The following is a 144,179-nucleotide window of genomic DNA, read 5'->3' as shown; positions in this document are numbered from 1 at the left end:
CAGATTTTTGAAAATCAAGTCAGGAAAAGGCAACCTCTCAATCAGTATCTATTGTTAAATCCATTCCTTGACTCACTGACCAGTGACAGGGCTGGATGACTAAATTAAAAGAAAAAAGTTGGACATTTCAGGAAAGACGAGCCAGTAAAAATATTAACCTAACATACCAGATTTAATGATCCTCAAAATTTTCTCCTGGCTTTTGACCTGATGGGTGTTCTGATCTTGGGAAAGAATGATTAACAATTTTGGTAGCTTTCTCATTTTATTACTTTTTACAAAATATTCCCATTTGTTTCCTAGTAAAAATTACTTATAACGAATTCTTTGCCTCTTTTAGAGGGAACATTTGCCCTTGTTGCTCTGGTGGTGTTGACTTTCAGACATATTTGAAAAAATGTGGCTGAAAAAAATCAAGTAGAATTCACATAAAAAACAGAGAACGACAATGTTCAACTGAAGTCTATGTAAATAGGGCAAACCACAACATTCTATAAATGCAAAAAAGATGGACATGGCATGTCACAGACATTCAGGGCACTCTGGACTCATCATACGGGAATGGAAACTCTGAAAAGAGCTAAGAGAAAACAGGTTTTAGGAATCATAATTTTAAAAGAAACCATAGGAAAGTAAGTAACTCACTTCTTTATTCTTCTTTCTTTTCTAAATTATATTTGGTTTGTACAGAAGAAAGGAACCAACCAAGCTTTTACTAGCAGCCACACTTACCATTCCACAGTCCCCCTCCTCCAAATAAAAACACCATGTGATTTGCCAAGAAATTCTAAAGCAATAGCAGGATAATATTGTGAAATGTTCATTGACATTTTGGGTCCAAGTTTCCTTGTGTTCACTGCTCTCTCTACTCCTAACAGTTGGACAGAGGTGATAGCTTTCCATTTCCCTTGCCCTTAAGGGTAGGCAGGAATAAACAGCAACATTCTCTGTCTTGGTTATTGAAGACTTCTTGAAAAGACAATTTATTGAAAGTAAAAACACTTGTGATTTATAACAGTTGTGACTTTTGAAAGAGAAAGGCATTGTAAAATGATTTAAAATGTAAGATCCAGAGCTTGTAGATTTAACACATAGCTTTTTTTTATAATATAAATTTATTTTAATTGGAGGTTAATTACTTTACAATATTGTATTGGTTTTGCCATACATCAACATGAATCCGCCACAGCTGTACACGTGTTCCCCATCCTGAACCCCCTTCTCTCCTCCCTCCCCGTACCATCCCTCTGGGTTGTCCCAGTGCACCAGCCCCAAGCATCCAGTATTATGCATCGAACCTGGACTGGTGATTCATACCATATATGATATTATACACGTTTCAATGCCATTCTCCCAAATCATCCACCCTCTCCCTCTCCCACAGAGTCCAAAAGACTGTTTAAAACAAAACAAACATAGTGTGGAGGATACAGGCAGATGACATAAGAGCTGACTTCCTATCAAAGAGCCAAAAGACATATAGAAGCATTTCCAATACTCAAGCGTTGAGCTAGGAAAGGACTGGAAAATAGGACTAGAAATAAACTCTCTATTGTCTTCCTATGCCCACAGTTACTCCTTGACAATATAGTGGCTGAAACCTCAATTAAGGATGGAAATAAGGAAGCAGAAAAGGCTTTCCTGTCTCAGTTTCCAATTAGAACTCCCAACATGAAGTGACCATAATAGATTATAAAGGATGATGTATGTTCTGTCACAATACAATTTTTTGAGAAGTTATCAGAGATGGGAAAAGTATTTAGATATACAGATGTTATAAACAGTGAAACATCCCAGAAAAGTCAAGTCAGAAGCACTTCTAGAATAATGATGTGAGGAACTCTGTGGATCCTCTTCCCAATAAAAAACAAATGATCAAAGAATAGAAAACAAGTTAAATATCTCTGGAAGTCACCCTAAGGTCATATAACAAATGGAGAAACACTCATTCAAGAAAATCGACTAACTTTTGGAAGAACAGAGTCAGTGCCATTTGAACTATGACTTGCCCCCTTCCCTTCCCAGGTAAAGTGACAGGAGGTCTACTCTAGGCATGTGAAGTGAAGAAGATGGAGTAAGTCTTTCACGACAGTCCAAGCCTAGGGTTACGGTATCTACGCAAGAGGAGCCGACCACCTATTTCCCATCTTTTCCTCTCCCAGCTTCATGTGGAAAAAGCTCTATTTCAGGCAAAAATGACAGAGAGGAAGGTAGAGGCCCTCTTCCTCTACCTGGGCCTTGTCATAGGACAAAACTTCTATTTCAGGCATGACAGGCTGAGAATACTGGACCTTTAGCATCCTTGTCTTAGTTCACAAGTGTAGCTAAGGTTCCTTGTTAGGAGAAGAAACCCAAGACGACCATAGAGTATCTTTGCCTAGAACTCTGCTCGTAGAACATGGGTGTCTCTGCAAGAGAAATAGGGTGCTGTCCTCACCTTAAACTCTGAAGCAGTAGCAATTACATTCTGCCCAAGAAGAAGAGGAAGGCTGAAAGAACAAAGCACTCCATACTTCTCCCTAAGAGGACTCATCTTATATGGAACAGAGTGTGGAGAAGTTCAAGCCTAAGAACACGGGAAACAACAGTCGTGATTTTCGTGATAAGTAAATTAGTTGGGGGCTTATAGCTCTGTCACAGCAATAAGAGAAAAGGCAGAACATCTAGAAGGTTAGTAGAAATAACTGAGGAAAGAAGCAGCAAAGAAGAACCCTCCTGGGGGTGAAAGCGAAAGTGAAGTCGCCCAGTCATGTCCGACTCTTTGCGACCCCATGGACTGTAGCTTACCAGGCTCCTCTGTCCACGGGATTTTCCAGGCAATAGTACTGGAGTGGATTGCCATTTCCTTCTCCAGGGGATCTTCCCAACCCAGGGATCAAACCCGGGTCTCCTGCATTGTAGACAGATGCTTTACCATCTGAGCGCCCAGGAAAGTCCTGGGGGTGGAGGAAGCCTTAACATGTGGCCTCAAAGACAACTTCGACAAACTGGAATCAGATTGTTTCTGTTCAAGCAGAATCAGATCAGACTTCAGAGTAATTTATTTACCAGGGTGCTATCAAAATAATAGAGCAATCAGCTAGAAATTAGCATAGGCTAACTGTGGCATCCAATAGCAATGCAGATGATATTTCATCTGCAACTAAAGCAGTAGCATAAAAGGGAGTTCACAGAAAGAGATAGTCAAAGAGGACGGAGATACAACCATTTTAACCTCGTGGGGTAGGAGGAGTCATACTCAAGCCTGCACTCTCTGAGCACAACATTAAGGGTTGCACATTTGGGAAAAACTAATTTCACTCAACCAAAGCAGCAACTAACTAGAAAATAAATGCAAACAAACAAGTAGACTAGTAAACAATGATAGTCCTAGAAATAGGGTGTTAGTATCAGAACTGCTACAATATATTATCAAATATCCAGTGTGGAACCAAACAAATACCAACTATGAGAAAGGCAAATAAACAAAAAAGCATATTTTCAGGATTTAAAAGAACAGGCAGAAGAAACTGCATTTTAGAGAGTCCAAATGTTGTACTATGAGGACAGAAACTTTAAAGTAGCTATTACAAATACGTTCAAAGAACTAAAGAAAGTCATACTTACAGAATTAAAGGAAGATGTGATGATAATGTCTCACCTATTAGAAAAGATCAATGAAAAATAGGAATTATAAATTGAACCAAAAGGAAATTCTGGAGTTCAAAAAGTCCAATAATCAAACAAAAATTTTGCTTCAGGGGTCAACAGGAAATGGGAGTTGGTAGAAGATTAAACCAGTAAACATGAAGACAGATTGATAGAGATCATAGAATCTGAGAGCAGAAAAATATAAGAATGAGAAACAATGAAAAGAGCCTTGGAGAAACGTAGGACACTATTGATCATACTAACGTACAGTTGCTTCTCATTATTCAGGGATTCTGCATCTGTAAATTTGACTACTTGCAAAATGTGTTTGTAACCCCCCAAATGGATACTCAGGGCAAGTTCACAGTCATTTACAAACTTATATAAAGTAATGAATCATCTGAGTCACCCAACACATGTTCTATCTGAGGTCAAATCAGGCAACACATTGCCCTGTCCTGTCAGCTCTCACATATAACAAGTTTCTTTTCTAAAGCACATTTAGTGTCAAGTTTTTCATGTTTTTGTGCTTTCTGTTGGTGATTTTGCTCTATTTTAAATGGCCTCAGTATAGTGAAGTGCTGTCTACAAGCACAAGAAGGCTGTGATGTGCTTTTTAGGAAAAAATGTGTGTCATTCAAGCATGACTTGCAGTGCTGCTCACCATGAGTCCAATGTTAACAAATCAACAATACTTTACATTCAGGAAAAAAAAGAAGGGATTTGTTTTGCATGTGACACTGCTCCATAAAGTGCTAAGGTAATATCCATAGTACACGATAAAGCTACAGAAAGGTAGAGTTTTATGGATAAACTTTTCAGATACGCTTTCAAATTTGTGAGTTGATGAACAATTTTTTAAAAATGTAGTGTACAGATTGCTTTGTGGCTGAATTCCAAAGAATTTTATGATCAAACAGTTAATGAAAACATGACCAATTCCTTACAAAGTCTTTTCTTTTTAATTTTTATTTTTACTTTATTTTACTTTACAATACTGTATTGGTTTTGCCATACATTGACATGAATCAGCCACAGGAGTACATGAGTTCCCAATCCTGAACCCCCCTCCCACCTCCCACCCCATATCATCCCTCTGGATCATCCTCGTGCACCAGCCCCAAGCATCCTGTATCCTGTATCGAACACAGACTAGCGGTTCATTTCTTACCTGATAGTATACATGTTTCAATGCCATTCTCCCATATCATCCCACCCTCTCCCTCTTCCACAGAGTCTAAAAGTCCGTTCTAAACATCTGTGTCTCTTTTGCTGTCTTGCATACAGGGTCATCATTACCATCTTTCTAAATTCCATATATATGTGTTAGTACACTGTATTGGTGTTTTTCTTTCTGGCTTACTTCACTCTGTATAATCGGCTCCAGTTTCATCCACCTCATTAGAACTGATTCAAATGTATTCTTTTTAATGGCTGAGTAATACTCCATTGTGTATATGTACTACTGCTTTCTTATCCATTCATCTGCTGATGGACATCTAGGTTGTTTCCATGTCCTGGCTATTATAAACAGTGCTGTGATGAACACTGGCGTACACGTGTCTCTTTCAATTCTGGTTTCCTCGGTGTGTATGCCCAGCAGTGGGATTGCTGGGTCATAAGGCAGTTCTATTTGCAATTTTTTAAGGAATCTCCACACTGTTCTCCATAGTGACTGTACTAGTTTGTATTCCCACCAACAGTGTAAGAGGGTTCCCTTTTCTCCACACCCTCTCCAGCATTTATTGCTTATAGACTTTTGGATCGCTGCCATTTTTAAAAAATAGAAGAGGACAGAATACTTCTCAACTCATTCTATTATTTCAGTTTACCCTGATGCCAAAACTGGACAAATACAAGAAATACCCATATATAATTTGAGATAATGTGGGTGTGGGATTTGATCTATTCTTAAGAATGAGGACTATTTCTGGCTTAGAAGTGAACCATAGTTCTGATGATAATAATTCATATGTGTCTGTGTTGTAGCGCTCAATTGCATAATCTTCAGTTAAATGTTTCATGGCTGCAATTCCATTAAACAACATTTATATAATAAATTATCTTCCCCCATATAGAAGAAAATCTTAAACAGTTGCAGTGATTATTATCAGAAACTTTATATGCAACCACAACATCAAACAGTGTTGCTGTGCTCAGTCGCTAAATCATGTCCGACTCTTTGGGACCTGAAGGACCGCAGTATAGTACGCCAGGCCTCCCTGTTCTTCACTGTCTCCCAGAGTTTGCTCAGACTTATGTCCATTGAATTGGTAATGCCATTCAACTCTCTCATCCTCTGTGGCCTCCTACTTCTCCTGTACTCAGATCTTTCCCAGCATCAGGGTCTTTTCCAATGAGTTGGCTAGCTCAAACAGTGATACATATGTAAATTTATCATGTGATCAGATGATAATAGTCTTCTTCAGCCAAAGCTGATACATCACAAAAACGAACGACTGAAACCTGATACCAAAATAATTTTCTCTTCCTGTGTTAAACAATACAGAGGCTGAGCATACTTCCTCTGACTATGTTAAACAATACTGAGAATAAGCAAAGTAAAATTAGGTTTTTGCTCCAGGGAATACTTGCTCCTGGAAGATAAGACTGAGCAAATAAGAGCAGCTTACTTATGGAGACTAAGCTTACTTGTCATACCTTACTTCAAAACCCTCACATGCCAATCCAAAGCAGTTATGTCATAAACTCTGCCTGGTCCAAGCTAGTTCCCCTTCTTGCAAGATTCACCTGAAAATTACTCTTTAAAATTCTAAAATCATGCAAATATTTCCCACCTCCCCAGTTTTCCCCTTCAGAGATGTTACCAAGAGTATGACAGTTATAGTGTATTTTCCCTTACTGCAATATGTCACATAAATTTAGCTTTACTGAATTCAGGATTTTCTGTTGTGCTTTTGGGGCAGTAGTCACACCTCTTAAGATTTTTATATCCTATTGGACAGTGAATTTTTCAAGACAGACTCTTATACGCTACTCTCCATGTATGTCAGAAAGTACCCCCCCAAATAATGACTGCATTCACCAGGCAGTTAGAGAAACCTATGAAACTGAAACACTGCCTTTTATTTTACCAATAGCTGTAGGGGAAGAACAAATGCATTATAGTCTCATGCTTTAGAAACTAAAAATATTCTGTTTCATTGCTTTCTAATTGATGTGGAAAGTATCTAAAATGGAAAAAATGAAACTCAGAGAATTATATCAGCCTAGAAAAGCAGTAAAATTTGCCATGTTTTATAAAGACCACATTTTAAAGAGAAACACAGAGGAACACGTAGAAGGGCTTTGAACTAAATCATTCATAATATGATAAGTAATCTATTCCTAAGAGAGGTTTAAAGGTATTTGACAGTATGGGAATGTACTTATTTATTCAATAAATATGTTTTTATAAGCACTATAGGCTGAGTCAAGTTTTTGGAATTGGTGCATCATGGTTAATAAAGCAAATGTTCCCTAAATACATGGGACTTGTATTCTAGTTGTAAGGTGGCAAATCTTTCAGAAGTTAATACATACATAAATATAGAATTACCATTTGTGGTAAGTACTATGAAGTGTGGTGAAAGTGACTAAAAACAGACTCAGTGGGTACAAGGAGATTAAGTAGACGTCACAGAAGACCAGGGAATGTACTGATATTTTTCTCTACCTTGACCTCAAGGATTAGGCTAAAGCTCCCAGCAGGTTAGAAATGTACAATTTTCCCAAGATAGAGGAGGGAAAACAAAAGTGAAATTTCAATTATCTTACGTAATGGAAATAATAGACGACAGGAATGAGACATGTTTCATCAGTCTTAAATAAAACAACACACTAGATTTGAGGAAGAAGGATTGAGACCATGTATAACTCAGCATTCCATGGTTCTGCAAAGAGTTGGACAAAACTTAGCACATGACACACAGGAGATACAACTCAGCACTAGAAAATTTCTATTTCCACACTGCATTTCCAAAAGCTTTAGACGAAGCTCTTCTGAAAGAAGTTGCAATTGGGACTTGTTATGAAACCCTAAAAGAAACCAAAGTTACTGGTAGGATACAGCATTCTAACTTACTGAGTGAACTATGCATTTTCAGTAAATACACATCACATTGCTTACCTAGAATGTACAGGACATAACCTGCTCTGTATTAATGCATTTAGGTATCTAAACTCCAAAAGAACATACAAATAGGATAAAAATCACTTAACCATGAAACATACACATTTACCTAATCATAATTTAGTACTAAATAAAGAGTTTAAATCATTTCTAAATTGGCTTATATGCATACTAAATGGCAGGTACTGCATAAGATTTTCAGTAAATTTCACAATTCAGTAATTTTATTTATGGAAGAGAAAACTAAAGCTCAGAGAAACGAAATAAATTACCAAAGGTCCATCACAAAGTAATTGTGTAAATGGGTTTTTAAAACAGGTTTCCACACTTTCTTTTCTTGTCCACTTGTTCTCCCAAAGTGACCCTAAACTTATTATTTGTCAAGAATTTTTAGGGATGTTCCAATAAACAGTTAGAAGTAGGAGAAACTAAGATCCAACCTATTATACCTTTAGGCAGATATAAAGCCTACGAAAAAACATATGAGTTTTCACTATCACATCAGTGAAAATAAAAAAGTTTATGAACACATTGTTTTGATTTGTAAATCTAGGGCAAAGAGGTTATTTTATACATTGTGGATAGATGTGTGAATACATGAAATATCTAAGGAGGTAAAACTGGAAGAATCTATCAAAATTACAAATACACAAACACTTCATTCCAATAATTTAAATTTATTATTATTAATTTTTTTTTTTTTTTTGGCTGTGCCACTTAGTATGTAGGATCTTAACTCCCTGACCAGGGATCAAACTTGTACCCCCTGCATTGGAAGCATGGAGTCTTAACCACTGAACTGCCAGGGTATTCCTCCAATAATTCTAAATTTGAATTTGACATGTCTGTCCAATATATAATACCTTTTAAAATTAACTGCATTACACCCCATTGTGCATAGCACTAAGCCACCAAGGACAAGGAAAGGGAATTTTTGAAATACTTACCAGAAACGGTCGTCGGCTAGCAACTTCAACACATTCTACCTGATTCAATCTTCATTGCAGACCTGTAGTGTAGATATTGTTTTCTTCATGTTCTATTGAGTAAACCAAGACCTAGTGAAAGTACCTTTCTTAAGGCCATGTATTTAAGGTTGAGCTGTGATTATAGCCAGCTCTCTTGACTTTCTATCTAGTACCATTTTTAATTAAACTGCATGGCCTTTAAACCACCTCCCTTTTAATCAGAAAGGGATATTCAGAGGTATTTCCATTTCAGCAGCTTCAATGAATATAGAAGAATTAATGTTTTATTTTTCCATATGGCAATTTTTTTTTTTATTTCTCAGGTACTGTATAAGTTCATTGTCAAATGGCTTTAACATCCTGTAAATATTCCTTCATATTTTGTTACACTGGCCCTTTTTGTTTGTTTTTGTTATCTACCATATACAATCTAGATCAAAGTCATAACATGATACTTTCTTAATTTATGGAAACTTGTAGATTATTTTTTCTTGTAAATCAGTTATATGCTATGTCTTTTCTAGGTGTGAAACATACACAATCTCTATTTTGGCAGCACATGAGACGCTTACTCCTTGGAAGGAAAGTTATGATCAACCTTGGCTCTAATTATAAATGTGGTATGTACTATATAAAGTTATGTTTAAAATAATAAATTTGGTATTTATCCAAAAAAATAAAAATAAAAAGCAGAGACATTACTTTGTCAACAAAAGTCCATCTAGTCAAGGCTATAGTTTTTCCAGTGGTCATGTATGGATGTGAGAGTTGGACTATAAGGAAAGCTGAGCACAGAAGAATTGATGCTTTTGAACTGTGGTGTTGGAGAAAACTCATGAGAGTCCCTTGGACTGCAAGGAGATCCAACCAGTCCGTCCTAAAGGAAATCAGTCCTGGGAGTTCATTGGAAGGACTGATGTTGAAACTGAAACTCTAATACTTTGGCCACCTGATGTGAAGAGATGACTCATTTGAAAGGACCCTGATGCTGGGAAAGATTGAGGGCAGGAGAAGAGGATGACAGAAGATGAGATGGCTGGATGGCATCATCGACTCAATGGACATGGGTTTGGGTAGACTCCAGGAGTTGGAGATGGACAGGGAGGCCTGGCATGCTGCAGTTCATGGGGTCTCAAAGAGTCGGACACGACTGAGTGACTGGACTGAACTGAACTAAACTGGCTCTTAATTCCAATTGGGATGGACTACTTCATCAAGTATATGTACCTGGTTTGAAGCACTTTAAAATGCCCCATTTCTGCTTTAAATTTTCTCATTAGTGCAATAGTTAGCTTTCAAATCCTCAACAGAATTCATGAAGTTTCTTCCTTTGTTTATTTTATCCTTCAGTCTTTCATTCAACAAAAATGCCTTAATACCTACAATGTAGCAGGGACTAGCAGTCATCTGGTTATAACGTTGAACAAAAGAGGCACAGTTCCTGACATGAGAGTAAAGATCACTTGGGAGAAAATTCAAAAACATGAAAGAGTTTAAGCAATGGCCCTAAGGTAGGGAAAAAAATGGATATTTTTAATGAACAAAATGATCAATAATGAAACTGGACTACAGTAAAATTAGGCAGGTTGCTCAGGGTGAGTGTTTAATGGTCTGCTTGAACTTCACAGAGAATTTGATTTTATACTAACTATTGTGGGAGTGACAGAGTGATTAATTTTATAAGAATATAACTCTCATTACTAAATGGAGAATAGTTTGAGAGTCATAGGGTGGATAGCAAGAGATTCAGTTGGGAGATAAGCAGAGTTAGGCAGAAGACAATGACAGCCTAGTCTAAGTAGAAGACAGATTAAAGATGTAACTTGAAAAATAAGATTAGCATACATTGAGGAGGACATGAAATGGAAATTGAGGACAACAGAGATTCAAGGTAGATTCAGATATAATGACCACAGCAGTATCAGATAGGATAAAGTCAGGTGACATTAATAAATAACCTCTGAAACCACATGGCCAGAGCTTCAATATTTATTTTCTGCTCATGCTACATGTCTATTCAGGGGTTGGTGGCGGTACTCTGCTCATTGTAGTCACTCAGAGATTTGGGCTGATGGAACAGCCAACCTCCACGACCTGAACACTGCAGGTCATGGTGCTAAAGGAAAAAGAGCTCTTCACTTTCGCACACACATCAGCTACTATATATCCTAGCCCATAAGTGATCTATATCATACTCAAAGAATTCCATACACAACTATTTGGCCAAAACTAATCACACGTTTCCACCCAAACACAAGAGTGCTCGGGAATACAATCCTACACATGCTTGGAAGGCAGAATGCTGGAAAATAGTTGATGAAAATATTAATGATTCATATCATGTTCCCTCTTTGTAAGATCCTATTTTCATTTTTGAGAAAAACTTGGGGAATTTGTTGAAAATTGTAGTCACACTGTTCAGGTGGTCTGAACACCTTGGACGCTGAATTCCTAGGCTGCAAATAACTGCATGTCCAGAAGGGCACTTCTCTTGTGATGATGTCTCCCAGGCACGCTCGAGTCCTGCTTTAGACATCACTTACATTCAGACTGTCATCTGTGCTATTATCTGTGATATTACAGACACAGTAAAGTACATGGCTAGGTCTTGGCATTCTGGGCAAATGATCTTTTGTAAAAGAAGTATAAAAGTTGACTTGTCCAATGTATATTTGTAAGAGTCAATTTACATTACATTTCAAATCCTTTCATGACTACTCAATATATTGATGTAACAGATACAAAGGTATATTTTCTGTAGCATAATAGACTGCAACTTGGTCAAGACATTCTGTTCACCACTGCATTCACTTAGATATAGAACAGTGCCTGGCACATTGCTGGATGACTAGCAGTCAGTATTTAAATACATATACGACATATAATAAATTCACATGTAGAACATGATATTCAAATTCCATAACATAAAATATATTTATGTTTCCTGTAAAATAAAATGGTATGTAATATATATAAAATGCATATTATTAATATTTGTCTTATACAAATAATATTGAGTATGTATTATATGCCAGGAACAGTGTTGGTGATTTGGCTTCATTTTATTAATTCTTTGTGACAACAAGTTGGTTTTAGTATTTTTATTCCCATTTTAGATGTGAAACTACTAAAGTTTAACCTATGCCTTGCATTTTTAGAGGATCTATGTTTTAGAGAATTTCCTGGACTTTACTCCAAAATTGTACTTTCTATACTGTATAAAGAGTGATAGGATATGCTATGAGAAGTCAGAGGATGAATGCCCCAACAATAATTGGATCACCAATTTTACTTCAAGAATGTTTATAAAAAATAAAAAAGATGGCATTTTATATAATAAAATATTTTATATTATAAAATATAAATTTTATCTTTAATGTCTCTCCTAGTGACAGCACTAGGAGTCTGACTCCTTCCATCACTGAGCTCAAACATCCCATTGTATATTGTAAACTTATAGTCACATGATAGTTCTTATTCTGCATCATCATTGAATCTGTATTCAAAAAATAAAGGAGACTGGAAGTCAAAAAGCTAAGGGACATACCAGCCAAGTCTGTCTCATTTTAGGGGATTTCTTAGAAGCACTGACAGAAACTTTCAAATTCATTGGTCAGAACTGTTTCACACAGGAAACTTCAGCTGCAAAAAACATTAGAAAAAGATTTTTGGCTGGGCAACTAATACACCCAATAAAATTGGTATTGTGATAGTAAGGGAGTAACTAAGAACTAGATATTGGGCGGGGAGCAGTTAGCCACCCAAACAATCTGAATGTAAGTGATGGCCAGAGTGGGGCTCCATCATGTCTTAGTAACATGTCCACTGGTCATCAGAGGGGCCACCCTAAGAACTGGGCCTCTTGGAAATGAAATGAGTTTTAGTTTAAAAGTTTAATAAGTACTGATTTACAATATATGCTATCTGTATGGCCCTTCCCTTGCAGAATCTACTGACAGTTGCTTGACCTTGCAAGCAGCTCACTGATTTAACCCTCCATAATGAGTTGAGGCTACATATGTCTGAAAATCACTATAGATATCCAAGTTCAAGAGTTCTCCATTATTCTGCTGACCCTATGAGTGTACTGCCTTTTGTTGGAGCATTTACAGTGAAAGTTGTTTCCTTAGTTTCTGAGAATTTGGACTAAAGAATTTAACCGTTGAGTGAATTTACCTGGGCCATGAAAACATCTACTGCCGTTTAGTTAAAAGAACTCTACTGTTGACCAATGGCTCAGAAGAAGGCCAAACTGGCTCGCTTATAGTGCTCTGAGGTAAAAGCAGCACTGCCTTGGGGATGACTATAGTATTTATTCCCCTCAGAAAATTAAAATCTCTGAACCAAGATTGATAGGACTGTTATGTCTTCAGGTGCTTTTTTATACTCTTATGATTTAATCATGCTATGGTGATAACCAGGCCCTACTGATGACAAGGAAAAGAGCATTCATTTTCAGAAATCTTTCAGGCTGAGTTCAAAAACCAAGGAATGCTTCTCAGTATACAAGGCCTAAGATTTGGATGCTCAGCAAAAAACTCAGGGATGTGCTCAGGCCTGGCTAGTTTAGGGGAAACAAAACTCACTTTTCCTAGTGGAGGCTGGATTCAGATCAACACCCCACTATAACCTAGGGTTTCCAGTTCAACGAAATCCCACCAGAAAACAGAATTTGAAGGGTACAGGGAAAGTCGATAAAAACTCTGTAATTAACAATAGAATACTTCAGCTTTCACAGAAACAGGTAACTAAAATGGACAAACCACAAACAACTCAAAGGGACAAGACAAAAACGGCTCTGCAGTGCCCCCTAGCAAACACTGCAAAATTCCTCTCACTAACATGGCTTCCTTGTTACGGCAAACCTCGCGCAAGCTATTTTGAAGCCACAACCCAGACAATTCTTGTTCCTCATCACAAAGGAAACAATCTTCCAAACTATTGAAAAATATGCTGATATCCATTTAATATTAGGCAAGCAAATCAGAACAATATTCTTTGATTGCGATCTGTAACCATACACTCATTGGGCTGACTTCTTTCCTACTTCCATCTTCTTCCGTTTTTAAAACATTGCACTGAGCTTGTGATCTTGAACCTAAAGCACACTAAAAGTAAAACAAAGCTGCTAAGATTTCAAAGCTGTTTTTTTCTCTTCTGGAAATTCACACATGTTAATTTAGCTTATCATTCAATCCTCCTAAGCCGACTTTTTATATAGGACTAGCTGCATTTTACAGTCAATTTCTCTTATACCTTTTAATTCAATGGCCTCTACCTGGTTTCTAGTCCCTGTTCCATTGTTTTATGGAATGGATCTGTTTACATTTTCCTTCTCATTAAGAATAAGATGCGGCTACAGGGAGTGAAGTGGAAATATGTGAAAAATCACAAGGCACAGCAATTTCATTTTTCAATCTGGATGGGTCCTGGGCTTTTCATTAAGGTCAGCTGAACTTCTAAATACTGTGAGTGATTACTAATCCCACTTGGTTTTCCCAGTGAAGCTAAAGATGATGAAGGAGGGAGACATTTGGGGGATAATTAAAAGATGGATAGAAACATCAAACAATAGTGTTCTATTTCAAGAAAGTCAACAGAAATGTTAAAAAATAGCTAATTCTTCTGGGTGTCATGGAAAATTGTAGAGTGGAAATAACAGGTAGATGACATTTGATTAAATATTTAATTAAGCTAAATACACACAAGCCTCTTAATTCTGAATCTGTTCTGTGCGATGGTATTCCACCAAAGTGAAGTAGGGGAACACTTTTAAACAATTCTTTCTTCTGATTACATTTAACTCTTGACTTGGTCAGCCAAGCATGTCATCCAACATTACTCTCAAACAAAGTCATACTTCATCGCGTTCTTCCACCTATTAGACCCAGTTTTACCAGTGGGATGATGCTCAGGAATCAAATTTCCCCTGCTTATTTACAGTACTGACTTATTAACATTTTGCCTTCTCAATTAATTTAAATGACTTTGGAAAGGTTTACCCTTTGACACTCAGGGATCAATGTAATCGCATGATAGGCAACTCTTACCACTGCTGATATTCAACATGAAAACAAAAAAATTATGATGTTTATCTGGATAATGTTGAACAGGTGATCAGTAAGAACCAGGGAAGTATCCTGGATTAGATACTGAAATCCGTGCTTTTTGGATAAAGGAAGCTCCGAAGTGGAGATCTAGCATCTGGTCCCATCAAATTCTACTCCAGAAAATATATTCACACAAATGAATTAATATTCTCATTTCCCTTTCCTATTCCCATTCCATATGAGATTAAAAAAAGAATCCAAAATCACTAGAAAATGGTGAAAATAGATGCATGAGTACAAGGAATTTTTAAATGTTTTAATGCAAAATTTTAAACTTTTACATATATATTCTCATGTACATTATCCTCAGGTACAAAAATTTGATCCTGTGATCAGTTCAGTTCAGTTGCTCAGTAGTGTCTGACTCTGCAGACTGGGCTTCTCTGTCCATCATCAGCTGCTGGAGCCTACTCAAACTAATGTCGATCACATCGCTGACGACATCCAACCGTCTCATCCTCTGTCGTCCCGTTCTCCTCCCACCCTCAATCATTTGCAGCATCAAAGTCTTTTCCGATGAGTCGGTTCTTCGCATCAGGTGGCCAAATGATTGGAGTTTTAACTTCAGCATCAGTCCCTCCAATGAATATTACGGACTGATTATCTTTAGGATGGACTGGTTGGATCTCCTTGAGTGCAGGGGACTCTCAAATGTCTTCTCCAACACCACAGTTCAAAAGCATCAATTCTTCAGCGCTCAGCTTTCTTTCAAGTCCAACTCTCACATCCATGCATGACTACTGGAAAAACCATAGCTTGAATTGGATGGACCTTTGTTGGTAATGTCTCTGCTTTTTAATATGCTGTCTAGGTGGATCAAGGAACAACAGACTGCTTCCAAATACAGAAAGGAGTACGGCAAGGCTGTATATTGTCACCCCGATTATTTAACTTATATGCAGAGTACATCGTGAGAAACGCTGGGCCAGAAATGAAGAAATGAAGCACAAGCTGGAATCAAGACTGCCAGGAGAAATATTAATAAGCTCAGATATGCAGATGACACAACACTTATTGCAGAAAACTAAAGAGCTAAACTAAAGAAGAACTAAAGAGCCTCTTGATGAAAGTGAAAGAGGAGAGTGAAAATGCTGGCTTAAAACTCAACATTCAGAAAACTAAAATCATGACATCTGGTCCCATCACGTCATGGCAAATAGATGGAGAAACAATGGAAACAGTGACAAACTTTATTTTGTTGGGCTCCAAAATCACTGCAGATGGTGACTGTAGCCATGAAATTAAAAGATGCTTGCCCCTTGGAAGAAAAGCTACGACCATCCGAGACAGCATATTAAAAAGCAGAGACATTACTTTGTCAACAAAGGTCCATCTGGTTGAAGCTATGGTTTTTCCGGTAGCCATGTATGGATGTGAGAGTTGGACTTGAAAGAAAGCTGAGCACAGAAGAATTGATGCTTTTGAACTGTGGTGTTGTACAAGACACTTGAGAGTCCTCTTGACAGCAAGGAGATCCAACCAGTCCATCCTAAAGATAATCAGTCCTGAATATTCATTGGAAGGATTGTTGCTGAAGCTGAAACTCCAATACTTTGGCCAAATGATGTGAAGAACTGACTCACTGGAAAAGACCCTGATGCTATGAAAGATTGAAGGTTGGAGGAGAAGGGGACAACAGAGGATGGGATGGTTGGAGGGCATCAGCAACTCAATGGACATGAGTCTGAGTAAATTCCGGGAGTTGGTGATGAACAGGGAGGACTAGCGAGCTGCAGTCCATGGGGACGCAATGAGTCGGACACGATTGAGTGACTGAACTGAACTGATGTTGGTCATAGCTTTTCTTTCAAGGAGCAAGTGTCTTTAAATTCCATGGCTGCAGTCACAATCTGCAGTGATTTTGGAGCCCCCCAAAATAAAGTCTTTCATTGTTTTCAGTTTCCCCACCTATTTGCCATGACGTGATGGGACCAGATGGCATGATCTTCGTTTTCTGAATGTTGAGCATTAAGCCAACTTTTTCACTCTCCTCTTTCACTTTCATCAAGAGGCTCTTCAGTTCTTCTTCGCTTTCTGCCATAAGGGTGGTGTCACCTGAGTATCTGAGGTTTTTGGTATTTCTCCCCTAATTCTTGATTCCAGCTTGTGCTTCATCCAGCCCAGCATTTAGTATGATGTCCTCTGCATTTAAATTAAATAAGTAGGGTGACAATATACACTTTTGATGTACTCCTTTCCCAATTTGGAACCAGTCTGTTGTTCCATGGCTACTTCTAACCGTTGCTTCTTGACCTGCATACTGATTTCTCAGGAGGCAGGTCAGGTGGTCTGGTATTCCCATCTCTTTCAGAATTTTCCACAGTTATGTTGTGATCCACACAGTCAAAGGCTTTGGCATAGTCAATAAAGCAAAAGTAGATGCTTTTCTGGAACTCTCTTGCATTTTCCATGATCCAGTGGATGTTGGCAATTTGATCTCTGGTTCTTCTGCCGTTTCTAAATCTAGCTTGAACATCTGGAAGTTTACGATTCATGTACTGCTGAAGCCTGGCTTGGAGAATCTTGACCATTACTTTGCTAGCATGTGAAATGAGTGCAATTGTGCAGTAGTTTGACCATTTTTGCCTTTCTTTGGGATTGGAATGAAAACTGACATTTTTCAGTCCTGTAGCCTCTGCTGAGATTTCCAGATGTGCTGGCATATTGAGTGCAGCACTTTCACAGCATCATCTGTCAGGATTTGAAACAGCTCATCTGGAATTCCACCAACCACTAGCTTTGTTCAGAATGATGCTTCCTAAGGCCCACTTGACTTCACATTCCAGGATGTCTGGCTCTAGATGAGTGAGCACACCATCGTGATTATCTGGGTCATGAAGATCTTTTTTTGTATTTTTCTTCTGTGTATTCTTCCCACCTCCTCTGAATATCTTCTGCTCCTGTTAGGTCCATACCATTTCTGTCCTTTATTGTTCCCATCTTTGCATGAAATGTTCTCTTGATATCTCTAGTTTTCTTAAAAATATCTCTAGTCTTTCCCATTCTACTTTTTCCCTCTATTTCTTTGCATTGATCTCTGAGGAAGGCTTTATTATCTTTCCTTGCTATTCTTTGGAATTCTGCATTCAAATCGGTCTATCTTTTCTTTTCTCCTTTGCCTGTTGCTTCTCTTCTTTTCGCAGATATTTGTAAGGTCTCCTCAGACAACCATTTTGCCTTTTTGCATTTCTTTTTCTTGGGATGGTCTTGATCACTGCCTCTTGTACAATGTCATGAACCTCCATCCATAGTTCTTCAGGCACTGTCTATCAGATCTAATCCCTTGAATCTATTTGTAACTTCCACAGTATAATCGTAAGGGATTTGAATTAGGTCATACCTGAATGGTGTAGTGGTTTTCCCTACTTTTTTCAATTTAAGTCTGCTTTTGGCAATAACGAGTTCAAGATCTGAGCCACAGTCAGCTCCCAATCTTATTTTTGGTGACTGTATAGAGTTTCTCCATTGTTGGCTGCAAAGAATATAATCAAAATAATTTCAGGATTAACCATCTGGTGATGTCCTTGTGTAGAGTCGTCTCCTGTGTTGCTAGAAGAGTTTTCTATGATCAGGGCTTTCTCGTCACACAACTCTGTTAGTTCGAGAAAGTCTTGTAGGTCTTCATAGAACTGTTCAACTTTAACTTGTTCAGCATTACTGATTGGGGCATAGTCTTGGATTGCTGTGATATTGAATGGTTTGCCTTGGAAATGAACAGAGATCGTTCTGTCATTTTTGAGACTGCATCCAAGTACTGCATTCAGGACTCTTTTGGTTGACTATGAAGGTACTCCATTTCTTCTAAGGGATTCTTGCCCACAGTAGTAGATATAACGGTCATCTGAGTTAAATTCCCTCATTCCAGTCAATTTTAGTTCATTGATTCCTAAAATGTCAGTGTTCACTCTTGCCATCTCCTGTTTGATCACCTCCAATTTGCCTTGATTCATGGATCTAACATTCTAGGTTCCTATGCAATATTGCTCTTTATAGCATCAGACTTTACTTCCATCACTTGTCACATCCACAACTGGGTCTTATTTTTGCTTTGGCTCCATCTCTTCATTCTTTCTAGAGTTATTTCTCCACTGAACTCCAGAAGCATATTGGGCACCTACTGACCTAGGGAATTCATCTTTCAGTGTCCTACCTTTTTAATTTTTCATACTGTTCATGGGGTTCTCACGGCAAAAATACTTAAGTGGTTTGCCATTCCCTTCTCCAGTGGACCACCAATTGTCAGAACTCTCCACCATGACCCATCCATCTTGGGTGGCCCTACATGGCATGGCTCATAGTTTCATACAGCTAGACAAGGCTGTGGTCCATGTGATCAGTTTGGTTAGCTTTCTGTGATTGTGGTTTTCTGTGATTCTCTTGGCCCTATGATGGGTAGGGATAAGAGGCTTATGGAAGCTTCCTGATGGGAGAGACTGACTGAGGGTCAAACAGGGACTTGTGTTGATGGGAGGTCCATCTTCAGTAAATCTTTAATTAAATTTTCTGTTGACGGGTAGGGCTGTGTTCCCTCCCTGTTGCTTGACCTGGGGCCAAACTCGCATGGAGGTAATGAAGATAATGATAACCTAGTGTAAGTAGGAGACAGGTCAAAATGTCCCATGCACACACTGCTAGACTCAGTGCCTCCAGCCCGGAAGCAGGCCACTGCCAACCGTCCCCTCTGCCAGAGACTCCTGGACACTCATGGGCATGTCTGCCCCTGTGACAGTCACAGTGTTTTCTTTCCCATATCAGTCATGACTGATATGCTTAATTAGTTATATGTTTATTCCTACTAGACTATGAGTTCTTCAGGACAGGATCTGAGTTGTAGTCAAATTGTATGGCAAGTTGTGCATACTGCACAATGTCATTGGGACATGGCTATTGATTGAATTAGATTAAACTGAATTAAGTTAATACTGGTAACTGTCACAGCAAGGAGATCCAACCAGTACACCCTACAGGAAATCAGTCCTGAATATTCACTGGAAGGACTGATGCTGAAGCTGAACCTCCAATACTTTGGCCACCTGATGCCAAAAACTGACTCATTTGAAAAGCCCCAGATGCTGGGAAAGACTGAAGGTGGGAGGAGAAGGGGACAGAGCATGAGATGGTTGGAGGGCATCACTGACTCAATGGACATGAGTTTGAGTGAACTCCAGGAATTGCTGATGGACAGGGAGACCTGGCGTGCTGCAGTCCATGGGGTCACAAAGAGTCAGACACAACTAGCAACTGAACCGAACTGAACCAGTCAGCAAGGACTGGAGGCTTGTATAAGGCAAAACATACTGGCTGGTCCTATGTCTAGATATTCTGTTAAAAAAAAAAAAAGAGAGAGAAGAAGAAAAAGGTAGGTTATGTAGTTTTGATTTCAAACTGATACTAGATTTTTCTAAGCTTATTAATGAACAGTTAATTGATTCCACAATTCCCTTCAACCTCAGAGGGAACTGGCTATCTATCATGCAGCCATCTTCAACATTCCAGTACTCTTTCCTACAGCATAAAATATCCTAGCCCTAGAGAGACCATTTATGGATGTACTTTATGGGAAAAGCACATCTATCTTGCAAATCAATGTTACAGGTGCTGTAGTTAGAGAGTCATTGACCTCCAAGTATCCCCAGAGTGCTTGACTCTTGGCAACCCTTTTCTTAGTGTCACAGACTGTGGTGCACTAAAAGAAAATAAAAATCACAATTGCAAGGCTAAGGCACCATCAGACAAACAAGAATGCTTTGCTAGTAATCAACATAACTAAATAAAGACTCTTAACAGAAGAATTAAGAAGAAATCTTGTGAGGCACATGAAGTGGTCTGTGTCACGATTAAGAGGTGTTCAACGCTGGATCCCTGTATCAGGAAAGAGGGTTTAAATTAGGCTTTTTGTGTACTGATGTTGGGGGCCTCATCCCTGTGGTTGGTGCTGTGAGTAATGTGCTAGAAATAGTCTGGAGGGACCTGAGCACACCAGGTGCAATGTAGGTGAGAATAAAGATAAAGAAACTAGAAATGATGCAGAAATGCTGTCAATGTAATGGCTAAAACCTCAAAAGACAGGAGCCACTAGACCTATCTAAAGACACAAAGAGAGACTTTCCTCTGGCATGCATTGCCCCAAAGAAAATAATGCTATGGAGTAGACACAATTCATCCATAATCCCTAGGGATCAGAAGCATCAGTATACTAATCCTTAGGTCATAGGAAAGTTATGCAATTCTTGTCACTCTGCTTTTCCTTATTCCTCCAACACACACACACACAGACACACAGAGTTTGTCTCAGGGTTAGTTTCATGTTACAAGTTAAGATACATCCATATTTGAATTGTAATCCCCTTGGTTAAGATTATTCACCAATTCAACTAATATCTACAGCAAATTCTTAAAAATCTGAACAATCTACCATCCACTGAGTAGATGTCATACATTCAGATCTTGTAAATTCTTTACCCAATTTCTTAGGATAGAACAAAGTTCTTCCTTTTGTAAACAAGTCATTTACAAGAAATAAAGGTATGACTCAGGATCATTTTCTTAAGCACATATAGCGCAGTTTGTCTCAAAATCATGGTAGTATTGACAGCATCAAATGATCTACATTTCTATCAGTAAATGAAAACATTATACCTGGGAGTGGCTATGTTTCTTTCTTTTCAGAATCATGTTTAAATTTTTAGATTCTAATAATGAATGCACATAATTTTAAATCACCTATTTCCTAAAAGTTCATTACACATATAGTTGCCCCCTTCACTTTTTCTGTACTCAACTTCTTCTCCATAAGGTCTAAATCCTTTGGGCTGTTTCTTACATTTATCACAATAGTATAAAATAATTGATTGGCATTACTACTTTTTGGTTATCAATTTCAGGTATCATCAGTTTAATTTTGTTACAGGAGTTAAGCTCACCCTGTCCCCAGTCAAATATACATATTAGCATGTAGATATATAGACAGACACAGTTATACACACACCTTCTCAGTCTCCCAATGTCATTTAATATTTTTCATGGCAAATCAGGGTTGCATTATTTAATATGCCTTTGTAGTATATATTATGATCGAATTTTTTCTCCTACATTTTGCCATGGAGTTAATAATTGCCTCTTTCTTCCTATTTTCTCAGCTTCATTTAGAGTCATTATTACATTTTGTAAATATTTCAACTGACCTTTCAAATGCCTATTGGTAAATTTTTAGGTTAACTAAACCAGATTTTTGTTTTTAATTGAGCATGATTGTTTTTTAAGAAGACCTCGTCTCTGCAGCAATCCAGCCCACTGCTCCAGTCCGCACCGGCTGCTGACCGGTGCTCCTGCATAACAGTCAGAGTCAAACTCCATAGCACTATTGCTATGGATACACCCTTTGTCAGATTTCAAGTCCTTCCTGTATTTTGTTTACTTCCTTGTTTTGCAGAAACATATCCTATAGTAGCTTCCTAGGAGGAGAATCAAGAATAATTAATTTTAAGAACCTGTATACTTTAACAAGAATTTATTTTCACGTCACAGTCTATGGATAGTTTGCCTGAGTATGAATCCTGGATTGAAAATACTTTCCCTCAGAATTTAAAGACATCATTTCTTTATTTTATAACAGCCAACATTGCCATTAAGAAATCTACAGCTGCTGAATTCTATTTTATTTCATTATTTTTTGATAATTATTGTTTCCTCCCATCAGAAGCTTCTAGTATTCTTTTTCTCTGTCCTTAGATTTTCTGATAGATGTAAGTATTTTTCAAACACCTGATGCATTTGTCTGGCAAATGTATTTCTAACACAAATGTTTCCAATATGAAGATGTATGCTCTTAAGCTCTGGAAATACTATTTCTTTGATAAATTTTTTCCCTTTTGTATTTTCTGTAGACCTTTTTCTATCTCCTTGTGGTATAACTCCTGGAATAATCTTTTATTTTCTCATGTATATTATTCTTTTTATCTTTTTATTTAATTTTCAACGTTTTTGTGCTTTATCTTTTAATCCTTCTATTGAAAATTTTACTTATTTTAAAAATTCCCCAATCTCTTCCTGTTTTCTGAATATTCTTTCATTGTAGTTTGGTCTTGTATTATAGCTGTAGCTTGTCTCATGTTTTGGAAGAAACTAAATATACATGTTTTAGAAATTTAGTTCTATTGCCTGCATTGTATCTGCTTATCATAGGTTTTAAAAATTCAGTTTGTTTCTTTCCTCCTTGATATTGCCTTTCCTCTTAGAGGACCTGTACCACAGATCTCTCTTAGATATAAATTTAGTACTTTTCTCACTTTCATGTTTGAATGATATAAATGTCTTAGCTGATGGAAGGAAGGAAAAAATACAGAGCATTAGGAAGGAGCAGTTTAGAGAAAAGTTTGTGTTGTTGACTTGTGTGTTTGCAAGAGTTTTTAAACTTTCCTCTTTTATTTAGCTATTATTTCTTCACATTCATAAACATGGAATTCACTTATGGTTTAAAAGGCAAATATATATTGTTATCGAAATTCAGTTGAAATGAGAAAAAATTTAAAAATCTAAAACTAATTTTAAGACTCAGTTCGGTTCAGTTCCTCAGTCGTGTCCGACTCTTTGTGACCCCATGAATCGCAGCACGCCAGGCCTCCCTGTCCATCACCATCTCCCGGAGTCCACTCAGACTCATGTCCATCGAGTCAGTGATGCCATCCAGCCATCTCATCCTCTGTCGTCCCCTTCTCCTCCTGTCCCCAATCCCTCCCAGCATCAGTCTTTTCCAATGAGTCAACTCTTTGCATGAGGTGGCCAAAATACTGGAGTTTCAGCTTTAGCATCATTCCCTCCAAAGAAATCCCAGGGCTGATCGCCTTCAGAATGGACTGGTTGGATCTCCTGGCAGTCCAAGGGACTCTCAAGAGTCTTCTCCAACACCACAGTTCAAAAGCATCAATTCTTCGGCGCTCAGCTTTCTTCAGAGTCCATAGACTAACCAATGCTAAAACAAATCAAAACATAAAGAAATTCACAATAGCTGTGTGATCTTCCACTTCCTTTGGGGGGATTTTAATTTAAAACATTTTATACCCCTGCCATTTTAGTTCAATTCCAAGTCAATATATTTTTCAGTTAAAACACATAATTAGAATGAGAATGAGAAGGTATAACAAAGGAACATCATCAACCTTAAAATGAGAATTGAATTGATGGAGTGTGGTCGTATCTTTCCACATGTGTTGGGCTCAAGGTTAATAGGAAAAAGGCTGCCCAGCGTGCTGACTCCACCTCATATTTGAGAAGCCACCTAGCAATAAATGGGAGGATTCCATCGTACCACAATTTTATTTACTTCAAACTCACGCCCTTGTAGCAAATTCTGTTTTCAAAAGAGACGTTGCCATGACACCAGGCAGTGTAGAGCTGAGAACTCTACCATTTCTGACAGCCTGCCACAGTGATCCTACTCAGAGTAGGGCCTCAGCAATGCTCTTGGTAAAGAGCAGTTAAAGAACTGTGCTCAGTAATTACTTTTCAAAACATAGAGATAGCAATTTAAACTGCTCTAAAGTGCATAAACACACTGAAATTAAGGTGAGGACAGAAAAAAGTCCATTCCTCTAGTAATTCCTCTGTCTCTCATTTTCACTTGTACTCAATCTCTTTCTTCTCTTCTTCTGTTATTTTATACCTCCATCTCTTCTTCCTCTTTTCTGCCTTTTTGTTTAGTGTTTCTTCTTGTTTTCTGTTTATATATCTCCTGTCATCTTTTTCCTTTTTATCTTAATTGATCTCCCTTTCACTTTTACTCTGTAACTGCCGTAACATGAGTACATTGAGTGAAATGTATTTGTGGGTTGCATCTTTGCAAGCATTATACTCATTGAATACAGGCTAATACTTTACTAAAAATTTTGTAATTTAAACTTCTTCCCTCATCTCTTTAAAATAAAGTCTTAACTCATTTAATTATTGATACTTTAAAACATCCACACAATACTTAGTTGATTTAATTTAATATATTAGCAGTTAAACAGAATAACTACTTTTCACTTCTTATTTATAGTAATAAAGAACGTTAAGAAATAGAGAGTTCCCAAGATGGCAGAGTAGGAAGACTCTGAGCTCACCTCCTTTTATGGGCACGCCAAAATTAAAACTATTTACAGAAGATTATTTATGAAAAAGACCAGGACCTACCAGAACAGATCTTTACAACTAAAAGCATAAAGGAGGAGCCACAGTGAGGTAGGCAGGAAGAGAGGAGCAGTGGTATGGCCAAGACCAAACCCCCAGGTGGGTGACCCATCAACAGATCACAGTTGCAGAGCTTCTCCCCACAAGGAGCCAGTTGTCTTGAGGCCCTCAGTGCCGAACAAATTCTTAGAAATGTACATACTCCCAAGTCTGAGTCAGGAAGAAATACAAAATATGAACAGGCTAACTGCCAGTAATGAAACTGAATAGATAATTGTAAAACTCCCCCCAAAACAAAACTCCCAAACAGAGAAAAGTTGCCATCTATCCTTTTCAAGTAGACTCAAATACTGTTAGCCCACAGGCCATACTTTGAGCAACAAGTGTGTAGGAACTATAGCAATAGGTATGTATAAGCCAGGGTCGGTTCCCAAGGAATTTAGATAGCAATCAGCAGGAAATTATCGCGTAGGTCTACAAATCATTTTGGATTTTTCCTACAGAGGTCTTGATCTTCATCTGGAAAATGTAGATACCCAGAGTCTCTGTCCTGATTTAAGTACGATGAACCAGAGAAAACAGGCTTTATGTAGTATATCCTCAACCACCATAAATGTTGTTGATAAGATCAGCAAGAGTCAGAATTGGTTTTTTTGTTTGTTTTCTTTTTATTCATCTATATATGCACAGTCTCTGAAACAGAACCTTCCTTTCATAAGAGTTCAATAAGTGTTTGTTGAATTAGGTTGAAAGTAAATGAAATCTTTCTGGTCTTATTTTCTAGTTCACCTTAAATTATTAAGAATTCTAGTGACATATGGTCTGATTCTCAAAGAGTGTATTTGCTGGAATCATGCTTTCAGATTCTTGCTGTTCATACAGATAAGAAATGTCTCAATATTTTTACTAACTTGAATTCAGCAGCTTATTCTTACTGGTTTTCTGACTTCAGAAATGCCTAACTTTACTACTTTTCAAAATCATAACATGGATAAATCTAAAGAGCTTTTCTATTTAGTATCTCTTGATCATAAAATTCTTGTTGGAAAGATTATTTATTAACAATCCAACAGCAGTCGGTAAACACATTAAAACTTAATAAAAGGTATAATTAAACAATATTTTACTGATGCTAGTATCTCCTTAGAATTTTTAATATGATAGAAAACTCAGTGCCCTGAGTTTATCATGGAAGCCTAGATAAAAGCCTGTCTCATTCTTCAGCAGTGTAGACCCTCTGTAAAATAAGAAACAAATATTATATATATGTATATATATTGGTCAGGCCCCCAGTGCCTGACACAGAACTCTTGAACTTGGAGATAGAGACACAAAGCTCTTGAGACTTTTGTTAATTTACTGAGTGATGGGACCATCTGACACAGAGCTCTTAAGTTCTTTGTGATTTCCTAGGTGATAGGAATATCTTTCTGTTCTAATGAGATTGCTCTTGGGTGGAGGATGGTCACCAGAAAGATCAAGCTGTGAGCAGAAGCCTGGGACTTGTGGTCCCATCTCCTATTCTCCAGGAGGGGGAACAGGTTGAAAGTGCAGTTTGTGATCATGCTAACATGATGAAGCCTCCAGAAAAACCCTATAAGTACTGGGTTCAGAGTATTTCCCCATTAGTAAACACATCTACGTGCCTGGAGGAGAGTGCATTTTAATTATAAAAGGTAGACTCTTACACTCAAGATCTTTCCAGACCTCATCCTATGTATCTCTTCATCCAGCTTTTCATTTGTATCCTTTATAAAATATAAAATAAGTAAACTGTTTTCCTGAGCTCTATGAGCTGCTCTATCAAATTACTGAAACCAGGGATGGTACTGTGGGAACCTCCAATTTGCAGCCAAGTCGGTGAGAAATTTTAGGTAACCTGAAGACCTACTACTAGTGATTAGTATCTGAAGTTAGGGGTTGAGGGAGGGGCAGTCTTATAGGACTGAACCCTTAACCAGTAGGCTCTATGCTACCTCTGGTTAGTGTCAGAATTGAATAAAGGATATCAAGTTGGGAGAATCAGCGTGGGAAAAATCCCAGACATCTGGTGTCAGAAATGTTATGAACGGTAATTAAGAAAAAACACAGCAAGTTGGCCTCTGTTGCTGTTGATGCTATTTAGTCCCTAAGTCATACTGAATTGTTTCGTGACCCCACCAGGTTCCTCTGTCCATGGGATATTTCTGGCAAGAATTCTGGATTGGGTTGTCATTTGCTTCTCCAGGAGACCTTCCCAACCCAGGGACTGAACCCTCAGCTCCTGCCATGTCTCCTGCATTACAGATGGATTCTTCACCACTGAGCCACCAAGGAAGCATTCAGTTCAGTTCAGCCGCTCAGTCGTGTCCTACTCTTTGCGACCCCATGAATCCCAGCATGCCAGGCCTCCCTGTCCATCACCATCTCCCGGAGTTCACTCAGACTCACGTCCATTGAGTCAGTGATGCCATCCAGCCATCTCATCCTCTGTCGTCCCCTTCTCCTCCTGCCCTCAATCCCTCCCAGCATCAGAGTCTTTTCCAATGAGTCAACTCTTCGCAAGAGGTGACCAAAGTACTGGACTTTCAGCTTTAGCATCATTCCCTCCAAAGAACACCCAGGGCTGATCTCCCTCAGAATGGACTGGTTGGATCTCCTTGCAGCCCAAGGGACTTTCAAGCAAGCACTAAACACCCACATATCAAGTGGAGATTACAACTCACTTGAGACTTGAGCTGAAATCACAAAAGTCATTCTAAAAGTCAACAGATTCATAAATGTCAAGAGTATACCAAACTCAGGGGTTGGCACAAGAGTCAGAGATTTTATTTTAAGCTTGAAAAGCACTTTAACATTGGTTATCCTGTTTGAATTACCCCGTGCATTGGAGAAGGAAATGGCAACCCACTCCAGTGTTCTTGCCTAGAGAATCCCAGGGACGGGGGAACCTGGTGGGCTGCCGTCTATGCGGTCGCACAGAGGTGGACACGACTGAAGTGACTTATCAGCGGCAGCAAGAGCATTTTCTAGTGGCAGTGTAAGGGAAGGAACAATATGAACAACGCTCTTTATTTGTGAATATACACATACAAGCATACCTCATTTGATTGTGCTTAGTTTATCAAGCTTCACATACATTGTGGTTTTTACATATTGAAGGTTTGTGGCAACCCTGCGTTGTCAAATGATGGTTAGCATTTTTTAGCAATAAAGTATTTTCTATTGAGGTAGGTACTTTTTTAGACATAATCCTATTGCACACTAGACTACAGTATAGTGTAAGCATAACTTTTCTGTGCATTCAAGACACCAAAAGAATTCATGTGACTCACTTTATCATATTTGCTTTACTGCAATGGTCTAAAACTGAACCTCCAGAATCTCTGAGGTGTGCCTACATATAAATACAATGAAGCCCTACGAGCCTAAGTCTAAGGGCAGGGGACTTCTCTTGGAGAATTATGTTATTTTGGTGGTTTTGAAACATGTGAGCAATGTCTTGTAATCATTTTTCCCACCATCATTATTTTATTTTTTAATAGTTTTAATGTGTGCCCAGATTTCTAAAGTCACTAAACAAACAATACATTCTAAAAAGAAATGGCCCTGAGACAAAAATTGCTGGCCAGTTTCTTTCCTATCATTGATATCTATTGACACTTAACATAATATGCCAATGGTTGTGCTATCAATGTCATTTCAAATGTGTATCCTTACATTCTCAAACACAGACATGAGTAGACATTTTATTCATACAAATGGAATCTTTTTAACTACTTTTAAACTTGAAATCATAGTACTTATCATAGTGAGAAATCTACAACTTAATTAATTACAACACAATTTGTCAAAAACCTTTTTTGAGAAAACTCAAGTTTTGAAATGTGAGTGTGAGAATCATATAAATCAAGCTCCCCTCTCCTGTAGAATTTTGGCCTGGAGTTTTTAATAATTATTTCAGGAACTATGTTAAGTGAAAAATTATAAACACATTTCACAGAACTTCTTATATATATGGCATTATAGTATATCCAACCAAGAAAACAATTCTGCAACAATAAGCAATAGTCTTATGACTTGAGATATGCTTACTGATCATTTCTGATCAAGTATGTAATATTTCGTATTTTGATAACAAGAATGGTATGAGACCATCTCTATTTCTTACAATGGAAAATAAAACAAGTTATTATGCATGCCTCCTTCTTATTTCTGTATAATGCTTCCCCTGCATGCATTGTGGAGCCAAAACCTGACATGAAAGTTTATGACAGAGTGAGACTGGAAAAATGTATTTTTTATTTGAGACAATTTTGCAATAAAAGCACATTTCAGTCCCTTAAAATAACAGTCAACAAGATTTACTGTATCAAATGTAAGTTTCACACCTCAGTCAGTGGTTAAGATTTCAAACAAACCCCAGCCGCTAAGCTGAAATTGGGTTTTAAAATCTTTAAGTTAGTTTGTTCCCAGATGAACATTTTTTTTTAACATGAAAAATCACACTTATCATGCAGCTTGCAAATTCTCTGGTTTCCATTTATCCATTTTATTATCTTTTTATTATTGACAGAGACAGGAGCCAAGTCAGAGCTACATTAATCCAGAAACCAAAAGTAAGTAGACAATATTGTGAATATTAATGCAAGGTGGCAAGCTCTTATTTTTCACCATCTCATCCTATTTTTCCTTGGAACCAATTTGTACAAAACGTATTTAAAAATCAGAAAGTTAAAGACAACCAATTTCCAACTCATTGACCTACAAATTTGTCTTTGATTGCAGTGCACTTCTGTTGTAGCAGGGAGATTAGGAGTGGGTGCAGATCCCTTGGGGAGGGTACAATCACATGCTGACAATGCACCTGAGCTGCTTAATGTCCAGGGTAGGAACTGGAGGACATCTAGCCAGTTTATGAGTCCCCAGAGAGGGGGCAATGGATATCCATAACCGTAACACCTCACTCTGTGGGGAGCCTGTCTAGTTCTTGGCAAGAATTTTAAGCTTAATTTTTCCTGGGTAGCTTTCCCCTCTCTCTTTTTCCTTCACTCTCTTGTTGTCTAAGTAAATAAAAGTAGACCTAAAAGTACATTCACACACACAGAGAGAGATAGAGAAAAGAAAATTAAATGAAGAAAATCTCAACAGATTCGACCCTAGATTTGTTTTAGCTATTATGAACACTCAGACTTAGCACCCACTTGCTTTGCAAGTTTATCCCTAATAATGACCAATATTTGTGTACTGCCCTTAGGGTTACCAAAGTGAAAGTGAAGTCGCTCAGTCGTGTCTGACTGTAGCCTATCAGGCTCCTCCAACCATGGGATTTTCCAGGCAAGAGTGCTGGAGTGGATTGCCATTTCCTTCTCCAAGGGATCTTCCCGACCCAGGAATCGAACCCGGGTCTCCCGCATTGCAGGCAGACGCTTTACGCTTTAGCGTCTGAGCCTTCGCAAATGTAACATCTACACAATAAAAAGTTTTTGCAGCAGGAATATAACTCCATCATACATATTGCAAATTTTAGTCTTGAAGATGGTTTTTTGAAATAAAGTCCCTGAGATAGAAATTAAATCTACTTTTCCAGAATTCAAAGTCCAATGATCTTTTCTCTATACTAAGTTGATATTTTCAACTTTGAAATGTTTATTAATTTGTGTGTAATTTATATAAAAAATAAATTAACATTAGACTTCCTACATTTAGCATATTTAAAAAGGTAGACCTATACAGTATCCAAGTAATAAAAATACTAAAACACACAGTGTAATCCAGATAGAAGATGGATGCCAAGTGTCCTCTACTTGTTTCCTTTCCTTTAAGAATAAGTCCAGTGAAATGTGAAGGACTGCAAAATAGGGGAAGACGGCAAGCATGAAACACTGTGCCCTTTGGTTTTGTCATTTGTGTGCTCTTTTGGGAAAATGTGGGACTCACTGAGTATGATTATTTCTAATAAGCCCAAAATGAAAACTACCCAGGAGTAGTAGAATGGATTAATAGATTGTGATTTACACACACAAGAAAATAACACACAGCAATGAAAAAGAATCATCTTCACTTCACCCAACAGTGAGACTTTCTTAAATACACTAAGTAGCAAAAAAAAAAAAAAAAAAAAAAAAAGAACCAGCCACAAAAGAATACATACTATATTATCAAATTTATATAAGATGCAATGCAGTCAAGCCAGTCTATAGGTTAAAAGAGGCTAGGAACAGTCCACTGTTGAAAGGAATTAGTATAGGGAATACGGAGGACTCTGTCTTTATCTGCATGATGGGCACATGGTTGCGGTTTATTTGTCACCATCTTTAAAGTGAAACATTTATGATATTTGTACTTTCCTCTACACAGAATATACTTCAATAAAACTTGCAAAGGAAGAACATGGCTGGACCTTAAGACTGCATCTGTACCACCATGGATATCTTGGTGTAACTAACTGTAGGCTTTTTCAGGCAGAAGAACATTGGAAAAGTGTGGGCTTTGGATCCATTTGCCTGAGTTACAAATCTCCACTGCACTGTGACACTCAGCTAGCAATGTGTTCTAAGGGAAGTTTCCTAAACCTTGGTTTCTCCAGTAACTTTTTTATGAATTTGTGCCCCTCAACTACTCAGTAGGGACAAATAGCATAAACAGGAAAAAAACATAAATGCAAACCATATAAACTGAGAGACTGCAAACAAATTGATGGTATCATTTTTCCTTAGCCCTTAAATATCTTTGAGTTAGTGCTATCATTTGCAAAAAAAAAAAAAAAAAAAAATCAAATTCTGTATTAGGAAAGTTTGGTAATAATTCAATATGGCCAGCAACTCTCCATAGTTTAGTGGCTTCACACAACAGATATTATTTCTGACACTTGAATGTCCAGTTGGGGTTTTCTCATTTAATGGCCTTCAGGAATCCTGTCCCTGGCTCAGTCTTTGGGATCCACTCTCTTTTTATTTGAATAAAAGACACCTTAGGAAAGGTACATCTATTCTTAACTGCTTTGTCCCTGAAGATGTATGTGTTTTTCTCATTTACATTCATTTTGGAGGGAAGTAGCCACACGGCCCCATCTCTCTGCACACACTCTCAGGAAAGTATGACTTATCATTAGTCCATCAGCCACATCCGCCACATTGTCCTTATATTCTCCTACACAAAGTACAGATAATTTCTGAGGCTCTATCAGCTAGGCATTTCACAACAAAGTCATAGAAACGCCAGGATCATTTGATCTACAGACGCATGTGACTTCCTGAAATATATATTCCAACTTGTTGACTTTAAACTCAAGCTAAATACCAACGGATCTACTCGCACTTCTGAGACACAGCTTACATTCATTCACAAATGTTAGTTAGCCTAAGTCTCAACACCAAGGTGTCAGGTCATACCAATCTGAATTGAACACACTTTACTTTTTTGATTTTTAAGGTGAGCGATATCTTGGTGTTGTAGAAAGTACCCAGCACTGGTAACTGGGGTCATGATCCACCTTCTAAATTTATAATCAAATGTCAATATAATCAAAACTAGAGGGAATTCTTATATAGGACTTTTAAAAAATCTTCATAAACTTAAACCCACTGTTAAATATTGTTCTCTAAAACTTTGGAAATGAAAGTTTTACTTTTACAACAGAAGGCTTATATAAGATACAGGACTTATTCCAAATCACAAACTTGGGACCAGAACTTGAGGCTCTATATTACCAGTCTAATATATACTTTACTCCTTAGCAAAGCAGGAAAATGTCACAAGTAAAAATGTAACAATGTTTGCGCGTAGGATACGCCAATGATCAAGTTTAAGAAAAAATTTGATAAATCTGAAAAGACAGTTTTACTGCTGAAATTCTCCCTGCTCCTTGATAGTTGACCCAAGTAGTACCAGGAACTGCAGTTATATCAATAATACTCATAAATTGTATCTATTTCTCATTCTTCAATTTTTTTTTTTTTTTGTACTTGCAGGCTTAGGATTGCAAAACATAAGGCAAAAGGTATCACTTTGAAGAGTTTTCATCATTAGAAACTTTTGGTCCCAGGAAGTGGTTATTTCATTTTAATAGTCCTGTTTCTATACATATATAGGTGCCTCATGCCTGAAATGAATTTTCAAGACTGTCTTTATGCTAAGTATCTGGCAATCCAAAAACTATTGCTTCTGAAAATATGTATAGACCAGGAATGAAGGGTTCCATTTTTACAATGAGATGCAGATTTCCCATTAAAAAGTAAAGCTTTCATTTCCAATGTTATAAAGGACAGTATTTGAGCTTTGGTGAATTAATTTAGGAGGCTATAGAAGTCCTATAAAAGAACTTTTTCTAGTCTATGTATTTACTGTTGATTATAAATTTGAACATTACTATTAGTGTCCAGCTTGTGACTGAATATTTGGGTCAAATAAATATTGCTAACTGGTACTTAATCATTTTCAGTAACACTATTTTCAATTAAACTCAATCTCACAAGTTTATATAATTTTACAACTTAATTATATAATTACCTCATACTATTTGTACAATTTCAGGGATCAATTATCAAAATGTGTTGATACTATTTTTTCACTTGTCTCTGTCTCAGTAATAGTTTACTGGTTTCAGTGACCTTTCTTCCATAAAGCAAAAAAGGAGAAAAAAAATAAAAAAAAAAACAGGAAAGACACACGAGAAAGTGTGGAGGTTATTTCAGGGCTGACGTAAGATATGAAGAATTGTTCTAATCTTTCCTCCAGCTTTTAACAGTGTTTCAAACTCTATCAAGTAAGAATAGAAGACTGTTATGCAATGAAGGGCATTGTGGGCCTGGGGTCTTCAATATTTCTCTAAGTTTGTAGATTTCATGGTTACAAGTAAGTACAAGTAGTTAATAAGCTCTATGCACCATCTTCACTAACCCTACATACCTATGAACCAGCAAAATGTACATAACATTTGATTAAAAATTAATGAAGTATGGTTAGCAGCAGTTCCTCTGCCTCTTGGCCAATCCTGACTTGTACATTCTTCTCTCAATATTATAGGTAAGCGAAATAGACAATCACCCTGAAACTTATTCAAATGGCTAAGAAAACGCCTATGTCCCAAACTATACTGTCATCTGAAATTCCACTTTTGAGTTTCATTCATTTAGCTCAAAATGTTGGTCTTGTTAAAATGCAAAACAAATGTAGCAACAGAGAGTCAATAACACTTGAATCCCTTTTAAATTATTTAAACTGATGACAAATGAGTATCAGATTTATTTTTCCCTAGTGCAGTCTGGCCAGAGGAGGGAGTCATTCTGTGGTCATAGAAGTAGGATGAGAAAAACCCAAGTCAGTAAGATGAGTTTAGATGAGTCAGAACAAAGAAACTTATCTTACACTGTTGCCTATAGATGAAATAATACTAAAAGCATAGATATTATCTGGTTAATACCAGTACTTGAACATAATGAAAGTGAGATCCACTGATGTGAACTAGTTAAACAGCTAATCATTGTCAGAGTCAAGGTTAGTTTTTAAGAGACTTGACTTTTAGTTTGGTGCTCCTTCTTTCAACTTTGATTACTTATTTATAAATGCTAATCCTACTTCAAAGTAACCTAAACCTTATAAAATATTTTGGAAATTCCAAAGAACCGTAAAAGGAGTATCAACAAATTTCTGCCTCTGTAATTTTGTATAGTATACATAAATAACTACTTAGGCTCCTTAAGAGTGATTTAATTTTCCAAACATGTAAACTATGATTAATTAAGTGTAAAGGTTTATGATTATGTAGTTGGAATATGGTTCCATCATTTTCATCAATACTAAATCAGCTAATTGAAAGAATCATTGGGATCTACATCTATTAAAAAAAGGAAATTTTGTATTGCTACAAATATAAAGAAAATATCTTTCTTTCTAATTAAAAAATGTATTCAATAAGGAAATGACTGTTAAATAAAAAATTATTATACCATGTTCCATAGTCGAGTGCTGAGGTCAAGAGTCAAAATTAAGAATATCAGGCAATGTATTACAGTTCTCAAGAGAAATGGGACCAATAAGGCATAAACAAATATGTATATATGTGTTTATAACAATATATGTATACGTTTATATACAAACACATTCATTACAGTGAATTAGCTCCCATGATTATAGAGATGCAGAAGTCTCAATATTTACAAGGTGGTAAGCAAGCTGAAGACTCAAGTCTAAGTCCACAATCCTGGGAATCAGGAAAGCCAATGATGTTGTTCCATTCTAAAAACTAGCAGGCTTCGAAGGTGGGATGATTTGGGAGAATGGCATTGAAACATGTATATTATCATATGTGAAACGAATTGCCAGTCCAGGTTTGATGCATGATACAGGGTGCTTGGGGCTGGTGCAGTGGGGTAACCCAGAGGGATGGGATGGGGAGGGAGGTGGGAAAAGGGTTCAGGATGGGGAACACGTGTACACTCATGGCGGATTCAAATCAATGTATGGCAAAATCAATACAATATTATAAAGTAAAATAAACAATTAAAAAATAAATTAAATAAAAATTAAAAAAAAAAACTAGCAAGCTTGAGATCAGGAAGAGCTAATGTTTTAGTTTGAGTCTAAAGGTAGGAGCAAAGTCAGCGTCCCAGTTTAAAGGACACAAGTTGGCAGAATTCCCTCTTCACAGGGGAAGGTCAGCTTTTCTGTTTTATTTAGGCATTCAAATGATTAGATGAGGCCCACCCACACTATGGGTGGGCAATCTGACTCAATATGCAGATTTAAATTTTAATCTCATCCAAAAACACTCGAGGAAATATTTAGTGTCTTAATCCACTTGGGCTGCTATAACAAAATCCTATAAATTGGACAACTTATAAATAACATAACTTTCTCACAGTTCTGAAAATTGTACATCAAAAGATCAGAGTGATAACATGGTTGGCTGCTGACTTTTTCTGGATTATAGACTTCTTACTGTATCCTCACATAGCAGGAAACATAAGGGATCTCTGTGGGGCCTCTTTTATAAGAAAACTCATTCATAACAATTCATTTCATGACTCTTAAGTCACCTCCTTAGACCCCTAACTCTTAATACTATCATTCTTGGAGCATTAGAATTTCCACATATGAATTTTGGGGAGACAGACATTCAGAATACAGAACCAAGAATAATGTTTAACCAAATACCTGGGCACTCCATGGCCCAGTCAAGTTGACACATAAGATTAAGCATCACAGGAAGGTCACACTTCCAAGTATCTTTCTGCATCACATTTTAAAATAGAAATACAAGAATTTCTTGGGAAAAAGGTTGAAACAGTTCTACAGTTAGGATTAAGACATACATAGGCATATATGGCAACTGAATATTCTGGGATAGATGATAGAACCAGACTTTCAAGATGTTACATAGAGCTGCTAAGAAAGACATGTCCTAAAGGAAGACTAAGTCAAGCAACATCATTATCATCAGAGAGAAGTGGCTTACCGGTACAGATTAGTGACTATTTTACAAAATGGTCTGGATTCAGCCACCCTAGGATCTAGTCTCACAAAACAGAAGGACTAAATGTGAAACCAAAGCAGCTGTCCCGTGAAATCTGCTATTCCAGAGCTAGGCAACTTGGCTCTAGACATCTTTCACCAAGCACAACAGAAAGAAAAGAAGTAACTCTGAAGATGATCTCCAAGCCCGTAGAACTGAAAAGGTACTAGGTAACAGCAGAATTGGTGGGTACTAGAGAATGTGCAAGCCAAGACTGCTCTGTCATGAAAAGGGCAGCTGGTAGCTGCATGCATGCTAAGTCGTTTCAGTCATGTATGACTCTTTGCAGCCCCAGGGACAGTAACCTGTCAGGCTCCTCTGTCCATGGAATTCTCTAGGCAAAAATACTGGAGTGGGTTGCCATTTCCTCCTAAGGGGATCTTCCCAACCCAGGGATCAAACCTGTGCCTCTTATGTCTCCTGCTTTGGCAGGCAGGTCCTTTACCACTAGTGCCACCTGGGGAGCCCCCTATGGCACCTGGTGTCTACATTCATCAGGGAGCACTGTAAGCGAGCCCTCTGTGATATCCTAAAACAGTGGGGGCAGCAGGAACATTTCTCAGAGTAGGGTGATTGATTCAAAATTTTATGTAGCCAAAGAGTCTACTGATCAATCAGTGCTCCTGTTGTGTTTTACTGCTCTATACTCCGGAGGAGGCAATGGCACCCCGCTCCAATACTCTTGCCTAGAAAATCCCATGGATGGGGGAGCCTGGGAGGCTGCAGTCCATGGGGTCACGAACAGTCGGACACGACTGAGCGACTTCACTTTCACTTTTCACTTTCGTGCACTGGAGAAGGAAATGGCAACCCACTCCAGTGTTCTTGCCCGGAGAATCCCAGGGACTGGGGAGTCTGGTGGGCTGCCATCTCTGGGGCCGCACAGAGTCGGACACGACTGAAGTGACTTAGCAGCAGCAGCTCTATACTCACAAAAACAAAACTGAGCTTCCCTACAATACTCCAACCCTAATTCCCTTCTCTCCAGAGGCACAGTCAGCCCCACAGTTCTAGGTCTCAATCCTCCATATAACAAGGTGAATAGTAAATAGGATTCTCTTCACACTTCTTTCAAAGCAGACATACCCAGGACCACGGACCATGATGCTGACAGTTCTTACAATGGCCCTTTGTGTCTGGAGATTGAGGACACCCAAAGGCTTCCCTGGTAGCTCAGAGGGTAAAGAATCTGCCTGCAATGCAAGAGACCGGGTTCAATCCCGGCGTTCAGAAGATCCCCTGGAGAAGGGAATGGCTACCCACTCCAGTATTACTGCCTGAAGAATTCCCCTCTGAGAATCTGAGAAAGACAAATGATAGTGTACTATAGATAGCTCATATTCTCTTGCCAGAACCACTTATCTTTTTCAGGAATTGTGTGTTGTTAAATACAATCATCATTAAAATTTAAATGATATAAACTTACTGTGAAATTAATTTTATTAAAAACAATACTAATGGATATTCAAAACTCATCACTTCCTAATTACTATACTGCATTTTATTATAATCTATGCTCTTTCTTGAGGTTATTTATATGTCTTAAATTTGTATGGTGGAAATAATTTAAAAAAACTGTGCCTAACTCTGCCTTCACTGACATCATGTTGGTAATGTGAAACTGACCGCAGTGGGAGCAGTCACAGTACGGAAATTGGCAAACACTACAACTGGGGCCTCAGTTTTACAGAGAGTCAGTTATGAAACTGGCATATCAGTGGGTTGACAAAGTGAGTGTCAAGGTCTAACAAGGATGATCTGATCCTAAGTTACTGTGAGGTAAGTGAGGATGAAGAAGAGGAAAGTGGTTAGAAATTGAACATGGCACCCATGTATGACAGGATTTCTAAATGTGCTGTGTCTGTGGAGTGGATTTTAAATCATGATATTCTGAAATCCCCTCGACCTTCAAAGGGATCATTCCTGGTCTGATCAAAAAGTATTGGCAGGCATGACCTTTGCAAATGAGGACCAAGTCTCTCTTCACTTGTTCTGGTATAGAAGAAGCCTCCGATCTCTTCTACAAAATAATGGAAGGGTTTCCCACTATTAGATGATACTGTACATTTGCCCAACTTGGTGGTTTGTGTCTGGATCCAAAATAAATGTTATTTATATGAAAAAATCTGATATTACTTGTACTCCTAGTATTGTGTAATGATTCATATTTGTTATTGCATGGGGAAGGTGCCTTGTTAGTAAAAATTAAATGTGGTAGTAGGCATTTCTCATAGGGACGTTGATCATAAATTGCATTTATTACTAGGTTTCATATAGGCCAAATATTTGAAATATTTATATTGTCATAGGAAAAACAGGTGTGATTGATGTTTTAAATGTTTGCATCTGATTCCAGAAATTATGCTGCATAGTTATAATTCCCCCTCTAGCTCTCAGAGTTTGTGAGACTAAGAAATCATTATACATGTGACACTGGGAGGAGAATTTATGAAGTTGGTATAAAGGTCCTACAACCTTTCTCAAGACCCCCCAAGTCATGCTACCTTAAAGCTACTCTATGGATGGCGCAGATATTCCAGTTAGTCAAATGCAGCTAATGAGTTAGTAAAATTAGGCCTTAATGTTACTGGGAATTTGTTGATCCTCACTGATTAGTGAGTTAGTCATGAGAAAAACTGCCCTATCATTGTATCCCAGGGTCTAACCAAGGAAAGAGAACCATTTTATACCAGTCTGGAAGAGCTGTGAGACCAAACAAGGGATGTGTGACAATCCAGAGATTATTACCAGCAGAAGACTGCTATTTTCTTAGGCTGGAGGTCAAAGGAAGAAGGTGATATCACCAAGAGTCAAGACAGCATCTATGGTCACCTGGCTGACAGGCTTTTTAGGACCAGGGGTCACAGAGCTGAAGACATTCCTGCCAGAGATACCAGCAAGATCAAGATAGAGACAGAAAAAGACTTTGGTTTCTCCCTTCGTCCTGTTCCTCAACTACATATCAAGGATTCTCATTAAATCTAAACATGTTAACAGTGGGTCCTTGTATATGTAACTTCTAGGGGTCAGAAGAGCAAGAAAGGGAGAAGGAACAGATTTGAGGGGAAACACGTACGGGAAGAATATATCTAGCAAATCCAAAATATGTATCTATATCTAGATGGATAGATAGATAAACACAGATTCCCCCTAACATCCATTAATGCTCTGACAAGGCAAATAAAAATAATTTTTTTCCTTACCTAGGTATATTATCTAAGCGAGCATTGAATCAGTTACTGAATTAGAAGCTGGCACATTCAATTGCTATTTAGCTTCCTAAACGAGCACAAGATTGACCAAAGATCATGAGAGTCTATTACTGATCCAAGAGACTCTTTTTTCCCATTATTCTAAAGCTCTCTATCTGTTCTCAAACTGTGAGAGGTACTATAAAATAGAAAATCAGATTGATTTGACAGTTAACCCACTCTTTTTCACCTTGCCTTCTTTCAAATATGCTGAGAAAAGTAAAATGGCCTAAAGGAAAGAAGAAGAGAAGCATAAGTATCCTCTACAAACTCGGTGATGGATGATTGAGAGCTGACTCTTTCTCAAGTGATTTTATTGGCCCACGTGTTAGCCCTGCATCCCATGAAACAGCCTGATGTAACATGCCAATATTAGTGTCACTTCTTTGCCATATCCTCTTTTCACCACCACAAAAATAAGAGTCCATCAGAAAATACATACTATGTTTCCTAGAGTTACTTCTGTTTTATGCAGATCCTCTTTATAAAGCTATTCTTAGAGTCCTCTTCAGTGTCATAAGCTTAAACTAAGAAAACTACCTTTCCTTCCTTTCTGAACATTACGTCATGAGGAATGAGTCCTGTTACTTACAAAGATAGGCAGAATTCTCTCAAAGCAGAAAAACCATCGATTTTGCTTGCTTTCCACATGCTATCTATGTACCACAGTTAAGAACTTCAAGCACACAAATTTGTTCTAGAGAACTGGCAACTCAAAAATACAAATAATCTTTATAGTATCAAGTAACCCTTAAACTCTTTGAAAAACAACCTTGCTTTAAAAGTTAGAGTGCAAAAATATTCAAAACAATTGGCACACCCCTCCGAAAGATTCTCTAACGTTCAGCAGAACTGAATTCACACTGAATCTGGTTTATGAGTAAAAGACAAGTCAACTTTAAAGCCAATCATAGATGACAATGTTTCTTTTCAATGTGCCTGCCTTGGAGCCATAATTCTGCTGCTGCTGCTGCTGCTGCTACTGCTAAGTTGCTTCAGTCATGTCCGACTCTGTGCGACCCCATAGATGGTCTCCTACCAGGCTCCTCTGTCCCTGGGATTCTCTAGGCAAGAACACTGGAGTGGGTTGCCATTTCCTTCTCCGGTGCATGGAAGTGGAAAGTGAAGTCGCTCAGTTGTGTCCAACTCTTAGCGACCTCATGGACTACAGCCTACAGGCTCCTCCGTCCATGGGATTTTTCCAGGCAAGAGTACTAGAGTGGGGTGCCATTGCCTTCTCCACATAATTCTGCTAAACACTCAAAAATTTCCTCTTGAATATTTTGTGATATATTAGAACCAGAAATAAGGGATGTTAGTGCTAGAAGGCCAGTCAACGGTCTTTAATTTAATTTAGATATTCTTTCTGCACCAGACTCTTTAAGATCATTGAGTTAGCTTAAGAATTTTGAAGCTGTGGAATTCAGGGCAGGACATTACAGTATGCCAATATTACTATTCTCCTGCTCTGACATTCTCCACTGATTGACAGATGAAGGAGAAGGAAGGGCAGTCACCATTAACTGAGAATAAATGAAAATGGAATATTAAAATTCAGGATTATCTGAGTTGACTGAATTGGCTGGCAGAGTGTTCTCCAGTAAAGAGTGGGGAAAGATTAATTCTGCACATGATGCCACTACTGCATTTATATACAAGTTTACTGGGACAATTGTTTGCCTTGAATTGTTTTCTTCATTTATTTCAGTCAGACAGTTGTGTTGACTGATTTTTCTTTTTGATGTATGAAATGACTCTTTGACTGAATTTACCATTTAATTTCCACTAATGCACTGTAAAAACAATAGTCAAATTAGACTGGCAGGTATGAAAAAGTCTACCACAGAACTAGACAGAAATATTGCGTTCTATAGGTACGTATGTCATATGCCCTGGGTTTTGGAAAATTTTTCCAATTTCAACTATTTTGCCACATGTTTCAGAAGTGTGGGGCCACTGATTTAATAGTAAAAATAACATTTGTGAAGTTCATATAAAAATAATTTTCTGTGAACCTGAGAATCACATAATGGGATCAGAGAAGAACTATTATGAACAATTTTACTGTTTCTTACTTATCAAGAGGTGTTTCTATGTGAAACTTTTGAACCTTCTTCTGGAAGATGGTTAGGAACAAAAGGTCTGAATATATTCATAGCAAATCCTTATTTATAATTTCATTTTCCCAATAATTATAGTTACTAAGATAGGCCATTTTCCATGTCCTATCTCATGATTTTAAGCTCCTATTGAACGTCTGGAAATTGGTGACATGAGTAAGAAAGTGAAGCAATTTTTAAATTGTTATTGAGTAATGCTGATTTTATAACGAGAGCTTCCTTACATAGTTGACTAATTTATCATGGTGCAGATGGCTGGTTACTACTCTTAGAAACGAAAAAGGTCTTAAAAAATTTTCCATATTCCATTCACCAACCTGTGTTCTCCTTCAAAGCAAAATTAATTCCTTGAAAATTAACATATTAGCTTAATTATAATTTTTAATTTTAAAATTAACTGGGGGAATGGGAATTTGGGGTAGGAAAAAGGGATGGAAGATGCGACAAAGTAAAATAAATCAAAGAATTCATAGAAAAATAAAACAGAAGTTTCCAATAGTAGGTAAGGACTTCTGCTTCCAACTATATCAGTTTACCTGAGGAACACATACTAGGAAGGTCAGGTAAATCATATGCAACATTTGACTGTGAGCATTATAAAGCCAGGATTCCCTGATGGCTCGAGGAGCCTGGCGGGTCGCAAAGAGTTGGACACGACTGAGACTTCACATTCACGTTATAAAGCTAATGAGGCAGCCATGCCATAGAAAAGTGCTAAAGTGAGAATAGCATTCTGCGCATGCTTTTCTAGCCCAGTCATGTAGAAACTATTGATGAAAATCAAAAGTCTGACAAACCAAATGTGGCTCCTAAGAGGCAGAAAAGCCAGTAGATCTTAGGACAATGTCATAGGACTGAGGAGAGAGCAAAGTGAGAATTTAGAAATAACAAGGCAGCTAGAATTTTAAGGGTCAAAATCCCAGAGACAGGAAAGATTCAGAGACTCGAGCTCAATTCAGCAACAGTGGTCCCTTGACGTATCACATTTTCCATGTAGGGAGACAAGGCAAGATGCTAAGAAGTCAAACAAAAGCTAACTGAAGTCAAAGCAAAGACTCAGAAGTCTTATTATAATGCTGAGGAGATAAAACTGAGGTTCAGAACCCACCAAAGAATAGTGGCCCAGTGGAAAGCTAATGACATGAATTAGGACACTGGAAGTTTCTATATGTATGTGTATGTGTCTCTGTGTCCATATGAACGTGTGTTAGGAAGGTTGATGAAACAGCTACATTAAAGGAAACATCTATAAAGAAGGAAGATGAGTATGATGTTGGTGCAAGGACTGAAGATCAATGAGGTGATCTTTCCTTCTGCTCCTTACTTGGGAGTAGGAAATTCTCTCTTGAAAAAGGTACAGTTGACCATTGAACAATGCAGGAGTTAGAGACACTGACTCCCTATGCAGTCAAAAATTCACACATCACTTTATAGGCAGCCCTTCCCATCTATGGTTCTGCATCTGAGGTTCAACCAACCAGAGATGATGTAGTGCTGCAGTTATTGGGAAAAAATCCATATAGAAGTGGATCTGTGCAATCTAAATCCAGGTTGTTCAAAGCTCAACTGTAATGTCATTCAGATTCTCTACAACGTGTCATATCCCAAGTCTGGTATTCATTGAAGAACCACCAAGACAACCAAGAAAAGGAGAATTAGAATGAAAAACAGAACCAGAATCATGGATGACCTAAATATTAAAGTTCAAATATATTTGGATAAATATTACCAAGTTCAGAAAAATAGATGACAAGGTAGAAAATTTAACTAGACAACTAGAAATGGATTGAAGCGGAATTGACAGAATTCAAAATTATACTAAAATTAAAACTCAGTAGTGGACGTAACATAGGTGAAGAAAGATAAATGAACTGGAAGACAGAGTAACAGTAAAAATATTAAGGCTAAACATGGAAAACAAAAAGGATAAAAAAGTATAGAAAAGAGCATTTGAAACATATGGGCCACAGTAAACATTTTTATCATATGTTTAAATTGGAGTCCAAAGGGAAAAGAAGAGAGAGACTGGGGTGAAAGCAATATTTAGAAATAATAGTTGAGAGTTCTCAAAACTAAAAAGAATATACCAAGCCATAAATTCAACAAGCACTAAACAATGCAACAAGAGTAAATATAAAGAAACCATATCTAACACCACCACAGTACAACTCACAAATGGCAAAGAAAAACAGAGCATCTTAGAAGGAACCAGAGGAAAGACAACAGCAGCTGACCTTTGAACAATGCAGGAGATTACGATTACAGCTCACTTCTCAACAAAAAAGATTAATACTAGAAAATAATGGAAAGTGCTAAAGAAAATAACTGCCCACTGAGAATTCTAGAGGCAGAGAAAATGTGTTTGGAAGATGAAATAGGGAAATCTTCAAACAAACAAAATTTAGAGAATATGTTCTCATCGGAACCAACTGAATTAAATGATGAAGAGAGACCTGCAGGCAGAAGGAAAATTATCATAGATGAAAATAAGGACTTTACAAAGGAATTAAATATAACAGAAAGGATAAATAAGTGAATAAATCTAAATAAAATCTAACTGCACATAAGAGTAATAATGAAATATATAAAAAATTAGAATGCATTAAAAACAAAAGGAGGAGGAAAAAGTAATAAAATAAATTTAAGGTCTCAGCATTGCTTGAGAAGCAGTAAAAGAGCTAATAAGTCATGGTGCATGTGTAATTGCTACTTATATAAACATTGTGAGCTAATAAAGGGAAAATGGAGTTTGATGAATTTAAAAGGAAGAGCCAAAGGAACATAAAAACGTAGGACAAGTAGAAAACAAGGAGTAAATGGTCTATAATAAGATATATTAACTGTAAATATTCAAATTAAAGGGCAAAGATTTTTTGAAACAAAAATCTTAATTCCATGCCCCTTACAAGAGACCATAGTCTGACTGCAACTTAAACGATGCAAAAATTATGTCATAAAAACAATCAGCAAAATTGGAAAAAAAATAATGTGAGATTTGAAAGCAAAAAGTACCACTGGAGATAAGGCAGGATAATAAAACCAACCATTACTTTACAAGGAACATGTCATAAAACTAAACTTCAATGCAATATATGAAGGGAAATTCTAAAAACTAACTAGAAATAAAATCTAAATTACCTAGATCAGTAATTCAGAGCAACAACAAATCAGTAAACTACAGAAGATCTGAATACCATCGGTAAACTCTTTGGCCTATACACCCTGAGGAACCCAGAATTTAAAGAAACATATGTACCCCAACGATCACTGCAGCACTATTTACAAAGCTACATATGGAAGCAACCTAGATGCCCATCAGTAGATGAATGGATACAGAAGTTGTGTATTAAATTACTCAGCTATAAAAGGAATGCATCTGAGTCAGTTCTAATTCAGTGGATGAACCTGAAGCCTATTATACAGAGTGAAGTAAGCCAGAGAGAGAAATACAAATACTGTATATTAACGCATATATATACAACTTAGAAAGATGATATCAACAATCCTACATGCATGGCAGCAAAGAAGACACAGATGTAAAGAACAGATTTTTGGACTCAGGGGGAAAAGATGAAGGTGGGATTATTTGAGAGAATAGCATTGAAACATGTACATTACTATATGTAAAATAAATGACCCATGCAAATTTGATGCATGAACCAGGGCACCCAAAGTCGGTGCTCTAGGACAACCCAAAGGGATACGGTGGGGTGGGAAGTGGGAGAGGAGGTACAGACTCGGGGGGACACATGTACACCTGTGGCCATTTCATGGTGATGTATGGCAAAAACCATCACAATATTGTGAATGTAATTATCCTCCAATTAAATTAATTGAAAAAATCTTTGGCCTAAATTTGCATAAAACACTGCATCAAGAAAGAAATGCACATTTATACACAAATTTTGAGGTGTACAGGGCACATTTTTAAGTTGACTGTATGCTGGTTATAAAACAAGACTCAGAATAATGAAGAAATTTAAAAATATATAACCAGTATTTCATCAAATATTTGGACATTAAAAACATACTTCTGGACTTCCACGGTGATCCAGTGACTAAGACTCCATACTCCAAATTCAGGGAGCCTGATTCTATCCCTAGTCAGGGAACTGGATCCCACAAAGAGTTTACATGCCACACCTAAATTGCATGCTACAACGAAGATTGAAGATCCTGAAAGTCACAACTAAAACCTGGAGCAGCTGAATATACAAATTTAAAAATATATACTTCTGATCAATATGTAGGTCAAAGATAAAGTCATAATAGGAATTAGAATTTTATTAATTGAATGATAATGAAACACGCACCTAGAGCGGGACATCCTGGAATGTGAAGTCAAGTGGCCTTAGGAAGCATCACTATGAACAAAGCTAGTGGAGGTGATGGAATTCCAGTTGAGCTCTTTCAAATCCTGAAAGATGATGCTGAAAGTGCTGCACTCAACATGTCAGCAAATTTGGAAAACTCAGCAGTGGCCACAGGACTGGAAAAGTTCAGTTTTCATTCCAATCCCAAAGAAAGGCAATGCCAAAGAATGCTCAAACTACCACACAATTGCACTCATCTCACATGCTAGTAAAGCAATGCTCAAAATTCTCCAAGCCAGTCTTCAGCAATACGTGAACTGTGAACTTCCTGATGTTCAAGCTGGTTTTAGAAAAGGCAGAGGAACCAGAGATCAAATTGCCAACATCTGCTGGATCATTGAAAAACCAAGAGAGTTCCAGAAAAACATCTATTTCTGCTTTATTGACTATGTCAAAGTTTTTGATTGTGTGGATCACAACAAACTGGAAAATTCTTCAAGAGATTTGAATACCAGACCACCTGACCTGCCTCTTGAGAAATCTGTATGCAGGTCAGGAAGCAACAGTTAGAACTGGACATGGAACAACAGACTGGTTCCAAATAGGAAAAGGAGTACGTCAAGGCTGTATATTGTCACCCTGCTTATTTAACTTCTATGCAGAGTACATCATGAGAAACACTGGGCTGGAAGAAGCACAAGCTGGACTCAAGATTGCCAGAAGAAATATCAATAAGCTCAGATATGCAGATGACATCACCCTTATGGCAGAAAGTGAAGAGGAACTAAAAAGCCTCTTGATGAAAGTGAAAGAGGAGAGTGAAAAAGCTGGCTTAAAGCTCAACATTCCGAAAACGAAGATCATGGCATTTGGTCCCATCACTTAATAGCAAATAGATGGGGAAACTGGAAACAGCGGCTGACTTTATTTTTCTGGGCTCCAAAATCACTGCAGATGGTGACTGCAGCCATGAAATTAAAAGACGTTTACTCCTTGGAAGGAAAGTTATGACCAACCTAGATAGCATATTAAAAAGCAGAGACATTACTTTCTCAACAATGGTCCATCTAGCAAGGCTATGGTTTTTCCAGTAGTCATGTATGGATGTGAGAGTTCTTTATAGTCATAAAGAAAGCTGAGCACAGAAGAATTGATGCTTTTGAACTGTGGTGTTGGAGAAGACTCTTGAGAGTCCCTTGGACTGCAAGGAGATCCAACCAGTCCATCCTAAAGGAGATCAGTCCTGGGTGTTCATTGGTAGGACTGATGGTGAAGCTGAAACTCCAATACTTTGGCCACCTAATGTGAAGACCTGACTCATTTCAAAAGACCCTGAAGCTGGGAATGATTGAGGGCAGGAGGACAAGGGGATGGTGAAGGATGAGATGGTTGGATGGCATCACTGACTCAATGGACACGGGTTTGGGTAGACTCTAGGAGTTGGTGATAGGCAGGGAAGTGTGCTGCAGTTCATAGGGTCACAAAGAGTCAGACACGACTCAGTGACTGAACCAGGCTGAATGAAAATATACTGTAGCAAAAGCTGTGGGCTGCACATAAAGCTGTGGTCACATAGATGCTTCAGCATTAGAATTATATATGTAATCATATATATATATATATATATATGTATATATATATATATGTATGTGTGTATGTGTGTGTAAATGATAAAAGAATAAAGCTTCCAAAAGATACCCTATTACCTTGAGGTAGACAACTACTGAACGATACCTAATGGTGGAGGCAGGGCATACTTAAGAACTTCAGGAGACCAGCAGAAGGCATCATTTGGAAACATGAGTAGCTTCCAAATGAGGCTGTTTGAGAGCACAGTGAAGGCCAATGTCAGAAGCAGTCTTCGGGAAAGAGCATTTAATATATAAAGCGGTGGAGAAACTAAAATATATTTAAGATTTGACACTCTAATTCCTTTTAAGAATGATTTATGTTGCTAGGGAAAAAATAAGAAGTACTTGATGTAGAAGGCGAATAAGTTTATAATTTCCAGGAGAATCTTGGTACCAGGACTACAGAATGAAGAACTTGGGAGTCCCCTGGCTAATCTAGCAGAGAGAAAATGGAAACAGAGATGAGAGAGAGAAACAGAAGGAAATCTTTGTGCAATTTGGTGCTGCGTCACACCAACGCCTAGGTATGCCCTCCAAATCGTAAATAAATGCCACTATGTTCAGAGCTAACTCTGAGACAGTGATTAATATCCAAGAGATTAACTAGGGACAACTCTTGGAATCAACAATGGATGGAAGAAAAAGGACATCAGATTGGGCAAAGGTAGAAGTAAAGCTGTGTTGCAGCCTCAAGAAACCTCAGGTGACCCTTTGGGGGAGAGTTCTTAAAATGAGATGACCCCTTCAGGAGGATGTCCCATTCAGGAGGATGTCCCCCTTCAGGAGGATGTCTTAACCTTTATATTCTTACATCTGTCATTGGATGCAGGGCGTTGTAGGAAAGGGTGATGCGACCCTGGGCTAAGTGGCTCCCTCTAGCTGAGACTGGCTGCCTGCAGCATTTCCAGGGCTGGGGTAAAAGCGTCAGAATTTGAAAATAGATGAAGTTTCCCTGTCTGGGGTGCCAAAGTACCAAATACAGGCAGGGTATATTACAAATATTTCTTTAGCCTAGAGAAGAGGTCTTGAAGCGGTGAGCCACTCACTGGGAACCAGCAGGACATGAAGGAGTCTTGAACAGGTCTGAAGCTACTGGAAGGCCTTTCAGGAGCTCAATCCCATAATAAAGATTGTACCTTCAGTGTAACTTTGCCCTCTCTGCCAGTCTTCCTCAGTTCCCATGCGGGCCCTTTTGGACTTGGAGTTCCCAGAGATTGAGTTGGAGACTTCCATGAAGTTTGCTTTCCATCTACTGGCTTTGGTTTCTTGCTCTCTCTGCTCCAAGCTGGTCTCTTCAAACTGCCTTTTCCATTTCTGCCAATAATAGCCCTCTCAAGACCTAACTAACACTCTTCTGGGGCAAAAGGAAGAGAATTAGTAAGGATAACTTTTATTTCTAGGAGGGACGTTACCATATTCCTTCATAGTGTTCATCTCTTTGATTATTTAACTTTTATTCTAGATTACTCATGGGTATTTCTGCTCCCCTACCTTCAACCCAAGGAGGTTTTAGAACATTGTCCTATCTCAGCATCAAGTCTCTCTCCAACCTCCCTGTCTCTCTTTCCTTACCCACCTTTATCCACAGACTCGCAGGCTTTCTGGACCTCTGAGGAGGATAAGCACTTCACAGAATCTCTGCTACACAACCAAACATATTGAAATAACTTTTGATGAAGATATTGAAGCAACAGAAAGGAATACATGAGGATTGTTTCTCCTGAGGGTTCAATCATTTAGAGGGCCTTTATCAAACTTTGATTGATAAATCTAACCTTTCCTTTCTTGACAACAGTTGATCACACTGTGATGAAAACAAGTTAGAAAATGGAAAAATAATATTTGGATTTCAATGAAATAATCAAAATGCAGGGACTATCTTTGACTTTTGCAAAGTGAGAAAAGAGTTCACATTTCGACTATGTGGTGGCAGGAGTCCCTTTAAAAACAGGACCAGTCTGCACGATGCATTTAAGAATCAACCTTTTCAAATATAGCCGTAACACCCACAAGATTTTTCATTTCTTGGGGTCAGATAAACCATACTTCAGAGTGGTGCCTTGTATATTAAACTGCTAAACATAATCTGGAAGCACAGCAATGGCTAAAAATATGGAGCTGGCAGCTTTTCATTAAAATTGAAATATTTTTCTGTTTTTAATTCACTGTATAAAATTTTAAATGTCCAAATTCAGTCAGGTAGGTCTTCCTAATGATCATGAGCTTCAATCCTGCTAACAACTAAGCCTGCACTATTAAACTCTACTTTATCTGTTCCAGAAACTTGCTGGGTTTCTTTAATGCCTCTGTTACTACTTCCTTTGTGTCATTCATTCTGTGTGTTTCTTTAAAAACATAGCTGTGTGACCTCTGGAAGTTTTATTACTTCCTTGAGACTTGGTTGCCTCCTCTGTGAATATCTGGGTATGTATTTAGTATTGCTCAACAGAATTTTCTACGATAATGAAAATGTTTTCTATCTGTATTATCCAATGCAGTATTCACTAGCCACATGTAGCTAAAAGACATCTTTGAAATATGGCAAATCCAACGGAGAAACTGCATTTTTAATTTTAAAATTTGTTTAAATATAAATAATCTCATGTGTTAGCCTCTACTGACAGTATAAATCGATGTAATATTTTAAGGATATTCTCCACTCTAAAACTCTACCACTCATTAGCTCAACCTAAATATTTTTGCCCTTTGACAAGCAGAAAATAATTTATGCTTCCCTTGAAATTATTTTTCAAGACCTTTGTCAGTTTGGGGACATTATATTCTTAAAATTGACTTTGCTTTATGAAACTTTAATAATGTTGAAGTTTCCTGCCCTTGGAAGCACCTTTGTTATTATGGGAAATACTGAGGATGAACAAGGACCATTTCAAGAGATCATGGAGAAAAAACTCCTTCTGGACTTAATTTCATTATGAGGATGCTCAAAATGTCAAAATGCTAAATTGCTTATAGTAAGAACCATGCCTTTTTTTACACTATTTTCTGCATGGAGCTGGAAAATATATAAAATATTTTAAAATAACTGCATATCTATTTTTGAAGCTGATTTGGCTGTTCATAGCTTGCTAGCACTTTATCCATCTCACTATTTCACTCAGTAAACCAATGCAGTTGTTACATATGTGTCTGTGTTCCCTTCTAGATTATGTGTTTATGAAGTCAGAAACTGTATTTATGTCACAGCCCCTATGTATAGCACAATATTCATTGCTAATTCAGATCATGTTTTAAGATGAGACAAAATTTAACATTTTTATTGTAGTCATAAACATCTAGCAAACCAACCAGAAAATAAAAAGAATTTTGGTAACTGGCCAAGAACAAAAAAAAAAAAGAAATACTTACTGCAAAACCATATCTCTAATAACTACCACTGGAATTAGAACACACACAGCCTAAAATTATTTTAAAATATCTCATCAAAGACTTTGAGGTGGTACCTAAAAAGATTACATCAGAAGTGAACATAATCATGTTGTCTGACCAGCATGGATCACGCATTCAAAGTAAGTGTATATTATATATAAAATAAGCAATCAGAACCCACTGTATAGCACAAGAGAACTTACTCAATACCTTGTAATAAACTGTCATGGAAAAGAATACATACACACACACACATAACTGAATTACTTACCTGTACACCTGACACCCAACATTGTAAATCGACTACACTTCAATTTTTTTTTTAAGTGTAAAAGGTAGTATAGCTTCATAAATTTACCTCTGATATCCAATGAACTAACTGAAACAACAGAAGCTACAACTTTCTTGAGACAGGAAATGGACAGCAAACTGGGCTGTCACATTCAGTAATAGTCATACCTGTCCAAAAATATACAGACTCACTAATACATAGGAATTTTTCATTTTTCTGGCATTATTAGGCAATGAGGTATGCATATTAGAATTTTTTAAAGTGACAAATTTAAGAAGAGTATTTTAACCTTTACTCATTATTTTTTTCTAAAATTAACAAATGTATTCATCAGTGTATTTAATGTTTTCTTGATAACTTGGGGTCATCAGTTTAATCAACGTTTGCATGAATAATACAAATGGAAGCAAGACAAGCACTCATACTGAAATTGAAGATGACATAATATTATATCAACTGGAATAACTGATGAAGGAGTAAGGAAAAAAAAAAACAAAAACGAAAACAAACCGTGATCAAGAAACAGTCAAGTTCTGACTTCTATTTAGTTTCCAAAAGTGAATTGAAAGTGTTCAGTTGTGTCCAACTCTTTATGACACCATGGACTGTAGCCCACCAGGCTCCTCTGTTCATGGAATTCTCCAGGCCAGAATACTGGAGTGGGTACCTGTTCCCTTCTCCAGGGGATCTTTCCAACCCAGGGATAGAACCCAGGTCTTCCGCATTGCAGGTGGATTCTTTACTGCCTGAACCACCAGGGAAGCCATTTCAAAAAGAGAAATCACAAATCCCAGTGGTATCTCCAACATTATTAGCTGTCTTTATCCCGTGTTTCCATTTTCCTTTCCTTTTTCTTCTACCCTAGAGGGGTTCCAGGAAATGTTTACAGCTGCTCTCAAGACAAATTCTAATTCTCAAAACTTCACAATATGTCCAGGAGATTAACAGTGTGGAGGTCAAATACAATTCATCACAGGGAGATGTGTTGTGAAAATAAAATCAGAAACTAGCTTCTAAACATGCAGAGAGAAGAGTATGGTGTCAGGCACTAATTTCCTTCCAAATTCCTCTCCATTTCTAAAAGATGTTTTTATTTACCATGATCCCTTTTTATTGGTTCCCTCTTCCAGACTGCTCCATTTCACCCATCCTCACACTAAAAAGACATTCACACTCTTTTTGATTCCAGTTATTTGCTCATTAAGTAATCATAGGACTGTCAGAATTAAATACAGAGTAAACTTAAAATACTGGAATCATTTGGAGGGTTTAAGCACCTCCACCAATAAATACTGGGTGTGGAATTCAAGAGGCTGCATTTGACTTGGCCTTGTCCAGTTCTTTCTCAAGAAGTATGAAAGATAAACCTAAACTCAGAGTTAATCAGATTGGCCTGCTTTCTCAGGTGGACTAGAATTCACTGCTTATTCCACCCACTCTGAGGTCAGTGGCTCTTTTCGGAGATGAGATGGACTCCTCTGCCCACTGCAGAGGCTCACTTCCCCCGGGCCCACTCTCTGTCTGAAATCCCACACTGAGGCCAGATGCCAGCCTTCCCAGGACATTAGTGGTCTTCTTTCAGTGTTTGAATTGCTCAGACTGAGTCCCCATAGACTCTTTCTCAGCTTGAAACCTGATCGTCAACCTCTTTACCTGACCTGGATGGTCACCTTCCTACTCTAGGCTTCAGCTGCTTTAGCTGGAAAATGATATATCTGTTCTTCATTTTAAAGTCTTCTTTCTAAAGCTCTAGAATGTGGTGACTCCATGAAAATGTTGCTCTCTGCTGGTTTCAACTTTGTAGAGAATTAAAACCACAATTACTCTAAGAGACAGTGAGTTACACTTGATAAGGAAAGTGTGATTTTATAGTTAGATTTACAGGGATGAAAGATGATTTACTATGTTTTAAGATACTCATGATCCATTCTCATGAGACTCAGGAAAGGAGAAGGGAGGGAGTAAAATAGTAAATGATTCTGACAAATTAAGTTAGCCAGGGTGTATCTAATTAGTTACAACTTGAATAAGTCACACATATCCAATTCAAGTTTTCTTTTAGTTTTCTAAGAAGGGATCCCAGTGAACAGAGTTCCATGTTCAGTAAACCCACATTCAGTGGTTTAGTCTTAAAAAATAGTTATGTTGCTGGAAGAAGAAATACTGCCCATCAGTCCTAATTGATGTTTAGCTATCAAATGCATTTGAAATAAATTTATTACTTTGGCTGATCTCTGTTTAACGCATTCCAAAAGGGGAAAAAAGCAGACAGAAATTTATGGACTCTCTATCTTCTACACTAAAGTGTGTGATAAATTACATATTATTTGGCCATGAAATTAACAAGCCAGAGCAACCACACCATTAGCAAGGTATATAGTGGTGAGCAGCAGGCAATGATAATGATGTAAAACAAAATAGAGTGTGTATGTTAGCATAGCTGCCAATAAAGTAATCATTACATGCATGCATATGTATCTAAGACAGGTAAGCTCTTTGAGGACATTTCCTATGAATTCTATATACCTATCAGGATATAGCCCAGTTTCTAGGGCTGAGAAAGCATTATTGTAATAAACTCAGACCTTTCCTCAATAGAGAATTTGGCCTACATGTATTCTGAACATCAACATTTCACACTGCTTTCAATATTCCTACACTAGCTGCCACCTCAACAAATGCAAGATAAAGTATAATGGATTATAAGAAGCTAGAAACAAAAAATGAAAGCAAGAGAGGTATAAAAAAAACATGGGTATAGAGTACTTCAACATTTATGTAGAGAGGACCCCAAACTAACCAGAGGTTACCTTAAACTCTTAGCATACACTCTAGAAACTTGAGTAAACTCTGGGAGTTGGTGATGGGCAGGGAGGCCAGGCACGCTGCTATCCATGGGGTCGCAAAGAGTCGGACACGACTGCGCAGCTGAACTGAACTGAATAGAAACTTGAATGAAAAACAATACAAGGGAAACTCAGAAAGACTGTTTTTTCACTTTACTGCATATGCCTGCCCATCTTAAATAATCTATATGTTTATATTCAACGAGAAAGCACTGTTTTGCAAAAAATATTTGGGTTCTATCAGAAAGCATGTAAAGGTTAGGCAACTCATAGCCTTCAGGTGAATAACTGTTTCTTTCAGGTTGTGAGCGTTTGAATTTTCCAGAAATATTTCCCCAAAGTTGAAAACTAAGAGAGTAGAAGGACAGTATACTTTAGAAGTTTTACACTGTCAAGATTTTTCTAGGAAGAATATCCTTATGGATTATCAACACAGTGATTCCAAGGAGATCAATTTATGCTGAGAAAATTACATAACAACATTCACTTCACCTCCATTCTATTGACAATAAGTTTCATTACTTCAACCTTGTGCTTCTTAGTAAAGTTTAAAAGATTGAGCCAAGAACAGACAGTGACAATGTCAGAGACTCAGGTGTACCTATAGGTGTCTTCACACAAAATCAGCCACCTAGGCTAAAGTCCTGATTTAAAACATTCCAGTATGAATGAATCTCCAAAACCATATGCTGAGCAAGTGAAGGTAGATCAAAAAGGTACCTTCTGTATTATTCAACTTACACAAATTTCTAAAATCAGCAAAATTAATCTCTAAAGATAGAAATTAGATCAGTGGTTACCTGAGGGTAGGAGATGGGGAGATTTTTGCAAAAGGTTAGGAGGAAACTTTCTAGAGTTTTGGAACTGTTGTCTACCTTTATGGGGGTGGTAGTTATACAAATGTATAAATTAATTAAAAGCCACTGAACTGTTGACTAAAAGAGGCAAGGCCTCTTCTCCAACTCAACTCCAGCTCCCATTTCACTCTGAAACCAAAGACTCACACCTTCCTGGTTCCTGGGCTTCCTTGGTGGCTCAGAAGGTAAAGAATCCGCCTGCAATGAGGGAGACCTAGGTTCAATCACTGGGTCTGGAAGACCCCCTGGGGAACAGAGCAGCCACCCACTCCAGTATTCTTTCCTGGAGAATTCCATGGACAGAAGAGTGTCGTGGGCTGCAGCCCATGGGGTCACAGGGAGTCGGATACGACTGAGCTACTAGCGCTTTCACTTTCAGGTCATTACCATATTGTGACAGCCCTGAAGAATAGTCCAACAATTGTTATGTCAGAGCCATTTGACAGTTTGTAGCTCTAAAAAAAAAAAAAAAACCAAGTCCAGCATTTGTCAAAATTTTCCTGGTTTAAGATTGTAGTAATACAGCAGCAGTAATTCCAAAGTCATTTATGACAACCTGTGTGGGAAGCACTTCCCTTCGGGAAAATTCTTGGCAATACAATACTCCTTCCCCGACAGGTAATAAGAAAGCATGGTCATGGAAAGTTATAATACCTTCAGCTTCAAGAAGGCCTGAGGTTCATGCATTTTTTTTTCTTGAATTAGATTCCCCCTTAATTACTTTATCTGCAAGAAACTAATTATCAGAATTATGTAAGCAATTAAAGAGAAGCTAATCCATGTTCTTTCAGCTTGTTGACCTTTCCCACTTCTACCTGAAACATCAGGAATTTACATGCCTTTCTTTTTTTTACTGATTTGTACGTATGTGTCCTCATAATGAAAAGATCATTAAAATAAAATATCCTGAGTGCAATCTTAAGAAGTCGAGTCTTTTTAAAGTCTTGGAAAATGTGAAAGCACTGATATTCATGGACAATTTTACATTCTGAAATTTACCCCCAATTTTGTAAATCTCTATTCTGTCTAGCAGATTTTCAAAATTTCTACCATGGTCATTTGTTAATTTTATAATTACATAATAAATGCATTAAACATGCAATTTTCTGTTATCAATTGCAGTTTTTAAACTATTTCTCTCCTTGTCTTCAGCAGATATGTCATAGACTTGTTTTAAGTAAAGACTCAACATACAGAACTTTATAGTGACAAGAACTCTACTGAGCCCTCTCCATCCTAAGACAGTGTACCATAAAACCACAATATATAACACTCCAAGTATTTCAAAATTATAAAACACTTATCTACTCAAAAAGAGAATACAAACTTGCACAGAAAATAAACATGTAAACGTTCATAAATAAACCACAATATAACTTGCTTCACAGAATATGCTGACTGTAATGTCCTGAGCCTCTCCCATCCTTAGGTAGCTGGAAATTACAACAAAATAATATTTCACCTTTGGAAGTCACACCATCTCTCATACCAACCACCCTATTGCTTCCTTGGAGAAAACAGGAAATTAACCTGAATATCATGCAAAAATATATATATAGCATTACTGATGTAAAATCTCTTTTTAAAGACGATAACTTCAATAGCAGAGGGAATTTTACCATTACAGGCTTCAGATAACCTCTATATTTCTCAGATTTCAGGCTAAATCATAAAATGCTATATTGTATCTAAAGCTATTTTTTCAATAGTCTATTTTATAAAATGCACTAGCAAAGCAATAAACACTGAGGAATATTCTGGCTCCCAAATCCTAAAGTCATTCTGATTATGTATGGGTGATCATGGGACATCACTGGACCCACCAGAAGACTGGCTGAAATGCCAGTGTTCTGACCAACTGATAAATTAGAAATTATTCAGAATCCAACTTTATTTTATTTCTTGTTAAGTAATTCCTATGAGGGATTTAGGATGTCAATGTAAAGTCCTATGATGTATAACCTTTACCCATGAGATGGGGAACAATGTCAATCCCCATCATAAATACTTTCAAAATGTGACACAGAAAATCCACTGTAGGGCATAGGACCAGCCAATCGGATATGAATCACACATGTCCGTTCATTTGGACAATCTTCAAATATTCATTTTTAAGTCTACTACATTCCAATCATGTACTGGGCTCTGAGATACTAAAACCATGCTAAATGCTAAAAACAGACAAACTCAGTTGTGGCCCTCCTGGAACTTATTACTCAGAGATGTGCCTTCACTGTAAATGGTTAGGTCTCAGCCAAAGCTGTTCTCATCAGCAAGTGACCAAGTGATACAGCTTGATTTCTAAACAGCCTGCACACTCTGTCACTTGCTTTCAATATTTTTGCTTTCCTGCAAGAAACATAACCCAGTGGTCCCTTTCTCCTCGTTAGTGAGGTTTAGGGAAAATTCACCCGGTGAACAATTCCTTGCAGCCTGTTTCGTCATCCTCTCCTTTGTGCTCTTGAACTAAAGAGACCTGGATTAAAGTCATTTGCTTTAATCCTATTATTTTAAAATATGGCTGCCCCTGCTCTGAGGATTTCTACTGGACCAAACTGGTGGCAAAGCAGCAATGAAGGACAGACAGGTACATTTCAAAAAGACAGCTCTAAAAATATCCATTCTCCTTCTGTTCTCCTCCCATCCCTCTGCTCTGAACACCTCTGCCCTGATGCACTGCCTTTATTCTCTGCTCCAAAAGGGTTTCTAAGAGCGGGGAGTATTTAGGGTTTCATTTGCTCCTGAGTCTTTGGTAGAAGAGAATGGTTCCTCATTCTTACTAATTCCACACTCCCATTGGTAACACAAAAATCATTGTTTTTAAAAAATATTTCCTCAGCTTCCCATTTCTTCTGGGCCAACACTGAAAGAATCTTTTCAAAGAAACAATATTCTCTCCCCACTGCCCTTCTGGGCTTCAAGTGCCCACCTCTAATCTCATTTTCAACCCTTATTAAGGGATGCAACACAAAAATACAAGAACATTCTTTGTGCCTTCCTTGTACCAGCCAATTATTCTAATTTGTTCTGTCTCTAAAGAACAGAATGAGAAATCAACACAAAAGCTGATTATGTGATCTCTTCCAAGGGAAAGATCTGAAAGTTGTCTATTTACTAATGAAGCTCCATGTGTTTTAAGGGTTGACTGAAGCAACCATCAGGAATTTTCGTCCCTTAAATTAGTTTTTGCCACCAGATGCATGTCTTTCATTTTGGATAATGTATCTTTTCAGTTCAGGATACAACTGGGCAAAAGAAAAGAAAAAAAAAAGATAATCAACACCATGTTTTTGAGTAATAACCCAGTAATATAGCTACCATCCTTCCCTGAGGAATTTCACCTACTTTATGAACACAATTGAGTATCAACTCATAAGAAAACTAACAAAGTCCAAAACCACTTCACAATAGCCTAGAGAGGTAAAGGTCGAAAATGATTATTGCCAGGCCCAGCAGACAATGGCACCTACTAGAAAGGGCACAGGACAGGAAAATCTCAGAAGCCTGGTTTCCATTTTCAGTTATTCCTGTAAGCACTAGTATGATCTGAGTGATCTCAGCCTGCTCCACTTTTTCCATTTATAAAAACTTGCATCATCCTCTCAACAGAATGAAATACAAGATCCAAAAAGCTATAAACCTTTTTAGGAAAGAAATAAAATAAGCAAGCTTTCTAATGAAAAAGAATAATTCAGTCCATGGAGACTTAGTAAAAATCTGCCATAAAGCAATTGTTTTCATGAAATTTATCTTTTGTGGCATATTTATTGTGGTAAGCAATTGAAGGAAACCATACTTAGAGTTACCATTTGTTCCAGAAATCAAAGCCATTAAGTTCAGGTTCAAACTTTGAAATATAAGATGTCCCTACACCTCATATTCACCATACATGTGAGAAACAAGATATGCAGACACATCTTCATGTAAATATCCCATATGTAGTGGTTTTCATACAGGGCCCCAAAGTCATTGCCATTCTTTCCATCCACATGTGGGCATCTCTCCCCTTGAATTTGGGCAGACTTTCTAAAGCTTCAAAGAATGGAGCAGGAGTCAGTAAATCATGGCTGGTGGGCCAAATCTAGGCCTCTATTTTCTTTTATAAATAAAGCTTTATTGGAACACAGCCATGTTCATTAGTATAGGTATTATCTGTAACTGTTTTCATATCACAGCAGTGGAACTGAGCATCTGCTATAGAGCCTGGATGGCTTGCAAGGCCTAAAGTACTGACTGCTGACACCTTATACAAAAAGACATTAAACTCCTGCAATAGACTATAACAAGGGTGATGCTATGTAATATCTAAGACTAGGTCATAACGGTCACGCAGCTTCTGCATGATTCTCTTGGAAAGCTTGAACTCTGGACACTCATTCTTGAGACACTCTACCTTGAATCCTAACTATCATGTTATAAGAAGTCCAAACCAGGCTGGCGGTCCTAAGATGGCCGAGGAATAGGATGGGAAGACCACTTTCTCCCTCACAAATTCCTCAAAAGAACATTTCAACGCTGAGCAAACTCCACAAAACAACTTCTGTAGGCTGGCAGAGGACATCAGGCAACCAGAAAAGCAGACCATTGTCTTCAAAAACAGGTAGGAAAAAATATAAAAGACGAAAAAGGAGACAAAGGAGGTGGGGAGGGAGCTCCGTCCCGGGAAGGGAATTTTAAGAAGAGAGGTTTCCAAACACCAGGAAACACTCTCCCTGCCGAGTCTGTGGCGAGCCTTGGAAACACAGAGGGCAACATAACCGGAAGGGAAAAATAAATAAATAATTTAAACCAAGAGATTACAAGCCCAACAGTAACTCCCCCAGCAGAAAAGCAGCACAGACGCCTGCATCCGCCACTGGGAAGTGGGGGCAGGGCAGGGACACGCGGGAGGCGTGGGCTGCAGTGCTTTGTAAGAATCGGGCAGGAACGCCCCACGCGCAACCAGAACAATCTAACTTGGGCTAGCAAACCAGACTGTGGGATAGCTACCACGCGAAAAGCTCGAACATAAGACACCGCCAGGACCGAGCACAGAACAAAGGACGGAACGGAAAAAGCCAGCTGCAGACCATCCCCCGCCGGGGATAGGCAGCCAGAGCCGTAAGGGCTGGAAAGGGGCAATTACAGACCCAGAGAGACTTTACTTACCAAACTGCAAACAGGCTTCTTTGCTAAGACTTCTGGGGGTGCTGGACGGTCACCATCTGCCTCACAAGGGGCGCCAGCGGTCCACCCAGAAAACTGAGCAGCAGGGGCAGAAAAGGCGGCAAGTTGCAGTGATCGCGTTCGCCAAACTCCTGAGCTACTCAGACCCGGGAAGGGCACAAAATGCAGTCCCAATCGAATCTGAGCCTCTGAGGGCTACCTGAGCACCAAACCTGAGCGGCTTAGACCGGGGAAGTGCATGCAGCCTAGGGCTGGCCTCAGACGGTTCCCGGCTGAGCATCGTAGAGCCGGAGCGGTTTGTGCGCCGCGAGAAGGGACAGGTCCAGCGGGGCTGAGACACTGTGTGCACACGACAGCGCTATTTGTTTGCAGCATCTCCCCTCCCCACAGCGCGAATGAACTAGCGAGCCTAAAAACCCAGCAAAAAGAAGAAGTTAAACAGAGGAAACCGCCTTGGAAATGACCCCACACTGCCCACAACATCAGAGAAGGGCCAGAAATATTTTTACTATTTCTAAAATCATTTTTTTTAACTTTTTTTTAATAGTTAAGTCTTCTATTTCTCCTCTAATTTTTATTTCTATAACCTATTATTAATATTCAAAAAAAATGACTTTTTTTTTTTAAGGCAAACACCATATATAGTCTTTGGTTGGTTATTGGTTTTTGTTTGTTTTTTTTTTTTTTAATAATTCTTGAGGCTTTTTTTTTCTTTTCTTTTTTTTTCCTTTTTTCCTTTTTCCTTCTGCTTCTTTCTTTAATATTGTATTTTTGAAAATCCAACCTCTACTCTAGATTTTTAATCTTTGCTCTTTGGTTTTTGTTGTCAATTTTGTACATTTAAAAACCCAAACTTCACTACCCAATTTTACCTGAGAGCGAGATTACTGGCGTGACCACTCTCTCCTCCTTTGGACTCTCCTTTTTCTCCACCAGGTGGCCTCTGTCTCTTTTCTCCCCCATCTCTTCTCTATCCAACTCTGTGAATCTCTGTGTGTTCCAGACAGTGGAGAACACCTAAGGAACTGGTTACGGGCAGGATTTGTCTCTCTCCTTCTCATTCCTCTCTCATCCTCCTGGCCACCTCTGTCTACTTCCTCCCTCTCCTCTTCCCTGTATAACTCTGTAAATACCTCTGAGCGGTCCAGACTATGGAACGCACATAAGGAAGTGACCACTGGCTAGCTTGCTCTCTCTTCTTTTGATCTCACCGCATCTCATTCCAGTCACCTCTAACTACCCCCTCCCTCTTCTCTTCTCCTTGTAACTCAGTGAACCTCTCTGAGTGTCCCTCAATGTGGAGAAACTTTTCATCTTTAACCTAGATGTTTTATCATCGGTGCTAAAAGAGGAAGAGGTAGGGAATCTACCTGAGAAAGAATTCCCAATATTGATAGTGAAAATGATCCAAATTCTTAAAATCAAAATGGAATCACAGATAAATAGCCTAGAGACAAGGACTGAGAAGATGCAAGAAAGGTTTAACAAGGACCTAGAAGAAATAAAAAAGTCAATATATAATGAATAATGCAATAAATGAGATCAGAAACACTCTGGAGGCAACAAATAGTAGAATAATGGAGGCAGAAAATAGGATTAGTGAAATAGAAGATAGAATGGTAGAAATAAATGAATCAGAGAGGAAACAAGAAAAATGAATTAAAAGAAATGAGGACAATCTCAGAGACCTCCAGGACAATATGAAATGCTCCAACATTCGAATTATAGGAGTCCCAGAAGAACAAGATAAAAAGAAAGACCATGAGAAAATTCTTGAGGAGATAATAGTTGAAAACTTCCCTAAAAGTTTTCAAGTTTTCACCCAAGTTCAAGAAACACAGAGAGTTCCAAATAGGATAAACCCAAGGCGAAACACCCCAAGACACATATTAATCAAATTAACAAAGATCAAACACAAAGAACAAATATTAAAAGCACCAAGGGAAAAACAACAAACAACACACAAGGGGATTCCCATAAGGATAACAGCTGATCTTTCAATAGAAACTCTTCAGGCCAGGAGGGAATGGCAAGACATACTTAAAGTGATGAAAGACAATAACCTACAGCCCAGATTACTGTACCCAGCAAGGATCTCATTCAAATACGAAAGAGAAATCAAAAGCTTTACAGACAAGCAAAAGCTGAGAGAATTCAGCACCACCAAACCAGCTCTCCAACAAATTCTAAAGGATATTCTCTAGACAGGAAACACAAAAAGGGTGTATAAACCCGAACCCAAAACAATAAAGTAAATGGTAACGGGATCATACTCATCAATAATTACCTTAAACGTAAATGGGTTGAATGCCCCAACCAAAAGGCAAAGACTGGCCGAATGGATACAAAAACAAGACCCCTCTATATGCTGCTTACAAGAGACCCACCTCAGAACAAGGGACACATACAGACTGAAAGTGAAGGGCTGAAAAAAGATATACCATGCAAATAGAGACCAAAAGAAAGCAGGAGTGGCAATACTCATATCCGATAAAATAGACTTTAAACCACAGGATGTCAAAAGACACAAAGAAGGCCACTACATAATGATCAAAGGATCAATCCAAGAAGATGTAACAATTATAAATATATATGCACCCAATATAGGAGCACAGCAATATGTAAGACAAATGCTAACAACTACGAAAGGGGAAATCAACAATAACACAATAATAGTGGGAGACTTTAATACCCACTCACACCTATGGACAGATCAACTAAACAGAAAATCAACAAAGAAATGCAAACTTTAAATGATACATTAGACCAGTTAGACCTAATTGATATCTAGAGGACATTTCACCCCAAAACAATGAATTTCACCTTTTTCTCAAGTGCTCATGGAACATTCTCCAGGACAGATCACATCCTGGGCCATAAATCTAAACATGATAAATTCAAAAAAATCGAAATCATTCCAACCATCTTTTCTGACCACAATGCATTAAGATTAGATCTCAATTACAGGAGAAAAACTATTAAAAATTCCAACATATGGAGGTTGAACAACACACTTCTGAATAACCAACAAATCACAGAAGAAATCAAAATATGCATAGAAACTAATGAAAATGAAAACACAACAACCCAAAACCTGTGGAACACTATAAAAGCAGTGCTAAGAGGAAAGTTCATAGCAATACAGGCATACCTCAAGAAACAAGAAAAAAGTCAAATAAATAACCTAACTCTACACCTAAAGCAACTCGAAAAGGAAGAAATGGAGAACCCCAGAGTTAGTAGAAGGAAAGAAATCTTTAAAATTAGGGCAGAAATAAATGCAAAAGAAACAAAAGAGACCATAGCAAAAATCAACAAAGCCAAAAGCTGGTTCTTTGACAGGATAAATAAAATTGACAAACCATTAGCCAGACTCATCAAGAAGCAAAGAGAGAAAAATCAAATCAATAACATTAGAAATGAAAATGGAGAGATCACAAAAGACAACACAGAAATACAAAGGATCATAAGAGACTACTATCAGCAGTTCTATGCCAATAAAATGGACAGCGTGGAAGAAATGGACAAATTCTTAGAAAAGTACAACTTTCCAAAACTGAACCAGGAAGAAATAGAAAATCTTAACAGACCCATCACAAGCACAGAAATTGAAACTGTAATCAGAAATCTTCCAGCAAACAAAAGCCCAGGTCCAGACGGCTTCACAGCTGAATTCTACCAAAAATTTAGAGAAGAGCTAACACCTATCCTCCTCAAACTCTTCCAGAAAATTGCAGAGGAAGGTAAACTTCCAAACTCATTCTATGAGGCCACCATCACCCTAATACCAAAACCTGACAAAGATACTACAAAAAAAGAAAACTACAGGCCAATATCACTGATGAACATAGATGCAAAAATCCTCAACAAAATTCTAGCAATCAGAATCCAACAACACATTAAAAAGATCATACACCATGACCAAGTGGGCTTTATCCCAGGGATGCAAGGATCCTTCAATATCCGCAAATCAATCAATGTAATTCACCACATTAACAAATTGAAAAATAAAAGCCATATGATTATCTCAATAGATGCAGAGAAGGCCTTTGAAAAAATTCAAAATCCATTTATGATAAAAAAAAAAACTCTCCAGAAAGCAGGAATAGAAGGAACATACCTCAACATAATAAAAGCTATATATGACAAACCCACAGCAAACATTATCCTCAATGGTGAAAAATTGAAAGCATTTCCCCTAATGTCAGGAACAAGACAAGGGTGCCCACTTTCACCGCTACTATTCAACATAGTTTTGGAAGTTTTGGCCACAGCAATCAGAGCAGAAAAAGAAATAAAAGGAATCCAAATTGGAAAAGAAGAAGTAAAACTTTCACTGTTTGCAGATGACATGATCCTCTACATGGAAAACCCTAAAGACTCCACCAGAAAATTACTAGAGATCATCAATGAATATAGTAAAGTTGCAGGATATAAAATCAACACACAGAAATCCCTTGCATTCCTATACACTAATAATGAGAAAGTAGAAAGAGAAATTAAGGAAACAATTCCATTCACCATTGCAATGAAAAGAATAAAATACTTAGGAATATATCTACCTAAAGAAACTAAAGACCTATATACAGAAAACTATAAAACACTGATGAAAGAAATCAAAGAGGACACTAATAGATGGAGAAATATACCATGTTCATGGATCGGAAGAATCAATATAGTGAAAATGAGTATACTACCCAAAGCAATTTACAAATTCAACGCAATCCCTATCAAGCTACCAGCGATATTTTTCACAGAACTAGAATAAATAATTTCAAGATTTGTATGGAAATACAAAAAACCTCGAATAGCCAAAGCAATCTTGAGAAAGAAGAATGGAACTGGAGGAATCAACTTGCCTGACTTCAGGCTCTACTACAAAGCCACAGTCATCAAGACAGTATGGTACTGGCACAAAGACAGAAATATAGATCAATGGAACAAAACAGAAAGCCCAGAGATAAATCCACACACATATGGACACCTTATTTTTGACAAAGGAGGCAAGAATATACAATGGAATAAAGACAATCTCTTCAACAAGTGGTGCTGGGAAAACTGGTCAACCACTTGTAAAAGAATGAAAGCTCAATTCCAGAAAAATAAACGACCCAATCAAAAAATGGGCCAAAGAACTAAATAGACATTTCTCCAAAGAAGACATACAGATGGCTAACAAACACATGAAGAGATGCTCAACATCACTCATTATCAGAGAAATGCAAATCAAAACCACAATGAGGTACCACTTCACACCAGTCAGAATGGCTGTGATCCAAAAATCTGCAAGCAATAAATGCTGGAGAGGGTGTGGAGAAAAGGGAACCCTCCTACACTGTTGGTGGGAATGCAAACTAGTACAGCCACTTTGGAGAACAGTGTGGAGATTCCTTAAAAAATTGCAAATAGATCTGCCTTATGACCCAGCAATCCCACTGCTGGGCATATACACCGAGGAAACCAGAATTGAAAGAGACACATGTACCCCAATGTTCATCGCAGCACTGTTTATAATAGCCAGGACATGGAAACAACCTAGATGTCCATCAACAGATGAATGGATAAGAAAGCAGTGGTACATATACACAATGGAGTATTACTCAGCCATTAAAAAGAATACATTTGAATCAGTTCTGATGAGATGGATGAAACTGGAGCCGATTATACAGAGTGAAGTAAGCCAGAAAGAAAAACACCAATACAGTATACTAACACATATATACGGAATTTAGAAAGATGGCAATGACGACCCTGTATGCAAGACAGGAAAAAAGACACAGCTGTGTATAACGGACTTTTGGACTCAGAGGGAGAGGGAGAGGGTGGGATGATTTGGGAGAATGGCATTGTAACATATATACTATCATGTAAGAATCGAATCACCAGTCTATGTCCGATGCAGGATACAGCATGCTTGGGGCTGGTGCACGGTGATGACCCAGAGAGATGTTATGGGGAGGGACGTGGGAGGGGGGTTCATGTTTGGGAACGCATGTACACCCGTGGTGGATTCATGTCAATGTATGGCAAAACCAATACAGTATTGTAGAGTAAAATAAAGTAAAAATAAATTTTTTTTTTTAAAAAAAGAAGAAGTCCAAACCACATGGGCAGCCTTCTGCAGGCACACCAGTCAACAGTCCTTGTCAGCCCCAGTCTTCAAGTCATCCCATCTCAGGTGCCAGACATGAAATTAAGATGATCTAGATGATTCCAGCCCTAGCCACTCAAATCCTCATGAGCTGAGGTTTCAGACATCAGTTATGGAGTAGAGACAAGCCATCTCCTCTGGGCACTGTTTGAATTGCTGATCCATAGAATCTGTGCATATGTTAACATTTCTCTTCACACACTACTAGGTTTAGACTTTCTATCATGTAAGCAATTGATAACTGTAGCACTGTGTCTGTACACAGGAGATCTACATTTCACAGCACACGTACAAGAACTGATAAATCCCTGCATTGTATAAATTTTCTCTTTTAACCTCATAGACACTCCCTGAGAGAAGCAATATTGTCTCTCTTTTATAGATGAGAAAACGGAGGCACGAACAGGTAACATACTTGAGTACTCAACAAGCAAATTTTAGTCAGGGTTTGAATCCAAGCAGTCAAGTTTCAGATCCCTTTCTCTTAGTCATCAAGCAATATGCTGAGAAAGGGGATGCAAGCTGAAAGCCATTACTTCATGTTCAAGAAGACAGAAAATCAGCAGGCATGGTTGAAAGAATGCAGGACTTGGGAGTTGTAAGACCAGAACTCAAGTTATGCAACGAATTCTCCTCTCATCTAGATATAGGTTTGTGTTAGAAAATGAAGAAGAGTACTACATATTTTGATTGTTAATGTCTGTACTTAAGAAAATTACCAAAGATGAGCATTTCACCAAGGAGTTATTTTGCAATGACAGAAATTAATGATTCAAAATTAAATCTTTATTAAGTATCCATTGCATCAGAAGTCTTTCCCATTCTGCATTTTAAAAATTCCTTTTCTGTCTATTCTTGGCTAAAGCCTTGAAGCCTAACATTTGGAAAGACAATAATTTAGGGGAGACTCCTATTTGCTAAGGTTAGAACCAAAAGAGCATGGTGGGTAAAAAGCTGCCCAAGGATATAAGTTCCTGCAGCTGGGAGGAGACAGAATGGATATCTGAAGATGTGTACTGAGCCAACACTAATTCTACAGCATCAAGTTAGAATTCAGGGAGCCAAACTGCTGGCAATTTTTCCTTATTCCACCCCCCCGCCCCCGGCCCCCACCAAAAGCAGCAAAACAAGCACATTGGCAAATGAAGAGCATTAGCCATCACAAATTCCTTTTTAGAGGTGACCTAGCAAATGATTTGATGCAATGTAGACTATGATTTGGCTCCAAAAACCATAAGTCAGGCCTTTTATAAGAGGTCTGTCCTCAAATATCCATGATAGAATCTCCCCAGCTGATTATATTAATAAAATGCAAATAGGGTTAAGAGCCACCAACATAGCCAATTCTAGACACATAATATTGGAGAGAACATTTAAACTGAAATTTAGTTTAACAGTAAAACAAACTGTGACTTTACTGGCTGGAACTAGCTAAGGGCTGTGGATTTAGCAGGATGAGAGAAAAAGATGACTAGGGAGTAAATCAAATGCTTTACACCTGTGCTTAGCTAATTGCTACTCATAATTCAGACAGTCTCATAGTACCTGCAGAGAAGGCAATAGCAACCCATTCCAGTACTCTTGCCTGGAAAATCCCATGGACTGAGGAGCCTGGTAGGCTGCAGTCCATGGGGGTCGCTAAGAGTTGGACATGACTGCAGCGACTTGGCAGCAGCAGCATAGTACCTGAACCTTAAAATCCCTTAGTTCTGTTAAAAAAAAAAAAAAAAAAAAAAACTCTTCAAGTAAATAAATTCTGAGAATTATATAAATCATAAAGAAAAAGAAGAAACCTTACTTTCTGAATTAGTTGCTTTCATATTTACTAGTTCACTTTCATGACATAAACTAGATTATTTTTCTCTCCAGTTTATATTTGAGGAAAATACGGCTTTAAAAATGGTACTGAAACAATTGAACATCCCTCCAAATAAAAATAATGATAATAACCTCAACCTAAACCTCCACACCTTATATAAAAAATAAATCAAAGTGGATCATAACCTTAAAAAGTAGAGGGAAAAAAATAGAAAATCTTTGGCATCTAGAGCTAGGTGAGGAATTCTTAGACTTGACAACAAAAGTATGATCAATAAAAGCAAAAACAAGAAATTGGATCTCATCAAAATGAATTAAGAGTGCTTCATAGAATATCCTTTTTAAGTGGATGAAAACTCAAATTACACACTGAGAAAACACATTTGAAATCCCATATGAGAAAAATGACTTGTATCTATAATATACAAAGTATTCTCAAAACTAAACTTCAAAAAATGTAATTAGAAAATAGGCAGATGCAGGCAGAATACAGGGAAAGACATTTCCATGGAATAGAATATACACATGGCAAACAAGCACACAAAAAGATGTTCAGCATCATTAGCCATTAGAAAAACACAAACTAAGACCATAATAAGATACCACAGAATAACTAAAATTAAAATACAGTGACAACATCAAGTGCTGGTGAGTATGAGGAAAAATTGTATCACATTGCTGGTAGGAATAGAAAATGGTTTAGCCACTCTGAGAAACAGCTTGACAGTTTTATTTTTTTAATCCTAAAACTAGATTTACCCTACAAACCAGTAATTGTATCACTGAGCATTTATCCCAAAGCAAAACTTAAGTTCCTGCAGAAACTTAAACATAAATATTCAACTAACCACATTTCTTTCGATGGGTAAATGTTTAAACAAGTTGTGATCAAATATTGTGATAGAATACTACTTAGCAACAAAAAGGAATAAATAATATATGCCAAAAATTGAAATAAACTTCAAGGGAATGATACTGAGTCAAAAACTTTAAAAAGCCAATCTCTGAAGATTAATTCATGATCGTGTTCATATATCATTCTTAAAATAACAAAACTGTGGAGACAGGGAAAAATTAGAAGCTGCCAAGGGTTAGAAACGGGGGTAGAAGGTGCAGGAGGGAACTTTGTGAGTTGTTTTTTTTTTTTTTTTTTTGGTCCCAGTACAAATAACATAGCAATCTTCGTTTTAATCCCTAAAGATATTTAAAAGCAATTCCTAATATGAGGTGTCCAGATATTTAGCAATGGGAGCAGATCAGAGGTGACAACTTCAAAAGAGACTGTACTAATTCAAACTATGTGTCAGTTTTTACAACACCAGTGACACTACTTAAATGATACAAATTTTTTTAATGGAACATACTTTAACTATTCTGGATATCCAGTATACCAGATGGACCAGCAGCATTTTCTCTACATTTAATCTTATTTAAGAAAATAACTTTCATAATAAGACAGTAAGAGAAGAGAAGCCACAAACCTCAAGTACAGTTCTCACAGGAAGACGAGGTTAAAATAAGTGGTAGCAGTTCAAAAGCTTAAGCCATAGTACCTAAATTTGGCTGTGCCTTAGGATTATCTGAGAAACTTTTAAAAAACCCTCACACTCAGGATGCACCCTAGATCAATAAACTCATTTTAAAGCTCCTCATGACACCAACATCTAGCCAGAACCAGCAGACTAAACAGAAGGGGATGTTTCTACAAAAATCTTTTAAAAGTAAGTCCTTTCACCCAATCAGATTTACCTCCCCCAAAGACCTCCCTACTCAGCAAGTAAAGAATCTCCCTGCAATGCAGGTGTCACAGGAGACAAGGGTTTGATCCCTGGGTCAGGAAGATACCCTGAAGGAAATGGCAACCCACTCCAGTATTCTTGCCTGGAAAATCCCATGGACAGAGGAGCCTGGCAGGCTATAGTCCCAAGGGTAGCAAAAAATCTGGCATAACTGAGTGACTAAGCGCACACGCACACACACACGCACGCACACACACACATGTAAAAAAAGGCTAGATGTTGTCCATACTGAACTTTAATTAATACTTAGGACTTGCCAAAAACTTGAATCATGTTCACCCAAATTACATATCATTCTCTAAGTTTTTCAAACCCAGAGCTACGGGGAAAAGTTTCCCAAAATGAGATTTTAAGTGCTCACAGAGGACTAGTCCCTGGAAAACCAGAAGAGCCATCACTCTGCGTTGAAACGTAAAGCGTTCTTGATAACCTTACCACTGCCAACAGATACTAGTCTCTGCCAACCAATGGAGAAAAGATATTTCCCATTCCTACCAGGGCAAATTCGGCTGTACTTCTCTTAGCTAGACCCCTTCTTTTCCAGGCACCACTGCCCTTCACCTGGTGGTGGACACTTTGGTTCTCTGACAGTGCAGCTATTTTGAAACTCTCAGGTGAATGAAAATCATCTGGAGGACCTATTATAACAAAGATCACTGAGCCCCTCTAGAGTTGCTGAGCCCATAAGTCTGGGACAGGGCCTTAAAACTTGAATATCTAACACAATACCAGGGGACACTCTCAGGCTGTCACCGAATGCCAAGTTCCTGGGCCTGAAGCACAGTGAGGCCAAACAAACCTAAACCCTGGAGTGTGGAGCAGAGAAAGGTTTACAGTAGGGCTGAGCAAGGAGAGGGGTGGTTTATGCTCCCAAAATCCCAAACTCCCTGAAGGGTTTCAGCAAAGCATTTTTTACAGGCCTGTCATAGGCAAGGGGCATCCCCAGGAATGTGATAACCTCACGTCCAATTTTGATTGGCTGATGTAGAGGTAATAGGGCAGTTAACATTATCAATCCTCAGGAGCCACAGGCCTGGGGGCTACAAGCTCCAGATCATCAAGTGGTTAATTTCTTCCATTTAGTGCTGGGTTTTAGCATCTGAAAACTCAGGAAATATGCATGAGATACTAGAGGGCAGCTACAGCTGAGGATACCAGGGACGGAATCTGCTCGAAGAAGGCCTGGTCGATTACTGCTTGGTTAATAGATGACCATACTTTGAGACCCACTCGAGGAAGGGCTGGTAGGTTACTGCTTGGTTACTAGATGACCATACTTTGAGAGCCACTCTTCTAGTGACTTGGAATGTTAAGTAATCGAATTCCTTTCCTTGTAGAGCCAACTATGGGGGGCAGGGAGTAAGTTTCGTCTTTGGTTGTGTTTCTTGTTCATTTAAATCAAAGCCTATTTGAGGGACTTCCCTGGTGCCCGAGTAGTTAAGAATCTGCCAGCCAATGCAGGGTACAAGGGTTCAATGTCTGGTCTGAGAAAATCCCACATGTCTTAGAGAAACTCAACCTGGCCGCCACAACTACTGAGCTAGCGCTTTAAAGCCTGAGACTTACAACTACTGAAATTACTGAGGTGCGCATCCCACCCCACAACTACTGAAGCCTGAGTGGCCTAGAGCCTGTGCTTCACAACAAGATAAACCACTGCAACACCTCAATGAGAAGCCCACCCAACACAATGAAGAGAAGCCTACTGCCCCCACCCATCCCCCGCCCTTGCTGCAACTAGGGAAAGCCACCGTGCAGCAAGCAAGACCCAGCACAGACAAAAATATACCTAAAAAAGAAAAAGCCTATTTGAGACAGTGCTGCACTCAAGCAGGCCGGCAGACCTGTCTCTTGCTTCAACAGAGTTTGCACAGAACCGACCCACGTATTCCCCGTCCTCTAGCCTCCACCACCCTCCAACCTCTTTTCCAGGTGCAACCTTTGGAATCCACCACTCAGCTCTCCTCGGCCTTTGGGACTAGCCAACATCAGTTTTGAGCTTACTTTACTCCTGTTCCACCAGGAGCTCCCTGATTTGTCAGAATTATTCCACCGTGGTGGAGACTGCCGTTCACCGCCTGTTCATCACGCATCTGCGGGCACTTACCTCTTTCTGCGCTTCCACTGCAACCACAACAATGCGGCTCTGCACAAGCTAGGTCCACTTTTTTTTCCCCCATTGGCCCAGGAGAAGCCAAGAACGCCTAGAGTCTTCGGAAAACGCAAAACCAGTGTTGCGACTGCGCCCTCTTCTAGGATATGCAGAAGCTTCTCAAGAGAGTGGGGTAAAACCCAGGACGCTGTGAAGCCACCACTGTCATGGAGAAAAACCTGAACTGGGCCCTTCTGGATCTGTCTGCCCTGGTTCTCGCGAGCAGACTTGCGCCTCCGTGATTTCCTGGGGAGACCCGTCCTGGAGGAGCAGGTGAAACTCATATCAAGGCCTGTCTCCTCAGGCTCGCGGCCCCCCAGGCTGGGCTAGGTGAGTCTCTCTCTCAAAGGCTCACCCTCAAGCTCTACCAGGAGCCTCCAAAGCCCAGAGGCCTCTGAGGAGCCCCTCTGGCGTCAGGGCTTCTCCCTGAAGCCCCTTTTCGGAGCCACAAGGCAGCTGTTTAACCACTCTGGAGCCCTCTTTTCACGCCTTGAACCAAATGGAAACAGAAAAGCTTTTTGCAGTGGGGGGTGGGGCGGGGGGAAGCATGTTTGAAACTCAAACAGTATAATGAGATATAAAGAATAGATATATGAATTAATGTCCTTTTTACATATTTATTGCTCTCACTGTATCTGCATGAAATAAGTTTGTCCCCCTATTGGACTGGTTCTCAAACTTTGCTGCTTTTGTTTGAATTACCTAAAGAGCTTAAAAACAAAACAAAACAAAACGAGTGTCTGCGTCCCAGCCCCAGAGATTTTGATTTAATAGGTCTAGGAGGAGCCTGGGCACAGAGAGCTAAGTAGAGTTCCCCAGGTGATTCTAATGTGCAGCAAATTTGTGAACTGCCTCTTGGCTTCAGTCCAGCTAGTGATCAGCTATTAAATCTAAGACACATGGGCTATTGCGTGAGCTCTGTTGCTCTGTGTATTCCATTTTCTTCCTCCTGGAATATCTGTACCAGGGAAAAGGATGGACAGTTGTGTAACTTTGATGAAATGGACTGACATTTTCAATTAGCTTGAAGGCAGGGCGGGGGTAAATGCAATAATGCATATAGCCCTAGGTGAGTGGCTAGAAGCTTTTTCAATTGAGTCCACTCTACTGTTCATGCTAATGGTAATACTTCTCCTCTTAATGCAGCTGTAAACTTTATAAGCCCACAGGTAGAGCGCATCACAAAATATTCACCCCTCCCCATTGGCCCACTCTCAAGCTCCATTCCCTTCCCCAATACACCAAGGTACATCAGTGTGCTTGAGAGCAAAATAAACATATTGATCTTCAATTCCTCTCCTTTGCAGCTTCTCTCTTATCAGGAGATGTCAGCATTTAGTGCAAGGACAAATGCTTGCCTCTTGGGAAGTAATGCAGACCAAGCCTCCAAGAGACAAATGGCCTTTAGGGAGTGGGGGGAAATAGTCTTTCAAAAAGGTTGATGGCCTTTTCCAGTCATCTCATCTTAGAGATCAAATATCCAAGATAAAAATGGTTAAAAAGAAAAAGAAGAAGAAAGGAAAGAAAGAAAATATAACTTTCTTATTACATTATAATAAGGCAATTTTCCTTTAAATAAAACACCTTAAATTCTCTTTCCGAAATAAAATTTGCTCTCCCATCTTTAGACTATCCCTCTTACTTCCTATATTATTCTTGATGCTTAATTCCCCAAATAGCACATGGCTGAAAACAGAAGCTAACCTCTTGTTAAGCATGAACTAAATCTTTTCCTAGAGCCCACATTCAAGGTACAAATTGGGGTTGGCCAATACAAATATTTTATCTGAAATAAGTTGCAGTATTATGCCTCTTCAATATATTGTTAACACAATATAATTAATATAGTTACTATAATCAATATAGTTAATATAAGTGCAAGACATGGTATGATGCCACTTTGGTGATTTCCTTCATCCATGTAATTTTGAAATTTGACTGTATATATTTTTTTGTATTCTAATGAGCTTAATAATACCTTTCCAGGGATACAAAAATAAAATAAATCTGTAATATTCATGTGTGGTTTGCCCCTGGGGTGGATTATCATAATGGCGGGTGAGATATTTGAGCCTTTTCCCAAGTCATTAACAAACCTCTGGCAAGCAGCCCCTGGTCCTCTCCAGGGGGTGGGAGGAAAGGATCTTTAATCATAATAATCCTGGGGGGAAAAATCTCGGAAATAAGACATCTGCTTCTGTGCCTGTTGTTTTGTAGAATAGCAACGATTGCTTTAGCAGCTTCCATTGCCATATGTGTACAATAAGTAAATGAACATAAAATTGAACGAACACATAGAAGGATAAACCCACCCAGCTTAACAAATCCAGTCTCTCACCTGCTGTGCCCTGAAACATGAAAAAAAGAATCCCTGGATCATAAGGATTAATAAAATAACAGTCTCTGTTAACAATACTGACAGGCGGTACAGGATCATTTGTCTGATGTGGGGACTGACAGCTTAGCTGCTTAATTCTTAAGCCTGCCCTCTTTTATCACTTTTCTCCTAATTAGGCAATAAACATCACCTATACATTTGCCTTAGAAAAAATTAAAAGTTTGTAGTCCAAACATTTCATTTTGTTTTCTGTCCAGCTGGAAATGCAATACATGACTGAATTTTCTTCATCATTCAGACAGTCAATGTGGAAAATATCAGCGCTGTGAATCTCAGTGCAGTAAGATCAGAAATTTTTATATTGGTCTTTCCAAACCACTAATAATTAACCAATACTTTGTATAATGCTAAAATCTTAGACTTTATCTGATATTTTAAAAGTTCTGAAAACATTAGCAATTTTTCATAATCACATTTCTCATGCCTCAAACCTAGGTATTATTGAAAGTCCTTAATAATTCTTGATGAATAAATGTTTGTGAATTCTCACTGCTGCAGCAAAGTCATACTACTGATAAAAGAAATTTTATTTTAGATTTAGTAGAACAGGACAGAAGTAGGAGATTTTTGTGTGCTAACAATGGTAATAATTAAATGTGTAAAAGAAGTTTCATATATTGTTGTTGGTCATTCTAAAATGTAATTAATACCCTCAGTTTCACAAGCATTTATCACAAAGAAAGCATATCATGTGTTTCCATTCAAAGTGCTACAAGCTCAGGCAATAAATTCAAGAAGACCCAGGTTCAAGTTAATGGTTACCACTTACTGTCTATGTGACCTTGGGCAAGTTATTTAACCAAGCTAGGCCTTTATTTCCTCCTTTATAAGATAATGCTCGCTTCCCTGGTGGTGCAGAGGTTAAAGCGTCTGCCTGCAATGTGGGAGACCTGGGTTCGATCCCTGGGTTGGGAAGATCCCCTGGAGGAGGAAATGGCAACCCACTCCAGTATTCTAGCCTGGAGAATCCCATAGATAGAGGAGCCTGGCAGGCTACAGTCCATGGGGCCGCAAGAGTCGGACACGATTCAGCGACTAAACCACCACCACCACCACAGTTGCTGAGGAGAAGCTTCAGGGTTCTTGAGCCACCAGGAAGATAGTTGCGGTAAAGTGAAGTGAAGTCGCTCAGTCGTGTCCGACTCTTTGCGACTCCATGGACCGTAGCCTACCAGGCTCCTCAGTCCACAGAATTTCCCAAGCAAGAGTACTGGAGTGGGTTGTCATTTCTCCAGGGGATCTTCCCAACCCAGGGATCAAACCCAGGTCTCCTGCATTGCCAGCAGGCGCTTTACCGTCTGAGCCACCAGGGAAGCCTCAGTTGCGGTAAAAGGGAGTCTAAAATGATGTTGTACCTGGAGGGCTATTTGCAAGATGAAAGGTTACCAGGGCAGTTCTTACAGTAAAGGGGATGATCCAGCAGAGGGAGAAACTCAGGATCGGGAAACCCTCAGCCTAAACTGGAGTAGGGAGAGGGCTGTGATGAAGACTGCATGTGGAGACACTGCCATCGGCAGGAGCAAGGCCCTTCATCCCAGTGATAACGGGGAAGGAAGGGAGGGTGAGCCCACGGAAAGACATGAGCTCTGTTATGGTGGCCAAGAGGGGAGGGTTTTATATGAGTTGCTTCTGTTCTGTCAGTGTAATGTGAGGCTGGGTGGTCTACCACGGGCAGAGTGTGGAAGGCCAGTGGTTGGCGTGTGCGTCAGGACTTTGAAATGAGAGAAGAAGTAAATAGTAACAGTCATTTTGAGGAATTGGGACACCAACACAGGATTTCAGAGAAGTGACTAAGATGACCAGGCTGATTAGAGGGCCCATTTGAGATTTGTGTTTATGAATTTAGTGTGCGGGAAATTCCCTGGAGGTCCAGTGGTTAGGGCTCCAAGCTTTCACTGTGGAGGATGCAGGTTCAATCCCTGGTCAGGGCACTAAGATCCCACAAACCTAGTAGCACCGCTAAAAAAATTTAAAAATAGAGATCTGTCAGCATGCTTATGTATTTTTCTTCAGCAATATTTAGCTATTTTTGGATTTTGTAAGAACTTTCTTTTTAAGATGATATATACCCTATCTCTTTATGATTAAATCCATTGAGGAAAAAATGTTACTTAATGTCAATGTGCATTCTATGATTAAAGAGAATATACACACAGAAAAAAATCTAGCTGTTTCGGTACAGGTGAGGATGTAGGAAATACTAAGTGTCAGATAATCTTTTTCTCAAATATATATGTATGTATTTTTTCAGAGACACTAAATGACTTAACAAAGAAAGACGAAGTATAAATTGCAAAGCTTTTACTGAAAATGTACTTTTTATAGCATTCATGATTTCACACCTGTGATTAACTAGCAATGATTTCAATACTTACAAACTCTTCTGCCTCTGAATTTGTGATAATGCATGAAACTAAGCTTATAACATTAAGAAAAAACAACAGCTCATCTAATCCATCTTTATATCCTTCATGACAGCAAGATGCACAATTGAGTTCTTTAAAAGGGCTAAAAGTGATTGACATAAATTCTGAGCTTATTTTTAAAGCTGTGTAAATGCAACATTTTTAAGACAACATTTAAAACAAAGGTCACACTTTATGAAAACAAAATTCTTAATTCAGGCTTTCTTCATTCTTAGTCATTTGGCATTCTGCTCCATTTAACATTTTATATTGCCCAACAAAGAGTGATTATCTTTCACTGTTTTTGGAGATGACTGAACAGATGACGGTGTTACGTGCCTACTACACAGGTGGGATCTTGCCTAAGATCAGTTTGCTTAAAGATATTATTTTGCTATATTTTTGTTGAATATTGGGGAGTACTTGTATGATTCAAGATTAAGTCTGTGCTATTTCTTTAAGAACTGAATGCTCTGGATATATATTTGATAATTAAGATTTTAGACAAACATTCACCAGCATTAGGTCTATTAAACTGAAATACACTGTGGGCCTCATATCAAATAATAAACACATGAAGTAAACATTAAGTATCTTAAAAGAAAGACCACATGATCCTTCTTCTGTAAAAAAAACATTATTTGTTTGAAAGTATGACCTTTCCCTCAACTATTACTTCCTGAATATGAAAAAGAGATAAAATGGGTTGAAGTAAAAACTCCAGCGTTACACTCCACAACCCTGAATGTAACTGGTGAGATCTTGGTTTTGACAATGACTTCTCCATGCCACCCTGTAGAGAAAGATGAAACAAATGGTAATAAGGTTGAAACATAGCTTCACTGTATTACCTATATTTCAAGTCCTTTGGGAAAACAACATAGTTTATCAATACATGAAATAAAAGCTACAGACAGATCCAAGTATTGCTATTTATTACCTGGAGATATGTATACCAAGGACTTCACATCTCCCCCAAACCTTCGCTGGGGCACAGAACATCTGAGTACAAATGTTGAGTCCTGTGTAGTTCACAGCACAAATGCAAAGTGCATTCCATATTTACTTAATGACAAAAATAATGTCAAGATATGACAAGGAATTAGTATAAGGTGGAGAATCTTAAAACCTCTAGAAATTCCCAAAAATAAATTGAGGAGTAAAAGAATAAGATTTTGAATCCGTTAAAGTAGATTGTTTCTATGTTATACACCATTTAGCATGAATCCAAAGCTGCAATTTTCAGTTCTCAGTACCATACTTTGCTCTTTGGAAATATTCTCTCACCTCTTTCATAACAATAGGATAAAACAGCTCTCTCCTTTAATACTTAACACATACCACACTCTGTAATGGGAACTAACATAGTGTTGTACATCCATTATATTTCAAACACAAACAAACAAAGCAATAAAGTCCTAGAAAAAGAGGTCAAATTTGTGGTTAGGTAGAGTGAGGGAAGGGGAATTGGATGAAGGCAGTCAAAGGTACTACAAACTTCCAGTTATAAGATAAATAAATACTAGGGATATAATGTGCAGCATGGGGCTTCCCTGGTGGCTCAGCAGTAAAGAATTTGCCTGCAATGCAGGAGATACAAATTCAGTCCCTGGGTTAGGAAGATCTCCTGGAGGAGGGAAGGGCAACCTGCCTCAGTATTCTTGCCTGGAATCATCCCATGGACAGAGGAACCTGGCAGGTAACAGTTTATTGATCACAAAAGTCAGACAGGACTTAGTGACTAAAGAGCAAAAACAAATATAAAGCATGATAAATATAATTAACACTGCTATATTTTATATATGAAAAGTGTTAAAAAGAGAGTAAATCCTAAGAATTTTCACCACACACAAAATTTTTTTTATTTCTTTAATGTTGTATCCATGTGAGATAATGGATGTTCACTAAATTTATTGTGATACTGTTTCCTGATGTAAGTCAAATCATTATGCTATACACCTTGAACTTACATAGTGCTTTATGTCAATTACATCTCAATAAACTGAAAGGGGAAAAAAACCACATACCATGCTCTAATGCCTTGTGGATCACTGACAACCCTCTTGGCACATGCTACAGCTTGAGTGATGTCATCTTGCAGCAAAGCTGAAAAAGAGGTGGTGAGAAGTGAAAATACCATTCATAGAAATGTTAAGTTTAGGCTCAGTCAGCTTTATTCTGTTAGGCTGAGGAAAGAACAACTAAAATAATTTTTAAGGGTCTGCTTATCTGTTGATGTTGGGGGAAACTCTTCATTCCATCCCATTTGGCATCTGTTTCTCATTTACCAAAGTCATTGGAAGCTCTGGAATTATTAATTAGCATGATAGAAGGTTTTCTTTTTACTGGGAACTATTGGAAAAAAAAAAAAAAGACAAACAAGCAGAAACTGGTCTAGCAGGTTTTTGCTCAGCAATTCAACGCTGGAAATTGATTCTAAAGAAATAATAAGAGATGTACTGAAAGACATGTATACAAACTGTTTCATAGCAATTAATAGAGGGCATAAATGGAACTAGCCTAAATGTTTAACAGTAAGAGTTAGGTTGATACATTATAGAGCATTTATATTGTGAAAATCTATTCATTTTTAAAAAACAATAAGGATTGGTATTTGTTGACAAAAATAATTTTGTGTAATAAAGACAAAATTGTAAAGCAGTGACTATAGTACAATTTCACTTTTGTTATGTGGGTACAAATGTGTATAATATAGCTTTACATTCATGTCCGGGATTGTTGTGTATTCCAAAAGAACATGTGGATACCAAAATTTCTCTATGGTCATACATGTCTGGGTAGTAAGAATTTTTATTCAATGACAACAGGTTATTCCATGATACAACATTTTTTAAATAAATTAACTGGATACAAAAGTATATTCTTAGACTCATCTTCACTATTAGGATTTGTAATATTTAAAAATTTAGCAGTATCAATTTTGCTATATTTCTCCAATATTTCAGGCACTAAAGATTCTACATGCTTTGGGAGGTTCAAAAAAAATGTAGGGGATATATGTGTACCAATGGCTGATTCACACTGAGGTTTGACAAAAAAGAACAAAATTCTGTAAAGCAATTATCCTTCAATTAAAAAATAAATAAATTAAAAAATTTTTTTTTTAAAGATTCCACATGCTTTCTCTATTTTAAAAGGAAATCAATAGAATACTTGTTTCACCTCAGTTAAGCAAATTTAGAAATTAACTTGTTAGAATGACAATTTTTATATAGGAGCTGTGTTTTTGGAGATTCGTTCTAAAGAATTTATAAATGAAATGTCATAATGTTTCTAATTCACCTTAAAATCACTCAGCAAAAAGAAGTTTATATACATATATATATATATATATATACACATAAGTAAATATGCCAAAATGTTAACAACTGTTAAAGTACGTGATGAGCATATTGATGCTTATTATAGTAATGTTTCTAATTGTCCATATATTTAAAATATTTTATCGTAAAAAGTAAAAACAATTTTTTAAAAATACCACGTATATTCCTCCACTTTGATTAACTAGTAATTCTTTTGTTTTCCAATAAAGGAGGGTAGATTTTTAAAAACAGACCACCCAACAAAATTATCGCTAATCCTCCCCAAACAAGGAAAGTAGAAGGAATGGCATTGTTTTCCAAAGTATCAATATGTCCAGTTATGATAAAGTGATAGGTCATTCCAGCAACTCCTGTATGTTAGCAAACAGCAAACTTTTATGATTAGAAACTGAAGAAATTAGGAGGAGGAGAATAGAGTTTCTAGATATTAAAATGGAGTTTTTATAGGTCCCTGATGAACCCTTCAAGATTTTTTTATTTCTATTGAATCTTGACCTATAGGATTGTTCCAATTTTCCCATAAGATGTTTATGGAAAAACCTGAACGAACTTTTTGGATAACTCAATAGGTATAACCAGGTGAGTCCTGTGCCATCACTCCACATTATCTTGTCTTACCGCTGCAGGGTATATGACAGGCATTAACTGCTCCTGGGGTTTTGCCATCATTACACCACCAGTGGCTATTGATTTGAAATATCCCATAATCAGTGCTTCTGTCTCCACTATTGTAGTTTGTAGCTTGTGTGTTATAACTGCTTTCCCATCTGGCCAAACACATCCCTGAAAAAAACATATTTTGAGTAATAAAGAGTGAATCATGTGACTTACAGTTCATAGCATAATCAGTTCTACTTAACTAGTTCTATTTTACTAACGACTTACTTTACAAGTATAAAGATGCATTTTACTTGTAAAGTGTTTTAACACTTTGGTGTTAAAGGTCCCTTCAGAAAATTCTTTTCTTAGCAAATGATTTGGTAATACAAATGAAAAAGATAACATATTTTTAAAAATATCTTCCATTGCTATTACACTTTCCTTACTACTAACACCCAGGTAGGATTAAGCCTAGAACAGAAAAATCAACAGAGTTGTTGACTGGGTTTGGTCATTAGCAGCAGATGCATATGTTAATGGAAAAATGCTTTTTATCAGAAAAAAATAAGGATTTTCTGGGAGAAAGAAAATTTATGATACCGAAGGCGAATTTGGGTATCAAATTATAATGCAGGCAAGAATCATAGAATAGGAAAGGCTGGGTCATCCATCCATCCATCTAGCAATTGGCTAACTCATTCAAAAATATTTATGGAGGAGAAATGTCTGAATTCAGTACGAAAACTACAGTGATGACATTGACAAATATGGACTAAAATACAAAGGAAATTTTCCTTATGGCACATCTTAAATTCTGTGGAAGAAAATGAAAAATAATTAATGAACTAGAGTCAGAATAATAAAATGTCATTTCATGCTGCATTTCAGGGATCCTTATATAGATATTGATTGAGGGGAGATAGTTCTACTGTCCCTGTTTTAAGAGTTCAATGGAATTTTTAAAAAACCTGGATGTTAAAAGTGCAACATCATGTTAGGGGGATTAAAAATGAGAAAAATACTGCCTTATTCAGAACCCAAGATCCAAATTAGAAATGGCTAGAGTCAAACAACAAGGGCTTGACAGACATGTTCCAGGTGCTAAAATGTATCTTATAGTCAGTCTACATGCGCCAGTTGTCAAATTTAGTAGCACTAGAGGAGTACATGGGAACCTTGCATGCTTAGAATGATGTAGAATTTGACCCACCATGCCTCATTCCTTCACCTGGTACATCTGATTCTAAAAGAACAAGTGGATACTTTTAACCATTGTAAGTGTATAAGCTTTTGAACTGTGGTGTTGGAGAAGACTCTTGAGAGTCCCTTGGAGTGCAAGGAGATCCAACCAGTCCATCCTAAAGGAGATCAGTCCTGGGTGTTCTTTGGAAGGACTGATGCTGAAGCTGAAACTCCAATCTTTTGGCCACCTGATGTGAAGAGTTGGCTCATTGGAAAAGACCCTGATGCTGGGAAAGATTGAAGGCAGGAGGAGAAGGGGACGACAGAGGATGAGATGCTTGGATGGCATCACCAACTCAGTGGACATGGGTTTGGGTGGACTCCGGAAGTTGGTGATGGACAGGGAGGCCTGGTGTGCTGTGGTTCATGAGGTCGCAGAGTCGGACACGACTGAGCGACTGAACTGAACTGAACTGAAGTGTGTAAACCCTCCAAGAAAGAAAAAAACATTCACTCAAAGACCCTTTCTTTTGGTTCATCCTCTATTAGTATCTGTTCTACACCTAGCTAACTATTTGAAAGGATGAAAAAGAGTTAACTTACAGTTTGCCAGGCTGATTCCCCTAAAGCCATCCATTCCAAATCTTTTCAGAGTTCTGGCAAGCTCACGTCTCTCAAAGACCTTGCCTTGGACAGCGACCGAAAGGAGGAGAAGCCCCAGAATAAGGAGAGCCTTCATGTTGACTGAGAAGCCAGACCTCCAGGCTGACCAGGGGAGCTGGCCCTGCTTTTTAACATCTTTTCACTTCCTTCTTATGCGACTGGTTTGGGAGCTCCACCCTCTGAGACGTGGAAAACAGGAAATGTTGATTGGTTCACTAACTTTAAATTTTTCTTTCTTATGTTTGAAGAGGGACATTCTGACGTCCTAAGAATTAATCTGCAAGAAAATAGTGAAATGACATTACTTAAAGACATTGCTCAGGACTAATTGGGATTAGCACTATTGCCAAAAGCGGAACTTTTTCCTATTTTATTATGAATTTGAGCAAGTATAAAAAAAACCTGAATGAACATTTGACTCAACTGAAAATGAATTCCAATCTTTCATTACATTTTTCTTCATTAAGTTGCTTTATGTGCCTTCTGTATGTTGCCTTCATCTTTTTCCTTTAAGATTATTTTATATACACTTTCCACAAAAGAACATTGCCTGTTGTTCAGATAGGTATATAGTACAACACTATGTTGTTCGGCCAAATTCCATTCCTAACTTCTTGGTTACTCTTGTAAATTCTTAATTTATAAATCAATGTTTCGCTATTAGAAGTAAGCCTCGTGCAAATAACATTCTTAACTCCATGAACTGTGAACTTCCAGATGTTCAAGCTGGTTTTAGAAAAGGCAGAGGAACCAGAGATCAAATTGCCAACATCCACTGGATCATGGAAAAAGCAAGAGAGTTCCAGACAAACATCTAGTTCTGCTTTATTGACTATGCCAAAGCCTTTGACTGTGTGGATCACAACAAACTGTGGAGAATTCTTCAAGAGATGGGCATACCAGACCACCTAACCTGCCTCTTGAGAAACCTGTGTGCAGGTCAGGAAGCAACAGTTAGAACTGGACAGGGAACAACAGACTGGCTCCAAATAGGAAAAGGAGTACGTCAAGGCTGTATATTGTCACCCTGCTTATTTAACTTATATGCAGAGCACATCATGAGAAACGCTGGGCTGGAGGAAGCACAAGCTGGAATCAAGATTGCCGGGAGAAATATCAATAACCTCAGATATGCAGATAACACCACCCTTATGGCAGAAAGTGAAGAGGAACGAAAAAGCCTCTTGATGTAAGTAAAAGAGGAGAGTGAAAAAGTTGGCTTAGAGTTCAACATTCAGAAAATGAAGATCATGGCATCCAGTCCCATCACTTCATGGCAAATGGATGGGGAAACAGTGGAAACAGTGTCAGAATTTATTTTGGGGGCTCCAAAATCACTGCAGATGGTGACTGCAGCCATGAAATTAAAAGACGCTTACTCCTTGGAAGAAAAGTTATGACCAACCAACATAGCATATTCAAAAGCAGAGACATTACTTTGCCAACAAAAGTCCAGCTAGTCAAGGCTATGGTTTTTCCAGTGGTCATGTATGGATGTGAGAGTTGGACTGTGAAGAAAGCTGAGCACTGAAGAATTGATGCTTTTGAACTGTGGTGTTGGAGAAGACTTTTGAGAGTCCCTTGGACTGCAAGGAGATCCAACCAGTTCACTCTAAAGGAGATCAGCCCTGGGTGTTCTTTGGAAGGAATGATGCTAAAGCTGAAACTCCAGTACTTTGGCCACCTCATGAGAAGAGTTGACTCATTGGAAAAGACTCTGATGCTGGGAGGGATTGGGAGCAGGAGGAGAAGGGGACGACAGAGGATGAGATGGCTGGATGGCATCACTGACTCGATGGACATGAGTTTGAGTGAACTCTGGGAGTTGGTGATGGACAGGGAGGCCTGGAGTGCGATTCATGGTGTCGCGAAGAGTCGGACATGACTGAGCAACTGAATTGAACTGAACTGAATTCCTTTCTGACAAAGCCTTACTTCACGTTTTCATGTTAGAGCATAAAGAGTCATTGTAAAGCAAGGGAATTTTACAGCAAAAAAAAACCAAAAAAACAGAATATGCCACCCCAAGAATCTTCCCCTTTGACACAAGAAAAATTTTGAGCTGAAGGCAATGCAGAAGAAGAAGATCCAAGAAAAGTTCTCTGTTCTCCCCCTATTTTCCTGAAAGCAGCACATAAATTTGTGCAAGAATTAATCATCAACATCCCTAGACACATATTAGGCCCAAGTCAGGACTAGAGAACTCTGGGTAACAACCTATACTGACTAGCTATTATTTTCCATTAGTTTCTGATGTATTTATTGTACCACTATTTGCTGCCCTTGGAAGCCCAGTACTCTTTGCCTCTGTCTTGTAGTTCCCCTAAAAATATATTGTTCTTTGGTTAAGATGATCTGTAAGTCCAAGTCCTAGACACCTCTTTGAGTTACTCACCACTTTCATTTCTCATAAGTATATATGAGATGTACATGTTAATATACTCATTTCCTTTTCTCTTGTTAAGCTGTCTTTTTGTTACAGAGTCCCAGCCAAAAACCTAAAATAGTGAAAGGAAACAAACATTTCCCCCTGTACAGTTTCTGGTGAGGAGGATGGGACCGTGAAAGGCTAGAACACTCCATTCTCCCTGGCGACTGCAATTGAAATATGGGATAACAGACAGCAGACCAGCAGAAGGTACAGATTCTTACCATGTCAGTCTCCCAGCTCTTTCTCTGTAGTGCACAGACAAGAGAGGAGGATAAAACTTTCTCCTTTTCCCTTCCTTTCCAAATTCACAGTGGCAGAAGAAAAACATTTGTGAAAACAGACCTTGAATTGTGATTCTCGTGAATCTGTTTTTGTTAATCAGCCCCTATGGTTACTGACTCTTAGCCTCGCAGGAAGAGTTACGTTTTCCTTTGTCGTCTGTCATAAGGACGAAAAACCATAAGATGAGAATCTCCATTTGTTTTGTTTTCTCTTCTGAGAACTTGGCTTTGTCACCAGTGAGAATACTCCCTTTGTGGGGTTGGCGGGGTGCAGGTTGTCAGGCTTGCATCAGCAGTTAGCCAGCCAGCCAGCTAGCAGCCGAAGACATGAAGGGACAGGCAATATTCTCTTTGTCCAACCATGCTGGCTGTCAGGGAAATTTGTCTTAATGAAGTGTCTCAGGTCATAAGAGGCCTTTAGGGCCTCTACATTTGCTGCCTGGTTTGTGAAGGAAAAATTCTCCTCTCAGTATCACCTTTCTGGTAGCATAGGTTAGGAGGTCAGTTATGTAAGGTGTCCCACTTTGCAGGACATAGAGCTTTCTTTGTCACCTGAGACAAGGAAGGTCTTTGTTTCTTAGGCTTTCTCTGGAGTGGCTCTGCATCTTGAGAGGCCTACGTTTCTTAAGGGACAGCTCTTGTGTCCTAATAGTATAAGCTCTAATATTGGTTTTAAGCTCTTGTAAGCCCTAATATTGGTTTTAAGCCATGAAAAAGGCTCACTGGCTCAGACTCACAGTTGGAATAGATCTATTGAAGACTTGAACTTTTACACCTAAAAGGACTTTTAAGATAGCTCTCATCTTAAACAAGTGTCCTACAGGTACCAATGGGAAGATCAAATTGAGAAAAAAAAAAAAAGGAAAGAAAGAGAGAAAAGATAGAAATAGATACAGAAGGTACAGGGTTTTCCTGGTGGCTCAATGGTAAAAAATCTGCCTGCCAATGAGGGGGACCCTGGGTCAGGAAGATCCCTTAGAGAAGGAAATGGCTACTCACTCCAGTATTTATGCCTGGAAAATCCCATGGACACAAGAGGAGCCTCGTGGGTTACAGTCCACAGGATTGCAAAGTCAGACATGACTGAGCGACTGTGTGAAAGAAAAACAAAACACTTCCTTAACTTTCTCAACAAGGTTAGGAGGGGAACATCAGAGGACTGTCAAGAGCTACAGCTGGCACTCAAGCAGGTATAAAACTTACAGAAATATTGATAGCCAGGAAATAGCTTTGACAAAGGTCCAGAAAAGGCACATGAAGGTTTGATTTATTGTCCTTTACTTTGTAAAGCCAACCCCACCAGGTCCAGACATCCCATATTTTGGGCCTGCACTACCAAAAAAATGTCAACATTGTTGAGTTATCCTATCCTACTGTTAAACAAAGGAAAAATGTAATAATAATGATCTTAGGTTTCTGATAAGGGCAAATATACCCTTGAGTTCCATCTCATATAAGACCTACAGTCCCTTCTCTGACCCTTGGAAATATTGATCTTACTGTATCTTTGAAATGTAAGCACCCAAAGAGATCCTTGTTGCTAAAGCAATTCAGTTCAATTCAGTCACTCAGTTGTGTCTGACTCTGCCGCCCCATGAACCACAGCACTCCAGGCCTCCATGTCCATCACCAACTCCCGGAGTCCACCCAAACCCATGTCCATTGAGTTGGTGATGCCATCCAACCATCTCATCCTCTGTCGTCCCCTTCTCCTCCTGCCCCCAATCCCTCCCAGCATCAGGGTCTTTTCAAATGAGTCAGCTCTTCGCATCAGGTGGCCAAAGTATTGGAGTTTCAGCCTCAACATCAGTCTTTACAATGAACACTCAGGACTGACCTCCTTTAGGATGGACTGCTTGGATCTCCTTGCAGTCCAAGGGACTCTCAAGAGTCTTCTCCAGCACCACAGTTCAAAAGCATCAATTCTTCAGTGCTCAGCCTTCTTCACAGTCCAACAATCACATCCATACATGACCACTGAAAAACCATAGCCTTGACTAGACAGATCTTTGTTGGCAAAGTAATGTCTCTGCTTTTGAATATGCTCTCTAGGTTGGTCATAACTTTCTTTCCAAGGAGTAAGCATCTTTTAATTTCATGGCTGCAGTCACCATCTGCAGTGATTTTGGAGCCCAGAAAAATAAAATCAGCCACGGTTTCCACTGTTTCCCCATCTATTTGCCATGAAGCGATGGGACCAGAAGCCATGATCTTCGTTTTCTGAATGTTGAGCTTTAAGAAAACTTTTTCACTCTCCTCTTTCACTTTCATCAAGAGACTCTTTAGTTCTTCACTTTCTGCCATAAGGGTGGTTTCTTCTGCATATCTGATGTTATTGATATTTCTCCCGGCAATCTTGATTCCAGCTTGTGCTTCCTCCAGCCCAGCGTTTCTCATGATGTGCTCTGCATATAAGTTAAATAAGCAGGGTGACAATATACAGCCTTGATGTACTTCTTTTTCCTATTTAGAACCAGTCTGTTGTTCCCTGTCCAGTTCTAACTGTTGCTTCCTGACCTGCACACAGGTTTCTCAAGAGGCAGGTTAGGTGGTCTGGTATGCCCATCTCTTGAAGAATTCTCCACAGTTTATTGTGATCCACGCAGTCAAAGGCTTTGGCATAGTCAATAAAGAACAAATAGATGTTTTTCTGGAACTCTCTTGCTTTTTCCATGATCCAGCAGATGTTGGCAATTTGATCTCTGGTTCCTCTGCCTTTTCTAAAACCAGCTTGAACATCTGGAAGTTCATGGTTCACATATTGCTGAAGCAATTACAGGACCGGAAACAAACAAATATGAGAGATAGTTTTTTAAGAAAACAAACCGTTTGATATTTTCATAAGCTCCCTTGCCCCAAATTTTGTCCATAGCCTCCACAAGATTATTCATTCAAGACAAGTAAAATTCTTAATAGTCTTTTCCACAAATATTGGCAAAAGGCTTTAGCCACCTGAGTGGGTAAATTTAACTTGTTCTATCTGCCAAAAATCCCATTTAGGTCTTCTATAAGCTAGAAAGTTTTTGTACTACTGTACTGGATATGTGGCTAAAATTTTTAAATGAAAGCTATGAGATCACAGTTTGCATCAGTCTCTATCTATATATCCATGTATATCTATGTATGTATGTTATGTATGTGTGATATTTTTATTCCTCTGGATAGTATTTGTAAAAACTTGTGAAAGACCTCTATTTAACTGGCTTAAAGACAATACAAGCACTTATTTAAACTAAGACTAGTCAAATAAGTTTATGTTGTCTCTACTTTATGCTTGAAATTATAAAATTATAAATTCTACTCAAGAACTAAATTTACAATAGAAATTATTTCCTTAATGTATGTCAATATGGTAGAGAAAAAAGTCATCTTTAAATTATTAGATTCTTTACTTCTGTAAGTTTTGCTACTTGCCTAGTTTGTCAACAAGAAAAATAACATAAAATGATGGTTAATTTTTAATATCATTAAATTTTCATGGCGACTCAAGCATAATTGTTAAGTACACATGAATTAAATAGATATAAGTGGTAGAAATGTTCGTAAATGAATTTTGCAGGTATCACTAATAAAATGTGTCTGCTTAAAAATAGTTTTCAAAATCTTTTTGTAACATTAACTTTAAATGATATTCATTGATATCTAGTTCATTTCCAAATAAAATAGTGAAATATTAATTGCCAAACACATGTTTAAGTTTATATGCTTTTCACCTCTTATTACAGACAAACTAAAGGTATTTGGGTTTGTTAATAACATGTTGTTTTTACCACTTAAAAAAAATTGTACTATGAAAAGGCATATGTCTTTAAAAATCACGAAGTGATATATTCCTGGAAATTCCCTGGTAGTCCTATGGATAGGACTTGGCGCTTTCACTGTTGTGGTCTGGGTTCAATTCCTGGTTGGAGAACTAAGATCCTGTGGCGTCCACACAGCACAGCCAATAAATAAAGATATAAAAATTTAAAAGAGCAAATAAGATAAAAGATAAGGGTTCTAGTAAACAGGATTTTAATACAGGAGAAAGGAGAAGGGAAATTATTGAGATGAAGGGAACAGTAACCCTAAGGACTCCCTGGGGGAAAGCCAAGTTAAAGAAGTCCTGGAAGGCTTCCCTAGGGGTGCAGGGGATAACAATCCTCCTGTCAACAGCGGGCATGCGGGTTCGATCTCCAACTGGGAAGATTCCACATGCCGGAGCAACTCAGCCCGGGCGCCACTACTCCTGAGCCTGCCAGCGGCAACTACCGAAGCCCAGGTACCTAGAGCCTGTACTCTGCAACAGAAGCCAGCACAGTGAGAAGCCCAGGCACCACAATAAAGAGTAGCTCCCCACCCACTGCAACTAGAGGAAGTCCACGTGCAGCAGCAAAGACCCAGCACAACAAAAAATAAACGTTGACTAATTTTTAAAAACCCTACTACAAATGTGTGTAATAGACAAGCTTAAAAAAAAAATGTCCTGGAATGTTTGAAACTATTGAAAGGAGTTTGACAACTCTGACTGAGATCTAGGGCGATGAATTAATACATGAATAAGTAAATGGAAGACTATGCAAACAAAAAGTAAGGCAATTGTCAATTCCAAGAAAACTAAAACACAAGAAAAGAAGATATACAACCAAATTACACCATCATAGTATACTCATCTGTGAGAGTTTGTACATGCTTGTAAAGGGGAACAAGACATGGGGAGTCCAGAGAGCTAAATCTTCATCTTCCTTGGCGGAAATCAGTAGAAAATACCCATGATTGAAAATAAAAAATGAATAGAATAATCATACTCTTGACATATATGGCCATAATAATAAAATAGAACTAAAGAAGCTAAAAATACCTAAGAAGTTGAAAGACATTGCCTCTAGTGTTGGGAATTGGATAAGAACGTTTAGGGCTATCTTTCAGCATTTAACTTATAACACCTCATTTGACTTTAAAAAATGTGCGTATGTATTTTATGATTAAAAAAACTTTAAAACGTCTTATGTAAGAAAAAGGACTAAAAGATACACACGAGAATGTTTATACTGACACTCTTCAGAATTTTATTCAACTTGTATATTTTGGCATTTTCCAAGTTTTGTTCTTTCAGCATATATTACTTTTATAATTAGCAAAATAATAAATAATTACACATACAGAGAGGAGTGTGCAGAATCACTAAAAAAAGAATGATTTTTTTGAAGTCCTCAACATTCCTCTGTGTATATGAATTCACCCATATTGGTAGAAATAGTCTGCCAATTAACTTTAAATTTATCCTTCTTTCATGCAGCTCATCTGTACCCAGATCAGTGGTCTCTTAAGCTTCAATAGAAAGGAGTTAAATATTAATTTTCAATGAACTTCATGAGATGCATTAAAATGGCATATAAGCTATAGAAAAAGAAACATGAGAGAATATGTCAGAACAATCCTGTTTTGTTTAGGATCATTTTTATTGTATCATTAACTTCCTTAAAAGACTGAAAAATACTCTTATAAGAATAGAATTTATATTTCTTGGAATAAGAGATAAGTTGCCAAGCTCCTGGAACACTGTCCCATCCAGGCCTTCATTTGGGAGATTATATTATTGAAGGAGGATAAAGCAGGAAGAAACATTTCCTGAGGCCTGGGTACTTGAGGAGGCAAATTTGGCCAGATCTGAGATGATAGTGGTAACAGGCTTAAGAAGTGGCAGGGCCCTGCATCCCACTCCGTGGGGGTCCCAGAGCAGTGGTAAGAGGTCTCTTGGATGGCATGCAGCTGCTGGGAAAGTGAACATGAATTGCTCTCCCTTGGGAATCAATAAAGCTTTTTTAAAAAATATTTATTTATTTGGTTGTGCTGGGTCTCAGCTGCAGCAATGTGAACTCTTAGTTGCAGCATGTAGGATCTAGTTCATTGACCAGGGATTGAACCCAGGCCCCCTGCATTGGGAGCACAGAGTCTTAGCCACTGGACCACCAGACAAGTCCCTCAATGAAGCTTCGAGAAAGAGCTTCTGCCTTCGAGTGAACCATGTCAGCCTGGGTAATTACCATCATATGAACATCTCAGTGATGGACTGAAACTCTAAGGTCTTCCTCAAGTTTTCTGGGCTTTGTCCTTTCTTGAGATGCTTGTAAGCTCCTGGGCAGGGGATAAGCTAAAGAAGTTTTACAACACCATCTTTTGGGGAAATGGGGCTTAGAGACAAATTTTGTTAGATTTAGAAAAATAAAGCAAAGTGATGGTTCTTGCACCCATTTATAGTATAGCAAATTTAGACCCTCTGCACTATTTGACCTAGACTTACCTTCTCTGAATGTGACTGCAGAGTGGGAAGTGAGATGGTTCTTGAGAGCCCTAGAGATGAAACTACTTTCCTGAAAATGGCTCTTCGATTTAATGATTTTGGTCACCACTGACCCTGGAGGTAAGCCACGGTGTTTTTAATTTTCAGTGACTCAGACCTCTCTGTCTTGATAATCTTGTTTCACTATAATCTATCCCATCACTTTTTTGCTGTTGTTGTTCCTGCAATCTGGTTTTTATTTTCTTGTCATTCAGTCACTCAGTGGTGTCTGACTCTTTGCAACCCCATGGACTGCAGCATGCCAGGCTTCCCTGTCCTTCATTATCTCCTGGAGCTTGCTCAAACTCATGTCCATTGAGTTGATGATGCCATTCAACCATCTCATCCTCTATTGGCCCCTTCTCCTCCTACCCTCAATCTTTCCCAGCATCAGGGTCTTTTTCAATGAATCAGCTTTTCGCATCAGGTGGCCAAAGTATTGGAGCGTCAGCTTCAGCATCAGTCCTTCCAATGAATATTCAGCACTGATTTCCTTGAGGACTGACTGGTTTGATCTCCTTGCAGTCCAAGGGACTCTCAAGAGTCTTCTTCAATACCACTATTCGAAAGCATCAGTTCTTAGGCACTCAGCTTTCTTTATGGTCCAGCTCTCACATCCATACATAACTACTGGAAAAACCACAGCTTTGACTACATAAAACTTTGTTGGCAAAATGATGTCTCTCCCTTTTCTAAATTAAAATCTATTTGTGTCAATATATGAAGGACATGAAAAACTATATGAAAATAGCATAACCTCAGGAAGTATTAATAACTGACACTGGTTAAAAAAAAAAAAAGACCGTATTAATGAAAAGAGGCATTGGAATGAGTTTTGTCAAAGATTGTAAATAGTCACTTGCTATGAAGCAGTGCCATTCCGTGGTCAGGGCAGCTCCTCTCATTAGCCAGCTGACACTGTCCTTGTGTAGTTTGGCTCAGGGGTGCAGAGGACCTAGTCTCATCTCTGCTGTGGCAGCATGGCTGCTAGGAGAATTTGGAAGAGGCAGGGGAGAAGGGAGGGCTGGCATGTGGGGTAAGGGACACAGCTGGACTCTCCCAGGGAGCCCAGATGCTGAAAGCTGAAGATGGAGTAATTTCTAATGGAGCTGTGTAATAGCCCTGTGAAACAGGACCAGCATCCAGCTGCTCCCAGCAAGTCCAGCATCCTAGCCACAGGTCAGAGTGGCTCTCTGTGGGGACATTCCCTGACTCAGGGCAGTGCTTCACCCTAATCCAAAGCTGGCATTTTGTTGGCCAGGTTCTTGGGTCATTGAAAAATGGTAAATGATTTGGGTTTGCCTAATCCAAACCAGTGTGTCTTTTTCGAGGATTAGTGATCACTTTCTGTTCTTTTAGCTCTCAATGTCTCTGTAATTTCAGTTCCCGCTCTTTGCAAAATAGATCGAACAAGCAAGATGCTTTCCTGCATCTCATAACACCACCCAAACTCCAGAAATCATCTAACTTTTGTACTTAATTTACTATGTAGTCTTGGTGTTTTTGTGTTTTGAGTCAGATACTCAGTTCATGGGCTTTCCAGGTGGCTCAGAGATAAAGAATCTGCCTGCCAAGCAGGAGACGTGAGTTTGATCCCTGGGTCAGGAAAATCTCCTGGAGAAGGAAATTGCAACCTACTCCAGTATTCTGGCTTGGGAAATCCCATGGACAGAGATGCCTTGCAGGCTACAGTCCTTAGGGTCGCAAAGGAATCAGACACAACATAGCGACTAAAAAACAACAATCTGTTCATACTGAGAAAAAATACTACTACTTAATATACACAAGAGAAATTATTTCTACTGTGGTGTCAATACTGTGCTATAAAAGTTATTGTGGTCTTGCACAGAGCCACAACTTACTGACCCATGAATTGATCTTTAAGCCTAAAACAGTACCAGCCTAGTCATCTGCCAGGTACTTTACTGCTAATCACAGAGGAGACTCTACCATTCTTCACCCTTGCCATGCATCACTCTCTTTCGTCTTTGTTCCTGCTGTCTCCTCAACGTGCTGTGCAGACAATGGAAGAAATAATAGGTGCTGGTGTCAAAGACAACGCTGGGGGGTGAGCAGAACCAGACCTAAAAGCTTAATCCCCGAAACAGTAAAGTTCAGCAATTAATCCCAAAGACAATGGAAAGTATTCATGAGTATTAAACTGGAAGGTAACTGGATCAAAATCTTAAAACAAAGTAAATTAACACTCTCGATTGCATTCAGGGACTGCTGCTAGAAAACTATACGAGTAATTCAGATGGCAGATGAAGTGGGAAGTGGATAATAGAACTAGGAGAATTCAAGAGATATTTAGGAGGTTTGAATAGTCAAGATTGGAGACTATTTTGAGACACAGGGATAAAAGGAAAGGTATATAATGCTAGCTTTTTTTTTACTCAAATGCTTGCAATGTGTTAGCCACTTAATAAACATTATTTATAATTCTTTCAGGGGTCTTAAAGATAGGTATTATGTCCATTTTACAAATGAAAAACTATGTCTCCCAGAGGAGAAAAGTCCTGCCCCAAGACATACAGATAGTGAGTGGGGGAGCTGGGAGTTAGATTCAGGTCAGATCCATGGTCTTTTCAGTTTACCTCGTTACCTTGAAGTTCAAGTGAAAGGGAAGAAATTCTCTCACAACACACTATAACTTCTTTGTCTACCTCTTGCTGATTTTAGTTCCCAATATAATTATACAAATCCATTTTATGTGTTTTAAGTGTGATTTTCATCTAAGAGGTTAATCTAACTCCAGGCAATGCCGTTAAACAATCAGAGACTATTTCAAAATCAGTATTCTTTTTTTGTTAAACAGAGATGTTACTTATTTATTTTTGGCTGCATGGGTCTTAATTGCCACAGGTGGGCTTTCTCTAGCTGCGACGAGTGGGGGCTGCTCTCTAGTGCTTGGGCCTCTCATTCCCGTGGCTTCCCTTGTTGCACAGCACTGCTCTAGGCACTCTGGCTCCAACAGCTGCGGCTCCCAGGCTCTAGAACACGATCTCAGCGGTGTGGCACTGGGGTTATCTGCCAGGTGGCACATGGGATCTTCCTGGACCAGGGATCAAACCCATGTGCCCTGCATTGGCAGGTAGATTTTTAACCACTGGACCACCAGAGAAGCCCCTAAAAATCAATTTTCTTAATGTGAGTACAACTGATAATTGTGGAAAGTTTTTTATTTCTTTGTGCATACTTTCTTTGTACTATTTACAAAGTACATTTAAACTTTCAGATTCAATGAAATTATAACTTTAGAGTTCACTTCCCTTTTTCACATTATGAACAGATATTTCCCTTCCCACATGGGTCAGGTTACAAAAATCCTTCCTCAATTTACACAAAAATTGGGCATTCATCATTGAGAAATTGTAATGAAATAAGTAACTGATTTTTCAAACATGTGATAAAACATAATCTTGTTGACAAAGAGATGGGAATGTTCCTATTTTCGTTTGCTCTTTCTAGAAGAGTATTCTGATTTCATTTCTCTGTTAAGTATGACTTTTGAGTTTAAGGTTTGATCTTTTTATTTGTGCCAAATCAACTGCATATCATTAAAGTTCTTTCACTGAACTAAAACGCAGTGATTTCAATCTGTAAATTAGCTCTGGTAACATTACAAAATGCTGAGAAGAGAAGAAATAGTTGGAAATATGGGAATAAGGTAATGTACCTGGATCGTATTTTTTTTCCCTTTCTTGACAAACAAATATTGTATTTCTCCTCTTAAGAAGCAAATAAGATAATATGCTCAACTTCATATTAACAACAATTTATCTGTACACACTGAATTGAAGATGCTTCTGTTCTCTCTTTGACATCACTCTAAATGAAGATGCAGCCACAAATTATTTCACCCCAACACCTCACCTCAAGTCAATATCATACCTCTGTAAGGTGGCTGGTTGCTGGCATGTGAGTGGTCTATTTCCAACTCTGTTAAATAGGAAGTGAACTCACAAACACAGCATCATTTTTCACACTGTCTCACATGAGCTGAACCAGAGATTATGAGGGCTAGTATCAGTGCTTTATACATTTATTTTGGAAAATAATTTCCTTGACTGCTGATTCAAAAGGATTTTCAATTAAAGAGTCACTTATTAATAGTAAATGAGAAATACTGTAAGAATATGGAATGATAAACTCTGCATACAGAATCTATGTGTTATCTTAGTAATTTTTATGTAAATCTCAAACTATTCTAAAATTAAAAGTTTCAGTTCAGTTCAGTTTAGTTCAGTCGCTCAGTCATGTCCGACTCTTTGCGACCCCATGAATTGCAGCACGCCAGGCCTCCCTGTCCATCACCAACTCCCGGAGTTCACTCAAACTCACATCCATCAAATCGGTGATGCCATCCAGCCATCTCATCCTCTGTCATCCCCTTCTCCTCCTGTCCCCAATCCCTCCCAGCATCAGAGTCTTTTACAATGAGTCAACTCTTCGCATGAGGTGGCTAAAGTACTGGCATTTCAGCTTCAGCATCATTCCTTCCAAAGAACACCCAGGACTGATCTCCTTTAGAATGGACTGGTTGGATCTCCTTGCAGTCCAAGGGACTCTCAAGAGTCTTCTCCAACACCACAGTTCAAAAGCATCAATTCTTCGGCGCTCAGCTTTCTTCACAGTCCAACTCTCACATCCATACATGACCACAGGAAAAACCATAGATTTTTTTTAAAAAAAGTATAAGAGAGAACATAGTATGTTCTGGAAATCTCCTTTGAAGTGGGGAGTGGAAGTGAAGAATTTGGCTAGGTAGGCAAAAGACCTTTTATGCTATTCAAAGGAGATTCAATACATAAATTGTATAGGCTGGATGAGGATTCCTAGATCTGTGGATGGGCTTCAGGGGTGTTGCAAAACCTCCTGAGTTGTATAAGATTATATTGTCTGAATGTGTATAGTATGTTTTTCTCTGAAGAAAGTTAAAAACTTTAATTATTATTCAATTATTCTTAAAGGGAAAAGCACATAAAATTGTTAATAATCACTGCTGAAGGTAATGTTGAAATTGAAATATTTCGAGCAAGAGATATGAAACAGTTCTATTTTTGTGTGCAAAAAAGATCCCTTCTTGGTAGTCCAGACTATAGTGATAATGTGTATGTATTTGGAGAAGGAAGGCAGGAGTTAAAGCCAAGATGGTGATAAAGACCATGATCTTCAGACTTTTTTGAATTGTGGTCTACTTTGCAGGGGAAAGGAATGACCCCATAAGATACCCTACCCTACTGTTGCCACTTTCCTGAGAAAAAAATTACTCAGTCTTTGGGATGAAATGTCATTTTTGTAAACCAAAGTTTGATGGGATTATATATACATCAACTTTATCATTGTAGATAAATGCACTGAACAAAAAAGGTCTCAATGACCCATATAACCACAATGGTGTGATCACTCACCCAGAGCCAGACATGCTGGAGTGTGAAGTCAAGTGGGTCTTAGGAAGCATTACTACAAATAAAGCTAGTGGCAGTGATGGAATTCCATCTGAGCTATCTAAAGTCCTAAAAGATGATGCTTTAAAGTTCTGCTCTCAATATGGCAGCAAATTTGGAAAACACAGCAGTGGCCACAGGACTGGAAAAGGTCAGTTTTCATCCCAATTTCAAAGAAGGGCAGTGCTAAAGAATGTTCAAACTACAGTACAACTGTACTCATTTCACATGCTGGCAAGGTAATGCTCAAAATCATTTAAGCTAGGCTTCGACAAGATGTGAGTCGAGCGATTTCAGATGTACAAACTAGATGTAGAAAAAGCAGAGGAACCAGAGATCAAGTTGGTAACATCCGTAGGATCATAGAAAAAGCAAGGAAATTCCAGAACATCTACTTCTGCTTCATTGAGCACGCTAAAGCCTTTGATTGTGTGGATCACAACAAACTGTGGAAAATTCTTAAAGAGATGGGTATACTAGACCACCTTACCTATCTCCTGAGAAACCCGTATACAGGTCGAGAAGCAACAGTCAGAACTGGACATGGAACAATGGACTGGTTCAAAAATGGGAAAGGAGTATGTCAAGGCTGTATATTGTCATCCTGCTTATTTAACTTATATGCGGAGTACATCATGCGAAATGCTGGGCTGGATGCAGCTCAAGCTGGAATCAAGATTGCCAGAAGAAATATTAATAACCTCAGATATGCAGATGACACCACCCTAATGCCAGAAAGCAAAGAGGAACTAAAGAGCCTCTTAATGAAGTTGAAAAAGGAGAGAGAAAAAGTTGCTTAAAAGTCAACATTCAAACAACTAAGATCATAGCATCCAGTCCCATCATTTCATGGCAAATAGATGGGGACGGGGGTGGGGGGGGGGGGGCGGAGCATGGAAACACTGACAGATTTTATTTTCTTGGGCTCCAAAATCACTGCAGATGGTGACTGCAGCCATGAAATTAAAAGATGTTTGTTTCTTGGAAGAAAAGTTATGACAAACCTAGGCAGTGTTTTAAAAAGCAGAGACATCACTTTGCCAACAAAGGTCTGTCTAATCAAAGCTAAGGTTTTTTCCAGCAGTCATGTATGGAAGTGAGAGTTGGACCATAAAGAAGGCTGAGCAATGAAGAATTGATGCATTTGAACTGTTATGCTGGAGAAGACTCTTCAGAGTCCTTCGGTCTGCAAGGAGATCAAATCAGTCCATCCTAAAGGAAATCAGTCCTGAATAGTCACTGGAAGGACTGATGCTGAAGCTGACGCTCCAATATTTTGGCCATGTAATGCAAAGAACTGACTTATTGAAAAAGACCCTGATGTTGGAAAACACTGAGGGCAGGCGGAGAAGGGAATGACAGAGGATGCGATGGTTGGATGACATGAGTTTGAACAAACTCCGGGAGATAGTGAAGGACAGAGAAGTCTGGCATGCTGCAGTCCAGGGGGTCACAAAGGGTCAGACATGACTGAAAGTCTGAACAACAACATGGGCCACTATGCACCAGCATCCTGGCAACAGAGAAGAAAAACTCTTCCCCCGGAACAGGGATTCCCACATGCTGCAGCAGCAACTATCTCCAGGCTGGTGAAAGGTAAAGCCCACTAACTTCTTCTGGAGAAGGACTGAGGCTTAGCAATAGTAACAGCAGCTTTACGATCAACAGGTCATTTTCTTGAGCTGTCTGGGATGTCCAGTTTCAGGATGAAGTTAGAGTAACTATAGATACCGTGGACTGAGTAAGTATCCTTGGATTCTTTGAACTTCAAAGGAAGAATTGTTTAATAAAGAAGATAGAACACAATTTCCTGTTAATGTGGCCAAGTGGGATCTTAATTAGGAAAACATCTCAGAATGGTGAAGCCCAACACTAAGGCAGGCCACCTTTCAGGATATAGAAGTAGCTATAATTCTATTGAGTTATCTACCTGTAACTCAGGTACTGGATAAATATCCTTTCTTTTCAACCTCACCTTACCATGAAGAGGTTATCTACGGTTGAATTAGCATTATCAGAGCCCACATTTCCTATAAGTGATATAAACTTGGCTCCAAGTGCTTTATACATATTTGCCCAAGTAACCTATCTTAAAAAAAAAAAAAAGGAGGAAAGATTACAAAGCTGCACTAATCTCTATGATCCTGCCAAGATCATTCTCATGAAGTTATACTTTATAAAGTATGTGCTTATGCTCATAATTTGTACTCTATGAAGCTCAATCTTTTCTTCTATAAAATGAGAGTACTAATATTCATCCTGTAGCTTTGTTGAAATCACACCATGAAGATTACAGCAAAATTTAAACAACCAAATGACAGCTCCTTTTCTACCCTCTTAGTTCTTTCTCCTCTCTAAACAAGAAAAACAAATTATTATTTTAATATATCACATGCCATAGCATTTACATAGACCACTCTTGACGATCTCAACAAACCACAAACCCAGAGGTAAGAAGATTTTATCATAGTTGATGAATCTTATACTACAATAAGAGTGAGAGAAAACAGAAAATTTGTTACCTTCGTGGCATCTATTTATTAGTTGATTTTAGAAGTGTTTGAGGAAAAATAAATAATAAGAAATACCACCTGGTAAGACCACTATTAAAAACTTAGCACAGTAATCAAGATAGCATAATACTGAAGGGAAAATAAGACACGTAGGTCAATGGAACAGAATAGAAAGCCCAGAAACAGACTCTTACAAATATGCCCAGTTAATTTTTGACTAAAGAGCAAAAGTGACTAAATGGAGGATGGGCAGCCTTTTCAATAAATGGAACTAGAGAAATTGAAATTCATCAGCAAAAAAGAAAAACAAAAAAACTTGACCTAAAAACTCACACTTTATGCAAAATTGTACTGAAAACAAAATTTTAATTTAAACTATAAAACTTATAGAAAATAACATAGGAGAAAATCTTTCAGACCTAGAATTAGGTAAAGAATTCTTAGGCTTGACACCAAAAGCATAATTCATAAAAGGAAAAAAAACAGATAAATTGGCCCTCATCAAAATAAACTTTTGCTCTGCAAAAAGACCCTATACAAGGATAAAAAGACAAATTAGAGACCAGGGGAAGATTCTGAAAATCACTTATCAAAATTCTTTTGTCTAAAACACATAAAGATCCTTCAAATCTCAACATTTAAAAAATAATAATCTAATTAGAAAACTGGGCATGGACAAAAATTCACAGACATTCCTCCAAAAAGGACAGGTATACAGCTGGCAAATAAACAACTGAAAAGACTTTAACATTATCATCCATTAGACGGATGCTAATTAAAACTACAGTATCCTGTCAAAATTAACAATGGACTTATTATACAACCTAGCAATCTACTTTTGGGTATTTATCCTAGAGAAATGTCTTCTTTCCACATAAGAACTTGTATATGAATATTCATAGCAACTTTATTCTTAAATAGCCAATAACTGTAAACTATCCAAATTTCCTTGAGGTTCCTTAAGATGTTGTTTATATCAATAGTTTGCATCTTTTTCTAAATCACTGAGTAGTATTCCATGGTGTGGACACACCAGTTTGTTTAATCATTCACCCACTCAATGAAATCTTACTAGTTTATGGTTTTTGGCTATTAAGAATAAAGTTGCTATGAATATTCATAGACTTCTAAATATCACTTGGGTCAAAGAAGAAATCTCAAGAGAAATGAAAGAATTGTTTAAACTAAATGAAAATAGAAATACAGCTTATGAAAATGTATGAAATACACTGAAAATAGTGCTTACAGAGAAATTTACAGCATTAAATACATATATTAGTAGAGAAGAAGACGTAAAATTAAAAAAAGAAAAACACTAAAAAAAAAACCCCTAATATTCTACCTTAGGAAACTAGAAAAAGAAGAACAATTCAAGCCAAACCAAATGCACAAGAAAAGAAATAATACAAATTAGAGCAGCAATGAAATTGAAAATAGGAAAACAATAGAGAAAATCAACAAAACCAAAATCTGGCTCTTTGAAAAGATCAATAAAATTGATAAACTTCTAGTAGGCTAAGAGTACAAGAGAAGACACAAATTACTAAATTCTGATACAGGTCCTGATCAGTCCAAGAAGAACTTTGAAAAATTATGCTAAGTGAAAGAAGCCAGTCACCAAGGACTACCTATGATTCCATGCACATAAAATGCTCATCCCAGGGAAGTACACAGAGACAGAAAGCAGATTGGTGACTGCCAAGTGCTGGGGTTAGGGGTCAGTAGGTGATAGCTGAAGGACACTTCCTTTCTTTTTGAGGTGATGAAAATGTTCTGAAATCAACTTTGGTGACAGGTATATGTATCTGTGAATACATTAAAAACCACTAAAGTGTACACTTTAAATGAGTGAATTGATGGTATGTGAACCATTTCAATAAAGGCATCTAAGAGAAACAACAGAGTGCAAAAAATTGTATACAACAGGCTAAATTTTCTAAGAAAAGAATGAGGGGGGGGGTGACAAAATGTTTCAGAACAAAAAGCTTATCTATGCATAATATTTCAGGGAGGACCCAGGAAACAGAATATATCTATTGCCTCCAAGGAAGAGAACTGGTGACGGAAGGACATGCTTGGAGGAAACTTTACATTGAATTATCTTTTTGCATTTTCATGTGCCATATTATTAGGCAGATTTACCATGAAACTAATGAAGCTTAAACTTTGGGCCCCTCACTTGCACAGGCTCTTCATAAGGCCCCAAGAGGGCCCTAAAACATACTTACCTGTTTGTAAAATTGATGCTCATGTTTGTAAAATTTCCAAAAATGAGATGTGTTAACTTCCAACAACTCACCTTGCTATTTCTTTCCACTCCAAATTCCCCTTCTTTTACTTCTCCTTTTGTGATGTGTGAGGAAAGGAGAAGAAAGAATCTGGCTGCAAACATTTTTGGGAGCCCATGCTCTGCAACAAGAGAAGCCACCTTAGTGAGAAGCCTGAGCTCGGCAACTACGGAGTAGCCGGTGCTCGCTACAACCAGAGACAGCCCAAGCGTAGCAAGACCCGGTTCAGCCAATAAACAAATAAATGAAATTTTTAAAAAAGAAATGTTTGACCAGTTTTATTGAGGTATAAATAACATACAAAAACTGCACTTTAAAGTATACAATTTGATATGTTTTTATATATGCATACACCCATGAGGCCATCACCACAGTCAAAAAAGATCATATTCTTCACCTTCAAAAGATTCCTCTCGTTCCTTCATCAGATATGTGCTTTGCAAAGATTTTATTCCAATATTTTCATTATCTTAGCAGCATCTTTTTAAAAGCAAAAGTTTTATAAATTACACTGAAGTTCAATTTATTTATTTGTCCTTTTCTTGAGTATGCTTTTGCTGTTGTATCTAACAAACAAGTCACAAGATTTTTGCTTATTTTTCTTGGAGGAGTTCTATTGTTTTAGGTGTTTCATTTAGGTCTACAATCCATCTTGAGTTATTTTCCGTATGTAGTGTGCAGTGTGGATTCAAGTTCATTTTTTTGCATACCGACATCTAGTTGTCCCAGCACCACTTGTTAAAAGGCCCATCCCTTCTCCACTACATTGCCTTTGTGCCTTTAAAGCATTTTTCTATATTTACAGAAACGTTGCAAAGGTAGTACTGACAATTCTGTCACTGAGTTTTCCCAATGTCAGTGTTCTAGTTTTGGCAAATGTAGTTTTCTCTTAGTTTTGTCTACGTAAGATGTAGACATTAGTAGATTACTATTAACTAAGTTCTAGGCTTTATTTGATCCCACTAGTTTTCCCACTAACATTCTTTTTCTGTTCCAGGATCCAACAGGGAATACCACATTATATTTGTTTTCATGTCTTCTTAGGTTTTTTGGTTTACACATAAATAAAAATGCGCTTAGACCAAAGTTTTCAACAGGAACAAGAAAGAACATTAAATATTACTCTGAAGTGCTAATCGTTGTGGCTATTAAGATTTTAAAGCAAAAGTGACTTCCCTGGTGGTGCAGTGGTTAAGACTCCATGCTCCAATGCAGGAGGCCCAGGTCTGACCCCTAGTCAAGGAACTAGAGCCTGCATGTTGCAGCTAACAGCATGCGTGCCACAATTAAAGATCCTGGATGCAGCAACTAAGACACATCACAGCCAAATAAATTTTAAAAGGAAGTTCAACTGGATTAAAAAAAACGATTTTAAAGCAAAAGAATTTTCTTTCAGAGTTCATAATGAACAGCAGCATTATTAAATAGCAAATATTTCATAGGAATCATCAAAATAGCTGCTGTTTTCATCCAGGAACATTCGGAAAAATACTAAAATGAGAAAAGCTAATTAATATTTATCCAAAACACTTTATTAAAACTTAAAATGGAAAAATATGTATAAAATTAACTGGTAAAGAAACAAATCAGATAGCAAGTAATAGTCCATTACTGGAGATTTTATTTCAGATATAACAGCCCTGATCAATTGTTGACTGTTGTGTAATATGGTTAATATAGAAAACCTTATGAGTGATTTTTAACTTTCTTATCAACTGAAAACTAGCTATGGCTTTATTCAACAAAGTGGAGCAACTTCTGGATGACTTGAACCTGTTGTTGAATGGTATTTGTAGTCAGCTGTATGATAAGAAAGCTATAATGAAAGATGTGAATAAAGCATTTTTTAAAAACATGAACAAGTACAGAATATGTGCTCTGTCTAGTTTCTTTAAATTCACTGGAGAAAATGTCACATCTTTGATATTAGGATTTGTTGAGTTGGATTCAACATTTCGCAACGATTATTTGTGTTCTTTTCAGGTATAATTCTCCACTTTTACAAAAGAATTCTGTTACTAGAATTGCCTACATGATTTTCCAAAAAGATTCTAATTCCATATGCTAACTCACAAATTATCCTAAATAAATATATAAGGAGTATACATGCACGCATGCTCAGTCCCTCAGTTGTGTCCAACTCTGAGACCCCCTGGACTGTAGCCCACCACACTCCTCTGTCCACGGATTTTTCAGTCAAGAATACTGGAGTAGGTTGCCATTTCCTAGTCCAGGGGATCTTCCCAACCCATGTACCTGGAGGCAAATGAACTTCTCCAGTGTGACGGCAATATGTGAGGCTAGCTAGAGTTATGGTGAGAGTTCGTGTCCTTGCCAAGTGCTTGGATTGTTAGAAACAGAGGCTCTTTTTAAGTAGATATACACCAAATTCTGGTAAAAGTTCATTATGCCCTCCAAGTCCCCTATGAGGACACTGGCTTACTATATGAGAACAAAATGAAGGTCCATCATTAGGACTGTGGACCCTTAATGAGGTCACTATTCCAGAACTTAATAAACACACTCACTACTCTCTGACCAGCTCACTGGGAGGTGGCTATCTTGTAAAAATGTGGGCTCCTTGGGAGCTTCAGCTTTATACAAGGCAACACATGGAAGATGGCCTCTCAAATGTGGCTTGGCCATTCCTGAACACAACATGACACTCAGATTGTGAAAGACCCCAGACATCCACTGATTAACAACATTCCCTTCCAGTTACTTTCCCATACAATGTTTTCTCCCATCATCCCCTCCTGAATTCAGTTCAATCATCCTTTTATCCTTACCACTCCATTAATATCATTCCACTCAAAGTCACCATGAGTTCCAGATGTCACAGCCAAAGGTCAACTCAGTCTTCATTTTATCAAAACCGTCAATAGTATGTGACACACCTCACTCCGTTTTGAGAAACTAGGCTTCCAAGACACCCTCCTTTTCTTTCCCTCTCTCCCTCCTTTCCTCTCCTTTCCTTCCCTCTCTATCCCACACTCCCTCCTTGTCTCCCCACACTTCCATCTCTCTTCTTTCTCTCCTCTCTTCCTTTCTTCCTCGGTTCTCTTACCTCACGAGCTGCTGCCTATCTTTTTGGTTGCATCATTCTATCTTCCCTATTTCTAGGTATAAGAGCCCCCTTTTTCAGACTGTTGACCTTTCCTCTTTATCCATCATTGTTCTCCTGGTGATCTCACCTGGTCCCACTGCTTCAAATATTATTAGATACTGATACCTCACACAGTTGTACCTCTAGTCATGAAATTGTCCCAAATTCCAGATATGTACATCCAAATGAGTACCTAGCTCCCCCTTGGTAGCCTAATCATTGTCTCAAACTCAACATGCCCAATATGAAACTTTTTATTTCTGCTCCCACCAAAAAATTAAAAAAAAAAAAAAATCCCACCCAACCCTCCAGTTTTATCTCAGTAGAAAACAATTCTATTTTTTTATTTCTTAGGTCAAAGACTATAGAGATATCCTTGATTTCTTTCTCTCTCATTCAGCTTTTGTCCATCAACAAATGAAGTCAGCTCTACCTTTAAAATATACTGTCTTACTGCTTCTTCACAACTATTGCCTCAATCAAACCACTTCAATTTCTCACCACACTAATGCAAAATTGCCAGTTGGTCTGCCTGCTCCCACAACTGTTCCCTAACCATTTCTTCTCCAGATAGTGACCAGTGATAAAAGGGGGATTGCGACACTCCTCTACTCATACCCTTCCATGCTTCCTGTCACACTGTGAGTAAAAACTAAAATCTTCACCATTCCCTATAAAGCCCTACCCAGCCATGCCCCCAAACATCTTCCTAAATCCATTTCCAACCATTCTCCTCTTCCCTCATTCTCCTAGCCTTTGCTGCTTCACTTATACGTAAAGTTCCTGTACACACACAGCTCTGCAGCTGAATTATCTGTTTTAATTCACCTAGTTGTTCCTTTGCTAGTCCATACTCTTGTTATAATATTTTCATCGGATCCCTTAATATCTGGTGTAGTCATCCCCCCTTTAATTTTCTTCATCGACACAGATTTGGCAAGTCTGAACTCCATTCTTTTATCTGAATTGTAGAATTTGTTATTTTGGATACCCTAAGTATCTTAACAGTAATTTGATTTGCAAAGCATTGAGTTTGCAATTTGGTTGATCTTTAACTTTGAACGTGAAGGCTTCCCATCTTTAAATATGGTATATTTGCCCAATTATTAAAACCTGTTTTATCTGCTTTGTTAGAGATTAAAATATTTCCCCATAAAATCTTGAATATTCTTAATTAGTTTGATTCCTTTTCTCTTTTGGCCTCATCCTTCTCCAGCCTTTCCCACCTTAAGCCCCATACATATATACGTGATTCAACATTACTCTCTCAGTGGCCTCTCATGAGTTTTGCATTAGTTCTTCAGGTCTTCCTAGATTTTCTTTTTTATCCTGCGGCATCTCTGGAGCTAGGACGGCAAAGGCAACATGCAGCCTATGCTGGTTTGCCCCCATGGTCCCACTGATTGTCTATGATGGTTTGAGCTGAATTATTTTACTATTGGCAAGTGAATCTCCTAATTAAAACATGTCAGTAAGTGGCACATATAACAAAATGACAAATAGGGTTGTTTATGGGCATTATAGGAGAAAGCAATGGCACCCCACTCCAGTACTCTTGCCTGGAAAATTCCATGGACAGAGAGGCTTGGTGGGCTGCAGTCCATGGGGTCGCTAAGAGTCGGGCACATGACTGAGCGACTTCATTTTCATTTTTTACTTGCATGCATTGGAGAAGGAAATGGCAACCCACTCAGTGTTCTTGCTTGGAGAATCCCAGGGATGGGGGGAGCCTGGTGGGCTGCGTCTGTGGGGCTGCACAGAGTCGGACACGACTGAAGTGACTTAGCAGCAGCAGCAGCATGGGCATTATTTTATATTTGTCATATGCTCTCTATCTCACACCATCCAGTCCTTCTTAATCTTCCAGGCTCCCTCTGAGTCCTCCAGCAGCCCAGGTCATCGCATGGCTGCTAAGTCCTACTCCTCTTTCTGTTCCTTCCACCTGCTCTGCACAACAAAGCTCTTCAGCATCCAGAAAGGCTGGATCTTCCCTCTACCATCAGATCGGGATTTCTTCTTTTTGAAAAGTGATCTAACTTTAAAATTTAGAAGCGATCATTTGTTTGTACCAAGAGATTTTTCATCCTAACAGAGATAGTTTCAATCCAAATTAATTTATAATTGGTGCAAAATTTCACAGTATAACCAATGAAAGCAATTCAATAAGTATGGTAGAGAATGGTCCTGGGTTGTAGCATTATCAGGTAAGTAAACAAGTTCTAAGAGACTTCCACAGATGGTTTATTCTTTACAGTATTTTCTCCATTTTTATAACTTCTTCCTTTGTTTTCACTTTGCTTAGCACCTAGGTTTTATAATGTAAAAGTGAAAGTCACTCAGTTGTGTCCAGTTCTTTGAGACCCCATGAACTATATAGTCCATGAACTTTTCCAGGCCAGAATACTTGAGTGGGTAGCCATTTCCTTCTCCAGGAGATCTTCCCAACCCAGGTCTCCCACATTGGAGGTGGATTTTTTACCAGCTGAGGTTTTATAAAAATTCTACAGTTTTTTCTTTCTTTTTTCCTTATGCAACACTGTGACATTGTAATGTGGGCCTGTAGTTCTCTGACGGAGACAGGGTTTTATTCATCATGCTGTTTAAGTGCAGGTCAGTCTTAAGGCTAAGACACACGATATGAAAAAATTATGAAATCTGAGTCTCTTAAGCCTAGACATTAACCCAGCAAACCTCTAAATTCTGATTAGCTTTCTCTTTACCCTCATTTTACTTTCTCTTCCCATCTTCACTGTGTGAAATTTTAAGTTCGTAATAGGGTAAAATTGCTTCTACCTTTGTTTGTAAGATATGTCATTTCAAAATTTAATATCTGAAAAATATCCAGAGGGGAATTTCATCAGATACACTCCACTCATTAGTACAAAGGCTACTGAGGTTCTCTACAGAGTCTATGTAGAATATAAGGATCACTCTTTTGTGTGTCTTGCTTGTTTTATTTTTTCTTATTCTTGTCTCCTAAACTATCTGTAGTTACAAATATCTAAACAGGTATATTTGGTACATGCAGAAGTCTGTCAGCATAATAAGCAAATGTTTTAAGTTAAAGTCTCTGGTAAATTACACTTGTGTTCTTGTACTGTTTAGTATGATTTTAGTAAATCATAAGAAAATTGATGGCTGCACTAATTAACTTTTTTCAGTAATTTTTAAACTTTCAGATTTATAAAATGTAATCATTGTTGCAATTCTTAGTGTTTTATATTTCTAAAATATGGTTGTTTCATGATAATCAAATATAAGTTATATTGGAAATATACTCGTTAAAAAATACTCCATATTTTTTATATTTTCACTAGCTATACCTAGACAACATAAAGGCAGCTATTATTTTTTAATCAACAGTGGTTGTAAATATTCTATTTTACTTTCTTAGTACTAGACTATAGCACCAAGTGATACACTTACTGTTCTATTTCTGATATTACGATTTCAAGGCAGTTGTAGAAAATGCTTTAGTAGATGTAATAGTCAAAGAAGAGTCGCTAGAATTTGGAAAGTCATTTTGTAGTTTAAGGGGAAAATTAATTTTGTTTTGTTGTTTTAACTTTTGTTTGCTTTTCTCAAAAGTCCCTTCTTAACTAGTGAGCCCAAAATGTCAGGCCTGTAATCCCAGCTAGAGCTTTACCAGGTGTGTGTACTTCCCGGATCACACAGTTCAGTGAGCTGTATTATCTGTCTCTGCACAATCTCTTCTGAAGTCAGTTGCTGATGCTGTAATCATAACCCTTGAAATGTATGGGTAAATAAAAGCTCCTTTATCAGAAATGTATGACTACTCACTTTCTCAAGAGACTCTTAATGGCAAAATTGTGGCAAAATGAGAAATGTCTTCCCTCCTATTTATTTGAAAACAACAAATTATAGTCATGATTTCAAGATTTCCTTCCAGGGCCTCATTAAATTGCCTCCCATGTCATAAAAAACCTCTTGTGAAAGATGCTTCCGGAGGAAACTTGTCACATTAAACTGTCAGTCAAGTCCTCTTCTCAAGTTTTGCTACTGTCTTTTGATCCAAGAGGAGCCACGGAGATGAACCATCTCTTCCTTAAGATTATTTAATAAATAATTTTCCATCCATTACTCTTATGCATAATAATCAGCAGCACTCTACACTATACAGTCTTGTATGTAGAGCCTACTTTAGATTGGGATGTGGAATAGACATTTTAGAATACTAAAATCATTTCCATACAAAAAGCCAAATTATTAACCTAGCAGGAGATTTTGTTGTGTTTGGTTTGTTTTCTAAAGACAGAGACACACTAGATAAAGCGTTGTTCATCTCTTCCATGAACCATAAAATTAAAGGAGATAACTGGGTTTTCCACACTTGATTCTTTGTCTCTGCAATAGAATAGGTTTTTAGCATTTGAGCAGCTTAAAGCCATTTGGTTAGTTTTTCCATATACTTTCTTTAAAAATCACTCTTCAAAAGTGCCAAGTTCCTGATTTTAAAACTCTAATCATTTGGTTTTGACCAATTGTGTGGGAAGAAATATAAAATAGTTTTTCTTCTGTTCAGCCATATTTTCTTTGGTCAATGCCATTTCTGTTTTCTTGGTTTATTCTTTCTGGATTTTTCTAAATCATTACCCTTCATACTGAATATTATGGGGGAAATATGAGCTTAATATTTTTTTTTTTCCAAAACCAGTCTTTTGATAAAGGGCAAAGTTGAAGGCCAAAATAGACAGATAGCTCAATCAACAGATTGATTTGTACCTCCACTAGTTTGTTCCTCCACCAACATAGGCTACATTATATTTTCAGTAAAAACAGAATTTAAGACATTAGTAATAGAAGTGAACAATTCATTAAGTGTTTGATAGGTTCTCATTCTAGTTTATATATTAATCTTTAAAAATATTAACTACTGAGTAGCTCACACAAAATGGAACTTTTTAGAGGGAATTTAAGCTGATTTTTCTGTTCAGAAATTTTATAGTTAGTTTTCAGATCAGATTCATGATTTTCTCTCCTATGTTCTTTGTCTTACTTACACTGTTTTATCTCAGGGTACAACAAAGAACAAAATTAACAGTGCCTTAAATGTGAGAAAATACAGTGGGTCCTCATCATTTAATTCTTACAAGAATATTTTGAACTGAGTGTTTTTACTTTCATTTGCAGATAAGAAGGTTGCAACTTGAATGGCCTATGTAACTTGCTCAAAGTCATAGTGCAGAGCCCTGAGGTTCAAACTCAAACTTCTTTTATTCCAGAACCTAAATTCATAACTAAAATACTAACTCCTAAAAGCTATGTGGACATCCTAGTGGGCATTAGAAAGGTGTCAAAGAATGTTAGAATCAGACGAAATATTAGTGAGCATGTCATTTTAATATGGATAAACAGAAGTTTATAAAGGCAATGACCTTAATGTCATATTTTTGTTTAACGGCAGAAGTCAAATATCTTCCTATTTAAGTGCTCACTGAAAATAATCTCAAAATCATTATTTATAATTTTATTTAAAATCCTTTTTGACAGTATTACTTCTATAACGTAGAAAAATCTTATGGTTGTTATGTATGTATTTTCTTTTTGCTGCTCTAGTCTTGCATGTATGCTAAGTTGCTTCAGTCATGTCTGACTCTTGGTGACCCTATGGACCAGAGGCTCCTCTGTCGAAGGGATATATCTCCTGCATCGGTAGGCAGGTTCTTTACCACTAGTGTACCTTGGGAAGCCTACTGGGTTAATCAACTTAAAAATAAGTCTTTTGTCACAGAAGAAATTTCTAATTCCCAATAAAGTTGATTTCCAACATGACAATTTGGAACCTCATGGGAAAGACTTGAAAGCCTGGCTTGTGATAATTGATTTGATTCACAAAAATTACTTATCATCTTTTTTTCAATAATTGTTGCTTAAACATTAGGTAAAACAGACAAATTTGCTTAAGTAAATGTTATATCTCAAAATTTTCAGCACTATACTGATTTACAATAATTTTTCTGAGTTTAACCTCTGTTAAAAGGCAGCCATTCATTAAAAATCATTGCTCCCTCCATAACAATAAAGCAAATAATGAGTGTGTGTGTGCACCCACCTGTTTGTGTGTATATGTTTATATACACATATATATTTGAAGATATTCAATAGTTGCAGATGTAAAGAATTCTAAAAGTAAGATATAGAGAGGAATGAGATCTTGAGTAAATAAAGGAAGATTGTTGGCAATTCCCTGGTGACACTTGCTGAATACAAGCATAGAGGAGAAAGATCAGACCTAGCATAGTGAGAGGTAATCTGTTGGAGTAAATAGAATCCAGTAGAGTTTTCCACAGCTGTGTAGGTGACATGAATGACTGGAATCTGGCGGAGCTAGTTTTTTCTTCCTATAAGACTTCACTCACCCAGTAAACATTTACTAAGAGTGTGGCATTATAGAATGCTGGGGGACAGACTGAGGAAGAAGAGGAATCTTCATAAGTCTTGCACTTTAGTTCCAAAGTCCTGCTAGAAGGATGTGCCTATAATAATATCTTATGGATATCAATCTTTAGACATTTGAAAGCTGACATGAATTAAACAAAAGTGGCGAGACTGGGCACATTCAGGGCGGTGAGGAAATGTAGATCAATGGAACAGAAGAGAAAGCCCAGAAATAAACCCATGCATCCAGGGTCAATTAATCTACAAGAAAGGAAGCAAGACTCTACAACAGAGAACAGAGAGTCTCTTCAATAAATGGTGCTAGGACAACTAGACTGTAAAAGAATTAAATTAGAACATTCTCTAATATCACACACAAAAATAAACTAAAAATGGATTCAATAGCTAAATGTAAATGTAAGACCAGACACTATAAGACTCCTTAGGAAAACATAGGCAGAACACTCTGACATAAATGGCAGCATAACTTTTTGGATCTGTCTCCCAGAGTAATGGAAATAGAGGAAAAACAAACATATGGGACTTAATTAAACTTAAAAGCTTTTGCATAGCAAAGGAACCCATTAACAAAACAAAAAGACAACCCATAAAATGGAGAAAATATTAGCAAGCAATGTGATCTACAAGAGATTAATCTCTAAACTATACAAACAGCTTATATAGCTCAGTATATTTTTAAAAAGCCAAGCAAAATATGAGGTCCAAATAGACATTTCTCCAAAGAAGCCACACAGATGGCCAAAAGGCACATGGAAACATGTTTACCATTGAGAACTATTAAAGAAATGCAAATTAAAAGTATAATCAGGTATTATATCATCTCAAGTCAGAATGGCCATCATCAAAACATCTACAAACCTATTTATGAAACAGAAATAGTCACAGATGTAGAAAACAAACTTTCAGTCACCAAGCAGTGAAGGAGAGAGAGGGATAAATTGGAAGATGGGGACTGACATGTATACAACACTATATATAAAACAGGTGAGTAATTAGAATTTACTGTATAGCATGGGAGCTCTACTCAGTACTCTGTAATGACCTCGAAGGGAAGATAATCTACAAAAAGAGTGTTTATATGTATATGTATAACTGAATAACTTTGCTATACAGCAGAAACTAATACAATATTGTCAATCAACAATACTCTAATAAAATTAATTTTTAAAAACACACAAATAAGAAATGCTGGAGAGGCTGCTGAGCAAAGGGAGCCCTGCCACACTGTAGGTGGAAATGTAAATTGGTGCTGTCATTATGGAGAATAGCATGCTATGTGCTAAGTTGCTTCAGTCAAGTCTGACTTTTTGAGACCCCATGGACTGTAGTCCCCCAGGTGCCTCTGTCCACAGATTCTACAGGCAAGAATACTGGAGTTGTTGCCCTCCTTCAGGGGACCTTCCTGACTCAGGGACGGAACCCATGCTTCTTATGTCTCCTGCACTGGCTGCTGCTGCTGCTAAGTCGTGTCCGTCGTGTCCGAATCTGGGCAACCCCATAGATGGCAGTCCACCAGGCTTCTCTGTCCCTGGGATTCTCCAGGCAAGAACACTGGAGTGGGTTGCCATTTCCTTCTCCAATGTATGCAAGTGAAAAGTCAAAGTGAAGTTGCTCAGTCATGTCCGACTCCTAGCGACCCCATGGACTGCAGCCTACCAGGCTCCTCCATCCATGGGATTTTCCAGGCAAGAGTACTGGAGTGGGGTGCCATTGCCTGCATTGCCAGCCCGGTTCTTTACCACTAGCACCACCTGGGAAACCTGGAAAACAATACTGATGTTCCTTAAAAAACTAAAAGTAGCATTACGGTGTGAAGCTACAATCGCAGCCTGGGTGCATATCCAGAGAAAACCATAATTTGAAATGCACCCTCAGTGTTAACTACAGCACTGTCTACAAAAGCTAACATATGAAAGCAATCTAAATGTCCACTGACAGATTAATGGATTAAAAAGATGTGATATATTTGTACAATGGATTGTTGTGTGTGTGTGTGAAGTCACTCAGTCGTGTCTGACTCTTTGCGACTCCATGGACTGTAGCTTACCAGGCTCCTCTGTCCATGGGATTTTCCAGGCAATGGTACTGGAGTGGATTGCCATTTCCTTCTCCAGGGGATATTCCCAACCCAGGGATCGAACCCAGGTCTCCTGCATTGTAGACAGATGCTTTACCCCCTGAGCCACCGGCTGACATAATGCAATTTACAGCCACATGGAAGCACCTAGAGATTACCACACTGAGTGAAATAAGTCAAAGAATAACAAATATTGCATAATATTGCTTATAAGTGGAATTAAAAATAAACCATGGTACAAATAAATGAACTTATATACAAAACAGAAACAGACCCATAGACAAAAATACAAACAAACAAACAAACTTACAGTTACCAAAGCAGAAAGGAGGGGAAGATAAATTAGGAGTTTGGGATTAACATAGGCAATGGCACCCCACTCCAGTACTCTTGCCTGGAAAATCCCATGGATGGAGGAGCCTGGTAGGCTGCAATCCATGGGGTCGCTAAGAGTCGGACATGACTGAGCGACTTCACTTTCACTTTTCACTTTCATCCATTGGAGAAGGAAATGGCAACCCACTCCAGTATTCTTGCCTGGAGAATCCCAGGGACAGGGGAGCCTGGTGGGCTGCCATCTATGGGGTTGCACAGAGCTGGACACGACTGACGCGATTTAGCAGCAGCATGTATAAAATAGATAGCCAGGAAGGACCTACTGCACAGCACAGGGAACTATATTAAATATCTTGTAATAACTTATAACGGAAAAGAACCTGAAATTCTTTTTCAGAGTCACATATATAAATATTTACATGCATATATATGACAATTCAATCATTTTGCTGTATACCTGAAACTAACAAAACACAGTAAATCAACTGTATTTCAATTAAAAAGGAACACAATATCCACAGAAGAATTAAAAAGTTCTAGCGAACTGAAGAAAAAAAAAAAGGAAGTTAAATTGCAACCCACTGCTGACATGGCTCATCTCCTGAATCAATCGATACATAATCAGTTTCTTATCCTAACTGCCAGAGAGAATGCTCTCTTGCTGGGATGGGGGACAGATATTTCTTTGTCTGTTTGTTTGTTTGTTTTTTAATGTATAATACCTGACATACAACCACAAATTTCAAAACACGTAAAGAAACAGAAAAATGTCAACCAAAATTAAGAGCAAAAATAAAAAATAGAAGCAGACACATAGCATCGCAGATTAGAACTTCTGAAAAGGAATTTTAAATGTCATTATACATATGTTAAAGAAATATAGGCAATAAAGACAATAACTGAAAAAATAATCATTTAACAAAGAAATGGAGACACAGAAGAGAAAATAAATTGAATACTGTACAACTGAAAAATAAGGTGTTTGGAATTAAAAATTTTTGAACAGATTTAACAGAAGATGGGCAGCAGACTGAAGCTTCAGTGAATTTGAATTAGGTCAAGATAACTTATAAAGACAAAAGCACAGAGATAAAAAGAATGGGAAATAAAGAACATAGCATCAAATAACTTCTTCCACCAACATATAAGTTGTAATATCAGTAGAACCCATACTTTTCCTTTCAAAACTGATGCATACAATAATATGTCAGGGGAGAATAGTCTTTAACAGTCTTTTTCTTCTCTCTCGTCCTCAAGGAGAGGGATGTGACATCATTTTTTTTTTCTCTCAAATATAAATTTCTTGAGTATATTCATTAAACTAACATTTAGGAAATTTCTACTGTGGCATCGGTTCTGGAGATATATAAGTCAGTAACTACTATATGGTAGAATGGTGGAGTATGTAGATAAAGCAGCGAGCAAAATAAAGATACTCTCCACGTGCATGCACTTTACTTTTAAGCAAAATGAGACAGAAAATGAAACTGTGTGTATGTGTGTGTGATCATAAGGGTTTAAAAACAGTCAAGTAGTAAAAGGAGATATCATATGCACAGGGGATGGAGGAGTGTGTAATATTTGAGATAGTTCATCTGGATATGCCTCCCTGGTGACTTCACATGTGAGTAGACACTTCAAAAAAGTTAGCTGACATTCAGGCCATGAAGATACGTTGGAAGTGTTTTCAACAGAAGGGATGATGAGTGTCAAGACAGTGAACCAGAGGCATTTACGCTGTGTTGGAAGGACAGAGTGTACAGCCTGGTTAGTGGAGAGATCAGGGTGCAGCACAGTAGGAAAAAAAAAGGAAAAAAAGGTTAGCTGGAGATAGATCATCAAAGGAAGCTGAACCAGATAAGACCTTGACCTGTACTCTAAAGGATGTGTGGGGGGTAATCTATCTGGCATATTTGAAAACAAAACTTTCTCCTCTTTCGTAGAAAGACAAAATGAAACAGGTAGAAATAAGAACAAAGAGTAATAGTCCGGTTAAAACATGTTCATGGCTGGGCTAGGATGGTGATAATGGAAGTGGAGAGATGCAATCAGAATTTAAATATAATTTTTAGATAGTATTAAAAGCATTTAAGTATGGATTCAATGTGAGATAAGAGCAAAAAAAGGAATACATGAGTTACCCAATGGCTGTTTAAAATGTTAGTGGGTACAAAATTTTCATCTTGTTTGTGAATTGCCAATAGTTTCATAGAAATGCTTTTGAAAGGAAAATTTTGAGTCAGTGTAAAAAGAAAAAAAAAAACGGTTGACATAATTACTGATGTTGATCATGTGTCAAGTTGAAGAAAATACTGGGATATACACCATGTATTTGTAATCCTTCAATTCAGTTCAGTCGCTCAGTCATGTATGACTCTTTGCGACCCCATGAACTGCAGCACGCTAGGCCTCCCTGTCCATTTCAACTCCCAGAATCCACCCAAACCCATGTCCATCGTGTCGGTGATGCCATCCAACCGTCTCATGCTCTGTCGTCCCTTTCTCCTCCTTCCCTCAATCCCTCCCAGCATCAGGGTCTCTTCAAATGAGTCACCTCTTCACATCAGGTGGCCAAAGTATTGGACTTTCAGCTTCAACATCAGTTCTTCCAGTGAACACCCAGGACTGATCTCCTTTAGGATGGACTGCTTGGATCTCCTTGCAGTCCAAAGGACTCTCAAGAGTCTTTGCCAACACCACAGTTCAAAAGCATCAGTACTTCAGTGCTCAGCTTTCTTTATAGTCCAACTCTCACATCCATACATGACCACTGGAAAAACCATAGCCTTGACTAGACGGACCTTTGTTGGCAAAGTAATGTCTCTGCTTTTGAATATACTGTCTAGGTTGGTCATAACTTTCCTTCCAAGGAGTAAGCATCTTTTAATTTCATGGCTGCAGTCACCATCTGCAGTGATTTTGGAGCCCAGAAAAATAAAGTCAGCCACTGTTTCCCCTGTTTCCCCATCTATTTGCCGTGAAGTGATGGGACCGGATGCCATTTTAGTTTTCTGAATGTTGAGCTTTAAGCCAACATGTTCACTCTCCTCTTTCACTTTCATCAAGAGGCTCTTTAGTTCTTCTTCACTTTCTGCCATAAAGGTGGTGTCATCTGCATATCTGAGGTTATTGATATTTCTCCCAGAAGTCTTGATTCCAGCTTGTGCTTCCTCCAGCCCAGCATTTCTCTTGATGTACTCTGCATATAAGTTAAATAAGCAGGGTGACAACGTACAGCCTTGACGCACTTCTTTTCCTATTTGGAACCAGTCTGTTGTTCCATGTCCAGTTCTAACTATTGCTTCCTGACCTGCATACACGTTTCTCAAGAAGCAGGTCAGGTGGTCTGGTATTCCCATCTCTTTCAGAATTTTCTTGAAGAATTTTCCACAGTTTCTTGTGATCCACACAGTCAAAGGCTTTGGCATAGTCAATAAAGCAGAACTAGATGTTTTTCTGGAACTCTCTTGCTTTTTCCATGATCCAGTGGATGTTGGAAATTTGATCTCTGATTCCTCTGCCTTCCCTAAATCCAGCTTGAACAGCTGGAAGTTCATGGTTCACGTATTGCTGAAGCCTGGCTTGGAGAATTTTGAGCATTACTTTACTAGTGTGTGAGATGAGTGCAATTGTGTGGTTTTTTGAGCATTCTTTGGCATTGCCTTTGTTTGGGATTGGAAAGAAAACTGTCTTTTTCCAGTTCTGTGGCCACTGCTGAGTTTTCCAAATTTGTTGGCATATTGAGTGCAGCACTTTCACAGCATCAATTTCCAGGATTTGAAATAGCTCCACTGGAATGCCATCACCTCTACTAGGTTTGTTTGTAGTGATGCTTCCTAAGGCCCACTTGAATTCACATTCCAGGATATCTGGCTCTAGGTGAGTGATCACACCATCATGATTATCTGGGTCTTAAAGATCTTTTTTGTACAGTTCTTCTGTATATTCTTGCCACCTCTTCTTAATGTCTTCTGCTTCTGTTAAGTCCGTACCATCTGCCCTTTATTGAGCCCATCTTTGCATGAAAAGTTCCCTTGGTATCTCTAATTTTCTTGAAGATTCTCTAGGGCATCAGTGACCCTACTTTGCTTTCATTTATCTACAAAACTGTCAAATATTTAGTTTATTTCTTCCACATAGTCTTCATTGGTTTATTGAGATAAAATCTACATAAACTGAAATATGCAGACTTTAACTTGGTGATTTTTCTCAAATACACACACACACACATACACACACACACACATGCAACCGCACTAAAAGATACAAGAAAATTTTTAAGAAAGATATTGTTTCTTCTATCTCTGGCTAGTCTTAACTTCCCCTTTGTATTTACTATTTAGATTTTTACTATTCTAGATTAACTTGGCCTGGATTCAGTTGATTGGTCTGATTTTTTTCACTCTACGTTTTGAGGTTTATCAATTTTGTTTTGAGGATCAGTTAGCTTAAGTTTTTAAATTAATGTTAAGTAGTGTTCTCTCTCAAAAAAAAAAAAAAAAAAAACCCAGTATGTTTACCTGTTCTCTTGTGGATTGGTATTTGAGTTGTTCCAGTTTGGGGATATTTAAAATAAAACTGCAATATATATTTCTGTACAAATAAGATTCTTCATTTTAATTTATGATGTTTTCTTAGCAGGATATAAAAATTAGGTCTCATAAAAAATAAATTCATAATTGTACTGTGCTCAGCTGTGTCCAACTCTTTGTGAGCCTTTGGAGTGTAGCCAACCAGGATCCTCTTGTCCATGAGATTCTCTAGACAAGAATACTGGAGTAAGTTGCTGTTTCCTCCTCTAGGGGATCTTTCTGACCCAGGAATCAAACTCACTTCTCCGGTATCCCCTCCACTGAAGGATGATTCTTTACCTGGTGAGCCATCAGGGAACCCCAGATAAAGCCAGAATCTTTAAAAGGAGACCCCTCTTTCTACACTAAAATAAAAATTATCTTAAAAAGGAGAAACATGGAAGAAAAAAATAACTTTCAGGTGGCTTCCTAGAAACAATCTTTTTTAAAGAAATGAAAAAATCGCCTCTGAGTGTTTGCAGCCATATTTAGCTCTTGCACAGGTTTCACGTTACAACTGATGCCATTGGGGCGTTCTGAATATATTCAAACTGGTTTTTAATTTTAAAGTTTTGGATTGCTTGTTTATTCAGGCACACAACTGAAGCAACACCAAATCTTTTCTGGAAATGGATTAATGTTTAAAATCACCCCCCATAGTTTACCATACATGCTAAAGAAAATATCGCCCACCTTCTACTACACACACATACACAAAGAACACACTCGGGGAAAAAAGGTACCATGAGTGAGAGTTGATAGAAGCAATAAACTGAAGAATTAGACTCACAAAGTTTGAAGATACTGTAATTATCAGATAGAGATCATGAAAATTTTGTTTATTGTTGTTGAGGAAATAAAAGAAGGAACTGAATAAATGAAAAAACAAAAGACAGAAAAAATGACCAGACAAATTGAAAATATAATATCTAAAAGAGAAAATAGAACAGGTAAAAGAGAAAAACTATAATTGTTAAAAGGTAAATCTCAGTACATAGACTAGCAAGAAAAAAGACATACTTAAAAAGTAAAATTTGTAAGCTGGAAATTCGTTTTTCTAAGGCTACCTAGAATGCAGCAGAGAAGGATAAAGAAAAGGAAAATGTGAAAGAAATGTTAAGAGACCTGGATAATACCATGACACTTTCTAATATACAGTTTCAGAGGGATAGAATAGAGAGCACATAAAAAGGAAATAGATGTATATCATCTCTCAAAATTACAGGCTGGCTTGCTTTCCCTTACTCACAATTTTTGAAATTGAGACATCATTCACATCACTTAAAATTTACCCTTTATGAGTATCTAACTCAGTGGTCTTTATTTATAAAGTTGAACAGTTAGCACCATCTAGTTCCAGCACATTTTCATCGTCTCCCAACAAATGGGGCTTTCTTGGGTGACTCAGTAGCAAATAACATGTCTGCCAATGTAAGAGTCATGGTTGGGAAGATCCCCTAGAGAAGGAAATGGAAACCCACATCAGTATTTTTACCTGGGAAATCCCATATACAGAGGACCCTGAGGGCTACATACAGTCCATGGGATCATGAAAGAGTCGACACAACTTAGGGACTAAAAAAGAGATACTATTCCCATCGAGAGTCACTCTTCATTCCATTTTCTGTCTATGTGGAATTATCTATTTTGCACATCTCAAATATATGAAATCTTCACATATGTGATCTTTTATTTCCTGTTTCTTTCACTTAGCTCAGGTCACGAGCTCCTTATTGCAAAAATCATGCTTAAATTGAAGAAAGTACAAGAAACCACTAGGTCACTCATGTATGACCTAATCTAATCATTTATGATTATACAGTGAAGGTGATGAATAGATTCAAGGGATTATATCTGGTAGACAGAGTGCCTGAAGAACTATGGACGGAGGTTCATAACACTGTACAGAAGGTGGTGAGCAAAACCATCCCAAAGAAAAAGAATTACAAGAAGGTAAAGTGGTTGTCTGAGGAGCCTTTACAAATGGCTGAGAAAAGAAGAGAAGTGAAAGGCAAAGGAGAAAGGGAAAAAAATATATCCAACTGAATACAGTTCCAGAGAAAAGCAAGGAGAAATAAAAAGCCCTTCTTAAATGAACAATGCAAAGAAGTAGAAGAAAACAAAAATAACAGAATGGGAAAGACTAGAGATCTTTTCAAGAAAACTGGAGCTATCAAGGGAACATTTCATGCAAGGACGGGCACAGTAAAGAACAGGAACAATAAGGACCTAAGAGAAGCAGAAGAGAATATTAAGAGGTTGCAAGAAAGCTGAGCCCCAAAGAACTTATGCTTTTGAACTATGTTGCTGGAGAAGACTCTTGAGAGTCCCTTGGACTGCAAGGAGATCCAACCAGTTCTTCCTAAAGGAAATCAGTCCTGAACATTCATTGAAAAGACTGATGCTGAAGCTGAAACTCCCGTACTTTGGCCACCTGATGGGAAGAACTGACTCATTGGAGAAGACTCTGATGCTGGGAAAGATTGAGGACAAGGGGACGATAGAAGATGAGATGGCTGGGAGGACAAGGGGACGATAGAAGATGAGATGGCTGGGAGGACAAGGGGACGATAGAAGATGAGATGGCTGGGAGGACAAGGGGGATGAGATGGCTGGATGGTATCACCGACTCAATGGACCTGAGTTTGAGTAAGCTCTGGGACTTGGTGATGGACAGGGAGGCCTGGTGTTCTGCAGTCTATGGGTTCGCAAAGAGTCAGACACAACTGAGCAACTGAACTGAAGAATACATAGAAGAAGTATACAAAAAGGTCTTAATGACCCAGATAACCACAATGGTGTGATCACTCACCTAGAGTCAGAAATTTTGGAGTGTGAATTCAAGTGGGCCCCAGGAGGCATTACTATGAACACAGAGGAGGTGATGGAATTTCAGCCGAACTATTTAAATTCTAAAGGATGCTTCTGTTAAAGTGCTATACTCCATATGTCAGCAAATTTGGAAAACTCATCAGTGGCCACAAGACTAGACAAGGTCAGTTTTCATTCCAATTTCAAAGAAGGGTAGTGCCAAACAATGTTCAAACTACTGTACAATTGCACTCATTTCACCTGCTAACAAGGTTATGCTCAAAATCCTTCAAGCTAGGCGTCAGCAGTATGTGAACCTAGAAGTTTCAGATGTACAAACTGGGTTTATAACAGGCAGAGGAAGCAGAGATCAAATTGCCAACTTTCACTAATCTTAGAAAAAGCAAGAGAATTCCAGAAAAACATCTACTTCTGTTTCACCAACTATGCTAAATCTTTTGACTGTGTGGATCACAAAAAACTGTGGAAAACTCTTACAGAGATGTGAATACCAGACCATCTTACCTGTCCCTTGAGAAACCTGTATATAGGTCAAGCAGCAACAGTTAGAACTGTACACGGAACAACAGACTGGGTTGTTGCCACCCTGGTTATTTAACTTCTACGCAGAGTACATCATGTAAAATGCTGGGCTGGGTGAATCACAAGCTGGAATCAAGACTGCTGGAAGAAATATGAACAACATCAGACATGCAGATAATACCACTCTAATGGCAGGAGGTGAAGATAAACTAGAGAACCTTTTCTTGAGGGTGAAAGAGGTGAGTGATAAAACTTGCTTAAAAGTCAACATTCAAAAAACTAAGATCATGGCTTCCAGTCCTATCAATTCATGGCAAATAGAAGAGGGAAAAGTGGAAACAGTGACAGATTTTATTTTCTTGGGCTTGAAAACCACTGCAGATGGTGACTGTGGCCATGAAATTAAGACAACTGATCCTTTGAAGGAAAACTACGACAAATCTAGACAGCATATTAAAAAGCAGAGATATCACATGGCTGACATTGTTTGCATAGTCAGAAAAATGGTTTTTCAAGTAGTGATGTTCAGATGTGAGAGTCAGACCATAAAGAAGGCTGAGCAAGGAAGAACTGATGCTTTTGGATAGTGGTGCCAGAGAAGACTCCCGAGAGTCCCTTGGACAGCAAGCAAGGCTTCCCTGGTGGTTCAGTAGGTAAAGAATCCACCTGCAATGTGGGAGATCTCAGTTCGATCCCAGGGTTGGGAAGATCCCTTGGAGAAGGGAATGGCTACCCACTCCAGTATTCTGTGACCAGAGAATCCCATGGACTATAAAGTCAGATACAACTGAATGACTTTCACTTTTACTTCGGACAGCAAGGAGATCAAACCAGTTAATCCTAAAGGAAATCACCCTTGAATACATACTCACTAGAAGGACTGATGCTGAAGCTGAAGCTCCAATACCTTGGCCACCTGATGCCAAGCGTTGACTCATTGGAAAAAACCCTGATTCTCCAAAAGACGGAAGGAAAAAATAGGGGACAGCAGAGAATGAGAAGGTTAGATAGTATCACCAACTCAATGGACATGAGTTTGAGCAAACTCTGAAAGATAGTGAAAGACAGGGAAGCCTGGCATTCTGCAGTTTGTTAGGTAGGACATAGCGACTGAACAACAACAACAACAATTTGTAAAATTCATCCACACTGTAGCAAGTATCACTTCATTCCCTTTAGTGGCTGAATACTTTCCCATTGTATGGATATACCACTGTTTACTTCTCCATTAATCAGTGAGGTTCATCATTTGGGTCATTTCCACTTTTTGGTTACTGTCAATAGGGCTATTGTTTTGTTTGGTCTGATGGACATTCTACTCCAAAGCTTTAACTAACACTCTCTCAATACTAGTTTTTAACAACTATGCCTGGCCCTAAACCTTAAACGTATGTTATGATACTGGGAGCCACGCCCTAGGCAGTATGTGTTTAGATGTAATGAAATACATACATTCCATTATGTATGTATTTGTGGAATAATGTATGTAATAGTGGAAGAAATGTATGTAAAAGTGGAAGAAAGTATTTAAAAGTGGAAGAATACGTACTTCCACTTTTATAAATTCATGGGGTCACAAAGAGTCGGACACGACTGAGTGACTGAACTGAACTGAACTAAAGGGGCATCTCTGTGTTGGCATTTAGGCTGGATGTAAATATACTTAAAATATCCCATGCTTTCACTAACCTCATGGTCTTTCAAAGCAAAAAATTTAAAAACCTAAATAATTTTAACTCCTACTGAAATGTGTCCTGAAATAGATTTCTTACTGCTCTCTAAGGAAATCACAATACATTATCAATATTTTATTGTTTTTATTTTCTTCCTTGGAAGTCTGTGAAGAAGTCTGTACAAAAAATCAAACAGTTTTTTAAATCTTTATCAAACAAAACTATTTTAATGAATCTTTATTCTTTGTTAGAGATACTCTATCTGCTCTATGCAGCATCTGATTGAGAGAGATGTTTAATTATGCTAAGACTCATTGGAAAAGACTCTGATGCTGGGAGGGATTGGAGGCAGGAGGAGAAGGGGACGGCAGAGGATGATGAGATGGCTGGATGGCACCACTGACTTGATGGACGTGAGTCTGAGTGAACTCCGGGAGTTGGTGATGGACAGGGAGGCCTGGCATGCTGCGATTCATGGGGTCGCAAAGAGATGGACACGACTGAGCGACTGAACTGAACTGAAGGTACAACTGAGAGTCCCTTGGATTGCAAGGAGAACCAACCAGTCCATCCTAAAGGAGATCAGCCCTGGGTGTTCATTGGAAGGACTGATGCTAAAGCTGAAACTCCAATACTTTGGCCACCTCATGCGAAGAACTGACTCTGATACTGGGAGGGATTGGAGGCAGGAGGAGAAGGGGACAACAGTGGATAAGATGGCTGGATGGCATCACCGACTGGATGGACAAGAGTTTGGGTGAACTCTGGGAGATGGTGATGGACAGGGAGGCCTGGCGTGCTGCAATTCACGGGGTTGCAAAGAGTCAGACACGACTGAGCGACTGAACTGAACTGAACTGAAGGTACAACTGAACCTAACATGAAGCATGAAAGACATGCTTCGCTTTCAACTGCAGTCTTATTTCTGTCCTAGCTCACAAACTTTCAAGCCTAAGTCAGAATATGCTGTCTTTTCTCCTTCACTTAACATCTGATGTGTACAACTGAAGCATGAACAGCTGGTACTGATCACAACAGGCCAAGCACTCAAAAACTTACATCAGTGGAGCAATGCCGGGGGTCAGACGTCCTTGGCAAAACTCACTAAACATTTTTGTAAAATTACTTACAGATTCATCAAGTTACCAGTAATATTTCTACATGGATGAGATCCAAAACACATTTATGTGCCTGTTGATGTGCTTTTCAAACTCAAGCAAAAAGTAAATAGTTGCCCAATCAGCATTACTGAAAATATGGGACCTGAGAGAAAGGTGCATAAGAGGCAAATTAAGTGAGAGGGGGAAAATAAAAAGGTATTCCCAGAGAGAGCTATTCTAGATGTTACTAGGATAACTTTTAAAAAGAAAATGACCTTGAAGGTTGGAAGTTCATTTGAGAGGGGGTAAAAGAAACAGTCAGGTCTGTGATCCAGAATAAAAAGGAAATGGAAGTGCTTTTATTTTGCCCCTAGAGCAATGGAAATTTATTGTGTGTATTTGGATATAGATTTTATTTTATTTTTTACTACCCTGGTGGGTGAGCTGAGCAAAAAAAAAAAAAAAAATCCATTTTATGACATTATGGACCTTTTAGACAGAGATTTAGGCCACTGGCAAGAAACATTAGTTTATCTGGGCAAAAGGTTAGTCCAAAGATAAGGCATCTTTCTCACTGGGCTGGCTTACCAAAGGGACTCTTCTTTTCCATACACCTTGAAACAAAGGGAAGGGTAAAAATTCTTAGGAAAATAAAATCTATGTTAGTTCTGTGAGACAGTGTGTTGTCACTGAGTACACAAATCTTGTTGGCTTACTTATAAAATAAGCAAATCAGATAGGGAAAGCTGTGAAATTAAAGCTTAAACTCAGGATGTGTTTTGTTTGTATTTCTTCAACAGGCTTCTGGGAAAGTAAACTCGTCTTTGATTTTCTCTTTGCTCCTCTCTTTGCTTGCTTTTCCTGTTGTTGTTCAGTTGCTTGGTTGTCTCTGTCTCTTTGAGATCCCGTGGACTGCAGCACGCCTGGCTGGCTTTGCCCTCAAATTATGGCAATTGTTTACTGTTTGAACGCATTTCTCTTTGAGAGACAGGATTATGTCTTTTTTAAAAATTATTCCCAGTGTCTGGCATATAGTAGCTGCTCAATAAATATACAGACTAAATCATTCATTTGCAGCAATCGAGATTATGAAAAGGCTGTCCTACAAACCATACTAGTTGAGATTAAGATCATTATTCCTTATTTAGAATCTTTTCTCTGAGAGCATGTAAATCCCTTGGGTTTGGGAGAAAAGAAAAAAAAAAAAAACTGGAAGAGTTCAGTGGATTGGCTTTCCTTGAAAGACAGCCAACACTTTTTTCTCCTGATCCATAATTAGAATAAAGTAAGGACAGCCATTTAGATGTTCTTTCAGCAGTTCCTAAATTAACCCAGACTCACAAGAGAAGGGGGAGGAAGAGACTGGGAGGGAAAAGAAGGAGAAGATAGAAGCAAAAAGAAAGGGAAGCAGAGGAGGACAGAGGAGGATTGGCTAAGAAATCTACTGCTGTGTTTGTCTGAAGACATTAGCACTTTTTATTTAATTGTACTTTTGGTCCCAAAATTTATTTTTACCACATGTGCCTTGTTTTAAACTAACTCCCAGAACTGTGCCACAAAATATTCCTGCTTCAACATCACACCTGGGTCCAGTTCAAGAACCTAACTACTTCTAGTCCACATGCTAAAGCCTTGCTCTCATATGCCAGGAAAAATAGCCAGTGCCATTTAACATCTGGACCCAATGTACTCTCTTTACTAATTTATATTTGTGTAATATTTTATTTACCAAAAGATAAAATCAGTAAAAGTAGATAGTGAAAATCATTTAGAAATTTTAATGAAAATCTGAATATAGTAAATGCAGATTTATAATTTATACTTTCATGATTTTAATGTTATATATGCCTAAAATGGAAAATATCTTTTAAATGCAACTAACTGCCCATCAGCAGTCAGGCATGAACCTGGGATGTATCCATTCTGTAGTACATATTCTGTATTTCAAATACATATTGAAGAGGTTCTAGCTTATCATTAATCCTGGTTCTTACTGAATTTGCATCATCAAAATGCAACACTTAAAAGCAATTTTTCAGTCTCTTGGATGATATAATTTTGGTTGTATCTTCTTTGCTCTATACTTAAGACCATTTTCAGTTTTACATCTATAAACACAATTTAGAATGATCAATGAGTTTTTAAATTTCCTCATGACTTTCTCCCCCAATCACCTTTTCTTACACATCTGTCTTCAGCATTTGCTGATTACAAACTGTATCAGGTAAGTTTGGTGCAGAGATATCATAACAGGTGAAAGAAGGGTGTCACACATCTTTTAAATAAAATGGAATGGTCTTGTTTTTCTCACAAATATAGATGGTAATGTGCTTTCTGTGTTAACAGTTAACTATGAGGAAACCAAATATCTTTTTCATCCTTAAAATTTTATTTTGGATCATTATTGATTTTTGAATTTGAGAAAATTTATCCAGGACATCATAATCTGAATGTCTGAAATTTTTGCTTATGAAATGAATTTCACTGTCAGATTATAGAATGTTCCTAATCTGTCTGCATTAGGATTCTGAATCATCTCGCAGTTGTGAAATATCTTCCTCTTACAGTTTTCTTCAATTTGCCATTATGGACAGAGTATGAGAAATTATGAGTTCAAAGTTACATTCCACAAAAGAGTGGAGTACAAAGATGATGTCTCCATATCTTCTCAAAAAGAGAACCTGAAGCATGAAACAGTAGTGATAGTTTATTTTAATAATTTACTATCCTTCTAGGTTCCTTAATTACTCTTGTGTTTGTTTATAATTTTTTTAAAGTATATCTGGGAATAATTGATAAGTAAGTTGACTCATTGGAAAAGACTCTGATGCTGGGAGAGACTGGGGGCAGGAGAAGAAGGGGACGACTGAGGACGAGATGGCTGGATGGCATCACGGACTCGATGGACGTGAGTCTGAGTGAACTCCGGGAGTTGGTGATGGACAGGGAGGCCTGGCGTGCTGCGATTCATGGGGTCGCAAAGAGTCGGACACGACTGAGCGACTGAACTGAACTGAACTGAATGAGAAAATAATTCCTAGGATGATTAAATAGCAAATGTTTCAAGAAACAGAGAAAGATGAAATCACTAAGAACTCGTATCTCAAATATGTTAAAGGTTCCAATGGATTCAAATGATTATTACAAAACAGAGCTTTATTCTAGTTTCATAAAAATAGGTGTATCTTTCTCTTTATTTTTTGGAATAAAGAGAAAGAAAGAATAAAAGTCAAGAAATATGAATACTTGCAAATAGAGTTATTCCAAAATAATTAATAAACGAAAACTGGGTCATATGAACCTTAATGGTATATTGAGTTAATCAGATATTATAGCAAATACTTTAGAACAACAGAAATCAGCAGTATATATTTGTGAGTATGTTGAAACATACCACCCATTCTTACAATTCTGTACAATATTGGGACTAATACTCTGGTGTTCCATTTCCATTTTATTCACTGCAACATTCCTCATAAATCCAATTCAGCATCAGTTTTACTCTGGATCAGTCCTGAGGACTTTGATCTAGCTCACTGCCCCCACAGGTGGAAGAGTGTGAAAATCTTGATTTGGTAAACAACTTGAGCTTTTGATCTGAAAATAAATAGCTTCCACGGAAATAGGACCAAAATATATTTTATTTCTCTGGCTGTCTCTCTCGTTTTCACTCAGAAACTCCAACTGCATACAGATGACCTCTCTCCACATTTTATCTAGGAGCACCTAGTGGGTATCTCACACGTGCTGAAGAAAATGTCAAGTCTCTTTCAGGCATAGTGCTTCTTGGTACTTCTCTATTAGAAATAGCCATGGTCCTGGCAGGAATTGCTGGTCCAAGTGCACAGTTCTCTCATTGATAAAAGCAGCCCACAATTTCTTTATCAGTAGAGGGTACAAGTCTAGAGGAATGAATGATGTCTATTTATTCTCTTTAATAATTGACTGGAAGGGTCCCGAAGGATTACTGCTTGGGCCCTAATGTGTTACAGAGTTCAGGGAAGCAATGTGTCCAGATTTTTCCTACAACTCTCTCTTGATTTCCTTTTGCCTGAGATAGGATTCCACAACATTTGGCAGGGCTGGCTTTGAGTAGAGGCCACCTGCAAATACTTTTTTTTTTCCTGAGGATGACTAAAAACATCTAATTACTGCGTCTTCACTTACTTTTGTTATGTCCTGGTAGGTTTTCTGCAATCTCCTTGAAAATGGATGCCCATTAAATTCCCTTAACTAACTGGTTAGATATGCAAATTTCATTACAACATTCTCTTTCCTTTTGGATAATTCAGACAATGTACAAAGCTAACGCATGTGGTGCGCTCATCCAAACATTTGCCAAAAAGGGCCCACATTTTATAAAGGCAGTGGTGCAAAAGAAAAGGCAATGTCTTAAACTGCAGTCCCTCTGTAGTTAAATCTAAAGGAAACATATGATTTTTTTGTCAATAAATGTTATATATTCTTATGTCAGAATTTGGAGGAAAACAAAACATGAACGAAAATATGGCCTGTGTCATACTATGCTCATGATTATTAACCCGAGCTGAAGACAGATATAGAGAAAAGAGATGGAATGGTATTTTAAATTTGAAATTCATTTGTCTTAACTGTTTATGCTGTGACAATATTTTGGTTGATTCCTTTTAAGTTGAATAAAAATAATTATGTTAAATATTCAATTTTACAAAATTGGCATCACATTGTAAATTTAGCTTTATATTCTCCTTTTTCACTTAAATTTATATTTGAGCATTTTCTATGTCATCAAACATTACTTGAAAATACATTTTAATGGCTTCATAATAGATTATTTTAAAGAAAAAATACCACATATTTAACTAATCTCCTATTGTTAGACACTTAAATTGCATCCAATTTTTCATTAGTATTAAAAAAAATTATAAACAGTATTATATGTAAGTTTTTGACTGAGTATCTCTGATTGTTGGTTTCTCTGGGATGGATTTCTTGGAATAGACTTACTACTCAAAGTTTATGGTATTTCTAAGGCTTCTGAAGATACGACCAGCTTGCCCTCCCAAAAGGGGTTTATGTATTTACAGTTGGTTAAGTGCCTTTCAAAGCATTGATTCTAAGTCCAAAAAACTTTTTAAACTCTCTTCTGCCCCATTTCAGAGCTGAAGTGTCAAATCAAATGGTTCATTTATTTATCTGACTTACTTTCCCAGAAGCATGCAAAAATGTGTTTGTTCCGACAAATTCTAGTCTTTTAACATTTCCCATAGGTTATTAAGATAACATGACCTAATAAGAAAATTCATTTAAAGGTGACAAATTTTGCCTCTGGTTGGGTGACCCAACTTACTTAGAAATATTTTCTTTCATTTTTGAGTGACTATTTTGAGCAAACTTGCCAAGGTCCACACAATTTTGGAAGGGAAGGATTATTGATCCTGTTGTTTGTATGGACGTTGAAGATGACACTGAGAAAGCTTTGTCCCATATGACATATATAATACGTGGCAGAGTCATGATTCAAAACTCAGGTCTAATCCTATAGACTGGTAGAAAACATTTGCAAATGATACAACCAACAAGGGCTTAGCTTCCAAAATAAACAGATTGCTTCTACAATTCAGTAACAAATAAACAACCAATCCAATTGAAAAGTGGGCAGAAGACCTTAATAGACATTTTTCCAGAGAAGACAAACATATGGCTAACAGACACATGAAAAGATGCTCATCAGCGCTAATTATTACAGAGATGCAAATCAAAACTAAAACAAGGTATCACCTCATACTAGTCAGAATGACCATCATACAAAAGTCCACAAACAATAAATGCTGGAGAGCATGTGAAAAAAAGGGAACTCGCTTACATTGTTGGTGGAAATATACATTTGTGCAGTCACTATGGAAAACAGTATAGAAGTTCCACAAAAAACTAAAAATAGAGTTACCGTATGATCCAGCAATCCCACTCCTGGGCATAAACCCAGACACAACTATAATTCAAGAAGATGCCTGCACCTCTGTGTTCACAGCATCTTTATTCACAACAGCAAAGACATGGAGACAGCCTGAACGTCCACGGATAGCTCTGTTTACAGGAGCCAAAACATGGAAACAACCTAAAGGTCCATTGACAGATAAATGGATAAAGATGTGGTGTGTATACAACGGAAGACTACTCAGCCATAAAAAAGAATGCAATAATGCCATCTGCAGCAACATGGATGGACCTAGATTATAAGTGAAGTCAGAAAGAGAAAGACAAATATCATATACTCTCACTTATACGTGGAATCTAAAATATGACACAAATTCACATATCTAATAACCAAAATCAACTTAGATACAGAGTACAGACTTGTGGTTGTCAACGGAGAGGAGAGGTAGGGGAGGGAAGGACTGGGAATTTGGGTTAACAGATGAAAAGTATATATAAATAAATGGATAAACAATACGGTCCTATAGGATAGCACAGGGAACTATTCTCAGTATCTGAGATAAATCAAATGGGAAAGAATATTAAGATGAACATATATATATGCATATATATATATATATATCTGAGTCAGTTTGCTATATAACAGAAATTAAACACAACATTTTAAATAAACTGCACTTCCTTAACTTTCTCGACAAGGTTAGGAGGGGAACATCAGAGGACTGTCAAGAGCTACAGCTGGGGCCGGCCCTAGGCTGCGTGTACTTCCCCGGTCCAAGCCGCTCAGGTTCGGCGCTCAGGCAGCCCTCAGAGGCACAGATTCGGCTGGGACTGCGCTCCGTGCCCTTCCCAGGTCCGAGTAGCTCAGGAGTTTGGCGAGCGCGATCGCCGCGGTTTGTCACCTTTTCTGCCGCTGCTGCTCAGCTTTCTGGGTGGACCGCTGGCGGCCCCCGTGAGGCAGATGGTGACTGTCCAGCACCCCCAGAAGTCTTAGCAAAGAAGCCTGCTTGCAGTTAGGTAGGTAAAGTCTCTCCGGGTCTGCAATTGCCCCTTTCCAGTCCTTACGGCTCTGGCTGCCTATCCCCGGCGGGGGATGGTCTGCAGCCGGCTTTTCCATTCCGTCCTTCGTTCTGTGTTCGGTCCTGGCGGTGTCTTATGTTCGAGCTTTTCGTGCGGTAGCTATCCCACAGGCTGGTTTGCTAGCCCAAGTTAGATCGTTCTGGTTGCGCGTGGGGCGTTCCTGCCCGATTCTTACAAAGCACTGCAGCCCGTGCCTCCCGCGCGTCCCTGCCCTGCCCCCACTTCCCAATGGCGGATGCAGGCGTCTGTGCTGCTTTTCCGCTGGGGGAGTTACTGTTGGGCTTGTAATCTCTTGGTTTTAATTATTTCTTTATTTTTCCTTCCTGTTATGTTGCCCTCTGTGTTTCCAAGACTCGCCACAGACTCGGCAGGGAGAGTGTTTCCTGGTGTTTGGAAACCTCTCTTCTTAAAATTCCCTTCCCGGGACGGAGCTCCCTCCCCACCTCCTTTGTCTCCTTTTTCGTCTTTTATATTTTTTCCTACCTGTTTTTGAAGACAATGGTCTGCTTTTCTGGTTGCCTGATGTCCTCTGCCAGCCTACAGAAGTTGTTTTGTGGAGTTTGCTCAGCGTTGAAATGTTCTCTTGAGGAATTTGTGAGGGAGAAAGTGGTCTTCCCGTCCTATTCCTCCGCCATCTTTATACCACTTCACACCAGTCAGAATGGCTGCGATCCAAAAATCTGCAAGCAATAAATGCTGGAGAGGGTGTGGAGAAAAGGGAACCCTCCTACACTGTTGGTGGGAATGCAAACTAGTACAGCCACTATGGAGAACAGTGTGGAGATTCCTTAAAAAATTGCAAATAGAACTACCTTATGACCCAGCAATCCCACTGCTGGGCATACACACCGAGGAAACCAGAATTGAAAGAGACACATGTACCCCAATGTTCATCGCAGCACTGTTTATAATAGCCAGGACATGGAAACAACCTAGATGTCCATCAGCAGATGAATGGATAAGAAAGCAGTGGTACATATACACAATGCAGTATTACTCAGCCATTAAAAAGAATTCATTTGAATCAGTTCTGATGAGATGGATGAAACTGGAGCCGATTATACAGAGTGAAGTAAGCCAGAAAGAAAAACACCAATACAGTATACTAACACATATATCATATGGAATTTAGAAAGATGGCAATGACGACCCTGTATGCAAGACAGGAAAAAAGACACAGCTGTGTATAACGGACTTTTGGACTCAGAGGGAGAGGGAGAGGGTGGGATGATTTTGGAGAATGGCATTCTACCATGTATACTATCATGTAAAAATTGAATCGCCAGTCTATGTCTGATGCAGGATACAGCATGCTTGGGGTTGGTGCATGGGGATGACCCACTGAGATGTTATGGGGAGGGAGGTGGGAGGGGGGTTCATGTTTGGGAACACATGTAAGAATTAAAGATTTTAAAATTTAAAAAAAAATAAAAAATAAAAAAAAAATAAAACGTTTTTGAGACACAGTCTGAAGAAGCAACTTTTTGTTTCAAAAGTGGTTGAGAATGAACAGGCCTCCACTTCCTTACACTACCTGTAAGGTTTCCCTGGTGGCTCAAACAGTAAAGCATCTGCCTGCAATGCAGAAGACCCAGGTTCAATTCCTAGGTTGGGAAGATCCCCTGGAGAAGGAAATGGCAATCCACTCCAGCACTCTCGCCTGGAATATCCCATGGACAGAGGAGCCCGATAGGCTACAGTCCTTGGGGTCACAAAGAGTCAGACACGACTGAGCAACTTCACTTTCACTTTCCTTACACTCCTAGTCAGCAGTATATACTGAGCTTACCCATAGCCCACTCAGGTTCTGGTCCCGTTCTGTTCTGGTTCTATGGGCCATTATATGTAGTTGTGAGCAGCTAAAGTAAATAATAAAAAAGATTAACAAGGTGTTTTATGACAGTGAAAAGTATACTTCTTTTTCTAATATTTACTTTATCTCCACCTTTTATACCTGGGTAAAATTAATAATCTCTAACTAGAAACTCCCTCCAAAAAGCATTAATTAAACTCTGTCTTATAGAGAATACAGTAAATGATGCTTCTTTGAAAAGTCATCTCCAAACAACAGATGCGAAGCTTAGCTTCAAAAGTATGATCGGTGGGACTTTTTGGTTACCATCTGCATGTGTGTATGAACAGTGGGGGCTTCCCTTGTGGCTCAGATGGTAAAGAAACTGCCTGCAATGTGGCAGACTCAGGGTCAGTTCTTGGGTTGGGAAGATCCCCTGGAGAAGGAAATGGCAATTCACTCCAGTACTCTTGCCTAGAGAATTCCATGGACAGAGGGGCCTGGCAGGCTACAGTCCATGGGGTGGCAAAGAGTCAGATAAGACTGAGCGACTACATTTGATCCTTGGTTCTATGAACAGTGGGACTCCATTGTTCAGCTCGTAGAAGCTGCCATTGAAAGTAGGCCTTGTGAAGTGGGAGGAAAGAGCACTGCAATGAGAGGTAGATTCAAGCCTTAGATCTTCCACCAGGACAAGCTGAGCTTTGAGTCAAGGCCCCTAATGCAACTCAATATGCTCTCCTTTAAGAATTACCTATGTTAAGAATTCTTCATGACATTCTTGAGATGAAATAATGCAATGTGTGAGAGAGATAACATGCTATACTACACATGTGGAGGAGTAATGAATACTATCCTGGTTCTGTGCCAAAGAACCCAGATGAACCCACCTGTTCCAGAGGGTGTGGATTCTGGATTGGTTTCTCAGTCTCCCCAAACTTGAGTTTCTGATTCCAGAAAACAGAAATAAGAATTATTTTCTTATTACACAAAGAATTACTCAAAGGGCTGTTGTGAGGTTGGAGATAACATACGCCAAGCATCTGGTCTAGTTGTTGACACACAAAAGGGGCTGAACAAATGATAAGTGGGATAAAAACAAGTTGATAAGAAGGGTTAGAGATAGTTCATGACAAGCATCTAGTCTAGGTCTGGTCATGCAGCAGGTGCATACTAAACACTAAGTGGGATTATAACCACAGTGATAACAGTCACAATAAAACGGTTGCTACTGATGGTGATGAAGACAAGGACAATGACAAGGATTATGATGATGAAAGAAAAGAAATGCTATACAAGATAACTGGAAAATTTTATCTGGAAGCAACATGGTGTAGTCAAAAAGTGAAATGAATTTTGAGTTTGGAAACTGATTTGACCTCTTAGTCATATTTTGAACTTGTAAAAGTTATTAACTTCTCTGAGCCTAGATTTTCTCATCTGTATGAAGTCTGGTATTTCTTAGAAAGGAGATGTAATTAAAGCATGTAATCCAACTGCTGCCATCTAATATATTCTGGATACACATTAGCCCCTTTCCCTCCTTCTGCCATCGACATACATATAGAGACCAGCTTTTTTTTTTTTTTTTTCATTTTCTTTCAAGTTTTGGACACTGGTATACTCTCCACACTAAAGAGTTTGTTTTTTTTCCCATTCTTTTATAATACAAGTCTATATCTCATAAATGAGAACAAAACTTTATACAATAAAAGACTCCCGCTTTTTCTGCCCCTTCAAAAAAAGGAAAGTGGGTATCTCAATATCTAACACTATCAGACACAAACTGAGATGATCATATATTAATATTATCATACATAAATTAAGATGATCTATATAAAGGTAAATATGCCTACTGTAATAAGTAAACTTCCACATTACACTAATTTATCATAAAACATGTTGATTCTTCAAAGGCATAAAGTCTAACTGTAATAGGTTGCCATGGAGGACTCTGTTTCTTACAGGTTAAAACTATCTTCAACAAGAGGCTTGCAAGGGCATGTCAGGCACTGGTATCCAGCCGGCAAACGAGGGGAGAGAGAAGATCATGTGGGGGAGGATTTGCACAGGCCAAGCCTGGAAGAACACAATTCACTCAGATTCCACTGTCGAGTGCCAGTCACATGGCACCAGTTATATGCAGAGAGAGTAGTGAGAGCAAGACTATCTAGCTGAGAAGTCACTTTCCAGCAACAAACTTTATGGAAGAGGAGTCTTATGGTGGAGAGTTTGTCATATTTGCCAGTTAGCTTTTCTTGCCCTCAACTATCCATATCCTTCCTGCCAAACACTGTACACACTCTCCATTTGCCCAAGGCAGGCAACCCAATATCCACTTCATACTCTCCATTCAACTCAAAGCCCCGGATCTCCAGAAGATTCACAGTCCTCTTATTCATGTCCATTCCTGGCTTCTCGGGTCCAGTGGCCTAAGGCCTGAAAGAACAATCTATCTGCAGTTTTCTACAGATTAACCGCTAAATAAGAGTGAAGCAGCTGCCCACACGGATACTCACCATGGAAACCAGTTTCAAATGGAAGATGTCAGCACAGCAACTGTGGAGACCTCCTACTTTGAGGGCAAGAAAGTTTCTTAAATAGCCCAAGATTCATGGATATACCCCCTCTTTCCTTGTTCTCCATGATCCGAGGCTCAGAACTATCTGAGGTTCTTCCTTGTCCATATTTAAAAAGGAAATTGGGACAAATGGACAACTTGGAGACTGAATAACTTCTGTGGACTACTTCTTATGCAAATGTGGTGTATCATGAATTGTTTTCAAGCTTGACAAATTAAAGGGGATTTTTAAAAGGTTAGTCACATCGTCTCTTGGCAAGATCATTTCTTCCACATATTATTAGAACACTGACCCATTTCCTTATAGATTATTTCAAATTCCAGTAACATTTGACAAAGTTGAACTTCACCTGAGACATGAGCTCATGAAAAAGAGTGACAATAAAGAAATCCCTCACCATTTTGTGTTCTGGGAAACAGCTTACTACCAAGGATCACTCTTCCCCATATGCCGTAGATAAGGGTGGTCCTTGCTAAAGAAAGCAAGTATATTCCTAAACCCACTGTGAACCAGTATGACACATTAAAGCATTTTATATTTAAGTGCATTTTATTTATTTATGAAAGATTATGTAACCAAAATGGTTTTATTTAAAGGAAATGTTCTAATCTTACCCATAAATGATAAAATTCACACAATCATAAAATACACAAATAAGTAGCCTTTCAAAATTATTTCTATTGATAAAAATACATGAAATCAACAACAAAAAGATTCATAAGGCAAATGAGAGCTGAAAAAAATAATACAATGGATTTTCTGGTAAAAAACAAAAACCTAAAGTCAATAAGGAGATGAAGAATGGCTTCATAAACTTTGACCATAGCCCTAAACTGAAGAAGATGTTTATGTATAAACCATTCAGAAAGATTTCATTTGGTCGTCTTCATCATAGCTCATGAAGCCCTGCTTCAGAAAGGCAATAGTGCACACTATTTGAAACATGTAAAATTAATGATTATGAGGCCTGTGATTTCTGCAGTTCCAAGTTAGCATCATTATTCCAGTTTTTAATACTCACATTCTTTATAACGAGCTTTGCATTTTCTTTGGGTGGATATATTGCAATTCCACATAGCTTAATGGGGAAATTGTGTTAGGATAATACAGGAATAAAAGGTGTCCCTTAATTTTCCTTTTTTTTTTTTTTTTTGTTAAGACTCGAGAGTCCCTTGGACTGCAAGGAGATCCAACCAGTCCATTCTAAAGGAGATCAGCCCTGGGTGTCCTTTGGAAAGAATTATGCTAAAGCTGAAACTCCAGTACTTTGGCCACCTCATGTGAAGAGTTGACTCATTGGACAAGACTCTGATGCTGGGAGGGATTGGGGGCAGGAGGAGAAGGGGACGACAGAGGATGAGATGGCTGGATAGCATCACTGACTTGATGGACGTGAGTCTGAGTGAACTCCGGGAGTTGGTGATGGACAGGGAGGCCTGGTGCGCTGCGATTCATGGGGTCGCAAAGAGTCGGACACGACTGAGCGACTGAACTGAGCTGAACTGAAGGGAAAAATAAAGTATTGTATAATGTGAAAGTGAAAGTCGCTCAATTGTGTCCGACTCTTTGTGACCTCATCGACTGTATAGTCCATGAAATTCTCCAGGCCAGAATACTGGAGTGGGTAGCCTTTCCCTTCTCCAGGGGATCTTCCCTGCCCAGGGATCGAACCCAGGTCTCCTGCACAGCAGGCAGATTCTTCACCAGCTGAGCCACAAGGGAAACCCAAGAATACTGGAGTGGGTAGCCTATCCCTTCTCCAGGGGATCTTCCCGGCCCAGGAATTGAACTAGACTCTCCTGCATTGCAGGAGGATTCTTTACCAACTGAGCTATTGTATAATAGTCAAATAAAACTTCACCAAAAAGTATAGTGCAGTTTTTATGTTGCTATTGGTGTGTGCATGCTAAGTCACTTCAGCCGTGTCCGACTCTCTGCAATCCCATGGACTCTAGCCCACCAGGGTCCTCTGTCCATGGGATTATCCAGGCAAGAATACTGGAGTGGGTTGCCATGGACAGGCCAAAATCAACCATATAGATAGAGTTCTCTCTGTCACTCAAAAATGATGGAATTTTAGGGAGCACACTACAAAGTTTCCTTTATTCTCCCAAGGTTTTTTGCCTTAATTACCATATCAGTTATCAGATATGTGGGAGCTCAGGGATGACAGATGAACTTACTTTAAGGATGGACACTATATACGGTCTTTCCAGGTAGTGCTAGTGCTAAAGAATCCGCCTGCCAATGTAGGATTTACAAGAGACTCAGGTTCAAACCCTGGGTTGGGAAGATCCCTGGAGTAAGGAATGGCAACCCACTCCAGTTATTTTTGCCTGGAAAATTCCATGGAAAGAGGAACCTGGCAGGCTACAGTCCATGGGGCTACAAAGAGTCAGACACAACTGAGTGAATAAGCACACACATACAGACACTATATATACACATACACAATATAATCTCAAACACTCTTGTTCCACAAACCAACAAAATATTAAAAATATTGCACATTTCATGTTTCTAACCTTATTAGCCAGTTCTAGACTGTCTTTTAACCTTGAAATTGACACAAACATCCATTAATGGGCCATGTGCTCCTGCTATGTGCTTCTGAAAATATAATCATTATATTTTCAGTATTTGGCAGCTACAAAAAAAAATTGTGCCTCTGCTCACACTTATCATAACCCAGAAGTAAGGAAATAAAAACATCCTTTAGGCAATGAAACAGTAAAATCAAAAAAGTTCCATTCAGATTGCATGAAAATGCACAGCCATTTTCATGCAGCAGCCTATTCAGTGCACAAGAGCACAGGCAGCAGTACCAGGCAGCCTAAGTGTGACTTCAGGCCCCACCTCTTCTCTCTATATGCACTGACCAACTTATTTAATCAGTCTGTGCCTCTGTTCTTACCTGTAAACTGGAGATGAAAATGGTGGTGGCTTAGTCACTAAGTCATGCCCAACTCTTGCTGTGCCCTCCAGGCTCCTCTGTCCATGGGATTCTCCAGGCAGGAATACTGGAGTGGGTTGTCATTTCCTTCTCCAGAGGATCTTCCCGACCCAGGAATCAAACCCGATTTCCTGCATCGCAGGCAGATGATTTACCAACTAAGCTATGAAGGAAGCCTGGAGATGAACATAATGGTACCTATATCTAGTATATCTAGCCTATCCCTTCTCCCTGGGTTGGGAAGATCTGCTGGAGAAGGGATAGGCTACCCACCCCAATGTTCTTGAGCTTCCCTTGTGGCTCAGCTGGTAAAGAATCCACCTTTAATGTGGGAGACCTGGGTTCGACCCCTGGCTTGGGAATATCCCCTGGAGAAGGGAAAGGCTACCCAACCCATTCCAGTATTCTGGCCTAGGGAATTATTCCATGGACTGTATAGTTCATGGGGTCGCAAAGAGTCAGACACGACTAAGTGACTTTCACTCACATATCATGGCATTTTTTGAGGCGACAATGGTTAATACATTCAAAGTGCTTCAGGAGTGCCTGGCACAAAGGAAGTGCATTTTAAAATGTCTAAGATTTTAAAATTAAAAAAATAAAAAAACTAATAAAAAAATAAAAAAAATAAATAAAAGTAGCTTAAACCAGTGGAAAAATAAATAAATAAAATAAAATAAAATGTCTTTTCTCCTCAATGTGTTGTTATTATCATCATCACTATCACCATCACCATCATCATTCCTGGCCAGAAAGACTAGCTTATAACTAGAGTAGATGAAGCAATATAATTAAAGATATAGATGAAAGTAGTTGATTACAGTAAGTCCCCAGGAGAAGGATGTATTCTAACAATAAGAAAAAAAATCTAGAAAAACTACAAAGAAGGCTGGAGGATGACAAGTACACTAATTTATAGCCACTCCACGAGGTATCTTAGAAACAAACCTGTAGACATTCCCCTGTGACCCAACATCCCAAAATCCATTGAATATTTTTCACATCTTGGGACTCCTTTCAGAATGGACAACCAAGAAAAACAGGTTGATCCATTTATTATTATTCCTAGTTTATTTTTATAAATGGAAACATATTTGATCTTAAAAAACAAAAAAAAAATACAAATTTTATTTTCTTATGAAACAGTGCAGGGTTTAAAGAAACAAAATTCTTACAGTTGTATAAAGCGTCTGCCTGCAATGCAGGAGACTCAGGTTCGATTCCTGGGTCAGGAAGATCCCCTGGAGAAGGAAATGGCAATCCACTCCAGCACTCTTGCCTGGAAAATCCCATGGACGGAGGAGCCTGATAGGCTACAGTCCATGGGGTCGCAAGGAGTCGGACACGACTGAGCGACTTCACTTCACTTCTTTTAAAGACAGAGTCATTGTTGTCCCACTTAGTACTGCTACCAGACCTTTGTTATTGGTTTTAATAATCCCAGTCTGGTTTGGCTTATTCCAGGTGTTAAGGCAGAGGTGCTAAATATATTATCAATATCTTCTTATTACATTAGAAAAACAGCATAGAAAGAAGGGTGGATGGAGATGCTGGGCAGATTTGAAGTGGAAATCTGCTCTTCTGTTTCTGATAGACTTTGAACAAGGTATTTAACATCTTTCATCATTTGTTTTCTTGACTATAAATTGGGAGAATGATATAATTTATAAAATTAAAAGAGAATAAATAAAATACTGTAAGTAAAATCATTGGCACATTGCCAAATCTCAATCAATATTAGCTCCAATCTACCGCCCCCGCTGGCTTTTCTGAAAATCAACCACCACCAAAGATACTTGTACATTTCCCTAGTAGGACCAGGTTAATTACATTTCTCTTCATTCTCCTGATTCTATGCCTTTTTAGCTATTACTTTTAATTATGAATAAACCCTTAAACAAAAATGCAATTCAAATCAAGGAAATCAAACCAATATTTATGGAGCAATTCCCTCATGTTAAGTATGGTGTTTAATTATCTAGTCAACTTTATGAGATTTGTATTATTATCCCAAAGAACTGATAAGATCAAGGCTTAAAGTAATTCATCGGACATAGTTAATAAGTCTTAGAATAGAGTTTTACACTCCTAGCCAACTTCAAAGTTGTCTAGGCTTTTCTAGCTTTCTCCAGGAGTTCTGAACCCTTAAAAGTAAAGGGCATTTTTTCTATTTAACTTAAATTGAGTGATGTCTTGCTTGCAATGAGATAGATGTTCATCTAACTTTCTGGAATACAGTAGTAAACCAAAGAGAGAGGCCTTGCTGAAATGGGGCTTACAAACATTGGGAGGAAAGGGAGATCAGACAGTTTATAACATCTATTTTCTATTCGATAAAGTATACAAAGACTCTCCATGGAGGTGCCTTTCTAGCAGAGATGCAAATAACATAAGGAGCAGACATGACAATATCCAGTAGAGGAGCCTTCCATGCAGAGCATGAGCTAAAGGTTGAGTGGTGCAAGTCGGGCCATCATGTTTGTGGAACTGAGATGAGGCCAGTGGAGTGAAGCAGATGGTCAAAAGTGGTGAGTGGTAGGTCATGAAGTAAGCAAGAGTGCTGCCTGAAATTTTTATTAGACTATACAGGTCATGTGAAGGACTTCTGCTTTATTTCAATAAGATGAGAAATATCCCAGTAATGGAGAATTGATGAGAGGAGTTCTATGATAGGAAGAGAACAGACTGTGAAGGGAACAAGAACAAAAACATAGAGACTAGGAAATTGTTGCCATACTAGGAAATGCTATTGGGAGGAATTATTACAATACAAGCAAATCTCCAGGTCAGATTATTTTCTTCCATTTATCTCCAAATCATTATTCTTTCTTCTTTTACCACTTAATTTAACCAAACTTCACACTTCTCATTTCCTGTGATACTTTCAACCTCTACACATCAAAATGCCTCACAAGATACCACGATTTACTATAATGTCTAGAAATTAAGAGAGTGAAGTATGATGTAAAGTTTTCTTTTTGTGCAAGGCCAATTGCTCCAGCCACACTGGTCTCCTTGCTGATTCAGAGGAACATCCACATAAAATCAATATGTCACAGAAGAAACATCACAAATGAGTGGGAGAATGACAGTAAGTAATTCCAGGACAACTGTTTATATGTGTGGGGGAAAATTTTTGATCCCTACTGAACATCATTTACAAAAATTAATACCAAGAATTTGAACAACATAAATGAGTGAAAAATTTCCAACAAATATGGAATCTTATTTTAAAAATATGAGAGTGGGAGGCTAGTGTTAAGATTTCAAGGTAGGAAAACTCTGACTAAATAAGATGCTCAAATATATAAACCATGAATAAAAAAAATCGACTCCCCTCCTATCAACTTTATTCTTTCTGACCTTATATTGCAGGTTGGCAAAAACAGGTTCCTGTCCTGCTGGACCATGACAGATTTATTCGCTGTGCAGAGAAATTATAACAGTGAAATATCTAGTTATAGGGCTTTATGCTCGTTGGCAATACATACAACAGTTTAGACTGTTTTTTGTTAAATGAAAGGAAATTTTTCTCAATGATCCATTAATCATAAATACAGTTTCTATACGTGACATCTAAACACTTTCAATTTATCTATAAAATACATAGACAATAATACATTTTCTTACTTTATAAAAATTAAAGTCTGGTAAGATTGTATAAGTTTAAATGCTTTGGGATGTTTTAAGCATGCTAAAAATAACAACTATTATTAAAACTAAGTCAAATATAGGTTAAAAGTAGAGATCTAAGGCATGCATTATGAAAACTGTTAAATTTTGAAAGTCACTTCTCTTTAGGTTTTCTGGTTAGCTGAGACAAAACTGGGAAGTCCTGATTTATCAAATAAATTGTTTTTTCCCTCTGTTTCATTCTACTAGAGTAGATTTGGCCAGTTACTATTTTGACAGATATGTAATCTCTCTGGATCAAATGTAACCACAGTGATTATTCACATTAAGCCCTCGATTTTGCCAAAAAACGGAAAACATGAGAGATTTCTAAAACGTTAGACACATGGGAGCCTCAATTTTTCTCAATTGAACTTTCTTTTTTTTTTTTTTCTAAAGTATTCAAACTGCTTTGGATGGGATATTGTTTTGTGTGTTTGAATGAGATAAATCACTCATATAAGGAGATGATCCCAGAATGTAGTTTGATGAGCAACCACAAAGCACCAGGGAAAATTCACACACACACACACACACACTGTGGCTATTATCTCAATAAACAAGCCAAAACAACAAAGAATTGAGATATTAGGTAGCAAAACACAGTCCACTTTTGTTGATATAACTGATACAGGTTAGACAGAATTGTTATGTGTACTTAGATGACAATGTGGAGATGTGAGACAGCCAGAAAAAGAAGACAAGGTAGGGGCTATTGAACTACTATGGGAAGCAATAAACCTAGGTATAATATTAATAGATCAAGGGCATATGAATTGCAGGTTTCCTCCTAGCTTACACTGCCATCTAGATAGGCCCATGGTAGCTAGCAGCAGAAATATAGTGTCACATGACATCAAGTTGTATATCCTATAATCCTTGGTAGTAACTGAAAGAAATCTCTCTCAAGAGCAAGATGTATTAAGGATGATAATTTATGATTCCAAGGATGAAAGCTTGGTATGGTTGGTATCAGGCATTGCTTGATTCCCTTCTCCTTTTTTGCTTTTGTCCAGACAGCAAATGCCCAGGAAAAACACTTAACTGCCCAGAATTCCTTGCAGGTAAGAGGAGGCATGTGATTCATTCTGACCAATGAGATAGAAATGGAAGTCTGTCTGCCTGAAGAATAAACTCCGTATTTTTTTTCATGATAAAAATGAAAACTTGGCTGGCCACCCTTTGCCTTTTGCCTGTTATTCTTCTTTCTCTGTGGAGTCTGGATTCAAGGTTAAGACTGGTGGGGCAGAGGGTTGGAAGGAGGCAAACCCCTCTCTGCCTCCAGATTTTGATTAATGTAAGAGCAAATAAAAACCTCTATTTGATTCAGCCACAAGAGTTGGATTTTGGTTACATGCCACTGAACAAAATCCTATGTGACACAGC

General features: G+C 38.2%; 1 protein-coding gene across 3 annotated transcripts; it reads right to left on the bottom strand.

Annotated features, from left to right (window-relative positions):
• Positions 1–76,977: 76,977 nt before the first annotated feature.
• Positions 76,978–132,428, bottom strand: LOC138072389 (lysozyme C, kidney isozyme-like). 3 transcript variants are annotated; one of them, XM_068963479.1, is made up of 6 exons: positions 132,278–132,428; positions 102,173–102,282; positions 82,817–83,153; positions 81,050–81,214; positions 79,115–79,193; positions 76,978–77,880 (listed from the first exon to the last, which is right to left on the bottom strand). In XM_068963479.1, the coding sequence occupies exons 3-6, from the start codon at positions 82,950–82,952 to the stop codon at positions 77,814–77,816; spliced, it is 447 nt and encodes a 148-aa protein (XP_068819580.1). In that variant the 5' UTR covers positions 82,953–83,153; positions 102,173–102,282; positions 132,278–132,428; the 3' UTR covers positions 76,978–77,813. The 3 variants fall into 3 exon arrangements, with proteins under 3 accessions (XP_068819580.1, XP_068819581.1, XP_068819583.1); XM_068963480.1 differs by lacking the exon at positions 102,173–102,282; XM_068963482.1 differs by lacking the exons at positions 102,173–102,282; positions 132,278–132,428 and adding an exon at positions 90,810–90,943.
• Between the last annotated feature and the right edge of the window lie 11,751 nt (positions 132,429–144,179).

Source organism: Capricornis sumatraensis, unplaced genomic scaffold (genome assembly GCF_032405125.1).
Source record: "Capricornis sumatraensis isolate serow.1 unplaced genomic scaffold, serow.2 scaffold15, whole genome shotgun sequence".
Taxonomy (NCBI): Eukaryota; Metazoa; Chordata; class Mammalia; order Artiodactyla; family Bovidae; genus Capricornis; species Capricornis sumatraensis.
Note: the sequence above shows the minus strand (reverse complement) of the source record. Positions and strands in the feature narration are given on the sequence as shown.

Bases quoted from the DNA above. Each gene is read 5' to 3' on its own strand.
- LOC138072389 (XM_068963479.1), bottom strand. From the start codon at position 82,952: ATGAAGGCTCTCCTTATTCTGGGGCTTCTCCTCCTTTCGGTCGCTGTC. The intron at 81,215-82,816 runs GTAAGTTAACTC...TGTTTTTTTCAG, and splicing joins GGGAATCAGCCTGGCAAACT to GGATGTGTTTGGCCAGATGG. The intron at 79,194-81,049 runs GTAAGACAAGAT...CCTCTTTTTCAG, and splicing joins CTGTCATATACCCTGCAGCG to CTTTGCTGCAAGATGACATC.